Source organism: Zootoca vivipara, chromosome 8 (genome assembly GCF_965207765.1).
Source record: "Zootoca vivipara chromosome 8, rZooViv2.hap1.1, whole genome shotgun sequence".
NCBI classification, from domain to species: Eukaryota; Metazoa; Chordata; class Lepidosauria; order Squamata; family Lacertidae; genus Zootoca; species Zootoca vivipara.
This window is the reverse complement of record NC_142591.1, coordinates 23,249,738-23,393,916: the sequence shown is the minus strand read 5'-3', so window position 1 is coordinate 23,393,916 and position 144,179 is coordinate 23,249,738. Positions and strand designations below refer to the sequence as shown.

The following is a 144,179-nucleotide window of genomic DNA, read 5'->3' as shown; positions in this document are numbered from 1 at the left end:
CTACTTTTCTCACAAGGTTCTTCAAGGTACGCATGCGTAAATCTCTCTGTTTTATATACACAGGAGCAAAACAACTTAGCATGGAAGATCCCCAAATGATTATGAATAATACTTACGCCATGAACTCATCTTATTCTGCACTACCACCTCAGGTATGTATAAATGCATGCATATATATATATATATATATATATATATATATATATATAATATGGATGTATTTTAGCTTTGATGTCAAATGATGAAGATGTACTGATACCATTGCTGTTTCATTCCGTGATCTAGTGTGAGATTGAAAAAAAGTTGCAAAGAGTACAAATACAACTTAAGGAATATACTCAAAGAGTTCATAGGTGTTGCTGTGATCTGATTTTGTTGTTGTTGTTGTTGAACCCATACTATTAGCTCTTATGGCATTCCATATCTGTTTCATCATTTGCAGTCCAAGTAGTCACCTTCATACATTTCAAATATTTACATCCCCCTGTAAGCGTCATTTTAAAAAAATTGATTGACAACGCTGGATTTGTACCATTGCATCAGTTTCGTGTGCACTTCCTCTTCCCGAGGGGACCTTGGGTGCTGTATCTTCATTATTTGTAGGGGAGAGCCTAAGGACTGGTGGTGAAACACATCTTTTGTGTGCATAGAGTCCCATGTTCTGCCCCCCAGCATCTGTACTCAAATAATCTCTGGTAGCAAGCTTTGGAGAAAACACTACGCAAGACTCTGGAGAGCATTTTGTGTTTGGACATTTTGAGGATGGCATGTAGTCCGGGTGGGAAAGCTGAAGATTCTGTCTGCAATTGACTATAACTAAAACCATTATATAATGTGTGGGACACCACAGCCTGACCCTGCACACTTTATTCATGGCTAAGAGACTGGTTTGACAGAGCTGGAAGGACCATACAGCTACTTTGAGAGCTCATTGGTCGGAGGACCTTTCTTCTCTTGCAGCATATGAAAACATTACTTTTGTCTGAAGTTGTGAGGATCACAACCATTCTGACAACTTGGGTCCCTATTCAGAGCTGTTTGGCTGACTTGCATGCCATATAAGATCTGTCAATGCCTCCCCGATCCTCTTTTGTTATTTTGTATTATTGGTTTTGGCCACACGACACGTACCTGCTTTTTGCAAAATGGCATTGTGGATTGACATACTTGGCTGATGTGTTTTCTTTCTCCTCCTTAGAACTGTGATGGAAAAAACTTTTCAAAAATGCATTAAAAACAACAACAACACATTATGTAATGTTTCGTTAAACATGCAGGTGCCAAGCTACATGGTGTCTCATGACCGTAATTGGAGAGACTATATGCCGGAGCAGTCACACCCCGATATCTCCTACCAGTGTGCAAGTGTTCCTTTTGCAGCTCGCAACCACCATTGGCAAAGCCCAGCATGTCAGAACGGTAAGAAGATTCCAGTGGTTTTAGACAGAGCTGTATCTGGTGGTTATTTAAATTGGGAAAGAAGTTGTGGTTCCTGTCCATGTGGTTGTGAACAAGGTGCTTCTGAGCAAAGTGGATTTCCTCATTCATTTCATTAGAAGACACTGCTCAGTATATCCAGCACTTTGTGTATGCAAACGTCCCCTCTTCATTGAAATGAATGGCGAAGCCTTGGAAAGTGGGAAAACTTTATATGTGCATTCCACTGTTGGAAGAAAGTCTAATGGTATGAATGAGATTAGGCAGCCAAAAGTAAGGACTTTAAAACCTCATTTAAGGGATAGGCAAGCACTTGCAAGCTCCCTATCACTGAAATCAATTGGACTTGCAGAAGTGGTTAACTTTGGAGCATGAATCTAAGGTTCCATTACACTGAGCACTCAGTATAAGAAAACGGTACAATCTCCACAGGAATGTGGAGTGCTTTTACTTTGAAGATTCAGAATAATAGACGAGGCAAAGTAGGTAAGTCAAATGGGCCTATTTCTGATGGTGCACATAATGAAAGCTTTTCAGTGCTGACAAAACTGATGTTATTCTGCAGCATGAGAGCCAACTCCTAGGGGCTGAGGTCCCTTTGCCTCCCCAAAATAAAATATTTCAGGAGGTCAGGGCGCCCCCAGATTTCATGGGCATTGCCATTCCAATGGCGTGCATGTACCACATCATGTGATCAATTATGTAGGGCGGGGCTTACCTGCACCCTCCAGTATTTTAGCCAAGTTGGCACCCCTGTTCTGCAGAGTGGGATCACCAATGTGGCGCATGCAAACACACATGTGCCTGCCAAAGCTTTTCCTGGTGCCCACAGTATCCCCTCCTCACTCCACCCCCATTGTAGGCAGACCTGAAAGAAGACTTCTTTCCTTTCTGTTGCAACCCAAAAAAACCACCCTCTCCTCCTGCAATTAGTTTTTTAAATAAAATAAAATAAAATAAAATACTGTAATAGAAGGATTTCTCCAAGCCTAGTTGCCTGTGTGTGAGAGAGATATATATAACTTCCTGGAGTGGGTTAACCAGTTCCTGCTCAGCACACTCTCCAGGAAGATGACCCCCCTCGCCTTGCCAAAAACAAATTATGCTTGAAAAAAGGCTGAAACACTGTTCCAAGCCAAAGTGTTGGAGGGCAGATGGGGTTGTGAATGGATGGTTGTGGGACATGTATATTTGCATGGTTATGGGGTGTGCATGGAATCATAGAACTGTAGAGCTGGAAGGGACTGTGAGGGTCCTCTAGTCCATCCCCCTGCAATGCAGGAATCTTTTGCCTAGTATCAGGCTCGAACCCATGGCCCTGAGATTAAAAGTGCCATGCTGTACCAAATCAACTATGCCAGCTGCCTGTGTGGTTGCAGTGCGGTGCCAGTGCCTATTACTCAGGTTTCCAAAATTGGCAGTCGCTGGTCCAAGAGCTTCATAAACATGGAATGCGTTCAGTGAAGCCTGTCAAATAAAAGCATATTGCTTTATTAATTTTTGGCTTCCATCTTGCACCTACTAGCCCATGAGTGAATCTGGCTGATTTCAACGCAGGACAAATATACACTATAAATTAACAGATATTTAAGGCACGATGATACGCCCCAAGTCAACCACTTCTCTAAGTCCTATTGATTTCTGTGGGAGAGTTTATCACTTAGATGCTTATGGCATCTCTTTCAATCCTTGAATCATTAAAGCTCAATGCCTGAAGAACCCCCTTGAGGGTTTCCTGGCTCTGTGACATCACAAAGCCAGCTGATCCTATGCAAAGTAGATTTTAGTTTTAAACATGCACACTGGGCATTCTTGCTTTTCTTTTTTTAAGCATTTAAGCATTTGGCCTAAGAGGGGAAAGTATATTTGGATGCAATGGGGGGAAAGCATTCCATACTGCTCCCAATGCTGTATAAATGTTAAATCTGCCTTCACTCTAATGCTGCAAGCCTGTGTCATGTAGTAATTAGAGGGCTGAACTAGGATCAGAGTGACCCAGGTTCAAATTCCCATTCCACCAGAAAATTTACTGGGTGACGTTGGACCAGTCACTATCTCCCAGGTTGGCCTGCCTCATAGCAGTGCTGCCAATTCCAGGGGGCCATGGGGGCCCAGGCACCCACAATTTTTTTTTTGCTGTGGGTGCCCAGCCTCTGCCCCCCTGCCCATGCCACCTGCTGCCTTGCCTCTGGTGCTGTGGCACTGCAGCAGCGGCTAGCCCTGTGCTCTGCCTCAGAGTCTCTATTGGGGCCCATTGCGGCTGCAGACATGCTTCTGGAGTGCGACTACTGCCACAGCAGGCCCCAACAGGGGCCCTGTGACAAAGGTGCAGGCCCTGGCCCAGTCACCACCACGGCGGCAGAGCACACATGCGCCATAACATTGAATCGACATCATGGTGTCACATTATGACATCATAACGTGCATGCGCTGGGCACCCACAGTCTGGGGCCCAAGTTGGCACTACTGCCCCATAAGGTTGTTATAAAGTGGATAGAACCACACGTGCCACTTTGAGCACCTTGGAGGAGCCAAATACTAAACACATTTACTAGAAAGTAAGCCCCTGAAGTCAATACCAGTGCCATGCCCCTTCTGGAGTCATGCAATGGTTTAAAGCAGTGTTTCTCAACCAGTGTGCCTCCAGATGTTTTGGGACTACAACTCCCATCATTCCTGACCATTGGTCTTGCTAGCTAGGGATGATGGGAGTTGTAGTCCCAAAACATCTGGAGGCACACTGGTTGAGAAACACTGGTTTAAAGCATCCATGAGGTACCACTTAGTGTGAAGAAGTGCAGAAGCACCAAGGGATCCATCTCTGCAGCCAGCAGAAGGCCCTCCAAACTCAGCCGAAACATCCAGAGTCCAGGAGAAGGGAAGCATCTGCCAGGGTTTTTTGTAAACTACCTGGGAGCTCTGCTGAAAGACAGCATATAAACAAACAAACAAAATGTGTTCAGGTCGAAATGGAAGGTGAATTTCTCAGACTGGACGGGGAAAGCCTTCAATGGATTTTGGACCGCTTGGCAACATAGTTTGTGAACAGAAACTTTTTGTTTGTGAAAGCAGGTTGTCAGGTCACTGGAACCTTTTACGCTTGTGCGCCACCCGAGGCACAGACTCCTGGGATCCCAATAGAGCCGAGCATAAGGTCTGGTGAAGCTCTTCCATTGTCAGGTATATAAATAATTCAACAATTGGCAAGTAACAATGAATTCATGAGAGCCCTCTCATAACTTTCCAGATAAGTTTCACACACACACCTTTCCCCCCGTGAGCTCAAATGAGAGGATAACTGTGAAATTTCCATCAATGTTTGGTTCTCTGATTTGGTTTAAGAAATGTAAGGTTGCGCATAAATGTTGGTTGTGCACATTTATATGAAGTGTGGAGATTGTTCACAGACAACATGAACAAGGAATTTTGTGCAGTGCCCAGTCAATATGTGTTGAATTTTGGGCAATGCCTCGTGAATGTGCCTGGGTTCCAAATGATATTGGAAAAAGGTGGCCAAAGTCAATTAGGTGGTGTGTTTATTGGCCAGTCAAAGCAGGAAGCAACCAGAAAGAGCTCCTCCTCAATAGAAGTTCCTATCTGTGGAGTTCTCAACCAAGGATGACCTGTCTAGCACCAACCATGTTATCCTCTCAGTGTTAAGCAAAGGATTATCCCAGACACTTGAATATATTTTCCTCTTTTTTGTTGGTTTTTATATATTTTATATTATTTTTGAAAACAGCTATGGAAGTTCCACTGAAGAGCCACATATAAATATTTAAATAAACAAGATTATCCTGTCAGGGACCATGTGGATTGCCCAGGCGATCAGTGAAACGTACCAGTATGTAGAGGTGTTGCACATCAACCAGGCATTAAAGTACAACTGATCAGTTAATTTCCCCCCAAATCATTTGGCAATGACTCATACCGTCAGGTGTAACATTCCCTGTTGATTGTTTGGTAAACTTTCTCCATGCTGTCATGTGAGTGTACATTATGACTGATGTTTATGCACAACTGCTAGTCAATTCCCAATAACCCTGACATATACATGTTGACAAGAATTCCGTACCGCTTCAGCATTTGCACGAAGTTATTTTTAGTGGTATGTTTGTGGTTGTGTTATCTTGGTGTAAGGGTGGCTCATTTAACTAACTGTAGCTCTTGCTGCCAATCCCTGCAGCACAACAGCCATATTTGTTACTTGCTCCAATGCTCCACCCCCCCCAAAAAAAACCTATCAGCTATCAAGTACTGTAGCCTACAATTTGACTTGGCCAACAAGCAAGGCTACAGCATAGCTCAACTCAGTGAATCATAGGAATCACTATGCCAATACCCTCACAACCAGCATTTCCCCAGCTAATCTGCTGTGTGGCACAATCTTACACATGTTTAAGTCTCACTGTGCTTAATTTCCTAGCAAGTGTATTTAAAACTGCACATGCATTGTCATGTTCAAAGTCTCCCACTGAAAAGTGGTTTGAAGCCACGTCTCCGAGATGCTGTGTGTGTCACTAAACCTCAATGCTTCTTAGCTTCCTTGTAGATGTTACATGACATGCCATTGTCTGGTGTCCAACGGTTAACAGCAATTTTGCATAAATATGCTTTCAGATTGTCGGTTGCACATCTGTCTATATTACCACGAAACTCTTGTGAAAGAAGTCACTACTTCAAGTCCTGAGGGGTGCAGAATATCTCACGGCCAAAGTTATGAGGTCAGCGGGCTGGACCAAGTTCTTTTCCCTTATCCGGAAGATCACAACCAGAGGAAAATAACGGAAAAATCCTTAAGCCACCTGGAAAGGGGAGTAATCCTCTGGATGACACCTGACGGACTCTATGCTAAGAGACTTTGCCAAAGCAGGATCTATTGGGATGGGCCTCTGGCGTTTTGCAACGACAGGCCTAACAAACTGGAAAGGGAGCAGACTTGCAAACTTTTTGATACTCAGCAGTTTTTATCAGGTATGTATGTTACAATCATAAATGCACCCTTGTAAGTTGTGTGATGCAAGCTTCTTCTTTTGTCATAGCAGTGGGTTTCAGAAGGAGTTGGATGCACATTCACGATTTGACTCTATTTGACCATAGCATGAACTGAAATATTATCCAAGTTGCTAAAAATTTCTAATTAGCGTTCATTTGAGAAAGGTAATGTTGACTCACCAGTTGTCCTACTGTGGGCTAATAATGCTCCTCACACACATTTTTTTGCCTGCTCTTCAGTGGTGTAATATTTTTGTAATATTTCTTCTTATCTGCATTCTTAAATGCTCCTTTAGTCATTGGTGTCCAGGGTGCTAACACTTACAGTTATACAGTAGGTGTAACTTTTGGTATGTACAACACTGGGTGTTCTGCAATGAAAATAACATTGTTATAAGATTTTGTAGCTTCAGGCTTTACTTCGGTGAGATCAAACTGGCTAATATAAACACATCTGCTTAATTAGAGACTGTGATATGTGGACTGGATATAGAAACAACTGGACTGAAATGAACATTTCTTATATCCAGCAAATTTGAAAGTGGAATATTTTAAACAGATTATTTAGTGGAGTTTTTATTTTATTTTAATGGAAGCACCATTTTATAGATTTGCCTTTTTGGATTCCAATAGTCTTTAATGTAAAATCCCCATAAACCCCCATTTATACAATTTTGAGTGAACAAATAATAAATTGTAACTCCGCTAAAGGCATGTGGGAGACTTGTGTCTTCTTCATACATATTTTAGAGGTTCTCCTCAAAATCTGGGGTCTTTTCTGAAAGACAGCCAGCTCTGGTTTATCCCAGCATGAGGGTAAATACAGACAACCATGGCATACCTGGAAGCACTCAATAAACTGGGAACAGTAATGTCCTGCCAAATTGAGAGAAATTTTCTTACGCTTATGTACCTGATTGGAAAGCTGGAGAACCAGGGAAGTGTTACAAATTTTAATATTGCTGGGTAGGATGTTGCAGATATGTACTGATTTGGATTTTAGATTTTTTTTTTTTTGCCATCCTCATTGCCACAGAATCTTTTGATCAGTAATATAGGCTGATTTTCCATGATATTTGTTTTTCTACCATAGCTCTGAAGTTTAGTCCTGCATAATAGCTTGAGTATTTTCTGTTGGCTTTCCAGAACTACAAGTATTTGCCCACCATGGGCGGCCGTTGCCTAGATTCCAGATTGTGTTGTGTTTCGGTGAAGAGTTTCCAGATCCACAAAGGCAAAGAAAACAAATTACAGCCCATGTAAGTATAAACAATTTGATTTGCTTGAAACTAGGGGCATGCAAATATATTAAAGGGGGTAAGGTGAATGCTTAAAGTGAATTAAGTTAATCCAATATATTCAAATAAGGTTGAAAGATAGCATTGAAGTCAACTGTAAACCACCACTCTTATAGCTAGGCAGTACAGTATAACTGAAACTTCCTTAAGTACGATAATCGCCTGGAAATATGCAACACGTTTCTGAGTGATTCACATCTGTGATTACACTTTCCATTTAAGCTAAACTGTTGTTGTTGTTGTTTAGTAGTTTAGTCGTGTCCGACTCTTTGTGACCCCATGGACCAGAGCACGCCAGGCACTCCTGTCTTCCACTGCCTCCCGCAGTTTGGTCAGACTTACGTTGGTAGCTTCGAGAACACTGTCCAACCATCTCGTCCTCTGTCATCCCCTTCTCCTTGTGCCCTCAATCTTTCCCAATATCAGGGTCTTCTCATGAGGTGGCCAAAGTATTGGAGCCTCAGCTTCAGGATCTGTCCTTCCAGTGAGCACTCAGGGCTGATTTCCTTCAGAATGGATAGGTTTGATAGCTAAACGTTACAACAATTCAAATATTCTGAAATCGGAAATCACAGTTTATTTCAATACCACTAAATAAACTAGACATGAACTATAAAGAGGGGGCTTTCTGGCTTGCCACCAATTGTTTGTGCCGTGTTGGTGTTTTTATAGCATTCTACAAAGATGTAATAAATGATGCTTTGAGCAAAGTGGATGAGTGGAAATCTCACCCCCTTACTTCCATAGTGATTCCCTCCTCCCACTTACCAAGTGCTCCATGCATTCTGTGTCCTTACAGCTAGCACCTTTCATCCTCCTTTATTTAGGGCTATAATTCACAAACTAATTAAGCCAGAACATCAGTGCACCAGTGTCCTAAATCTAAGCACATTGGCTTAATTAGATTGTGAATCAGGTTGTTAATTGTGCAGTCTATTATAAACAAGACCAAGAAACATTCAGCAGAAGAATTAGCTGTACAAGATCACATTATTTGCCCAAGGTAATCTTGGACAAATAAGATAATCTATGTTTTGAGCTTCAGCGTAAGTTGTTTCAAAGTATACGTAATACCTCCAATTATCATATGAGCTAACTTTGTCCTGAAAGCTGTGTGTCAACGTAGCGCTGAGTGACTCCTTGCATGAGTGGATTGACTTCTGCTTGCACAACAGGACTCCCCCATCCTCCCCCCTTTGCCCACTAAACCTGTTCTCTCTGGAGCAGATTTGGGGGTGGTGCAGGGCATGTGCAGGGGAAAGAGTGGGGAAATCCCATTGTGGGTAGAAATAATTTTACTCGTGGATTTAAGTAGATACCACCCTATGTTAGGTTGCGGGTCTTTTCTCTCTCTCTTTTTTACAATTTCCGCTGCAACAATCAACTGTAAAAGTTGATAATGTAAGGAAGATTTAGCTCTTATTGCCACTGATCAAGTAGGCAATTCACATAGTGAAGAGGAATAACATTTCAAACATCCCTACCACTACCTTTGTATGCCTGTGTGGAGTTTTTGCTATCTCCAGGGCTCTGCAGGAGCTTCATACTTTTAGAAAGACCATGTTCAGCAAGGGGAAATATATTTTTGTCGTCATTCATGGTAGGCAGTAGAAGTTTCAGGTAAACGTTAGTCCAAGATACATAAAGGATCTCAGACCTGGTATGTTCTGAAGCCTGTGCTCACACTTGTGTATAGGCTTCTGTGTACATGAAACTGTAGTAGAATGAGCTAGAAACAAGTCCTGCTGATTTCTGTAGTAGGACTTGTTCCTAGTATGTGTGTATATGATTGCTACTGGAAAGAAGCATGTGCTGCTAAACTTCAATATCTTCAGCAAGGCCATTTGAATTGATGAAACTAGATAGAACACAAATGAAATGCTTTCCGATGTGGATCTCTGTTGACTTGTCATGATTAATTTAAGATTTGTTTAAACATATATATATATATATATATATTCATATTCAATATGAATGAATCAGACCATCTGGCTATGTGTCCCATTAATCTTTCTATCTGTTAAGGTTGAGCCAATGTTTGCAAGGCAGCTATACTACTTTGCACAGCAAAACACCGGACCTTTTCTAAGAGGCTATGATATACCAGAACAAGTCACCAGTTCAGAAGACTACCATCGAGCTCTCCACCATTCCTCTGTTCCAGAATAAGCATGTGAAAATCGGTGCCTTGAGGCATCATGTTGGATGTTATGCATAATGCAAGAATCGTTGGTTCACAGCTACGTGTTATAAGTAAACGCTTGGATTTCCCCTGGGAAATGAACAACAACAACAAAGTTCAAAGAATGGTTGTGGTCAAGCCTAAAAATATATTACAATGGACACGTGGTCTCCTCCCTCCTTTTTTTGGATTGCTGTACCTCAGATTCTAACACTGGGTTTAGCAGTGGAAACTGACAAAATACTTCCTATGTTTACATGTTCTTAAAGGGAGGCAGTGTCTTATAGATGACTTGAACTTATTTCAGACTCTTAGTTATTTATTTGAATAGAAATCTCAGGGCATGAATTCCTAGACCGAAACAGCAGTTTACTTAAGATATAGTGGGGTACTCAAAAGCACATTATTCAATGAAATGGAATTATTCTGTAATTTTTATAAGTATACAATTTTGAAAACATCTGTGTAGTCTTTAAAGAAAGTTGCAGTGTACAGGTGTATGCTTTTTTAAGAACTATAATTTCTGACATTTTTTCACGTTTTTAAAAATGTATATTGTCGCTCTTTTGAAAAATGGACATGTGCAGCACATCAGGATTATTCCTAGGATAAAATGTTTTATTATCATGCTATGTTATTTATACCATTATATGTCATTTTCATAAAGCTCATTTAATGCTTAGTAAGCAGTCAAAGCTTCTTTCCAATAACTGCTGGAATTGCTGTGCAGTCCTATACAGGCCTACCGAGAGCTCAGTAGTACAGTACAGTACTTGCTTCCAGGTATGTATGTATAGTCCTGCAGCCTCAGGCATTTTTTAAAAAAACAATTACCAAAGAGTGAAACACATGTTTGCACAGGATTTAAGATGAATCAGTGTTAAATCTATATCCGAACTCACAAGCACACTATAGTTTAATTTGAGCCATCTAAGCACTCAAAACATTTTTTTTGGACAAATTCACAATTGACTTTATTGTCAGAATTATTTATTCTGAGTGATAATGTTGACAGAAATTGGCATTAATTCAGGACAGAGTTAAGTGCTCCAGTTACATAAGTAACTATGTGACCACAAGTGATTTCCTTTTTTAATATTAAAATTTATTGAATTTCAAAAAACAAAACAAAAAAACAATTCAATGTCAACACACATTTTCCTTGATGGTTTGACTTCCCATCCTTACCTCCATGTTGTTTTTATTTCCATCACTATTTTTTTTTAAAAGTAAAGGAAGGACTGAAATTTCAGGTTATTGGTTATTTGCTTGATCAGACATGTCAGTATCAAAGCAGCATATTATAATGAGTCATAGGAAATAGTCATCAAGATCCCTTCCTTCCTAAAAATCTATTTGTAGGTGTGTGTTTTTTCCTGTATTGAAGTATTAAAATTAAAAATGTGTTCTACTTGAATTTCTAATCAGGGACAAATTGTATATTTTTATACAATTGGCAGAAGACCCATGTTCTAAACCCACCCCCACCCCCGAATTTATACATCTTAAAGATGCATGATGCCTTGGGATATAATATCCACTTTCTTCTCCTAAATAGCCAGTCCCATCACCTGGCACATTTTCCCTGATGTATTTAGGCTGCAATTGTTACCATGCTTACTACAGAGTAAGGTCCATTGACATTGCAGGACTTACTTCTGAGTATACATGCATATGACTGTACTATTAATCTTACTCAGCTTGAAAAATTGATAGGCGCTGCATAGCTGTTTGGTTCTTTTCAGGCATATACATTTGTGGTGTTGATGCATTCAGCAAACAAGCACATTCTCTCCTCCTCCTCCTCCTCCTCCTCCTCCTCCTCCTCCTCCTCCTCCTCCTCCTCCTCCTCCTCCTCCTCCTCTCTCTCTCTCTCTCTCTCTCTCTCTCTCTCTCTCTCTCTCTCTCTCTCTCTCTCTCTCTCTCTCTCTCTCTCTCTCTCTCTCTCTCTCTCTCTTGTGTGATGGACCTTTATTTGCTTGCAGCCCCCTCCCCTTTATTTTGTTGGTTGTGTAAAGAAATGTTATTTCTGAATCCACGCAATTCCAGTTAAGAAATGCAGCTTGTGTTTAGTTTTCAAAGGCTTGATGACTACATCTTTTTCTCATACAAGGCAGTGTGAGATCTATGTTTATAGCACACTGCTTCATAATTCATTACTGTACTTTGAGGACAGTCCTATTGATTTGAATGGAACATATTTCCAAGTGGTGCAAAAAGCACTTCAGTGGCAACTGTGGAATAAACGTATATATAAATGGAAAATGCTGGTGCATGCTGTAAACTACTTCAGACTGGATTCGAAGACTTTTATCTAAGGTGGCATACAGGTTTCCATAGCATGAGCCTTTTGTGTGTGCGTGTTTTCTCCTACAAATAAGGAACTGAACCAGCCTTCAAATGAATGGACACTCCTGTTTTTTTTTTAAGAGGGTTCTTTTTAAAAAGGTGAAATGTCCCTCTTATAGTAGAAAATAATGGGAAAGATGGCCAACTGAACTAGTATCGTTCAGTTTGCTGTCCAGTACATCTTTCAAATAACTTTTACAGGCATAGGAACTCAGACCTGAGCTATGGGAGGAAAGAGCAGTAATTTTTATTTCCAAGATATTTCTGTATACAGCCTAGTCTTCACTAGGAGGAGTTGCAAATGTTACTGAGAACCAAATTGTGTTTTGAATATCCAAGGCAGAAGGGAGTGCTTTTTTCCTACTGATTCATTTATGCAAATTGAGCTTTTGCAGTTTCTTATCTTATGGGGTATTTTTAGCATTGGAAGGAAGCTCAATGTTAGCAATTTGTTTTAGGATTGCCAATACTTTTTGGGGAAAGGTATGGAAACCACAGTTGGAAATGGCTTTGGCAAATGTGATTTATGCAAATAGCTGTGTTCCAGAATCCAGAAAAGTGATACCCGTATTCTTTCAATGGGCTGCAAAATTTGTTTGTATTTAAATACAAATGAACTTTGGAAGACTGCAGTTTTGAGCCAAGGAATGCATTTTCTGCTTACTATTTTCACTCAAAACCACCCTTTTCCCATTGCCCTACCCACACTGTTCCACATATGTGCCCTGCTTGTATGTGGGACACTTTGGGGAGAAAAGCCACTGGGGAGGAGGAATTTTGCGCAGAAAAAGTGATGTCAAAAAAGGGATGAGCAGTTCTTTTTCCATTCACCCACCCTCAGTTCAAAATCTGCTCATCAATTTGAAGCTGCTTGCCAATTGAAAGAGAAGTCAGGGTGATGTTACAGACCTTTCTGTGTAGGCCTAATGTTTAGTTTGCCCTTAAGCAAAAGCTTAAATCTCAAAATTATTTGGGTTTTTTTTGGATCATGCATTCTGTATTGTTTTGAGGTGCAGTGTTTACAATTTCTAACCACCTTTCTTTTTTAAGCAAGCTCCATAGCTCTTAAACGAAACTTCCTTTTAAGTATTTGGGATCACAGATGTGCTCAGAGTATTTAGTTTCAAGCTTTTATTTTGTCTAGTTTCTGCAGGAGCAGCCGAGGAAGGTAGAAATAGAACAGATAGAAATAGAGGATCAAGTTGGTTATGAATACAATGGTACCTCGGTTTAAGAACAGTCCGGTTTAAGAGCGATTTGGTTTACAAACTCCGCAAAACCGAAAATAGTGTCTTGGTTTGAGAACTTTACCTCAGTCTAAGAATGGAATCCGAATGGTGGAGGGGCACCGGCAGCGGGAGGCGTCATTAGGGAAAGCGCGTCTCAGTTTAAGAATGGTTTCGCTTTAAGAATGGACTTCCGGAATGGAATAAATTGGTAAACCGAGGTACCACTGTACTGTATTGGCTAGTAGTAGAACAGAGCTATAAATGTACCATTAATAGTGAAAAAAGAAAGCTGGATTTTTGAGACATTGTTTGAAATGTAATATTGTAAAATAAAGTGATGATTTTTTAGTCTCTTTCCCAGTGTTGCTTTCAAACACATTAATGGCCGAAAGGGGGTGGGGGTGGGGAGCTTCTGAACAACTTCCTGTTTCTGTTCAAATTCTGCTTATATCCTCTTGAGGTCTACTTTCTTCCTGCTATTGAAATCTTATCACAAGTCTTTTAGCAGTTCATAAGAATGTAAGTAGATTCCTGCTAGATAAGACAGAAAGACCATCTAATCTAGCATCCGATTCTCCCAGTGACCAGCTGAGACAGGAATGAAGCATCATTCTTCCCACTTGCAACTGGGATTCAGAGGCATATTGCCTCTGCTACTAGAGGCAGTTACACAACCATCACAGCTAGTAGCCTAGCCTTACCCTCCATGAATTTGTCTAAACCCATTTTAAAGCCATCCAGGTTGGTGGTCATTACTATATATTACGGTGGCAAATTCCATTGTTTTATGCAATCATATACACTTCTCTTGGCCTCTGCCTCATCTAATTCAACAGGGCTTTGTCGCAAACGTATGGGATTGCACTGTAAGTCTTCAAACCTATGTACCTGGGGATAAGCTCCATTAAAGATAACAGGGGCTTCCTTCTGAGAAACCATGCAGAAAACAGAATTGTAGAGTTGGAAGGGACCCAAAGGGTCATCTCGTCCAACCCCCTGCAATGCAGGAATCTCAGCTAAAGCATCCATGGCAGATGGCCAGCCGACCTCCGCTGAGAAACCTCCAAGGAAGGAGAGTCCACAACTCCCGAGGGAGACCATTCCACTGTCGAACAGGTCTTACTGCCAGAAAGCTCTTCCTGATGTTTATTTGGAATCTCATTTTTTGTAACTTGAAGCCATTGGTTCGAGTCCTACCCTCAAGAGCAGGAGAAATTCTTGCTCCCTCTACCATGTGACAGCCTTTGAGATATTTGAAGGTGGCTATCATATCTCCTCTCGGTGTCCTCTTTTCCAGGCTAAACATACCCAGCTCCTTCAACTGTTCCTCATAAGGCTTGGTTTCCAGACCCTTGATCACCTTTGTTGCCCTCCTCTGTGTACATTCCAGCTTGTCAACATCCTTCCTAAATTGTGGTGCCCAGAATTGGATGCAGTATTCCAAGTGTGGTCTGACCAAGACAGAATAGAGTGTCCCTTCCCTTGATCAGACCACACCTGGAATACTGTGCCCAATTCTGGGATGTGTCCAATCGATCTGTGATGGGTCTATTACTGAAAACCTCAGACACTGTCCAGCCAAAGTTTGATTTCAATGGGAGAGTATTAAGTAGGTATTTAATTCTCCCATTGAAATATGTGGAACTCGAAGTTTTTTAACTTTGACTGGTATGTTGTAGCCCCTGCAGGGGCTTTAGGTCATGCAATTATGAGCCTCTATGTTTCGACAGTTTTATGGAAAAAACAGAGGATTCAGTGGCCTTTCAAATTGGCAGATCTGTGCTGTTTACATCAGTATTTGTCACTGGCACGGAGGTGGGGAAACACCTCATAAAACAGCTTTCAGGAAAAGAAAACCACCGCCCACAGATTACTAGTTAGATCGACGGCAGCCTATAGCTACGGTAAATATCAACTTCCTTTTTGAATGAGAAACCGATCAGCTCAATTTTCCTTCATCTCATTGATTTCTCTGAGAGCTGTGTTAAAAGCAAAGGGCTTCACTCTCAAGCTGCATAGCTTATTCATTTATAAAATGCATGTGTTCCTTATGAACATAAAGGAAGAAGTCAAACCAATAAGAACAGTAAGGATAACAGCAGCATTTTTTTTAAAAAATAAAAAACCCACAAAACTGATGTTTATCTATACCTTGCCACCAACAGCTTGTCTCTTTGTTTTAGAAGGCAAAGATGAGAACTTAAAATAACTTAATTACAGTGGCTATCACCATATGGAAGGCATTATTCCTTAAGTGTTTCCCCATTTCCAGCATAAACTCTCAGGAACCAGGCTTAAGTTCCTCCTCCTCCTTACATCAGTTTCTGTTTCTCCTTTTCATGCTTTGTTGAGAACTTGATCATGGGTCACAATTTCCCCCACCCACTGAAAGTCCTGTGGATTTGAAAGAAACCTAAAAATCACAGTGTGCAATATGTCTAACTGTAACAGAGATTATACAAGTGTGGGAACAGAGGTGAAATTATGATGATGGGGTCCAGTTCTACTGGGGGGCGAAATAATTTTTTAGTAGTTCCTACAGAGCTGCTAGGGATGCGAATGGCGCCATGATCTAAACCACAGAGCCTAGGGCTTGCCGATTAGAAGGTTGGCGGTTCAAATCCCCCTGACAGGGTGAGCTCCTGTTGCTCGGTCCCAGCTCCTGCTAACCTACGGTAGCAGTTTGAAAGCACATCAAGCAAGTAGAAAGCAAGTAGATAAAGAGGTACCGCTCCAGTGGGAATGTAAACGGCGTTTCCATGCGCTGCTCTGGTTCGCCAGAAGCGGCTTAGTCATGCTGGCCACATGACCCGGAAGCTGTCTGTGGACAAACACTGGCTCCTTCGGCCTATAGTGCAAGATGAGCACTGCAACCCCAGAGTCGTCAGCGACTGGACCTAATTGTCAGGGGTACCTTTACCTTTACAGAGCAGAGCTGCTAAATAATTTGCAGAACGAATGGAATATTTGGCTTGATCTTCCTTTGAGGTCGCAGTGAAGACGGTTCACCCAATCCAAAGCATAACATACGGTCTTTTATCGTGTAGAGAGAAAGTCTTTACTGGTTTGCTTTTCACAAGTTTCAGCAAGAGGAAGGCTGAAAGATCATATCCCCGATTCTCCGGCCGCAAACAGGGGCATCCACAGAATTCCCCCCCCCCCAAGGGAGGAGGCAAAGCAGATACTCCAGACGAACAAACAAACATAACACCAGAGAGATTGATTCCTGATAGGTCCAATGATAGAAAAGCGTTTTCCTAAAATCATAAACCACAAAACAAACAGATAGCATGATCAACACCACTAGAATATTATTATTATTATTATTATTATTATTATTATTATTATTATTATTAAAATTGCATAATTATTTAGATATAATTATTTTGCAAATACTAGTTTTTTAAAAAGAGAGTTCTGGATTTAAAGATGTGTTCTGACAATTTTGTTATGTACCCTTCTTAGACACCTCTTTTATTCAGTGGTTGGAAATCATTCCATATAAACAGTGTTAGCCCACCCCCCTGAAAAATAGGTGCCAGTACTCACCATGAAGTTGTTACAGTAAGTGCCACACTTTTTAACAACAACAAAAAGACATGCTGGTACTATGTACCCTTGAGTACCCCCTGGGAAAAAGCAGTGCATATAGAAATTAATAAAAAAAATAGAGACTAAGGGGGCATTCCTATGGCAAGATCGGCTGGGGTGAGCAGTTTAGGATTCCTGGCTCAATCCCAGCTCAGCTGAAGATACTCTGGTGTAATTTGCTCATTCCACACTTCACCCTTACCAAACACACCCAAGCAGGATTACAGCCATAATAAAATACAGCATTAAAAACAATTGATAACAAATGAGAAACACAGCTAGAAAATATATATCTATATCTATATCTATATCTATATCTATATCTATATCTATATCTATATCTATATCTATATCTATCTATATCTATATCTATATCTATATCTATATCTTCAGCACATGAGGAAAGTCTACATACAATTAATGTGCCAGACACATTTTAATAATGTTGAGGTGCATTTTCTGTGGATTTCTTCTTTTCATATCAAAACCTCCAAAGATAGTTTGTCTTTTAAAGCAGAAGTGGGGGGTTTACAGTCAAGGAAAACCCGCTTGTCAGTTCATTTTCATTTGGTGTCACCTTTCCCCTCAGATAGCTTTTGCTGTCTCTCAAATATAATGTTTCTGTTGCAATCAAGTCTTTTTCTTCCCTCTGCAAATGAAACTTCCACTGATACCCAAGCATCCAGATTAAGGCATCAATACGAAATTAAAATGAAAACAAATGAAGAGAGTGACATTTGAGCGACAGGAGTGGCCTTGTCCTGTCTCTCTACCTGAGGCGGTTGACCGGTGGCTTCTGGCAAGATCTTGCAAGAGTCCCACGACATTTTGTGGACACGTCCAGAGGCCTCACATGAACTTCCTGAGACCTCAGTGAGCGAGGTAGAACGCCTCACTTACTGGGGTCTTGGGAAGGTCGTGAGAGCCTTCTACGAGATCTCGCAGGGCTCTTGGGGAACCCAGAAACAACCATCACTGCTTCCCTTGGATTCTGTCTCCCAAGCAGTGGTGTAGCTTGGGTTGCTGGTGTCCGGGACGAAGCAAGTGTTGCTCCCACTGGGTCAGTCTTTTCACCAGCCCGCATCTAATCAAGGGAGTCTGTCCTTGCAAACAAGCCCCAACCTGGAAGCAGAGATGAGCCAGAGAAATGTGAAGCCAGGTGTGCCGCTGTGTCGCCTCGCCCTCCTGTCCTTCCGGCAAGGTGCTTTTGGCAACGCACGTAGCTCCGGCAGTCTTTTTCCACCTTCCTCTTCCTTCCTCCATCCTCGGTGGGTGCTGCTGCCGCCCTCCCACTCCCTTCCTCTCAGCTGGCCCAGGGGCAGGGAGTGTGCAGGCTTCCCTTCGGTGGCCATGAGGAGAAGGAGGTGCTGCTGCTGCAAAGGCCTGGGCCAAATGTGGCTTGCCTCCCTGCAGCTCCAGCTTCAGTGAAGGAGCCTGTCCTGGGAGTGCCTACTTATGCTCCCTCGGAAATTTGCACCTGGGGTCATGCCCCACCTGGCCCTCCACTCCACACTATGCCTCTGCTCCTGAGTCAGCTGCCTCAGTCCGCTTCATGTACAGAATGGCCCTGTTGAGAAATTACCCCACACCGTGCATCAAAATAACTTGTGAGGCACCTCCCTTTAAGTGTTTATTTATTGGTATTAGCCCCAATCCACAGGCAAAGGTAGCATGCATTGGAGGATAAGCATCTGTCAGTATGGACACTGGTACCAGAGCCTGCAATAAACCCAGATGCCAACTTTGTTGCCACATACACCTGGACAACATCATTACTGGCCCCAACAATATCCAACATACCATCTCAGGACTATTTAATTGCTCATCTTCTAACATTGTGTATGCCATCAAATGCCAACAGTGCCCTTCAGCTCTCTATATTGGACAAACAGGCCAAACTCTACGCCAAAGGATAAATGGACATAAATCTGACATCAGGAACCACAAGACAGAGAAACCAGTAGGAGAACACTTCAATCTCCCAGGACATTCTATACAAGATCTCAAAGCAGCTGTTTTATTACAGAAAAATTTCAGGAACAGACTGGAAAGAGAAGTTGCTGAATTGGAACTCATTACCAAGCTTAAAACCATGGAGCCACCTGGGATGAACAAAGACATAGGATTCTTATCTCATTATGCATGATCAAGCTTTCTTTAGCGCCTCAGCTCTTGCTTTCCCCCCGCAGGACCAATTGCAGTCATCAGCAGTCGTTAACAGCCATCTATAGGTTTACCACTCCCATCAGCCCATCACCCATTCCCACCCACCCCCACCACCCTCTGTATATATATAGGGTCTGACACTTCTGTTTCTAGTGTATCTGACGAAGTGTGCATGCACACAAAAGCTCATACCAAAATAAAAACTTGGTCTTTAAGGTGCTACTGAAGGAATTTTTTTATTTTGCTTCGACTCAGACCAACACGGCTACCTACCAGTATGTACAAGGTGTAGAAGCCAAGATACTATATTGTTTACAAGTACTCCCAACTACTTAGCCTTTCAGATGCCGTTTTGACTTTTGAGAATATTAGAAATGCCTCTCTATCTCAGTAGTTGCGGCCGCCCTGTGGAATGCCCTCCCATCAGATGTCACAGAAATAAACAACTACCCGACTTTTAGAAGACAACTGAAGGCAACCCTTTTTAGAGAAGTTTTTAATGTTTGATATTTTATTGTATTTTTAATATTTTGTTGGAATCCGCCCAGAGTGGCTGGGGAAATGCACCCAGATGGACGGGGTATAAATATATTATTATTATTATTATTATTATTATTATTATTATTATTATTATCTGAAGGCATCCCTTCTTTGGGAAGTTTTTAATGTTTGGTGTTTTTAAGATTCTGTTGGGAGCTGCCCAGAGGGACTGGGGCAACCCAGTCATATGGGCCGGCATAGAAATAATAAATTATTATAATTTTAGCAGAAGGTGAACGATTTTATTTTTGCTCACCAGATGTACTTAAACTATTAAACTCAGTGCTTTGGCAGTGACGTCACCAGGATTCTCTGTAATAAATGGGCAAATGAATTACGTCTCTTCCAGAGAACCCATACATGTCTAATGCGGCATAAAATGATACGAAAGTCTGATAGCATCTTATCTGTGTCTAATTAGTATTATTCATGCTGTTATAAAGAAAGTGAAGACCAGACCCGAGATGTCACGCTATTTATTAGCTACCCTCCACTCTGTCTTTCCCCCCACTTACTCCTATTCAGTTCAATGGAGCTTACTCCCATGTAAATGGGTACAGGATTTCAACCTCAGTATATGAATAGATATGTGCTTGTGGAATAGATTGCCAGCTATGGTGACTTTGGTGACAGACTTTGCAGTGATGTTTCTCACAGCCAAAGCCCTGGTGGCTTCTGGGGGATATTCTCACGATAATTTTGCTGCAGACAACATTTCATGGCGTACAAAAGGAAGTCAGCAGCAAGAAGAAAAAGAGGGAGGAAAAGAGAGGGCAAATGTCAAGATAATGTTCTCTTACAAGGTAATTAGATAGCACAGATTTATGTTCTCCCTACAGGAACCTCTTGGGCTTGCCGATCGGAAGGTTGGCAGTTCGAATCCCCGCGACGGAGTGAGCTCCCGTTGCTCTGTCCCAGCTCCTGCCAACCTAGCAGTTTGAAAGCACACCAGTGCAAGTAGATAAAGAGGTACTGCTGCAGTGGGAAGGTAAACGGCATTTTAGTGCACTCTGGTTTCCATCACAGTGTCCCGTTGGGCTAGAAGCGGCTTAGTCCTGCTGGCCACATGATCCAGAAAGCTGTCTGTGGACAAACGCTGGCTCCCTCGACCTGAAAAGCGAGATGAGCGCCACAACCCCATAGTCGCCTTTGGCTGGACTTAACCGTCCAAGGGTCCTTTACCTTTTTTTAAAAAAACCCAGTTATATTTGCTTACTGCCATCTTTGTTACCTTTAGGGTGGTAGGTGACACCTTTCCAATTAGGGAATTCTGAGATCCTTCTGATGAGTTTTGTAGCTTCAGTTTTGTCATTTATCTTATGCTGTTTTTGATCTTGCTGGTGGTTGTTTACAATGGTCTTTTATTATTGTAAGTTACCCCAAGTCCAGTGAGAGCAAGATATGGGATGCAAATTCTATCAATAACTAAATTAATTGCTGATGAAGACTATAGAGTACTTGTAAGAGTACAATTAATTCTTTTTGAACTGAGTAGCAAAGCTCAGACCACAGGCCTGCCTAGTCCACCATCCAGTCATCTTGGGAAGCCCGCAAGGAGGACACAAGGCCAAAAGCACTCTCTTGCTGTTGGCCAGCAACTGGCGTCCTCTGGCATGCTGCCTCTGTTTCTCGGGCAAGCATATAGTCAGCAAGATTACCATTGTAGAGTTGGAAGGGGTCATGAGGGTCATCTAGTCCAACCCCCTGCAATTCAGGAATCTTTTGCCCAACTTGGGGCTCGAACCCATGACCCTGAAATGAAGGGTCTTTTGCTCCACCCACTGAAGTATCCCAGGTCCATCCCAGTAGTCACCGAGAGCTTTATCCTCCATGAATTTGGCTAAGCCTCATTGTTGTTTTATTTATTTCATTTATATCCCACACACCTGATTCCCCCCTTTTATCCTCCCAGCAACCCTGCGAGGTAGAATAGGCCGAGAGACAGAGAGTGGCCCCAGCTAACCCAGGGAGCTTCATGGTTGTGTGGGAACTAGATCCTCCTAGATCTTAGCCCAACATTCAGTCCTGCAAAAGGATCAAAAAACATGAACGCATTTCAGGGCTTAAAAAAAAAATTAACTTCCCAAGTTGTGTTTCTTTCTTTCTCAATTTGATCCTTTTACATGGTTTTGTGTGTATTGTGGTATTTTATGCATTGTGACTTGCAGTTATTTTTATTGATCATAGTTTAATAGATATTGACTGTAAGTGTTAAGAGTGAGTTTAATTATTACTTGCTGATGCGTTGAGAGTTAATTTCATTGTGTACTATTATATACTAACAGATTATTGAATATTACTTTGTTGGATATAAGTCATTCATTCTAAAGTTACATTGTATAGTGACTTTTTGTGTGGGTCCTTTGTTGTATATTTTGTTGTATATTTTGTTGCTGTAAACTGCCTTGTGCAATATAGAAAGGTGGTACACAAATCGCAAGTGAAATGAATGAAATACTTTTGCTCAGTACCTATTTTTCTTTCCTCCTGCTCCAGAGTATGGCTTATTTGCTTTAGTCATCTGCTGCACAGGAATCTCCTACAGAAACTTGCTCTCTGCCTGTGGTCTGAATTGTCTGTGTAGGTTGTCCCTATATGGATAGCCCTGGCCTTTCACTCAGAGAGTTGTACTACCTGGTCATTAGGATGCCGTGAAACTACAGGGAAAGGGGTGACATTTCAAAATGTGACATTTTAGGTGAGCATGTAACAAAGGTTGACTCCCTTCGCAAGTCCAGATGAGATCGCCATGTTCTCTACACCCAATTTCATAGGCTAATAGAGAGGAAAGGTTGCAGGAGATTATTTCTTCTCACAGTCTTAGGACATGGGAGTTTGCCCGTCTAGGACTGAACTGATGCTCTCGGTTTCTAGACTCAGGGAAAAGCAAGCATCATGAAACGACCGATAAAACGAAACCAACGTATTGTCTCCTGGAAATGGGCGCCAACAGGAGGTGAAATAAAATATCAAACACAGCTTGCAAGTCAGTGGCTGAAGCAGCAACTTAAGCCAACAATGTATTAGATGACACAGGTCTGACTACCCCGTTACTCAAGTTCTGTGGTCCTTGACTGAGGATGTTAATTTTTCCACTGTAGATAAAAGGTCATTCATTTGCTAGATTTGTCTGAGTTTCGTTATTCCTCATGTCTCTGTACCCAGACACCCAACTTTGCACAGATTGTCACAACAGATTCTTGAGTCCAGGCCCACCTGAACTCCCCACCCAAACCCGGAAACTCCTAGGAGATGCTCCAGAAAGCACCCTAAAGTGGGCTGTATTGGTACTGTGGTGCTATAGCTCCCAATGTGGGGCTCAAACCCACAACCTTGAGATTAAGAGTCACATGCTCTACTGTCTGATGACAACAAGGAATTGAGACTTTTAGTGTCACTGGCCCAGTCCTGTGGAATACTCTGCTAACAGATCCAGTATGTGCCTTCCCGTTTTGACTTTTTCAATGCCTGCTGTATATGTTGGTTTTTTTATGCAGGCAATTAAGAATACATCTTTCCACAATGCTTATTTGATGTCAGTTTTTAACTTGTTCTTACAGTATGGTTTTTATGTATTTTTGTTGTTTTTAATTAAATAGGTAGAGGTAAAGGGACCCCTGACCATTAGGTCCAGTTGTGACCGACTCTGGGGTTGCGGCGCTCATCTCGCTTTACTGGCCAAGGGAGCCGGCGTACAGCTTCCAGGTCATGTGGCCAGCATGACAAAGCCGCTTCTGGCAAACCAGAGCAGCACACGGAAACACCGTTTACCTTCCCGCTGTAGCGGTTCCTATTTATCTACTTGCACTTTGATGTGCTTTATAGTTGTCAATAAATAAATAAAATAATAATAATAATAATAAATATCCCTGCAGTCAGAAATTATATAGTCTAGGGGAGGCATTACTACTGCCTTCTGCTGATTGCATAAGCTAGCTATAAACCAACCATACAATAGAGGGAGAATCTGTTGACGTACAATGGTTATTTGCACCCAAATTATGCAACGATACCATTACTGCTACAAGAACAGCATCTGTTCACTGCTCAGAATTAAGCGACTTGGTTCATGAAAACAGTACATTCATGGGAGAAGAGTTTCCCTTTTATAAGAGAGCAGAGATCAAAAGTTAATCACCCACCAAACCACTGAAATATCTCTTCTCGCCAAATCCTCTTCTCTTCCCCCCTGGGAGAACCCACAGTCACTTTCCCTTCTCTTATTTCAGCAACTGGTTTTTAAGTCTCAAAACTAGTTCCCCCTGGGGGTACTCAAGGATACGCAGTATGGCACCTCTTTTTTTTAGTTGTTAAAAAGTGTGGCACTTACTGTAATAACTTTATGGTGAGTACCAGCATCTACTTTTCTGGGGGGGGGGAGCACTGCTCAATACCAAGACCCAGATTTCCTCAAAGCTTTGGTACACAATTGTGGCGAAGGCTTTATACTAGGAGACCTGAGCTTCAGTGATAAGCAACAATCAGCTTAGTTTTATAGACCATACTGCCATGTTACTGTGAGTCTGCAGTGGGAAGGCTGGTTATCAGAGGAAGACTGTGGTTTTTTAAGAACACAGAGGAAACTGCAAGAATCTTCAGTATGTGTATACCTTGGGATATGGGGCTTAGAACAAGTTTAGCCCTCACAGTGCACACACCAGGAATGAAGAACCTCTGGTCCGGGGGCAAATGTGTGCGTTTGAAGCCTCCCTACCTGGCCTCCAGGCCTCTCCTTAAGCTACACCCCTCAGTGGTGCTTCTCCATACCCTCCTTGAGTGCTTTTGCCTGACTGGCTTGCACCCTTGAACTCTGATGAAGCCTATTGGTTGCCTGGATGGAGGACAGACAAATGTGTGGGAGTCAGGCGTGAGCCAGCAATAAATCACACTGAGTAAATGAAGTTAACTCTTTGTCTCTGCTTCTCCCTTCACACCTCTTCAGGTTCTGGGAGGCAGGAGGGGAGCTTGTCACAGTAGGAGGGGAGACACCCTGCCTTCTTCACCATCTGATTCATCTCTGCCTCTTGGCCTCCCTCACCTCCTGCTTCTGGACATCTGCCATAGACTGTCCTCACTTCACTAAATCCTGTTACCTCTGACACCTCCTCCTCCCAGGCTTCTCCCTCTGACCATTCATCCTACCACCAATACCTGGGTTCAGAGCTTTCTTCCCTTAGGTGTTCCCCAACTGGTTTTCCCCACCATTCCTCTGTGTCCAACCAGTCCATGACAGTGGGCATGTAGAAACTGCTGGCTTTTGTGAACCTGAAATGTACTCTATCATACAATGACCGGAGACACATCTGCCATGAGTCTGTTGGACGTTCCCCCATGAGGCGGTGCGGCCCTCAGAGCTGCAAAATATCCCCCACCCATCATACTTCACATGGGTAGAGTATACCTGCTTTATGTGAAATGCAGCCTAGATCTCTTGGCCATCAAGTGCTGGAAAAGTGGCACGTAGCTTTTGGGTTTCCTTCACGTGTGAAGGGCTCGGCTGATGGACATGTCAATAAGGCACGCCATCCAGTTAACAGGGAAATAACATTCTCTCTCAGCATTTCAGCACTGCGCAGCTTCAATCATCTTGTCAAATGGGACGTGAACTTTCCTTCTTTAAATATGTCAAATGTACTGGAAGTGTTTATGACTTTTAATATATATATATATAAAACAGTTTCCTGGAATGACTCCTTCTAATTCCGAACTAGGTTTCATAGAAATGCTCTGAGAATGCTTCTTATCTGCAAACTCTTGAGGGCTACTAGGGACAATCCACTTATAATCTAATGGCTAAAGGTTACAAGAGTTTACAAATCACATCAAGGATCTTTCACAGGGTTGAGGAGCATTTTTTCTAGGTTTTGGACTCCATAACCTTTCTTGCATTACATACTGATAATGCAACGCACAGAAACTGATGCAGTCTCACCATCAATATTACTCCAGACGTGCCTGAAGAAGACACCTCCTGCTGTGTTATTTTTTTTAAAACCACATATGCTCTTGCAGATTGCCAGATCAAGAATAACATTTTTTCTAAATATCCCCTTATGCAATGTGTCACGTGGTTTGCTTTAATGTGAAAGCCCACATTGAAAACACACAGCAAAATATGATTAATATTCCTATAAACCAGCTGTTTGAGCCAGAGAAATACAGAGTTCATGTCTCTTAGCTGCCTACAATCCAGCCTCTTTGTGACCACTCCCCATTATTATTGGCCTAAACTAGGATTTTTTTGTTCACAATTGGCTGCTGAACAACACCCCCCCCTAAAGAGGGAGAACCCTAAGGAGTCATTCTGCAACTCTTGCTTGTTTTTGTAGTTCAGGTAAAAGGCAAGTGACCTTCTTAACCTTTGTAAAAATATGCTTCACGTAAACTCCAAAAGGGTTCCAAAGTTAGTTTATCATCACAGACTAGGCCATGGTATCATAGATATTCCAGTTTAGACAAAGTGCTGAGGTCCCAGAAAATGATAATGTCCAGAATTCAATGAAGTAGAAATAGAAGATGAAAATAGAATGGAATACAGGCATCCCCAAACTGCGGCCCTCCAGACGTTTTGGCCTACAACTCCCATGATCCCTAGCTAACAGGACCAGTGGTCGGGGAAGATGGGAATTGTAGTCCAAAACATCTGGAGGGCCGAAGTTTGGGGATGCCTGGAATAGAAGATGAAAATGAGAGGGCTATTCAACCCAGCATTGTGTTTTCTATAGTGGCCAACCAGATGCCTAACAAGCAAATATCAAGACCACAAATCCTCTCCCATTTTATTACACAGTAACTAGAAGTAGAATATAGTCATCAGAACCAGTATGCATTGATAGCCACATCTTCCATGAATCGAATTTCTCGGCCAGCCTAAGAAGAACCATGCAGGATCAGTCCAAAGGCCACCAGACCCAAGGCGTACCATGATAGCTAAAGCAGGGTAAGTACAGAGAACAGATATTTGTATGCTCACAAAAAATGGATGTTTATTATTAGCCTGGATCTGTTATGGGACTTCCTTGTTGTTGAACAAAGTGTAATTAAATAACTGGCTACATTCCTGCTGATAAAGTGTATAGCATATATTTTGTGAATTAATTACATTCTTCTGAACCAATTAAAACATTTGTAGTGTTTTATGATTTGTGTTGGTGCACATCTTGACATATATCAGGGACGGGGAACCTGTGCCCCTCCAGATGTTGTTGAATTCCAGCTCCTATCAGCCTCAACCAGCATGGCCAACGGTCAAGAATTATAGGAGCTATTAGGCCAACATCTGGTTCCCCACCCCTGACCAGCGCATGGAATGACTGAGTTCAGTTTAACAAGGTTCACAGAATCCATTGAAAAACTTCAAAACCACCCCTGAAAGTAGGTTCCACAATTGCCAGGTGAATTGAACTTGAATTATAATCACTTGGTTGCAGAACGATTTCTAATTCATCTTCAACTTTATTCTCTTATGGGTGTTTGTTATGCTTTTGACTTGTATTTGGGCCTCGAAGCTTAAATATAATACCGGTAATTGTTAGAAAAAAATTAATTCACCTTTCCCTGTGTGTTTTGGTGTTTTCTTTGTCTTAAGTACCGGTATATTTTATACTCCTAAAAGGCAACTTGTTGTATTTGGAACACAGAAAATCTTTTGCCGAAAGGTTGAACTTGAACTGAACAAACTTTCCAAGCTCTGCCCTGACATACAAGTTGGTCAGCAGCAAATCCATTATTAGACCTTTTTTTTAAAATGGCAGACTCTAAAGTACTCCCAAAACACACACACACACACACACACACACACACACACACACACACACTTTTGAAATTTGGGAAGAGAGGAGGAATTAATTAGTATAGCTACATTTTAGGATTGGGGTAAGAAAGGCAGCTCTATTTCTGGTCTTACTGTTAAAAGCACATAAAAGGAATGTGTGAACTATTTTTAGTTTTGTTCGCAGGACACAATCAAACAAATCAACAGAAAAGGATTGAATGATTCTGTCACTTTTTAGTACTTAACATCTAGGACTTCACTTACAGTATGAATCTGACCTAACATGCGTTTAATCATCTCTAATGTTAATAAAACTAGAAGAAAATCCATGTTGTGAGACGGCAGGATGAGAGCAATCATGCTTAACACAGGAGTTGTGCGTGCAGAATCCTGCTTTAGGGCAGAAGATGGACTTAATGAACTCAAGGACCTTTTCCAGGACTTTGAATCATAGCATTCAAAAAGATGAGTAAAATTAGAGTTCTTTTCAGTCTTTTGGGTGCACTGTTATATTACTTCCCATCAACAAGGCTGCCGGTAATCGACAGGCTTTTGTTGTTGTAAATCTGCATGTAGGGCACCCTTATCCTATAATATAACTGTTGCCAATAGACTCTCATTGTGGGGAAGAGGTGTTGGGGATTTTCTTGACTTCAGGCTACGAGCCTCCCCAACCCAGGCAGCCAGCGGAAGCACTTCAGGAAGTAGTGCAAGTGCTGCTGCCTGTGGGATGACACATTTCTGGAGAGGACTGTTGCTGTAGATCAGGGGTCAGCAGACTTTGAAAGCAGGGGGCCGGTCCACTGTCCCTCAGACCTTGTGGGGGGCCGGACTATATTTTGAAGGGGGGGAAATGAACGAATTCCTATGCCCCACAAATAACCCAGAGATGCATTTTAAATAAAAGAACACATTCGACTCATGTAAAAACACGCTGATTCCTGGACCGTCCGCGGGCTGCATTTAGGTGGCGATTGGGCTGGATCCGGCGCCCGGGCCTTAGTTTGCCTACCCGTGATGCAGATGTTCTAGAGCAGGGGAGGAAAGGACTGGATGTGTTAGGGCCATGATCCACCAGACCCAAAGCCCTTTGTTTCCCTGACATACCTGCAGAACTCTATGCTGGGGTGGTGTAGGTAATGGGAGAGAAGAGGAAGCAGTTGCCTTCTCCATTTCTCTTTCTGGATGGTGGGCAGAAATGCAAGGTGGGGAAAAGAAAATACACCTCCTTTGAATCCCAAGGTTTTACATACCGTATTGGCCTGAATATAAGCTGCACTCCCCCCCCCAAAAAAAATTCCTATTGTGAAAAGTTACAGTGCGGCTTATATCCGTGACCTTACAACACGATGGATGTCGGGGGTGCGGGACAACGGCACCTGTCCCGACCGCGGCTCCCAAGCCTCCCCTGAGCCACCGGCTAATTTGCGGGTGCGGTTTATATTCGGGCCAATACGGTAACAATCGCCTACTGCTTAGAATCAGGCATAGGCAAACTCCAGATGTTTTGAGACTACAATTTCCATCATCCCTGACCACTGGTCCTGTTAGCTAGCCGCCCAGAGTGGATGGGGGAACCCGGCCAGATGGGCGGGGTATAAATAATAAATTATTATTATTATTACTAGGGATGATGGGAGTTGTAGTCCCAAAACATCTGGAGGGCCAAGTTTGCCTATGCCTGGCTTAGAAGGTCTTGAAATTAGGTAAACACAATCTCAGATGAACAACAACATGACATATTACACTGTGTCATGGTTTATTTAACAAAATGAGAGAGCCAAAAATGGAGAAGCCACGTGTGAAAAACAAAGTACACCCTTATTGCTTGGCTATCCTATCCAGTTACAGCTCCATGGTCTCCGCTGCCTGGTAAGCCTCACTCATGCAAAATGGTGCCTAACTCTCCAGAATGGACTTAGCAACTGACAGGGGAAACCAAACAAGGGCCCAGGTCTCTAACACATTATAGAGCCACCACTACTCATGAATTAAGTGTGAGGGAGAGGCTAGCGGCTGCCCCAACCTGGTGGGTTCTGGCAAATGGTTTGGTATCATCCAGGCCTGAAAGCAACGTTGTAGTTTGTGGAAGATGTGTAACCTCCAAACTGAGCCTCTGGAGTTTTGTCCATATTTTTAACTTTGAAAAATACAGGTGAAACTCGGAAAATTAGCATATCGTCGAAATTTTTTACAAATGCTTTCTTTTGGAAATTCCACAGTAATAAAACAAATAGTTACAATAATACAAAAATATACATCGCTATTACATTTCATTAATTATATTCCATTTATAATTGACCCGCCTAATGACAATTACAACAAATAAAGGCTTGACATATCTTGCTTTGCATGTCATGCATCTATCTCATATATTGGTTTCACCTTTTAAGATGCGTTACTGAAATAAATGCACTTTTTGACGATATTCTAATTTTCCGAGTTTCACCTTTAAGTGTCTATGTGAGTGTGAGTGTGTTTTGTTCCTGCCATCTAACTTTAACACACATTCAATCACGAGTACACACTTATATTTATTAGACAGCAGCATTTCAGTACATTCTTTGTCATCCAACTCCTGGATAATAATAAAGCCACTTGATCATTTGCTGACATGAAAGTTGCAGCGTGTTCTCTGGTTGAAACAGATCATTACAAAAGCTGGCAAATGGGGTAAGTAAAACCGAGAGGTCTGTTGGCGAATATAGATGATAACCCTGATGAGCATGTTGCCACCCGGTAAGTCAATAAACTGGAGAATTTTACCACATTTCTGTAGTTAATTAGAAACATGGGGAGGCAGGAAAATTCTCCTCCTTGTTTGATAGGATAATTGGCTTGCCGAACACATGTACTGTGGTAAATTACCATATAGAAAATTGCAATTGGCCTATTTTCAAGACAAACCGCCAACCAAGAAAGCTTCTGTTAGACATTCTTTCTGGCAATGGAAGATGGGCAAATCTTTTTAACCTCTGGAGTTTGGATTCAAGAGACACAATTCACACAAGTGGACCAACATAGTTACACTTGTCGGCAATTAAAATACAGTAGCACATAGACAAGAAAAGGCAATTTTTATCAGGATTGATACTGCTTCCTTTTCCTAACGCGATTACATTTCAGAGTTGCCTTATGTCTTCACCATTGTGGAAGAAGAAGCTTGAAAGCAGGTGAGCTGCAACTGCATGCTACTCTTGAATACATTCAGTAGCTCTTCTAGCAACCTGTTTGAAAGGAAAATGCTCTTGAGGTTTTGCACAGTATTTTGGTCATGGACAGAACCAACAAACTTCATATACAGGGGGGATTAAGGCAGAATCAGAAATACATTGTGCCACAAATTGCTGCCTGTGGGCTCTTTTGGAGTATGAGGTATAAATTTAATAGTAAAAAATGCAGTGCATTGCATACACATGTGAAACAATCTTATATATGCCTAATTTGCTACGCATGCTTACTAGGAGTGCTAGTTTAAGTTTCATGGGACACTCACAAAGTTTTCTCGGTGGGGGAAGACTCATAGCAAGGTTCAATGACCTGTTTTCTGATGTGTTAACAATAAAATGGAACCCCCCCCCCAGTATAACCCATGGTTTGAAACATGGGCAAAATGGCTGCTTCTTCCGGGTTCTTAAATAGTGTCCTTGATTCTTACACTGAAGTGAATCACAATGAGTATTGCAGACCCTGTGGCCTCCAACTCCTATCAGCCCTATCAGCCCTAGGCAGCATAAGTTGATGGTCAGGGGTGATGGGAACTGTGGTCATATTCTCCATTCCTGTCATAGAACTTACGTCTCGTTTTGCAGGCTCGCAGATCTTTTTAGCATGCGTGTGTGTTTGAAGTTGCAACAGCTTGAGGAAATTCAGACAGACAATGGGATTAGCCTACATAACCTCACTGCGTGGCACAACCAGAAACTGAAACCCTGTTGTTTGGGCTCCTTTCTCTTTGATTGCAATGTTTACTCATTAGTTAAATCAAATATTCAATAAACATTCTCAGATTGCCAGATACCTATGATAAAGCAAAGCCTTTAGGTGGTAAGCATAATTTTTTTGTGTGCACGCACATGCACGCACACTTGTGTGTGCATTTTTGAAAGGATCAGTAAAACCCTCAAAACTCTAGGAAAGAAAAGGGAAGAAACCACATAATTTTGTATTTAAAAAAATGTTGAGCTAGTCGTTAGGCAGCCACCACCAATTTCCTTTTGAAAAAAACACAGCGTTTAATAGCGGCAGTAAATTCCACAGCTGTATAATCTGTGCCAGGGCCAGCAAGGAAAAGACATAAACATGTCAGTATCTACTTCCTCAATAACACCCTGCAGGAACAGGTACTAGCAGGGCAGCCACACACAGGCAAATACTTAATAAGTCAATATTAAATATAATATGTCACTGGCAACACGAACAGGTCTAAATCATTCCATAAATGTGAATTCATTAAAAGAAGTGTGCAGCAAGCTTGCAGATGCAACAGCAGTGTATGAGGGCAAAGAATAAGGAAGAGGGAATATAACCCTTAAGTCTGCCAGCTGCGTTCTGGAAGAAACTCAAGCGTTTTTGTATGCCAATTGCTGCTCGGAGTTCAGCACTGAAGCTGCTGGAGGCAAACCAAATCCCAAAGTTACATCTGGAAATGTAAGTGTGTTGACCTCCCAGCATCTAAAAGGAAACTTCCCTCTTGGCATCACTTAGGCGCAACGGGAAAATTAAAAAAGATACGGGCTTTTTGGTGGCAGTTTGGTTAAGTGGACAGGGTGTCGCGTTCGGATGTGGGAAGGACAAGATCATATTCCTGATACTGCTTGTGTGGTGCTGAACTAAATTAGCAGGTCAGGAGTGGCAGACGTTAGGCCTGAGGCCCAAATGTAGCTCTTCAGACCTCCAGTTTCCCCACCTCTGCCTTCGACTAAGTTGACCCACGGAGTGCATTCAAAGACGAACGGCATCACGATGATACTGAACGTGTGTGCAGAAAAGGATCGTAAGAGAGACATCACCACTTTAACCACCAGCAAGGTGGTTACTTCTTGGACTCACCTTATGAAATATCAATCATGGAACATTTTAACCACCATACTGTTCATAGAACACTTTTTCTAACTTATGAAGGGGGCATAAACTTACTTTTTATCTCCACCACTTGACAGCTGGGGCAAGGCTTCCAAAGCTTGCTTAAAGCTTGAGCTGTAACATTAAAACACACACCGATTGTATCCGAGGTCTACAATGACCTTTTCATTCCCAAACCTATATCCATGCTTTAAGCATAGACTCATTTTTCAACTATGCAGGTTGTATAGTTATGCATTTCCACAATACAAACATTTACCCTCTAAAATTAACATCATAATAAAATGCCTCAATTTACAACACTTTCCAGTACGTAGCTAGCATTCAGTGCACATGTAGAAATGCACATATGTGCATGCATGCGACTGCATTTCGCTCCATGAAAAGAAGCTTAAAACTTTAGCCGTTTCCCGCTCCCTGTTTCATTTGTTATTTTGATTATGAAGCCTTTTCTCCATTTGCTTTGAAAACTAGCTGCTCTCTATGAATTCCTCCACATCTAATCCTTTTAATAAATGACAGATTATTATTATTATTTTAATAACACGCAGGGGTCATTCACAGAAAGAACCAGGAAGGCGACATGTTACGGCTCCTGCTTTCATGGGAGAGAAAAGTTCATAACAGTTGCACCCAACTGGTCAAAACAAATGAACACACAGGCTCTCTCGTTTCTGTTCTTGATGGAGCCTAAAGGGAAAGGGAGAAAGGGAAAGGGAGCCTAATAGGAACCATACTGCCGACTGTTTCAGCCAAGGCCAAGTAATTTTTAATCTCTGCTAGACATTTGCAGAGCAGGGTAAGAGGTAACACGCTTTCAAAATTATGCAAAACTCAGCTACGAACAGTCTATATGCGTTGCTTGAAACTATAGCCCTTAGCACAGTGTAATTTGTGGTTCTGCTGCTGAAGAGCAGCAGCTGCCAGGGGAAGAAACTTCAATTCCAGGAACTCTACCTAACCAGCAAGACCTCACAATTGGTTCAAAATTGCAGCTCCCGTTGCTTTGCTAATGTGTGGTAGCAATCAATGAAAAAGAAGAGGAATGATGGAGCTCAGCTAGAGCCTAACTCCTCTTGACCGAGGGCATCTGTGTAATCTCTAAAATGAACAGGACAACTGATTGGGGATCCCTTGGTTGGGAGTTCTCAAAAATGAGTGAGAGTGGCTCATGTGGCCAGGGGGAGCTTCTCCCCAATGGTGATGTCATTGCTTCAAGAAGCTTGTCTGCTACCCAAGAAAGAGGCTCAATCCTTGTTGTTAAGACTATGCTACTCAGGAGGTGAGGATACAACAGCATAGGCCAGGCATCCCTAAACTGCGGCCCTCCAGATGTTTTGGCCTACAACTCCCATGATCCCTAGCTAACAGGACTAGTGGTCAGGGATGATGGGAATTGTAGTCCAAAACATCTGGAGGGCCAGAGTTTGGGGATGCCTGGCATAGGCTCCTTTCACCTTTGTGCACATTTGCTGAACTTCTTACTTTTCTACTTACTTGCTTTCAGATGTAAGGAACACAGCCACTGCATCTCTCAGTGCACAGATTTCAAGCCGGGCCTGGAGGACATAAATGTTCAAAAATCAAGCAAGTGTGTATTTATAGCTTCAGAATCTGATTTCACAAGGTTTGGCTGCATAAGCAAAACAATGCTGCTGGTGGTGCAGCAGGAGGAGGCAAAAAGTTAAGAACACTTCACCGAAAATTTGTTTCCTGTGCTGGAAACATCAGTCCCGAAACAGCTGTAAAGCCAACAGGAGATCTGGGAAGTCCTGGAAATGAATTAAACCAAATCTGACTATCAGGATAAGTTTGCAAATATAGTTTCTTAAAGTCCCCTACCCCCACCCTGTAAACGTAAAGTAAAAGTCCTGGAAAGTGCTTGCATTTATTCTTACCAGGGAGGTTCTGGCCTCTTAATATACAGTGCCACCAAAGAGGAAGGAAGTGCAAAAGGGTGAAGTCTGTCAATATGCATCTTGTTCTCTCTCTCTCTCTCTCTCTCTCTCTCTCTCTCTCTCTCTCTCTCTCTCTCTCTCTCTCTCTCTCCCTCCCTCCCCCCCCCCCCCCCGGTTTCTGGCTGCTGAACAGTAGCAACAACAACAGGCTCCTCTCTACTCCTTCACATGTTTTATATTCAGTGATTTTAAGAAGTTCATTTATGTTAGCCTTCTTCACCTTTCAGATGTTTTTGGACTACAACTCCCATCATCCCTGATCACAACTAGCAACACTGGCTCGAACTAATGAATGTTGTAGTCCAGCACATCAGAAGAGCACTAGGTTGGGGAAGGATGAAGGGATAAATGGCCTTATATACCTATGTTGTTATTTAGTCGTTTAGTCGTGTCCAACTCTTCATGACCCCATGGACCATAGCACGCCAGGCACTCCTGTCTTCCACTGCCTCACGCAGTTTGGTCAAACTCATGTTCGTACCTATAGTAATTGCCTATATAGCCCCGCTACTGATCTTGCAATAGAACATTTTTTTAAAAAAATCTACCCTCTTCCTTTGCCCCTTTATCCAATAGCTTGGATAGCAAGATTATGCTGAAGCAGAGAAGAGAAGGCATGCCTGATAGTTGCAAGGGGAGGATTCTTTTTACTGTTGAAGGACACATTGCTTTGAGGGCTACATGCCAGTGGTGGGCAGGGCCAGAGTCAAAAGTGGGTGGGGTCTTGCATAGTCCTCTTTCATATGCAAACCCTGCGTAATGTAATTACAAAAGGTGACAAACTGTGGTGTGCTTAAGTGCTTACTGTTAAACTAAAAGGATCAGCAAATATCACACTGCTAGATAAGACTTCCAGCTAGATATTCTAGTTCTAATGAAGCCCATGAAGTAAGATGGAGGTTGGCTTCACTATCTTCTCCGCAATTTGCGATATGCTATTAAAAATGTTTAAATTCCTAACTTTCTTGGGATGTTAGTGAATCAAGAAAACTGAGCTCTGGCTAAATGAATCCAAATTGTTAGAGAGCAAAATTTGATCATAGAAAGAGTTCAGTCTCCCCAGGCAGTCTGACATGGTTTGATACACTTAGAAAAACAATAATTTGCACGTCATAATGCAATAACTTTGTGTGGGTGTCAGACACACCGATGCTTCTTCAGAAATGAATCTACAGCACCCTTCCATCCTGGAAACTACACTTGATCATTTTTACATCGACTTGCTTGCTGCAGGCTTCTAAAACATATATGTCTATTTACATGCACTGCAAATGTGCATTCATTTAATAGCAGCTTAACTGTCATGAATTTTTGGAATTCCCAACTGGTGAGGATGTGGAGACGTCTAGGTGAGATCCCTGTATCTGTGCAGGGGGTTGGAGGCTGCCCACACCTCCTCAAACTCCTGACCTTTCCACGTAGCAAGAAAAGGTCTTAAAGTTGTGTGTTCAGCTGCACACAGTTAGCCAGTGGTCTGTGGTTGCAAACCCCGATCAAGCAGGGTTTCAGATTGTGAAAAGGACTGTAACCACGTTCAGCTAAATGCACTTGCCGTATTTCAAGAAGCAAAAATTCAGACACAAAAATCCTGACATTCTGCCGATTTCCCAAAATTCCCCCAGACGCTAATTCCGTCATTGGAATCCCAGACATGTCTGGGAAAATCCGAACGTATGGCAACCCCAACTTACAACCTCCTTCTGAACTTCTTGCTCAATGCAGGTTGGTGGTAGAGGGAGTGCCCCCTCCACGGATACAATATACAAACATCTGAACAGGACTTAATTGTGTTCAAAAACTTACATTCCCCCCCCCCACCGTGCCCGCCACTCATAGAATTCAGTTACCTGCAAAGCACCATTTCTGCTGAAGGATGAAACACACTGCATTAGCCTGCTGAGTTCTTCGGCGACTGCTTCGACAATCCTCGACAGCACTCGGGGGACGAGCTCTTTAGAAATGGCAAATACCTGCAGGTTTCAAATTAAAATTATACAACCGAAAGCTCAAAAGCTGGAATCGCTTTCTCCCTCCAAAAGCCTTGTCGGCATTAAGACCTTTTCTCCTGTCTAAAGGTGCGCCCATGTTTGGATGGGACTCAATCGCACAGCGGCAAATTTGTGTTGCACGATTATAACAGCCTGGGAGGGGAGGTCTTGTGCAACAAACCAACTCCCCCAAAATACTTTTTTTGCTGTAAGGAAAGTGATGGAGAAATGCCCTGGAAAAGTGTGGGATTAACCCTTGCTTTGACACCGCACCATCCAACCTCCGCACAAACAAATCAGAAGGATGCTATCAGCATCTGGTCTCCCTGCAAACAAGCTGGGATAAATGCTCAATGAACAGGTCATGCAGAAGCAGCCCAATACCTGCCGACCGTAAGTGATCCAAAATATGTATTTTAAAAAGTGAAGTAAGTGAGCACTTGCAATGACCAGTGTCATGCCAGCCTCAAAAAGGAGTGCTTCTATTCTATCCAGATCAGGCCTTCTTCTTCTGCCATCTTCTCTAAAATATGGTTGAAGTGCTATTGGCAAAGCCCACCAAAGGCCAGGGCCTGCTCACAAGTCACAAACGGAATACCAACAGAGCAAACTCCAGGCTAATATTTCTTTGGAATGATTTTCTGGCACTGGAAAAGGCCTGCTTTTCTTGAACTTCCGGTTCCGCTGATATGTTTTGCTTTAAACACATCAACACTCATCATAGATAGTCTGAAATAGCCTTACCTCGGCATGCACAGCAATGATGTGAACTAAGGCTTCCTTCAGATAGTTCCTGACACCTGTAATTAAAAAACAACAACAACAAAATAGTTGGTGATTTTCATTCTGTTATGCTGAAATATCACTTGACATGATTATCCGTGCCATGCAGGCCTCTTTATCCTGTAACAGGTACAAAGTTGACCACGATACCAGCATATAGAAAATGAAAACTTCTCCCAACCACACCACTATAATCTATTTCCTTTTTGAAAGTGAAATGGAGAAAGGCACATTTCCTTACACAAAAGGTTAAAGAAGCCAGAAGTTCCTAGTCTCGTCTGGCATCCCTTGTTCCCTCCTCTTCAAAATAGCATCAAGGGGTGCGTGGTTTTTTTTGTCGCTTTTTCAAATACTATTAAATAAAAGGCAACTGTCAACTGCGATTGTCTTATTAAATAGATCTTTCTATTATTAAAGAGAAATATGAGCTTGGAAAACAGGATTGCAGGAATCACTGGCAATAACAACCATCTCATTTCTATGCTGGTGACTTCAAATGTAGCTCATGACAAGGGTTGAGCAGACAACTGCAATCAAACAGCCCAAAAAGCTTGCGGCACTAAGCACAGTGAAATCAAGCTAAAAACAAAGTCCATGAAATGTTCAGCATTTATTTCAACAGAACCAATATTTTACTAGTTACCAATAAATATAAAGAAAAAGTCTAACAAGCTGATAAACCACTTTGAGCTTGTGTGTTAACATAGCAAATATATTTATTCACATTTGCTTATACCGTACATATATTTCTGTCGCTCAGTTGTGAATGTTTTAAAGAGTTTGGTGAAAAGCATTGAGAGTGCATGGGTTTGTTTAGCATTCAAATGGTTCTTTACAATGGAGGGAGATAAGCCGAGTTTAGAATGAGAAAAATAAAACGTGCCACAATAACGTCAGTGATGGTTTATAAATAGAATGGAAAGATATTATTCTGGGGAAAGCAGAAACGAAGATGAACTGTGAATCAGTTAGTCTTAATTACAGTCATGTGACCTGTTCATTCAAATACAGAGCACAATTGACAAGAGAAGCAAGAATATTGTACTATTTGTTCCATTTAGGTAACAGTGTCAACTAGCTGAGTTAGACATGCACTTAGTAATATATAGGATCTTGTCTGATAAACATTTCAAAACCAGTCTTTCATCTGGGTGTCCCAGTAAACTGGGTCCCCAAACTACGGCCCCCGGGCCAGATGCGGCCCAATTGGCCTCCCAATCCGGCCCGCGACGACCCCCGCCGCCCACCGCCCGCTCTTACGGCGCGCGACGGCGATCTTCAAAATCGGCAAAAAATCGCCGAAAATCCTTTGTGCGCATGCGTATGGGCCTCTCCCGACCCAGAAGAGGTCATTTCCGATGCACTTCCGGGTCGGGGGAGGCCCATACGCATGCGCACAAGCGATTTTCGGCGATTTTTCCCGACCGTGTGCGTGTGCGCATGCGCACGGGCGCGCACTCCCGCGCCCTCCGGCCCGCTGCGCGCGCACTCCCCTGCCCTCCGGCCCAAAGCCCGGTAAGTCTGGGGACCCCTGCAGTAAACTAAATCAAAATAAAAAAAGATGAATTATATTTTTAAAAGTCAAAATCACTGGTGCAACAATGGTTGGAGCCATACCCTAAGGGACCCCTACTGTCTTCTTCTTTGGCGATCACTCGTAGCTGAGTAAGATTGTCTTCCATAAACACGGTTTTAACAATGAGTCTGTAAGTGACTGTGGACAGGGCCGTCTTAAGCATATCCGGCGCTGTGGTGCAAAGATCCCTCTGGCAGGCACCCCACCCCCCGTTCCCCAGAGCTGTCAACCTTTTTAAGGGGGAGGGGACACGCAAAAGTGGTTGACCTTTTTTTAGGAAAGGTTCCCCAGAGTTGTTGACCTGAACTTGGGAATTCCACAAGATTTCACTGCAGGGAAGTAGAGACAAGAGCTGGATAAAACCCCTTCCTTTACTGGATAAAGAGAGAGATAGAAAGTGGGACACAGGAACTAAGAAAGGAGTAAAAATCTGAAATAGGCTCCACAGAATAATTGTAGGAACAAAATCACATTGCAAAAAAGGCTGGATGTTTTATTATTTGAAGTGAGTGCCTGGTTTATTTTATTTTTTGTATATTTGTGCTTTTAATCTTTGTGCTTTTAAACAATAAAATTTAAAATTATGTGAAGTGAGTGCCTGGTTAGGGCACAGAGAAGGAATGCTCTCTAAAGTTTTGTGTTCTTCACTGTGCTCTGAGGTATCAGAAATGGGTTATTGGGTGAGACGGATTTATGTTAGGAGGTTAATTAAAGTTTCTCTTGCAGCCCCCATCCTAAGCACAGGACTATCGGAGGCAGTCTGGGAGTGTAAGAACTTTTCCTCTAATAATTCCAGCAAATTACCACCTTCAAATGCCAAAACACATTCAACAGAAAGCTGGGATGAATTCAAAGAGGGCATGAACTTCAAACACTAGAACCCCCTCCATAGCCTCCAGAACAAAGAGCTCAAAGAACGGAGTTAAATGCTGCCAAGAGAACAGGAAAAGCAAGAATTCTTTCTCAACTCTAATTTCCCTGTCTGTTAAGCTCTTTGAGGTTTGCCCAGTCTGAAGATATGATGAGCAACGCTGGCTGAATTAGGAAGTACAACCGGCACTTCCCTTTGAAAAGAGACCTGTAGTTTACCTACACATCCAAGACCAAAAGCCCTCAAACCACTTTGAAAAGTGAAATAGCACTGCTTGCCAATTTGCAAAAGACATATGTTTTATTCAAATGCACTGAGTTATGGGTGCTTCAGGAGCAAGAGAGCCCTTTCTGCAGTCACTCTCCTAGTATGGTTGGGAGTTGTGTGCTAGCACGTACAGCTTCTGAAGGGAAAAATAAAAACCTTCCCCAATTCTCTTTCAACTAGCCTCACGTATCAACTCCTGAAGCCTGGTTCACTTTGTGGCCTTCTGTACCCAGCCCATGACATGAGCGTTAACCATACCCTCCAACATTTCTCTGAGGAAAGTCTATGTCAAATTTGTGTGGTCCAAATCTGTCTCATATACAGGTGAAACTCGGAAAATTAGAATATCGGCAAAAAGTGCATTTATTTCAGTAATGCAACTTAAAAGGTGAAACCAATATGCGAGATAGATGCATGACATGCAAAGCAAGATATTTGTTGTAATTGTAATTATTTGTCGTTAGGTGGGCCAATTATAAAAGGAATGTAATTAATGAAATGTAATAGTGATGTTTATTTTTGTATTATTGTAACTATTTGTTTAATTACTGTGGAATTTCCAAAAGAAAGCATTTGTAAAAATTAAAATTAAAATAAAAAATAATAAGTTGCATCACTGAAATAAATGCACTTTTCGATGATATTCTAATTTTATGTGTTTCACCTGTATAGAATCATAGAGTTGGAAGAGACCACAAGGGCCATCCAGTCCAACCCTCTGCCAAGCAGGAAACACCATCAAAGCATTCTTGACATATGGCTGTCAAGCCTCTGCTTAAAGACCTCCAAAGAAGGAGACTCCACCACACTTCTTGGCAGCAAATTCAACTGTCGAACAGCTCTTACTGTCAGGAAGTTATTCCTAATGTTTAGGTGGAACCTTCTTTCTTGTAGTTTGAATCCATTGCTCCGTGTCCGCTTCTCTGGAGCAGCAGAAAACAACCTTTCACCCTCCTCTGTATGACATCCTTTTATATATTTGAACATGGCTATCATATCACCCCTTAACCTTCTCTTCTCCAGGCTAAACATACCCAGCTCCCTAAGCCGTTCCTCATAAGGCCTTGTTTCCAGGCCTTTGACCATTTTGGTTGCCCTCCTCTGGACACGTTCCAGCTTGTCAGTATCCTTCTTGAACTGTGGTGCCCAGAACTGGACACAGTACTCCAGGTGAGGTCTGAGCAGAGCAGAATACAGTGGTACTATTACTTCCCTAGATCTAGATGCTATACTCCTATTGATGCAGCCCAGAATTGCATTGGCTTTTTATATATACAGCTCATGAAATGCACATCATACATGTGGCAGGGTGATTTTTTTTAAAGCACCACCCATACAACTGGAATACCACACTGCTGGGAGCCCAAAGACCCCATGAGCTGGGGAACCTGGGTTCCAAGCAGAAGTCTCTTCCAGAGCTGAAAGTGAGAGGTATTTTTTGTGGCATCACAGCACCTCTTGAGGTACTTCCTGTGGTGCAAATTATTGTCACACTACTCTTCATGGCACTAAGAGCTCTAAAGCCATCTTGTCAATTTCATGTGCCATTTCCCCAGTTCAGCGAAGAGGAACAGAGAATATGAGTCTTTCCATCCCCCCCCCCAAATGAAAGAAAAGAAGAAAATAAACAGAGGTGGAGGCAACACACCTTGAGGTGCAGAAAGGGTGCTATTTGCTCAGAGTAGACCCCACGGAGATGAACGAACACGACTAAATTAGATCAAATTCACCAGATTTATTCTGAGCAAAACTGAGTTGAATACCACTCCCAATTAATGTGCAGGTCAGTGTAAAAACTTGTGGTTATTATGCTTTGTGACATGGGTTATTATCAAGTCTTCCTATCTGCCTTAAAAGAAAAGGAAGCCTTGTAAATCAAGTGGGGTTTTTTTTTGTCAGTCAGTGATGAACAAGGTATTTCTGATGAAGGTGCAAGTTATAAAAACCATAACCTTCTAAATACAAAGACAGACATCTGATGTCATGGTATTTGACAGAACTGTCCCCACCCACATGCCTTCTGACTCGTTTAGCAGAAGGTAGAACTCTGACTGGGAAATTCCCCAGGGACACACAAAATAGACGGCTGTATTCGCCTGAGTAGGAAAATGGATGAGACAGAGAGAGAAGGGGGGAAAAACACACCTGATTCTTCACTAAGATACCACACTACTGGCTGGGGAGGTAGCATAGCATTACATTAGAATCATCTTGTAGGTTCAGGCTAACGTTCAACAATCCAGAACGCTTTCCTCAACCAGCCAGCCTCCTGGAAAGCCACCAGCAAAAATGAACTATTCATATGCAGCTTTTAGCAAAATCAAATTAAATCCCAGCATTCGAAAGAACAGCCCTGCAGGATCAAATCAATGCCCACCTCACCCAGCATTCTGTTCCCAGAGAGGCCAAGGAGATGTCCATGGGAAGTCTGTAGGCAGGACCTGACTACAACAGTATTCTCCTCTGCCCTGGGCAATGTATGGCTGCGCTGACTTTCTGGGTCTCCCAATCTGGCATTTATTCTTTGCAGACATCAGGGCCATGGCCCAGGCTGACCCAGGGAACAACTGACCTGACTCAGATCTGGCCATAAATCAATTTGGGGTGCAGAGCTAATGCACAGGTAGTTGGTTTTTTTTAAAGGGTGTTTTATTTTTTAAAAACGATTTACTCCTGCAGGACTGCATGCTCCATGGCTTTGCAAGCATCTTCCTTGCGGAGGAATCCATGCAGTAATTCTGCATTGACAATTGAAGAGGAGCAGCAGGAGTTCTCTGAAATAAATACAAAGACAAAGCAGCAGCTCTTTCTAAACCACACTGGGATGTGGTGGTAAGGGTGTTTCAACAAGGTCACATTTCCAGGGGCATTCAGTCTTGCCTGGTGGGGACTGAAGGCAGGATCTGCCCCAGAACTGTATCTTTGACTGAAATGCTGAGCAAAGGCAAAGGAGAATAGACTACTCCAAAGAACATTTGAAGGATGACCATGATCATGTCAGTGACTGTGCAATCATTCTAGCTTCAGCCAGCTGCTAGAAAACTGCAATGTGCAGGTCTTCCCTGTGCTTTCCTGCACAATGGGGACACAAAATAGACCTCGGTTCCCCATGCCTGGAATGGACTGGGACACCCTTGCAAATTTGTGGCACCCTTGCCAACCAATGCCGAATCAGGGTGCCGATTCAAATCCATAGCAATGATTGTGAGAACAGGGACCAAGCACGTTCCAATCAAGCAAAGAGTAAGAGCATGTGATTTTCTGAAGTGTCAACAATTTCAACTGGTACAGCCTCTGGGAGTCAAAGAGGAAGCACTTTGTCAAATCTGAGGCTGTGATACTAACCTCACTGACGTCTTTGGCTGAAAGACCGCACTATAAAACCTTAAAAGGGTTTCTTTAAATTTCTTGGAAAATGGAACAATCAAAATGGGGATTTTATGAATATGCCAATTATTTGTAAACCGGTGCCACACGAATAAAGCTAATAATTGCAATGTACGGCCACCACCTTCCATACTTATGCTCACAGACCCTTGATTATAATTTTGTTCCTCTTCAAGAGAATAAACTTTCCAAGAGCAAAGGGGGGAAAAAGATTTAGAGTGGCCATGTTTAGGTTGACCTTGACTGTAATTTAGAACCTGAACAACATGCAAAGAAATCCAGAATGAAGAGGTTACAGTTTGCTTAAAACATTTACTGGAAGTGAATGGTGATCATCTGCATGAGGAAGGAAGTATTGTCTTCTATGAGCCATTTCCTGCTTTTAATGGAAACATTCCTCCACCGATCATAGCAGGATCTCAAGGTGCTCTGCATCACTTTGCTTTGATATTGCAGTAGCTAGAAAAATAAAATGTGAACATGTAGGCCAGCCCTGGAAAGTCTTTGGAGGGACTACCCACCACTTTAATCACATTTCCTGTTTTTAACTCCTTAATTCTAACGCAGTTGTAACCTGACAAAAATAACTTGAAGAAAACAGTTGCTATAAATATCCCAGGGTTCTTTTCTCTTTCCTTGCTTTGAGCTTTAAAAACAAGGGGATTTTCATTGCTTTCCTGCAAGCAGAAAGGCTCCTACTTTGCACAAAGAGGTACTGAGTTCCTGCAGAGATCTCAACCCCCCCCCTCCCAGCACCACCTGCCCTGAAGTTCTGGATGGTCCTCCGACAGGAAACGCAGGGAGAGCCAGAAAAAACCAACTCCCCATTGCTGCCAGCACAAGTCCTGCGGGAGGAATTCTACCCCCACACATAGGAAACCCAGCCAGATGGGCGGGGTATAAATAATAAATTATTATTATTATTATTATGTGGACACGGGTGGCACTGTGGGTTAAACCACAGAGCCTAGGGCTTGCTGATCAGAAGGTCGGTGGTTCGAACCCCCGTGACGGGGTGAGCTCCCGTTGCTCGGTCCCAGCTCCTGCCGACCTAGAAGTTCGAAAGCACGTCAAAGTACAAGTAGATAAATAGGTACCACTCCAGCGGGAAGGTAAATGGCGTTTCCGCGTGCTGCTCTGGTTCACCAGAAGTGGCTTAGTTATGCTGGCCACATGACCCAGAAGCTGTATGCTGGCTCCCTCAGCCAATAAAGCGAGATGAGCGCCGCAACCCCAGAGTTATCTACGACTGGACCTAATGGTCAGGGGTCCCTTTACCATTATTATCATTATTATTATTATTATTATTGGCCGGATCAAACACTATGATTTTGTGAATGCAAGCAACATTTCAAGTAGCAGGAATTGCTTTCTCAAGTATACACCCAAGTGCAAACCATATGAAAGATGCAGGTTGCTGGCTGGTTTAATCTGGGAATGGGTGCCATGCTCTTTTGAGGCAAGAAGAGCTGGAGGACCCATCTCTCTTGATACGCACCTCTATGGAAAATGCAAAGAGCTTAACTATGCCTCTTTCCCCCAATCTGGTGCCTCTATTCAATTTCTGAAATGCTATCAGCAGTCTTCATCGGTTTGAAAGACATAAACTAAGTTACTTAAATATCTACTTTACATCACCACTCTATAAGCAGAGAGTGCTTATTCATAAACATATCAGTAATAGGTACATCTTAATTTTAACCCACTTTTTATTTTAAAAAAGGTGCCACCCACCAAAACAAAACAAAAAATAATGCTTTAGTGTTTGGGCATTTAATCCACTATTTCTTTTTATGAACATAAACCATCGACTGGGTGCAAGGTGTTATTTTCTTCAAAACCCCCCATCACTACGATTTTATAAAAATATATATGAAAATCTTCAATACACAAACTAGCTGAAAAGTGATAGGCGCTTATAAATCCATAAAGCTGTTAGCTGTTGCCATAATAATAACCTGTCATAGCCTTTACAAGATGAAATGACAGCAATTTTGCAAATGAAGAATGGGCTTAGAGATATGCAATGTTTATGAATTTAGTTTGGTTGTCACTCAAACATTATGAATATTACTTTTTAGAAAAATAAGAAAATGAATCCATTGATCTGAAAAAGGACTTCATCTGGGGGGAAATGCCTGGAATGTGATGGAGATTACAGAAGCCTAATTCCAAAACCTTTGATGAGAGACAGAGGCTATATATATGCCCGATATTGTCCCACACAGAAAGGACGTGTGGTGTGTGGGATCATAGAAATTCAAAGGAAATGCAATGGCTCAATCTCAAGAGTGCACACATGTATTTCCAGTCCAAAGGGGATTGTCTGCATGGAATCACATGTGCAAGGAATCTCGGGGAAGAGAGAACTGGGCCATGGGAGTTTATGTGTGAACTGACCCTCTTGTTCTGTGTGCATTCAGTTATTTACAGCACAATCCTTATCAGGTTTACTATTGACTTAAATGAGGCTTACTCCCAGGTAAGTAGGAGTAGGATTGCAGCCTCGGTTTTTGCAGTCTAATTGTAATACCCATCCTTGTCTCAAGACTGCTGGATCCATTAAAGTCTGCGCAAACATTGGCAGCCTATTAAGATCTCATCATGCTTGTTCAGATATTATGCTTCCTGAAAAGAATGTCATCTCTCAATGTGTTTGAAGATTTTAATAGCGAGCCCAATGAGATGCAAACAATTAATTAAATGCCACAAGATAATAAGACAAAATTGCAGTTTAGAAGGATTGAACTGGCATACTTTGATAAAAATGGGATACTTTTACACACTATATGCTACATGGTTTTTAAGTAGCTTCCTATTTACTCCACTCAGAGGGAAACTACAAAACTTTCCTAATACACACCTTTAAATGTTTTTTAGCAATTCACGCTTCATTTTCTACTTCCAAAGAATCATCATCAAAATGAACCATAATCTTATATACTTGGGAAAGTGGCAGAATGGAAAGTGATTTGTTTTTCTAGTGTGAGCTATGGCACTCAGCTCAAAATTCAACATTTGGAACTTATCTAACCTTATGAATGAAGTAAAGAACTGGAAAGCTGAAGATTTTTCACAGTTCAAAGTTAAGGGTTTAATAATTCTGAATCACTCCAAGCTACAGAACAAGTCCAGAGCTCTAATCTCATCCAAACATTAATAAAATTGTGAAGTGTTTCATTAAATTGAAATTGCTAAGCAGAGTGTAGAGAAATTTTAAAATAATGAAATGTTTGCTATTACAATGGCCCTGCTATACTGGTTAATGGATCATTCGATCTCCCAATATTACAGCTTGGCTCCAGACTAAGGTTTACATTCAATTCACCAGCCAAGGTTTTTTTAAACCTAAAACTCCACCAAAAAAACCATGGATCGAAAAACATTATGTTGAAAGCTACTAAAGTCACGTGTTTGGGGGGGGGGGACCCCCAAACAAACCAAGTTCTTTTCCTGTTGCCCACCAATAAACTGTTTTCATAGTTTAACTTACTGGTGAACCCAACTCTGTTAACTGAAGAGTGCCCGAGAACACTCTGATGTAGTAAAGGAATTCACTGCTATGGTTGTGCTTCAATACAAAGATTCAAACAGTTCCTTTTATTTCTTTATTTATTGGGGGAAACGTCAAGCTTAACAGTCACTTCAAGGTAGTACATCCAGAAAAAAGTAATTGCCCACAGGTAAATTGTTAATTTTATTTATTTGCATTTATATCTCACCTCTGCTTCCCAGGAGTCCAGGGTGCTACAGTCTCTGGTCAATCAGGTTTTGCAGCTGTGCAATACTCCCCCCTCTGCTACAAAATCTTCAGATTCTGTGCACCATAATCATCACACAAGCTGGGATGTGGGGAGGGGAAGAGCTGCATGCACTATTGTATTAGGTAAAAAGGTAAAGGTAAAGGACCCCTGGATGGTTAAGTCTAGTCAAAGGCGACTCTGGGGTTGTGGTGCTCATCTCACTTTCTGGCCGAGGGAGTCGGCGTTTGTCCATAGACAGCTTTCCGGGTCATGTGGCCAGCATGACTAAACTGCTTACGGTGCAGTGGGACACAGTGACAAGTGCCAGAGCCCATGGATACGCCGTTTACCTACCCGCCATAGCAGTACCTATTTATCTACTTGCACTGGCATGCTTTTGAACTGCTAGGTTGGCAGGAGCTGGGACAGAGCAATGGGAGCTCACCTCGTCGTGGGGATTCAAACTGCCAACCTTCTGAATGGCAAGCCCAAGAGGCTCAGTAGTTTAGACCACAGCGCCACCCGCATCCCTACTATTGTATTAGCTCTACCCTACCACCACAGTTGTTCTCACTACCTTCCAAATGTTTTGTGTGTGTCTGTGACAGTGTGAAGATGGCAGCCTCCTCATCTTGGGTCAGCTCCTGTCAAATCAGGGTTCTAACACGCATGGTGAGCCTAGACAAATAAACTGAATCAAGTGGGGTGCAGAGAGCTAGCACACTTCTCGCTGCACCCCCTGCCCCAAGGTGATTTCATTAACTTAGAATGCCTGAATGGAAAGCCTTTTATGATTGGGGCTTCCAGTCATGGAAAAGCTTGCAAACAAGTGTGTTGAAGCAAACACACAAGTGTGCTTCAGACCTTGCCAGTAAACACGACTATCACACGCAATAGCTTTATTTTCATGCCACTTTCATGGCTTATCTGTCTAGTGAATCAAGTGAAGGATTTAATATTGTTCCCTTCAAACCATGTTCTATTGCACTTTTGTTAAAACAGATTCAAATATTTATTGTACAAAACTATGCTTGTTAACACAACAATCTTGCAAGGCTGGTCGTCATTATTCTATCTGGCAAGGTGGAAAGCAATGAGAAAATATGTGGGCCAAGATCGCACAGGGGAAGTCTATGATACTGGATCTGACCTGTACGTTTTATCCTTTTCATCCCATACCACCCTTTTGAATTATATACCCAACACAAGGAATCTAACAAAGGGACAATATGAATGGACTCTCTGGTCCTTCCTATGGCAAAATGAATGGTATTGAATGAACTGGAAGATATGGACAAACTTGCTACACATGAACAAATTGCACACAAACACGGACTTGCCATGGACAAATTTAACAATATTTGGAATTCATTTTTATAAATACCATATTAGGTTAAGGTCTGGTTAGCCACAGTAATGATTTCCCCTCTTTTTGGGGTAATGTACACAATATCTTTTTTCTGTTTTGTTTTCTTCATGGGTACTATTTCTTGTTTCTTCTTCTTTTTGTGCCTTTTCTTACCCTGTGCACTTGTAATTTTGTACTTTTTGTTTTTCAATAAATAATATAATATAAAATAAAAACCATGGTGAAGTGTTTAGTCAATACCTGGGCCCATGCAACTGCCTGTTAATAAAAGCAAGGGTTATTTATTTGCACAGCATTTTAAATCTTAAATAGAAGGGTTTAAACAACCAGTATTATATTAGCACACATAATGAAAGAAGGAACATAAGTTCCAAATAAACATGTGACCTCAAAATGAAAGAATATTATATTCTGTCTTCTTTTCTTACTCATCACCTCTCAAAAAATTCTGAGTTATAGTGGTTAAGGCAAGCCTAGTATATATTTTTTGTGCACAGGGGACTGCCATAAGACCAAAATTCCACCTTCTTTGCCCACTATTGATCCTGGATATTGAGAAACTGTTGAGATGGCAAGGCAGTGGAGCTTGGTTTGGGCGAAAGCAATGCCCCTTGCACTACAATTATGTTCATACGATTTGTGAGACTTCATAGGTACACAGAAAACCATTGTGTTCCTTTCTGTGGGTGCTAGGGCTGCTTGGCCCCATGCCATTAGCAAGCTGTACATGCACTGGTATAGTTACGCCACTGCTCTGTGCACCTCTGAGCCACCAGGGCTCATACTAACTGGCTGGCCCTAAGCAGAATCAGTGCCAAGTGGATCTGAGCAGAATGACTCATTCTTAGGTTCTTCCTCACCTACAAGCGTTCCAACCATTTATGGTTCTGTCTCTCTTGTGGATACAGCACGAGTTATCATGTTGTTCTCAGCCTGTAAAATGAAAATTATAATGGCATCCCCACATATATAGGGTTGCTGGGATGGCAAAACTCGTACAAATTGTAAGTTGCTTTTAAAGTGTTTCCCTCTTGTTGCGATTTCTGATGCTCACTCTTGCTTTCTCTTCTGCTACATTCCCTTGCCACCATCCCAGCCTCCCTTCATTGCGTGGCTTTTTCAGCCCTTTGCCTCCTGCCTGGATTCTCCCCCCCCCCACCCGCACCCTCTCCTCCTTCCCCGGACCCTTTTCCTTTCCTTCTCTCTCTTTCCTTCTGCCAGGATCCATCTTCCTCTTCCATTCTCTGCCTTTCTCTGCTTTCCAGACTCCTCCCTCCCTCTGAGAGCTTCCATGGAGCTTTGGAAAAGCAATGCCAGGGTTGCGGAAGAGCCCTTACACTGCCTTCTCAAAATCAGGCAGGCTTTGGGAAGGTGGCAGGGTCCACCCACTCTTAAAAAAAAAAGCGAAAAAGAAACCCTCAACAACTCTGTCCGGATTTTCACTTTTATATAAATATGGCAACCCTACACAATTCTATATTTATGGGATTAAATCCTCCTCTCCTGTCCACTGAGATGGACAGGAGGGACCCAGGTGGCACTGTGGTTAAACCACTGAGCCTAGGGCTTGCTGATCAGAAGGTCGGCGGTTTGAATCCCTGTGACGGGGTGAGCTCCCGTTGCTCGGTCCCAGCTCCTGCCAACCTAGCAGTTCGAAAGCACATCAAAATGCAAGTAGATAAATAGGAACCGCTACAGCGGGAAGGTAAACGGCATTTCCATGTGCTGCTCTGGTTTGCCAGCAGCAGCTTTGTCATGCTGGCCACATGACCTGGAAGCTATACGCCGGCTCCCTCGGCCAATAATGCGAGATGAGCGCGCAACCCCAGAGTCGGTCACGACTGGACCTAATGGTGAGGGGTCCCTTTACCTTTTTACCTGTCCACTGAAATCTTATCAGTGGAAAGGTGACCCTTTTAAGGATGAGATTTGGTGGCAATGAAAGCGCAAATGCCCAGTAAATCCAATTTAAATGACAGGTACAAGAGTTGTAAAGTTCAGGGTACCCTGTTGTGTCAAGTTTCTAAAACAAAGTGTTGGCTCAGTAACATGCAGGCACTAAACCATCCATCTTGCTATCCCTTGCCTAGCACCTCTGGGTATGTTGCCTGTCAGAGCAAAACCACATATTATTCAAGGACGATTGCAATGCGTTCTACATGGGGCTACCTTAAAGAAGGTAACTTAGAAACTACAATTCATCCAGAATGCAGCTGCTAGACTGATGACTGGGAGTGGCCGCCAGGACCACATAACACTGGTCCTAAAAGATCTACATTGGCTTCCTGTATGTTTCCAAGCACAATTCAAAATGTTGGTGTTGGGTTTTCCCCCCGGAAGCTGCCCAGAGTGGCTGGGGCGACCCACTCAGAAGAGCGGGGTATTTAAAACCAACCAACCAACCAATATTATTATTTCTGATTCTAAATCTCTTGCTAACAGTTAGAGCAACAGTGGCTTGTCACTGGAAGTCGATTACCATACCAATGTGTGCATAAGGGACTCTGGGACAAACATCACCATGGAGAAAAAACGTGCACATCAAATTTATTATGAAAAAGGTGAAACAAATCAGATCCTACTGGATTAACTAGGACAACTCTGCTAGAGTAATTGATCAGCTGCCATTCGGCTCCTTCTCTCCCTCAACTGCATCCATCCTCACCTCTCTGAACCATTTGCAATCAAGCTGGTCATTCCTACACAATTGAAAGGATTGATGCCACAGTTTCCAAGTTTCTCTCTTTTGTCTCCATTACTTTTTCCTTTGGGGTCTTCACTTTTAGACTGAAAACCAGAGGGCAGGGACAGTCTTGTTCTTAATCTGTTCACAGTGCTTAGTAATTATAGGCAAGTGAGAAATAACAACTCCTTATCACAGATCACTAATTTACTATTGGAATGAACTCATCTTACAACTTACTGAAATATTCACAAAAGACTGTCCAAGAACTCCTGCTAACCGTATGACAACTTTCACCCCATTCTTCTGTCCTCCCTTTTGCTTTCCAGTATGTTGATTCCCTCAAACCTGATAGAATTAGATTTTGTATACTGATCTGAAAACTGTCTATAAGTAAAAAAAAAAAGGGGGGGGGGAAGAATAGCTATGTGGTATTTTAAAACACTAACACATTTCTGACATAAAATTTCATAGGTAAAAGCTACTTCAGCAGATGCAGGGGCAATGTCCTAGAGAGAGAGAGAAAAGGTATCCCCAAAGACATCTCAAGTAATAAACACCTTTACTTTAAGTCTTTCAGACTTTGGTATCTATAAGGACTTCATTTGTTTTTAAAATTAACATTAATTTGTGTTTGAAAAACAGTTCTGTTAATATCCTGTTACACTAGTGGGGATCATTGTACTGGCTTTCACTTGCACAATGGTTTCACGGAATACAGCCCTAAGTGCCATAGAAGGGATCTGATTTTCTGTTTCCTTGGTCTATTCCCAATGCTCAGCCCACGGTACCATCTGTGGCAACAGTTCCTAAGCCCTACTTAGCCAAGCGACCAGTTTGCTATAGATTTAAGTATGCCATCTAATCTAGGTCAAACACTGAAGCTCTATTGCAGAAAGCAAAATACAGATGTGCCACACTTCATTTGATCAAGGACAGCAGCGGCACGTCCGAAACTACTGAGTAATCAAGCGGTTCATATGCATACAAAAAACCTTCACACATTTTGACTATTGCCACTACTTTCAGCAAAGCATGACTTAAATGCCTGAAGACTTGGACCTATGTTATATTGAATATGCTTGAAAATTAGTGTGGAAAATGGATGTAGAAAGGAGGTAAAAAAAAGTGATACGTTATTTAAAGAGTACTGCATACATGTGCCTCCATGCACATATGTAGATTTTGGAGGGGGGGAAAAACCTACTTCCAGTAGCAAGCTTCCTGTGCAATGCCAGATAACACTCAATAGGTTCCTGTGGCTGAGGCAGGAAGTCAACATGTACTCAACAAGCCTTAAAATCAATATTGGCGACCAAAGAGATGCTTTTTGGACACTCTGGAACACTCAGTTTCATGACACATGCAGCTTCACCCCACCCCTGTTTCCTTGGGAGAAACTCTTGCTCTGCTCAATGGGGCTTGCTCCTAAGTTAAGTGGGGACAAAGCTGCAGCCTAAAAAATATCGCTGCAAACTGAGAATGGCAATAGCTAACCTTGTGAGAGGAGGAACCGCGCGGAGAGATCCACCAATGTAGCAACCTTCAGGATTCCTGAAGTTTATGGCAACAGCAGGATCAGCACGATGGGCAAAACTGCACATAAGTTGCATGCCGGTTCCGGCACATTACACTGTTCCTGCTTCACAGTCTCCTGCTCCCTGCTGCCACAAAGTGGTAGCTGCAGGAACTTCAGGCATGCCTCAGCATGCGCCCAGGCTGGGCAGAGATGCTATCAGTAGACTACAACATACCAAACTTGAAATAACTTTAAAGATCCTTGAGTGCTCATATTTTTAAACAAAACTCAATTCTAAGTAGGCACAGATAATTTGCTTGTTAAATATATGCTTTGATGAATAGCCATCTTTTTTTAAAAAAAATACTGAAAATAACACCCATTACACATTTTATACTTAAACACGTTTATACCAGTTTTCATCATCTTAGGGAGTGGGTCAGGTCAAGCTTCCGTTAAAAGTGCTATTCTCACACATTTTCTTACACAATGGCATTCTGGTATCATACACAAGTGACCAGATTTTATATAATGGATTTGTAAAAAACAACAGCAAAGTTGTTTTCCGTAACTATTCAAAAATGTATGAAAAATGAAGGTGGATGATAACAAAAACAACAATTCAGAGAGATTAGCACTGATAGAAGATGCTATAATTATATGGGTTATTTGAAAAGCATTCTAAGAATTATATACAATGGATCCACTGAAGGAAAAAGCTTTAAGTACTGATATATATATATATTATTTAAAAATATATTCATATCTGTTTCTTCTACAGTTTCAGAGGCTTAAAAATTCCTACCTGTTGGAGGAAGACAGTCTTTCCAATCAAAATAACCTGCATAAATGCCAGGTTCCAATGAGCCTACTATCGGATCAGCCTTTAGTTCAATGTACATTTCAAACAATCGTTGATCAAGTTCTTTTAGAGAGTCCATGCTAACCTGAAACAAAAAGGCACAAATATGGTTATTTACAATACAGTATTATTGTGTGTAAATCTCCCCTCATTTACTAAAAAAGCCAGGCATCTAACTCTTTTAGAACGTTACACAATGTATATTATGGAAGTCAATATTTCTGTTTAAAAAAAATGAACAAAGAGCCAAGGAGCTTCTTCATAAGAAGCTGGCAGATTCCTCAAAGTCAGATGGATGGTATATTTTGCCAGCCAGAATAGTATATATTCCTTAATCATTCACCTGGACTGAGATGTTGTCCTGCCTCCTAGGATATGCAGAAAAGCTTCTACCGATTGATAGTACATGTGAGCAGAGGGGAGCAAAAGGAAGGGCTGTAGGTATGTTTTGCTACTTGGCTGCATGTTGGGGGCAACTTCTACTCACACGATGGGCAAATGTCAAGGTTGAAGAAAAGGAATGGTTGAATCTAATTTACAAAAATATAGCCACCATAAATACAGCTGTTTAGAGCAGCGTTTCTCAACCGCTGGCTGGTGTGCTGCGACGTGCGGCGACGAGAAGGGTGATTTGCATTGTCACATGCCTGGCGGCCGCCAATACACAGCGCTGACCCGCCGGAAAGCAATATTTGGCAAGTGTTTCTTACAGTCATAATTATAATATAGGGTGGCACAGAGTTAAATTTTTTAACTTTTTTAATGGTGGTGTGCCTCATGATTTTTTTCACGGAACAAGTGTGCTGTGGCCCAAAAAAGGTTGAGAAACACTGGTTTAGAGACACCTTTGTTGTGTCCTGGAAAATGGTAATAGTAACAGGCTTACTATGAAAAGCATGCACACTTCTGTGAAAGAAACTAACTATATTGGCCTAATAAGTCAAAATATTACAGATTAAAAAGTAAGTTATCAATTTACAAAAATTCAGGACAATGAGACATCATCTCCCACCCAATTTTGACATTTCTCTTCTTTGTTAAGCAGCAAAACCCCAGCACTTGCCTGCGGAGTTTACCTTTAATATTTTTTAAAAAATGTTTTATATACCTTTGAATTTTTTTAATGCCACAAAATACTATTACAACTATATACCACTGACTAAAATTGTTCATAGAAAATTGATAAACAAATGAACATGAATGCAGACACCTTCCCTATCATGAGCTCAAAAAGCTGAGAAAAAAGGGGGGAGCCAGGAAAGGAAATTAAAGAGGTTTATCCAATTTGTGGGGCGCAGGTGGCGCTGTGGGTTAAACCACAGAGCCTAGGGCTTCCTGATCAGAAGGTCGGCAGTTCGAATCCCCGCAACGGGGTGAGCTCCTTCCTCCTGGGCTGTGTTCAGAAAGTGGTGGTGGGAAATGAGTGTTCAGACCCCTGAGCTCTCACTTGTGGGGTGCCTCAGGGTTCTGTCCTCTCCCCCATGCTTTTTAACATCTACATGCAGCCACTGGGAGAGATCATCAGGGGGTTTGGGCTGGGTGTTCATCAGTATGGGGATGATACCCAGCTCTACCTCTCTTTCAAATCAGAACCAGTGAAGGCGGTGACGGTCCTGTGTGAGTGCCTGGAGGCGGCTGGAGGATGGATGGTGGCTAACAGATTGAGGTTGAACCCTGACAAGACAGAAGTACTGTTTGTGGTGGAGAGGAGGCGGGCAGATGTGGAGGGCTCCCTGGTCCTGAGTAATTGTGCCCCTGAAGGACCAGGTGTTCAGCCTAGGAGTCATTTTGGACTCACAGTTGTCCATGGAGGCTCAGGTCAATTCTGTGTCCAGGGCAGCTGTCTATCAGCTCCATCTGGTACGCAGGCTGAGACCCTACCTGCCCGCGGACAGTCTCGCCAGAGTGGTGCATGCTCTAGTTATCTCCCGCTTGGACTACTACAATGCACTCAACTAATGCAGAATGCGGCAGCTAGACTGGTGACTGGGAGCGGTCACCAAGACCACATAACACCGGTCTTGAAAGATCTACATTGGTTCCCAGTACGTTTCCGAGAACAATTCAAAGTGTTGGTGCTGACCTTTAAAGCCCTAAATGGCCTAGGTCCGGTATACCTGAAGGAGTGTCTCCACCCCCATCGTTCTGCCTGGACACTGAGGTCCAGTACCGAGGGCCTTCTGGCGGTTCCTATGTTGTGAGAAGCCAAGTTGCAGGGAACCAGGCAGAGGGCCTTCTCAGCCCTGTTTAGGGAGGCTTTTAATGTTTAATCAATTATTCTATTTTATTTTTCTGTTGGAAGCCGCCTAGAGTGGCTGGGGAAACCCAGCCAGATGGGTGGGGTATAAATAATAAATTATTATTATTATTATTACTCCCGTTGCTTGGTCCCTGTTCCTGCCAACCTAGCAGTTCGATAGCACGTCAGAGTGCAAGTAGATAAATAGGTACCGCTACAGCGGGAAGGTAAACGGCGTTTCTGTGCACTGCTCTGGTTTGCCAGAAACAGCTTAGTCATGCTGGCCACATGACCCAGAAGCTGTACACCGGCTCCCTTGGCCAATAACGCCAGATGAGTGCCACAACCCCAGAGTCGGTCACGACTGGACCTAATGGTCAGGGGTCCCTTTACCTTTATCCAATTTGTAACAAAAAAACAAGTATTATCCTTCTCAAAGCATCCACTTAACATACATTTCCAGCAGGTTCAGAACAAGCAAAAGAACATGTCATAATCCAGTCCATAGGCTAGGCTTCTCTGACCCCATTTTTTTCTATTGCATAGCCTGATCTGTTGCTTATCAACAGATGGACCTCAATAGTTGGACCTCAATAGGTTGGTAGGCTTCGCATCCTAAGTCCAACCTGCCTCTGCAGTAGGGTTGCTAGTTTAAGTCTCCAGGCTGGCTGCTGTCCAGCTGCCATCCACAGAAACAACACAGATTTTCCTGACCAGCTTCTCTGTCTTTTTATCAGTCCTGCAGTTTCAGATGGGTTTACAACAGAGCATTTGGTGCTCTGATCTTGGCTTCATTCTGCAGGGATGTGGCTAGAGACTCTGGTTTATGTGCATTTGCTTGAAACTCATCTAACTTTACCTTTTCACACATCATGCAATATATTTAAGGAATTAATTGCTACAATGATGCAGCACTAGTCATTGATTTATTTATTTTTACAAAGAATTGGACAAATTTGCAGATAGCAAATCTTATAAGAACTTCCAGCTATAACTGAGGACAATGTAGTCTCCAAGTGCAGAAGATGTACAGTATACTTCTGATTACCAGAAGCTGAGGCCACACAGTAAATGGCTGTGTTCAGCATACACTACGTATGAGTTTCCAAAGGTATTGTGACTGCTGTGACTGAATGCCAGACTAGATTAAATTTTGTTCTGATTTAGCAAGGCAGTTCTTATGTCAATCTACATATTTCTTTATAAATGTGGAATATGCCGAACTATGGATGTAGTGCATTTATTCTACTTTTTTTAAAAAATTTTTTTTCTAAAGTATCTAAATATCTAAAGAAAAATAATTTTAAAAAATATCTAAAGTTGTAAGTCCCAGATATGAAATCTGACTGAGTGCTTCAAAAAACAAATTGGTAACAATGTAAGTTAAAAACCACGATAAAACCAAATTCTCTAGATTAAAAATAAATAAATAGAGTTTAGAAACAAGATGTAGAAACTATAGCATATGTGCTTCTGAGCAATTGCAGATTAAATTTCTATTCAGTGGTGCTAATCTTATCTATAATTTATTTTGGAAGCCTACTGAAAACTGAGACTGAAAGAATTGAGATCAGATACTTACTTGAGTGATTTTTTCAGCTCCTTGGAAGCCATGTTTCTCAAAGTGTTCAGCTAGGTTTAGGAAAGTGTGACGTTCCAGATAGCAGCAGTTGCTAAGCACAATTAGAAGTCTCCGCTCCTAAATCAAGGAAGATTTCAACAAGAAAAATGAATTAATGGTACAAGAGAGGCACACAGGTAAACAATTTTGCTAAGAAGAAAGCAATTGTTGTTTAAGACAGAAATCAGGCTAAGGTTACAAATTATGACCATGGGGCAATACTGAGACTTTAAAATAGAATTGTCTGAAAGACAAGCGTAACCTTAACATGGGCACAAAACACAGATGAACTGGCAACCTATTTGCATAGGTTGCGGCATAACCAGCAAGTCTGTAGCATTATCCCCAACCATGAGATTCTTGCTGCAACACTGCCTACCTGTCCTCACTTGAGTGGGCAGTGGAGTTTCTGTACCATTGCTATTTGGCTACCACTTCCATAAGGTAGAGGCCATTTTTAAATCCTCAAAATGTACTGCTAATCTCTCTTTGCCGTAACTGAAGCTGTTTACCAGAGGTCTAAAGAGGGGAGTTCGGAACATAAATAGAATTTTCGATAGGGTTTTCATGTTAATTGCAACTAATCTGTCCATAATAGCAAGATTTAGCTTCCACCCGGACAAAGCCTTATTTATTTGATCCCACACAAGGCCATACTTAATGATGGAAAAAATATATATTTAGATTTTAGTTCTATGTATGCCCAAATACCTGACTGAGACATAATGCACCTGAAAATTTAATAACATGGAGAACTCATTTTGGATCTTGGGAGCGATATGAAAGAACATAGGATTCTGATTTTTAAAAATAAAAACCCACCTTCAGGCCAGTCACCAACTCAGACACAACACCAACTTTTAAGTATCTGAATGAAGGGCTCAGAAATGATAAGAGCTTTACCACTCACATGGATTCCTAGTAAGTATCCCTTTGCTTTAATTTTAACAACTTTGTTTTCGGGATTGTGATGCAGCTTTTTGTCACACCAGCATAATGTACGCTGACGCATATCATTTGGATTACTCTGCCTGTATCTGTACGTAAAGGTAAGTCACACTTACCAAAGACAAACTGGAGTCTTCATGGATACTTCCAAATAAATCTGAAGATGAAACATCAGCTGAAAGACTGAAAGATTTTGTAAGAAGTTACTGGTGAAGTACTTGTTCTAAACACTTAGAATGTATCTCTACATTACTAACTCAAATTGGGTTTATGCCACTTAAACCCAAAGAAAAACAGGTTGCCTTTTGTAACTGCAGTTGTTGCAAGTGGTCATCTGTGAAGTCAGATTTTATTTACTGGTATGCAGTATGGGATCTATGCCCATGCAAAGCACTGTTAAAGAACTTTTAAGAGCTTGGTGATAAAAGGTTTTGGCAGGAAGCCTGCTCCCACAGGGCACGGGTTCTCACCTTCCCTTTCAGTTTTTTCTTTTTCACTGTCATAGAGGCAGCATCTTTAGGAATCTTCAGTTCCATCTCTTTCAATGGGTGGGGAGTGAGCTAGGCCTTATTTCAAATATAAGGACATAGCCCCTATATGAGACTGCACAGATCCCACAAAGAAGACATGCACTTAGACCTTATGAAGCATGGCTGGAAGACAATGGGACCTCTGGAGTTAATGGCTCATGAACAATCTCAGCCTGTCACGGATTGGAAACTTGTCCAGATGTCAGATTTTAATTGCCATTTTCTCCAGCTGGCATAGCCAACAGCCACAAATGATGGAAGTTGTCATTCAATAACAATCCGGAGGACTAAAGGTTTGCCATCTCTGGCCTAAGCCATCATTTTAAAGCCTTTTTTTCCAGAAACATAATATCTAAATAAAAAAACCCATAGAAACAACTCCAAAAACAAGAACCAGAACACTGGGAGAATACCAATAAACTAAGACTAGCTAAAGATGCTGCTGAATAGATATGCTTTAGTGTTGGCGGTTGAAAGACAATGAGGGAATGAGCAGGAACTCTGCCTCAGATTATTTCCCTTAATGAGAGGCATGGTACCCCTCTCCATGGGGAAATGGTATTCTACTCTTTGCATGCACATCAACCATTAATGCAACCAGAAACCACTTGTTGAACTTTGGAAGAAGTAGCATGCGGATTATTGCAAAAAAGAGCACCACCAGATTATTTTACTTACTGTGTAGTATCTACATCACTATCAGGCTTGGTACTTAGCTGTTCCAGGCAGTCAATGAATACCTGTGAAGGATGAACGGAGGGGGAAATCACTATTTAACACCACTACTTTGACTATTAGGAATATCATTAGCCAATGGTAAACTCTCAAACCACATACTCATAGCATTCCCCCCCTTCACTCTCACAACCTGCAATTTAACCAAATTTTAATGGCCTGTGTCATTACAGTTTTTGTATTTTATTACTCAGACCTCTCCACTTGAGAGCCGAAATTAAATTAATACAGACAGAAGGTATGAACTATGACAACAAACCCAAGTGCATGCCTGTACCAATGGTTGCAGTTCTTTATGTTTCAGTTGTGCCTGTTGCTAAAAAGCAGGAACTGCACACATTATGAGGAAAACATACCTCAGCTCTGTCTTTTGTTCATAAGGCAAATGCAGAGGGAGGATGGACTTGCAGGAAGAAATCGGTGGAATAAGTTGTTTAGTCCTTATGCAGGCTTTAAATAGCACTGTTCCTGGTTGCACAAAGCAGTTGTGTATTTGAAATGTGAACTCCTCCCTCTCTCAGTTCAGACCCCTCTGCTCAGCTACATGGCTTGGTCATTTGCAGCCAGGCCTCCCTTCTACTCATGATCTCCAGTTGTATATGGAAGAGGCAGGGTGCATGCAACTGTGAGTCAGGACTAGCTCTAAGGGAGCTTCACACAACACAAACTCATATTTGAGAGGGAAGAGTTCACATTCTGAGCTACCTACTCTTGAACCCTCACCCACCCCTAACTGAATTAGACTAAATGCTAACTGTATGAAAAGCGAATGCTCTCCTCGATTTCTCAAGTATGTAGAATTCAACAGACACACATTTACTGCTTGGAGAACTGCCTTAACCCACACGTTTATATTACCTGCATAATATCAATGCTCAGTCGGCACACCTCTTCCTGTATTTTTGGATGCTGAAAAACCTAAAGAAACAGAAAATGGTAACTGAAAAAAGCAAGCAGGAAAAAAACCAAACCTTTTAAATGAATAAGACAAAAAAATGAGGACAGCATATTATGGTGATAGAGTAGAACAGTAAAATCTTAAGGCCAGACTTAGAACTTCCTCTTGGCTCCATCTCATGGCATTCCTGGTTATGTTAGAACAGGCACCCCCAAACTGCGGCCCTCCAGATGTTTTGGCCTACAACTCCCATGATCCCTAGCTAACAGGACCAGTGGTCAGGAAAGACGGAAATTGTAGTCCAAAACATCTGGAGGGCCGAAGTTTGGGGGGTGCCTGTGTTAGAATGAAGAAAATGCACAGGCAGGGTGGAGTTATATGGGAAGAGCAATGCTAATGTCATTTTCCCAGCATTACCGTTGTTTGTGTGATGCAGTGGCACTACAAATAGTATTGGAATAACCTCTTTACATTATTAGGAATTCCTTATAATCCCTTCCATTTATCCTGAGGAGTGTGTAAGGAACAGATTATTGTGCTATATATGTAAGAGGTTGAGAGGATTTCAGTGTCCATCATGCTATTCATACCCTGGAATTTCCCCAAACACGACCTGACATGACTTACGCTGGTCTCTCCAGGTTTGCAGTCCAGGACACCTTTAAGCGACTGCACAGAATGCACAACACACTGCTCAAACTGGGATGGCTAAAAGGTAGAGAATAAACAAGAAATTACTTCTGAAACCTAGAAATCATGACTGCAGTGGAATAGCCCTGGTTTCCAATCAACCATCTATTTATGTCCAGTCAGACCATACTGGGATTTATATGCTCATTATACTGTGTAACAGCTACAGTGCCATGTTAATTGGAAGTTAATGTTGCTGACCATTTGCAATCTCATTAATAAAAATACCTTACCTATCCAGTTAACAATACAGGGCTCTCCTCTCCCCTTAATGAATCGCAGCCTGAGAAACAGTAACACAGCAAGCTTCAAGACTGAGTGGGAACTTGATTCTAGTCTGACATGCCAGTATATTTAACTAGCTCTCCATATATTGATATATGTAAAAATTCGAATAAATGTAATTGCATTTGCCAACACTGATCCTGGCCTATCAGGACAAGATTTCTAGGGCATGTATCAGAGTTTTCACTGATATGAGGGGATAGAAAAGGGTGGGATTTTCACAGAAGAGCAAGAAGAAATGAGGCTACTTTTCACCAGCAACTCATGCATTGGGTTAAGCTACTATATCATCATAACTCACCCATTGAAGTAGATTAGGCTGAAACAAAGACTAGGCCCAAGAACCGCCACCCCCTCCAGCCAGTTTTATGCTGAGCAGGGAGTTGGACGTGGCTACAGAAACCACCATTCAATAAAGACATAGCAGCATACCCACCAAACTGGTTAGGCCTTCATTGTCCACCACCCAGTCTTCTTTTTCAGCTAATCTCTTTACATCTGCAAAAGGAGACAAGTTTTTAGATGGTTATTTTTCTGTAAAAAATAAAAATGACGGAAGCCCTCTGTCTATCACTGTAGTGATTTGTCATCCAAATACATTGCCGCTGGTACCTTAAAAAGATGGCAGCAGTTTTATTATGCGTCAAACATGCTTACAGCAAGGCAGGTCAGCTAATTATAGGCATATAACAGGTTGGATATAATCCATGCTGTGTCACAGAGATTATGCGTGAAAAAGTTGTTTTATGATATAACACTAATGCGGCATATTGAAGCCACATGAGTGAAAATCACTGTTGTGAAGACCAGTACTTGTAATCCTTTGCTGAATTGTCATTTCTACTTTTAATATGATGACACAGCCGTACACCCAGTTTGCTAAAACACTTGAAAATAAGAGCATTAATGGTATGCTAGGGACCCAGATGGCGCTGTGGGTTAAACAACACAGTCTAGGGCTTGCTGATCAGAAGGTCGGCGGTTCGAATCCCTGCAACGGGGTGAGCTCCCGTTGCTCGGTCCCAGCTCCTGCCGACCTAGCAGTTCGAAAGCACATCAAAGTGCAAGTAGATAAACAGGTACCGCGTTTCTGTGTGCTGCTCTGGTTCGCCAGAAGCAGCTTTGTCATGCTGGCCACATGACCCAGAAGCTGTCTGCGGACAAACGCCGGCTCCCTCGGCCTATAGAGCGAGATGAGCGCCGCAACCCCAGAGTCGGACACGACTGGACCTGATGGTCAGGGGCCCCTTTACCTTTAATGGTATGCTTGACATATATGAAGGTAAAAATCACAAAGAGGATAACATCATTTAGGGGGGAAATCCAATCAGAAGGACACTCGTGTTGAAATACACCCAACAAGACAGATAAATAAAGTGTGTTTTACTACCTTCAGCTGTATGCTGTAATGTGATCATTATACAGCGAACTCTGAGATCCAAAATAAGATCCTGGATGATCTGAAGCATGTCATTTGGTATTTCAAGTGCAGCAAGAGATTCATAACTAAGCCTGGAAAACGTGGAAAATAATGTGAAGTTATAGTTTTTGATGTAGTTCAGATGCTAAGGGGAGTCATAATTTCTTGAGACGCCCTAAGATTTGAAGAGAAGTAGCCTTAAAAAACAAAAACAAAATCACAGCACCCCCCTCTTTTCTATGAGAGTCACTATGCTATCATTATTCATCTGTACTGGGTAATTAATTCCATTCTCAAACTCAATATACTCTGCACTGCCTGGGAAGTTACCAACTGCTGGCAAAGGAGGCCACTTCTATCTCGGACAGTGTGTGATCCAGCTGCTAAGCTCCTCTTCCTTGCTTCAGAAGAGCTCAGTAAGTGCTGTTGCCTGGGAGCGGCCATATGTGAGCAATGGAAGATTTGCCTCCATCACAGAGCTGTGCAACTTCTAGCTGCTCGACTCCTTTCCTTTGCATTAGAGGCCCTCAGTGGGAGCAGTTACCTCGATGACACCAGGGAAGAACAAGGATCATTCAGGAAATGCTGTCTGAATAATCCTGGGACTCAGCTATACAGCTGCAAATAGGAAGCTTTAAGTGTGTTGTAAAGTGCAACATACAAATGTGATATTAGATGGCGATACGGAGCTATGCAAAATTCAACGTATTTTTCAAAACGCTTTTTTAAAAAAGCATTTTCACAGTGTTTTTTATATGTGTGTAGATTCCACCTGGTTTCATATAGACATAACAATTTCCATTCCTGTTTGGGTAGAATCACTTGAAGAACTTTTAAGAGCTCTTTTGAGAGTGTTCCGGAGCTATAAACTGATATTTAAACATTCTAAATAAATAAACATTTTCTCCTATTTGTGTGTGTGTCACTACGTGGTCCCAAGAAGCCTAGAGGTGACAATACTGATGCTTTGATAACACACTCTGGTTTTGTTTTGTTTTTTGTCACGGCTGCTTGGCAATGCTGTAAGCCATCTTTTCCCCAACCCCCAGCTAACAAGCTGATGCCTGACTCCATCTTTTGAGTGCTTCCCACTTGCCATTTGTCAGCAATCTACTCCGGTAAAGGTACTGAGCGGACACCCGGAGAGTTGCACTGCTTAAATACTGTTTACACCTTCTTGCCTTTGCTCTCCATTTCTCAGCCATCCATTTCCCTGGGTTGTTGATCTGGATCAGGGTCAAGCTATCGTAACACCATGACTCCCAATTGTTTGGCTTCACACAGGACCCACGACTGGGTCAGCGAACAGAGCTTACTGAAGATTAACCCGTAGCCACTTATCCCAATGCACACAGGTGTTCTACTGAGTTACCACAGTACTTACCTAACTGTCTGGATGACATGAGGTAACCATTGGCCAGAAAGTTCAGATTTCATCTCCCAGCCACCATATTCTCTCAGTTCACTTTCTCCCAGGCTGAATGGAAGCAAAGCGCCCCGGATCAGTTTGACCAGCGACTTCATCACTTGCTGAATCATCATCTACATCAGGAAAAGGAAACATTTCGTGGATAAACACTGGAACATGTGTAACAAGTTGTGTTTTATGTAACCAGTTAATTCATAAGACCAGGGCTTTTTTCCAGATGGGACTCGCTGGGACTCAGTTCCGGCACCTCTCAGGTGGGTACCATTGCCATTTAAAGAGAACAAGGGAGACCTTCAAGGTGAGTTAACTGCTAAATTATTCTACTTATTTCTAGTTCAATGCATATATCAACTAAAACAACAACAGACCATATATGGGGTTTCTCCTGCTCATTCCCCCCTCTCCTCCAATTTTATTTAACTTATACCTAATGTGCAATAAATAGACAATGGAAAGGCTATTATGTGAATAATATGTGAATGTCCAGAGAATCTACTGCAGATCTGCCACAACAGAGAGAGAGCCAATTCCTGCCCTGCCTAACTGCCCCAGCTATTTGAAGGGCAAGCAAATGGTTGAAGCATGGTGCTAGGCCCAGTAAGGATGGAGAGCTCATAGAGCTTTAAAACCAGTATCTTCTTGATCGGGTGGTAGCAGCTTGAGTGCACTGAGGACTCATGGGATGGTCTTATTAGGCCATCCCATTACAATATCTTATTAAAAATAAACCTCTGCTGGTCTTCTACCCTTCCACTTTGGGTGGCTGCACACCTACTTACCTTGAAATCATTCTGTCTTTGTCTAGCGTTCTTCTTTGATCTTTCCATTTGGCCTGATTTTTCGGCAGTCTTGGGAAACAGAAAAACAACAACAGAGATACTATGGATGATAGCCATTGTGAACATTCACCTGGAACAAATCAGCAGGTCTGTGAATTCTATCTTAGTCATGGTATATGCTGAGGTTAATTCTTAATAGACAAAGTCTGATTAGTGTAAGAAACAGTAGAAAATTCATGCTTAGATCAAACATATCAACATGCCAGAAAACTTTGGCAAATTAATAAATTAAAGAAGACTATTGTAGTAGTATATTATTAGTAGTAATTTTATTACTGGTATTTATCTCGCTGGGTTTCCACAGCCACTCTGGGCGGCTTGCAGCATATCTAAAAACATAATAAGAACATCAAGCTTTTAAAACCTCCCAATACAGGACTGCCTTCAGAAGTCTTCTAGAAGTTGTGTAATTCTTTATTTCCTTGACATCTAAAGCGAGTGCCTTCCACAGGGAGGGCACCACTAGTGAGAAGGCCCTCTGCCTGGTTCCCTGTAACGTTGCTTCTTGCAGTGAGGGAACCACCAGAAGGACCTCAGCATCTGGGCTGAGCGATGGGGGTGGAGATACTCCTTCAGGTATACTGGGCCGAGGTTGTTTAGGGCTTTAAAGGTCAGCACCAACACTTTGAATTGTGCTTGGAAACGTCCTGGGAGCCAGTGAAGGTCCTTTAGGACTGGTGTTATATGGTCCCCACAGCCACTCCCAGTCACCAGTCTAGCTGCCGCATTCTGGATTAGTTGTAGTTTCCGAGGCATCTTCAAAGATGGCCCCAGATAGAGCGCATTGCAGTAGTCCAAGTGGGAGATAACCAGGGCTTCTGCTGGAGAGGAGCACCCTAATGCAGAAGCCACTGTCAATGGGGTGTCTCAGATCTGCTGGAACTTGTGCAGTCCCTGCTGCCACCATGTGACAGCAACAGGTCCAATCTAGGACTCTTCACTGTACTAGCTTGGAAGCTGCTGCAGTGAAGGGGTATTTTCCCTGGCTCCTCCACCACTACCACCTTGGGACTTGGGCCTGCACAAGAACCAGAGCAGTGGATGCAGCCCTGGCTGCACCACTTTATCCAGTCTTGCTGCTGCTGTCCAGGGGTTAGGATTACAGCCTTCACATAGTGTTATAAGTGAATGACATCTCATGGACAGTAGTGATGATAGCAGAACTGGAGTTTGGAAAAATGCCTCTTTATTCTTTTATTTTTTTAAATGATAAAACTTGTCTTTCTTTTTATCTTTTTAAAAAGTGATGTTTCTAATATGGGTGAAACTAAAATGGCAGTAATGGAGTTCACATTTCCTATATTGCATTCAAGTATACACAGCCAAGTCTGTCAGCTACAAAACCCACTTTTTCTATACTTTCCACTTTCTAAAGTAATAATCAGACCCTGCCTACTAAGAATGAGCCTAAGTACGTACTGCCCTATTTAAATATTTGCTAAACATAGGAAGCTGATTCAACTCGGTCTGTCTGTATACCTTGCAATTTTTCAATATTCATTAAACCTGTTTTGCTTACTTCCTGTGTTGTTCAGTCTAGATACTTTGATCAGAGGAGAATGTGACAGAGCAATGGATGACTCCATCTTTGTGCAAGGAGTTAAAATCAGATGTCCTCTGTTCCCTCTCAACCCTATAGATTCTAGAAACACGTAAAGGTGCACCAAAGCTACTGATTCCCCTCTTGCTGCCACTGATTTTGCTAAACAGTTAAGCACCCTCCTATACAGACCTCTGTGGTAAGTACCAACGGTTAGTTCTGTGTACAGATTCAATCTGTACACAGAAATAGGTCTCCGTTTAGCTACAAACCTTCTGTTGAGAAAAAAACTGAAAACCCTAACCAAAACGTGTGCATTTTCAAAGACATACAGATCACCCTTATAACTTCGAGAAAATAAATCACAGTTCCTTTATTACTGGTCGTTTCCTTTCAATCATTGCTCATCACTTTCATGACTAGATGAGGCCCCTGTGGTGTTTGGTTTTTTTGTTTTTGTTTTTTGCTTCTTTGTGCCTCAGTGCCTATGCTCAACGGTCCTTTTAGCTGTAAATTGTCAGAAATTCAGAACAGCCATAAAAATTATGGGCTAAGTGGAATGAAGCTCCAAACTCTTTCTCTCCCTGCCTGCTTAAGTGTCGACTTCGTTTTAAGGCACCCAGAAGTGCCCTGGATGTTGAACTTTGGGTGCATATGAAAGTCCAGACGTCAAAAGTACTAGAGGAAAATAATGGAGGACCCTTCCCTTGTCCTCTCAGAAGATGGGGGGGATCCAGGTTTGGGGGGGGCACAATGTTTAATGCCCCTCTAATAGGTATGAGCATTCCTCCTTTTCAGCCCTCTCATCTGCCATACAGAAATCCAGGGTCAGTGGCAGTTGTGGCTGATCTTCGGTGCGGTAGTGGAAATAAGGTAATGAAGGGGAGCTGCTGTCAGGGCTGCCATGCAGGGGGACAGAGGGACCCAATCCCCTCCGCCATGCCCACCATCAAGAGAGGGAAGGCATGCCAGAGTAGCAGGGGCCCTCCCTGTACCTCTGGCAACTGATCAGTGTTGCTAATCACTGATGCTGGCCTGCAGCAGAACCAGACAAAAAAGGCATTATTATTATTATTATTATTATGCATCAGGTTTATATTCTGCTTCCCCCCCCCCCCAGCGCTCAATGCAGTATACTTGGATCTGCTTCCCCCTCATCTCCTCCACCAATTCTTTCCTCAGAAGAGCCCTGGGACATAGGTCAGGCTTAGAAATAGTGCTTTGTTTGAGGACATTCAGTGAGCTTGGGGAGATATGAACCTCAATATCCCCAGGCTAATTTGATACTCTAACCACTAGACATATTGGATCTCAAGGAGTGTAAGGAAGCAGTTTCAATCCAGTTCCATTGAAAAGTCTCACACCGGCTGTTCCTATGCTCTTCACGGAACGGGTCATCTGTTTTGGCTAGCAAGAGGGACCTGAGAGAGCACAAAGCATGACTGAGAAATAAACCAAAGAAACCTGGAGAAAGATGTCGTGCTCCTTAAAGAACTGTATATAGCTGAAGGTATGGGAAAGACTGAATGCCATACTGTACCTCACTAAAGAGGCTCCCATTCACATAAGAAATCCAGAGTTTCCAGAAGTTGGGGAGCTGGCTTACGACAAGCTTTGTTAGCTTTTCGACAAACGCCACCTGCTGAGGAGCTTTAAATCGCCAAGCTGGAAAAGGGGCAACAAAACCAGCAGTTAACTACTGAAAGATCATCGGTAGGGAATTGTTTTCAGTTGTAGATGTGTCATTGGAATTCGTCTGCTTTTCAAGTTTAACTTTAGGCAATTACAGAGGTGCTCACATCAAGAAGGAATTTTAACTGATTAACAACCATCTGAGAAACATGCTGCTCTGAGGGGCCGGCACATGATTCCATCATGGTAGAAGAACTAATTGGATTGGTTTCTCATAGGTTTCAAGTTCTGGTGACAGCACACTGTAAGGATGCTGTGAGGATGCAGAGGGAAAAAATCATCATCATCGATCCACACAGCTCTTTAGAATATTCAAACCACTTCACACAATTATTCTACAGTGGTGCCTCGCTTAACGAATGCTCTGCTTAATGAAATTTCCGCTTAACGAAAGGATTTTTTCGAGCGGAGGTTGCCTCACTAGACGAATTCGTTTTATGAAAAATTCGTCTAGCAAATCGCGGTTTCCCATAGGAATGCATTGAAATTCAATTAATGCGTTCCTATGGGCAAAAAAAATTTCAAAGCATTCCTATGGGATTCGCTAGATGAATTTTTTGTTATAAGAAAAGACCCGTGGAATGAATTAAATTCGTCTAGCGAGGCACCACTGTACTGTAATCCTTACAATTGAAGTCTGAGGGTGAAATTGCAGGAAATGGCATAAACAGTAAAGACACCTAGCGAGTTCATGGAAGTTTATTTCTCACAAATAAACCAGGAAAACTTCCTGATTCATGGATTTATTTAACATAATGTATGTATCACTTGATTGTAAGAAAACCCCTAAGCTGCTTACAAAAGGATAAAAAACAAGGGCACTGAAAAAGTAGGCATCTGCTTACATGACCAAACTTTCTCCCCACAACCTAATAATCTGCTCCAGAGGGTCAGAGCATCCCCCAGAGTAGATTCTGGGGGCACACAGGTGGGGGTGGGGAAGATGAGAAACAAGAATTCCTGCTGGGCAATTCCTGCTGCTTCCATTGTGCAAGCAGGCAGACATGATCAGGGCATTACACCAGCAAAGAAGCAGGACTTCATCAAACTGCAACACCGGTTTCACAAAAAGCAGAACAAGAAATAAAATCCCAGCACCTACTTTCATCACGACTGGACTGATTGCTGCTGCCTCTTTTCAGTGAAGCACTCCGACTGAGATGGCCAAGTGAGGAGGAGCGTACTTCACTGTCCAGATCCAACATTGGACTGTGCAGTAATGGATTGCCTGGGCAGCGGGGGGAGAATTATACAGCTATCAGCATTAGCAATCTGTTGATCTGAACAGTGTTAAAACATGCAAAATAAACATAGTGTAGTGTTGAGGTCTACACATACAGGCGGGTGCATGAAGAAAATGATGTATACTTCCCTATTCTTTATGATACTGTATATACTTTTTGCAAAGGGCACACCCATGCTTCAGAACCCACATGAAATCTACCTTTCTGATATAAACAACACTAGCTCATTTCCACTATTCTTTGTTAGGCCAGTAGCTTTATGGCTTTTTGCTGCTCCTGCAACACTGGAGGTGGGCTCCAGAGCATGAGTTGATGCACATAAGGGTAATTTGTATGATATAAGTATAGAGGTAAGGAATATAGAATTGGGTTAGAGGCAGAATAGGAAATCTACTGCTCCACCCTAAATTATGGAAGAACATAAATACATTTCAGCAAAAAATGGAGAGTTGAATGCTGGGGTTCTAGAACATACAATAATACAGTTTTTTTTATTAAATGCTGATGTTATATTAGCCGGGCATGGCCAAACTTGGCCCTCCAGCTGTTTTGGGGCTACAATTCCCATCATCCCCGACCACTGGTCCTTTTAGCTAGGGATGATGGGAGTTGTAGTCCCAAAACAGCTGGAGGGCCAAGTTTGGCCGTGCCTGCATTAGACAGTTGGGATGGTGGAGCAGGGGAATTCACAACCTCAGAATAACTTTCAAAACATGTACACAGTAGTACTGCATGTCTGAGCAATTAACAAAATGTGGTTGAGCAGGGAGGAAAAGCTATGTCACAAGTGACACCCACAAAGCACCAGTAACAACTGGGAACCCACAATCCACACTGCAGGTACAAATGTTATAACTTATCTGGGAAATGGCTTTTTGCCTACTGAAATATACAACACTGGCTACTTGGAAAATGAAACCCGCTTTTGGTTCCATTTCTCTTGGCACTCAACACATGAGCTCACTATTAAGCCGGAGTGATTCACAAACCCCTTGGAGGAAATGCTGTTGTTTCTATTACGGTGTAGAGGGATCCAGTCACACTGCATTAGTGAAAAGGAGCTGTCCAAGTTTTTAAAGAACAATCAAGATCTTTAGGTTTGTGAAATTTGGCTCTAGGTGCATAATCCTCAGAAGCGCTTCAGGGATTCAAATTCAAGAGGAAATGGGAGTCAAGGTTGCTGAATCCAGGTTATATTTATGAAGATCATCACACCAGAACTCCATTCCCAATAAACTGCAACTTAACAAATAAACCTAATTTAATTCAAAGAGGGATATGCAAACATTACTCTTGGAACCTTAATGCAACCTGTGTCTCCTTCCCTTATCCACAGAATCCCATTACTGCTACAGTTTCTCAACAACTTCAAGAATCAACTATTCCCTTCTGCAAAATCTTCAAGATCCACCCTGCCCTTCCTTCAGCCTCTCTTTTTTAATCAGTTTAGTTTCAGAATGCCATTGCTGGAATAATCTCTTTTTTTCCATCGGTGGGCTCATGTCTGACTTCCCAGTAATGCTAATTTGAAAACATAGGGTTGCGAGTTTGGGGGGCAAGGGTGAAGACAACAAATGGTGAGCTGGCTGGAGCTGAGGAGCTGCTTTCAATTGATTTCTCCACTCCCTGGGAGCCTGCTGTGGAAGAGCGGGTGCAGCAGAAAAGAAGTGAAGAGCAAACTGCAAAATGGAGGTGAAGAGCTGCTGCTTATAGATCTCTTCACCCCACAGCATACCGGTAGGCGGTTGCAGAACCATGACTGGGAGTGTGCACCATGGATAAAGAGGAAGGCCTGAAGAGATTGTGATGGAATGGATATTTGCTTGAAAGGAATAAGCTGCTACTATGTTGGGTTAAGGGGACCCAGGTGGCACTGTGGGTTAAACCACTGAGCCTAGGGCTTGCTGATCAGAAGATCGGCGGTTCGAATCCCTGTGACGGGGTGAGCTCCCGTTACTCAGTCCCAGCTCCTGCCAACCTAGCAGTTCGAAAGCACGTCAAAGTGCAAGTAGATAAATAGGGACCGCTACAGCGTGAAGGTAAACGGCGTTTCCATGTGCTGCTCTGGTTTGCCAGAAGCGGCTTTGTCATGCTGGCCACATGACCTGGAAGCTGTACGCCGGCTCCCTCGGCCAATAATGCGAGATGAGCGCGCAACCCCAGAATCGGTCGCGACTGGACCTAACGGTCAGGGGTCCCTTTACCTTTACCTTTATGTTGGGTAAAAGGTATAACTGTGTTTGACCATCTGTTTTTAATGCTGTGTACACTAATACCTTCATTAATTTGTCTGTTATTTTTCTGCAGGGAATTCTGTATTCTGCTGTTGGCTTGTACATCTGGGGACAGATGTCTTGTTCCTGGAAGGAGGTAGTATTGTGACTTAGGGGGAGGCTAGGTTGCATGGCTAAGTTCCCTTCCAATTCCTGAATTCAGCACGGATTCAATTCCTGGAATAGCCAGGCTAGCTTCCTGGTGAGGTAATGGGCTAAGCATACGTTGTTAAGGTAACAAAGGAGGTGGCTCAGTGCCGGAGGGCAAATGGGTGCTGTTAGTGGCGGAGGAAGCCTCTCCGGCACCCGGGGTGGGGCGAACTGGCCAGCGGCGCCTGCGTGGCAGCCCACACACTGCACATGCATGGCACCTGTACCCCTGGCCACTCTACAGCTGAGGGGGAGGCAGCGGGACATCTTGTCACCCTCCCCAAGGGGGTCAAACTGCCCCCGCCCCCTCCGTCAGGCCAGAGGTGAAGCTAACGGAAGTCAAAAAGATAGAACCATGTCTGATTTCTGCTAGGATCTAAGGCTGTGGCCATGGAGGAAGCAAGGCCCTCTTGGGGTGTTAATGCCATGAGCCCCTCTGTCACAGGCTCAGGTTGTAGATATGTGTAAATAAACCATATATCCTAAGGATACCACAGTCTCCGCTGTCCCTTATTCCAAGAAAACCGAACCTTGGAACCCCTGGAATCATACACCGTTCAGAGATTGGTGGCACGCAAGCAATATGGAAGATCAGTTCTCCTGGTTTTCCTGCAAAGAAGATTGTGATTGGTTGTTGCGCCACTGTCATTTTAAGACTGCAAATGTAGAATGCGTCAAGTTTCTTTTGCAAATCTGCTTTGACTTCTTTTTAAAGAAGCAGGCGTATAAAGGATTATGCTGTAAAATACGGATCTGTTCAGTCTAGTTCAGCCCTGTTCAGGCATTGACTGGGCCTGGCTGCCACTGCTACCAGGAAAGCTTGTGCAGAGGAGCCTAAGTGCCAAATGATGTGATGTGCTTATTCTGGTATATGCAGCCTAAGATTGGTAGAAAACATTATGATTCTGATATCAGCTGGTCAATCAGCTGTTTTGGGACACCAGCTCAGTCAAACACAAAGGAAAGTTACAAATGTAACCTTTATGGAAATTTACTGCAGCCTTAGTAAATCTATATAATTCCTGACTGAAAAAAGTATAATGTAAACAATTTAATACAAATATTCATGAATTTTCTCAAATACTGCCAATATGTACTTATTAAACAGCACCCACCTACTTTCAAACAAAAAATAAACAATTTGGCAGCCTGGCCATTCAGTCCTTTATTTCATGGAGTGACTGATTTAAGCAATGGGTCTACACACGAACTAAAGGAACTGTTATTTAGGTTAGCTGCAAAAAAATATTTAAGAGTAAAGCTCAGGCACCAACACTGTGAAGAAGGGGGGGGGGGAAGTACAGGGAATTTTCAAAAGTACTTGAAAAACACATCTACTCATGCAGATGTATATATTGAGTGTGGGCATTTGACCGATATTTGCAGAATGGCTTTTAAACTAATTAAATTAGCATTAGCGTAACCTCTCTTAAACAGGAAAACCAAACAAAAACAAACAAAAAGGAAAGCATGCTAATTATGATTTTTTTTTCTTCCCCAACCCAAAATTCACAAGGGTATTCGAGAAACCCTGTTGAAATTCTAAATGCTTTGAATCATTCATTTTACATACATATGGTTTTTGGCTCTGTTGCTTAAAACCAAGCCAAATAATCTGTAAATTTCCTGAAAATCACTGGAAGTATATAGTAAGACAAAACAAAGTTGAAACAAAATTATTCTATTTGGCATGGCTTTTTCCAGGTCGAACGCACTTCTTCATACGGTACATTAATGCTATACATTATCCCTCTCCTTGCATATTTACATCAAAAACATTTTCCTGGCATTTTAGTATTAGTTGATTTTAAAAAAAAAGTTTCCAGAATGTTTCAACTTGCATTGCAAAAGGAAAGAGTAAAAACTATGGGTCACCCCCCCTCCTATGTGCTTTTGATATTTCAAAACGCATTTCTCATTTATGCATTGTACCCTATTTCAAGTTCAAAGGATTAGGATTTTTTAAAAATAATAGTAATAAAAAAGATAGCTTAGTATACTGGTTTGGTTATTTAAAAAAAATACACCAGTTCAAAAAGTGATCCTTTTGTAGTATTGGTCAAAACAGCTTGTCTGTTACTAGATTGTTATGATGAGAGCATGACTACACCAAATTGCCACTCCTGCACTAAAAACAAAAAAAAAACAAAAAAAACCCACCAATGGTTTGTTTATTCACCAATAATAGAAAACAGGGCAAAGAATACGCTCTTGTTCCACTAGAAACCACATCATCAGTTTGCAGTGGTACCAGGAAAAGAAAGTTTAACATGAAACTAATTTCTTAATTGGTTGTCTAGCATTACAAGAAAGTACAACACAGGAGCAGGGAATGGCAACAGCACATATACCCTCAGGACTAATGAACATCTGGAGTGCATTAGCAAAGCTGACTTTTTTCCAAGTTGTCCAGGAGATAGCGCTTCAGGACTACACATTGCAGCCAGCGGAGAAAAAGAGTTCTTGTACAAATCAGCATTCAAACATCACTCACTCAGGACAAAAAGTTAAAGCGTGGCATTTAAAACCATGGACTGCTATTTTAAGCACTGGATGTAGATGTTATTATCTAGCTAGCTGTGTTTCCCCCAAATTCAGGAGAAATTACTGTAGCTTTCAGACTTCAGACATGCACTGAGGGAAATTTTGGGGGCTCACGATATGCTGGAAGGTGGTGTGTTGTGTGTGAAACACTCCTAAATTGCTATGTTTATTTCTAAAAAATATGTTTGCCATAACATTAAATGTATATGAACAATGGAGAAACCAACTGATCTTAAACAGAGCAAGTGCCTACCTTTTAAAAGGATACTTTTAAAACATTTCGGTATACTACTTAAAATGGCTTTTATAGAGACTGCAATTTAATCTATACAAAGCTGCAACAGTGTTGGGAAAATTCACATTTACACAATCCATCTACAGGTTTCAATACAGGTCCTTTAAAATTAACGTGAATCAGCTATTAAGAGTGTGGCTATAGATAAGTTTGCTAGATAAGTTTAGCAAGAAGATTAATAGTTTTGAACTAGGAAGCTTTGTTTTTTTTAAGAAGCAATGCACAAATGTTTGGTGGCAATTTCATTTCCCGCAGAATATTTTATTTTTCCCACAACTTCATCTGCACAATTCACGTTAAACGAGACACACGGTTCAATGTGGTCGATAAGAGCTAATGTAAAGTTTAATTCTATCTGTTTTTGATTTTTTTAGCAAAAACATTCCAATGAAATTATTTGTGATCTTGCTTTAAGCACATGGCTTATCCAGCGGATCTTTGTTTATATAAAGGAAAATCCATCAAATAACAGAAAAATCAACTGTTACGCATACAGTCTGTACACAAGTTTATGAAAGTTCTACAGATATGTCACAACGTAATGAAGTTGCAGTATTTTCTCTTACTTTGCACACCGTATCGTGGTCTCCCCTAAAGGCTACAATAGTGAGAAGAAACACTGAAATATAGCTGTTGGATTCTCTGAAGGGCAGCAGACTTCCTCACCGCCCTTAAACACCTTTGAACATTTTTTCCTGTGCACAGCAGGCCCTTGTCCTGAGCTACAGTCCGACCACCCACCGTTGCTTGTTGACCAAACAGGCAGTGCCTAAAGCCTGCACCGACACAAGTAGGATAGGATTCCTTTCAAACGCGCCACACAGAAGACTTTCAATTTGCCGAAGCAAGAAATCAAGGAAGTTCCTTTAAAATTAACTTGAATCAACAATGTATTTTTAAATGTCCTGTTTGTTACCCATATCTGTCTATATTTGGAAACTAAGACGAGCCATTTATGAAGCGCATGTTAAATAGATATTGCTAATAAAAATATGCCTTTCATTTACAAAGCTTTTTGCTATCATAACTGCCAACTAGTTCAGTTCACCTTAGAAACATTTTTTTACATTTAAAACAAATATACATTTTTCTATTGAACAAAGTGGTTTTAATATCTATCAGTTGATAAATGATTTTTTTAAAAAAAAACATGGGTTACCAGATTTTGCAGTGTATTGAAGTAAAACCTGCCATTAATATTTAGATTGTTTCAGAGTTCCTTCTTTCACTGCTTTAGGTGAATAGTAAAATTCTGAATGTGCCCTCCTAAGAGTTTTATGCATTTAAAATGTGGGGAAGTTCAGAATTAAGGGTCAGAGTCTAATCCACAAGACTTTGCGGTCCTTTGAAAACTAAAGTCTTTCAGCAAACGTCCAACATTAGTAATACACGGAATAGACCTATTGAAATCAATGGGCTCAAGTTACTTAACATTTATTTTCATAGGTGTGCGATGAATATGCCTTAGTTGGATATTCTACCCCCACCCCCATGGTCAAGAATTGAAAATTATGGAGCAGTTTTGAAAATGAAGATAAAACAAACTACATATAAATAGAAAAATTGGGGGGGGGGGAGAACCTCCATGTTACTTTAACATTTGGACTAAGCTCTAAACGCTAGTGCAAGTGAGCAAGAACTGTACCCAGGGTTTCCCCAACTAGGGTCTCTAGCTGTTTTTGGAATACAGTTCCCATCATCCCTGACCACTGGTCCTGCTAGCTAGGGATGATGGGAGTTGAAGTCCAAAAACAACTAGAGACCCAAGTTTGGGAAACCATGTTATAGCCAATACAAGTGGCACACAGACTCATGCCACTTCTCTAGGACTTTCTGAGGAAGCAACTGTAGAGAAGGCATAACTGTACATTGTCCTTGAACTTCATCATGATGTCATTTTTGAATGAGCAGTCCACTCATTTGTCCCTGATGTACAGTATGCATGTCTAGGTTAGCAAAACACTGCAGTGAATGCAAATTAGAGCTTTGTTTGTTTTAAACAAGGCAACCTACATCCTCTGTCTCATACGCCCAGGGAAGGTTGCCATTTCACAGGCCGTGTCAGAAGCCTCCTCTTTGGTTGCACTTGCTAAAAGTTGGAGAGAACGGTAAGAAATAGGATCCAGATGCTCAAGTGTTGCTGTACTTGCTGCTGCCTTCTGTTCAGCATGGAGGTCAACAATTACTCTGAACCCAATTCAAATTGCTGTAGAGCAAATTTACCCATATAGACTTAGTAAGACTCTGTGATCGGCTTTGTGACAGTGTGGAGCCTATGTATGACCTATTTTAAGATGCCTTGACATAGTATGGATTATACCAGGCATTCCCAAACTCGGCCCTCCAGGTGTTTTGGGACTACAATTCCCATCATCCTTGACCACTGGTCCTGTTAGCTAGGGATGATGGGAGTTGTAGTCCCAAAACATCTGGAGGGCCGAGTTTGGGGATGCCTGGATTATACGATGTACTTCTCTTGTGTAAGCCCCACTGAAAAGAGTTGCACAATACCAAATCTATTTAATACAGCATGCGCCTTTGAGTATTGGTCTTGATTAAACTGTATAAAATTCAGAGGAACTGGAATTGGTTTAATTTGAACAGGGTTTATATAGACATTTCTCTGCAGATTTCAAGAACCCAGTTGACCAATACTGACCTTTGCTGAGCTTTATTATACTTTTTAAGATCTGCAATATTTTGGTATAAATGCACTTGTAGCCATGTTCATCCTATTTTAAGATGCGGCCAACGGAAGTAGGTAAGCTACCTCAAAAGTTGTGAAACGTCTGCTAAGCTGGCAATGATGGTTATTAGTTTAATTTCATAACTGATATTACATTAAAGCTTTGTCTGAACATTCACTGTTAAGAGAATATTTCTATTAGGAACAGGGGATGTGAGTTAGGGATGAAATAACTCCCAGCTGCAAGAAGGCCTTCTTCCAGATGTACAGTATGCAAAGGCAACAGAGGAGAACCAGCTGCTAGGATAACAAATTGAAAAGGCTCCTTTGACACAGGCCCTGTTTGCTTGTCTGATCAAACAAAGATAGATCATTCATTGCAAGGTGAATAGAAGTCTGGTAGGAGGCACGAAAGGGCAAAGATCTGTCTGATTTCCTAGCACTTAGGCAAAGCTACTGGTACGTTAGCACTAAAAGCAAACACATATCTTTACACCAGGAACAGAAACAAGTTTCACAATTTGCTTGATATTCATACTTTTCTATCAAAGTTGAACATTTTGCAAAAGTGCTCAGAAAGTACAACACAGGAGCAGGGAATGGCAACAGCACATATACCCTCAGGACTAATGAGATTCTGTAGGAGCTAGCATGATATCAAGCATACCTAGGAATAATTTAAGGCTTTTCTACAGATATATTTAAAAGACTTCATTTCTAAACTGCATAGCATTCCCTTCCTGATTCTCTTGTTTGTTGTGCTATACAATTTGTGTTGGGAAGTCCGTTTGAAATCCTCTTTCCTCCACACAATGCCAACAGGCGCAGAAGAGCCACAGCGTATTACTGTATTTCCCCAGCAGTGGAAATCAGTATTTTAAACCACTAAGATTTCTGCCACTCTGGGGAGTCTTCAGCCCAACTCAGACATAATGATCTCAGGCTGATAAACCATGCTTTATTGGCCCCCAAACAGAGAGCCTGCGTATTCACTTTTATGTATTGCCCTTGCATGCCCAGCTGCAGTACTGACATTGTGCCTTATTTAAACCACAGTTTCCCCTTGCTTGAACTGTGGTTTAATACTAACCAGGATCTAAAACCAGATCAAACTTGGCATGCCTTAATCACGCACTTGGTCCTAGCAAAGACAGCAATGCCCTATAAACTGTTTAAAACCCAGTCACATCTTTTCCCAGACACAGTTACAGTGCTTATTTCTTTCTAGTCCCTCAAATGTAAGCTACCTTCTTCCATAAAAAAAGGTTTTGCAGCTTTTGGATCCCTGGAAGAAGAGCCCAGGGTTCTTTCCTAGCACATCAGCTCAGGAATGCTCTCATGGGAGCTCCAGCTGTCACTGCTTCTCTTGATCACCAGACAAAGGGGATGGCAAGACAAGCAGTGGCTGGATATCATTCCTACCAGGAAGGGAGTTGTTTTCTTGAATCTTCCTCCCTGTCAGTTTCAAGAATCATAAGAATTCATATGAAAACATGGTAATAACTTGTAAAATAAGATGGAGCAAAACTGAATAGCTGAAAAGGTTTACGTATGTGAAATCTATACAAAGAGAGAGAGAAGTGGCGGAACCTATACTGCAGTCTTCAGGTTCAATGGAGGACACTTTTCCAAACAATAAATTAATTACCTTTTTGTTCTTTAATATAGCTCTCTTTACAGTTGTGCATAAGCTGCAGAATCCACTTATGTTGGGCAGCAATACATTGCCAAGCTGGGTCCCCTTCTGCATGGAGATCAGAAAGATACCTGCAAAATTATTATGCTGAATAAATGAGGATTCAAAACCAATCCATGCCACTTCTGTGTTTCATGGATCACTCCCCTTTCTTTCTTTTTTTCTTTCTTTCTTTATTTCTTCCCACCCACCCCAGTCCTGGGCAAAAGGGAGCAAAACCAGAGTTCTGAAAGAAGAACTGATGACTTGAAAATTAACAGTGCAATGCCAGTCAAGAGTAAGTCTCAGTGAGTCAATGGAGCTTGCCCCCAGGTGAGTGGGATACGGCTTTAGCCTAAGTCACTATTACAATCAGAGCTTGAGTTAAATGTGCATCTTTTTGCAATATTCCAAGGCAGCTGTTTCCAGTTAACAGTGCAATCCTAGACATGGACATTTTAGAACCACCGAGTGCAATCGAGCATAAAGGTAAAGGGACCCCTGACCATTAAGTCCAGTCGTGACCGACTCTGGGGTTGCGCGCTCATCTCGCATTATTGGCCGAGGGAGCCAGCGTATAGCTTCCAGGTCATGTGGCCAGCATGACAAAGCCGCTTCTGGCAAGCCAGAGCAGCACATGGAAACGCCGTTTACCTTCCCGCTGTAGCGGTTCCTATTTATCTACTTGCATTTTGACGTGCTTTCGAACTGCTAGGTTTGGCAGGAGCTGGGACCAAGCAACGAGAGCTCACCCCGTCACAGGGATTCGAACCGCCGACCTTCTGATCAGCAAGCCCTAGGCTCAGTCGAGCATACTTCCAGGTAAAACAGTATGTATAGGATTGCCGCTTTAGTACAACTAATCCTGACTTCTGAGTAAGACAGGCCCAGTTCCCAAGCAAAATGGAAACGTAGCCAATTGCAGGTAATTGGAGATTAAGGCTTGTTACACATGCAAACATTCTAAGTCGTTTTAAAAAGTGGCCTATTCACCTAGCTTTAAGTTTCCAAATGCAAAAAATACCTTCACTAGTGAATGCCTAGAGGCAGACACACTAATCCAGAAACAAAGCATGTGCATGTAGTTATTAATATTGTTTTTTATTTTTAAAAGAGATTTTTGTAAATTCACTGTGAATCTGGAAATGGAGGCATTGTGGTATTATGCTTTCAGTCTGCTGTTTTGTTTTGCCAGATTGTGCTACTATAGGCAGTTATTTCTAACTAACACCATGACATTTTTATATGGGATTGCATTCATACCACTACACTATTTTCCAAGGCTACAGAGTATGCTAAGCAACTGCAAATGATAACTTATTTACTACACTTATATCAGGTAGTACAGGCAGTGACAAGACCTGCTCAGCTCCAGCCAGGTTGCTATGTTAGATGCAGAGTACAAGACATATAAACTAAAGGCAGCCCATTATTTACAAACACTAATGTTAAAGGGGGGGCACGTGTATCACTCATATCCTAGTAATACACCAAAGCAAGCTGAGAAGTTTTAAGCCTTGTTAAATCCCCACTCAGTATATGTGTGTTGCGGGGTTTGGCATAATATAAATAAAGGGATATAGTTAAGCCAGAGCACTTTAATTCCCCCCCCCCCCGGGCAAGTATTCAAGATTTCTGTCCTAAAAAATAATAATCAAAAAATTGAACAGAGGGTGAAAAGAAGCAGCAGTTAATTATGACATCATTATGAATTACGATGTCTCTACACCGAGTCTTGGGGTGCAGCTCCTCCCACTGTCTGCTCTACCTCACTGCAGCTTTCCGTATTACTCAGCTGTGATACCACTTCTCCTACATTTCTTGGGGAGTGAAGGGGAAGTCACTGAAAAATTATTCTAAGCTCTTGCATCAGCTCCAGGGGCTTAAGCAACCTGAGCAGTTGGCATATTTGACAAGAGGATTCATTATTCATCCTCGCAGGTTGAGGAGGTACATAAGACCCTAATTCAGACGTTTACCTGAGCCAAATCCTGTTCTGTGGGAGAGAAGCGGGAATATTCCCCTCATAGGTGAGGGGGAGGGCCAGATTGTGTGATCTTCCGTCTCTTCATTGAGAAGAAAGAACTGCACAGACATTCAGCTGGCGCATTCAGCTGGCTGCGGGGAGCGCTGGTGTTATGACATTCATAGTAAGTGTGGTGATGGGATGTACAGAATTGTCTGCTCCTCCACAACTGGAACGGGATTTCGACCCAGTTAACCGCTGCTTATATTGGGAACTTCAAGTGTTTCTCCCCATTCTCACTGCCTTGCGCATGGCTACTGTGAATGAGAGGCTGACACACTGTGCTCTCTGGGGACAAGCGGCGAGAATCTATGTTCCTGTCTGCACCTGGCAGACATTATAAATGAATTAAGGCATATGCTACTAGCCTTCTTTTAAACAAAAAACAAAAAACCTATATGTTACAAAAAACAGCATTTCCATTCTTCAATGTTCTTTCCAGTCAGTCATATATAAAGTACAGTATGCAATATTTCCAACCATTGCAACCTGAGCCTTATTAATAAACTTGTGGATATTTAGGCTTCAGGACACCCAAAATTAACTTTAGGTTTGCCTCATAATTAAACCTGTGCAATTTTGTCTAGAAATGTGTCCTGATACACACTGCTGATCAGCAGTGCCTGAAAACCCTGCCGAGGTTGGCAGCGCTGGAGAGTTCCCCTGCTTCAGCACCGATCAGAGGCACTCAGGGATTTTCAGTTGCAGCAAATCCCAGCGGGGCTTGCCGGCACTGCCCATTAGTCGACTGACATTGCCTGAAAACCTCACTTTTTGAACCAATCCTACTGGGGCTTAAATTTGGTGCCAAATTTAAAAGGCCCTGAATACAAGCCCCGCCGAGCAATTTCAAGCTCTTGCCAAATTGATTATTAAGTGTTCCGGGTCTCAGAGTTTAGGGTGCAAAATATGAAAAAGAAATGACGATGAAAATGGGTCCTCGGTTGCTGCAGGGATGCATATAGCACACTGCTTCAAAGCAGGAAACAAGATGGATTAAGGCCAACAGATGAAACAGCAAATCCCTGTTTGCCCCATTCAACTCCATCACTTGTTACAGAAGCATGTAGCGGTCAATGTGGGTACGAAACATGATCACTATTTTGTCTTCTCTTTAAAAGAAAATGGCATAAGCTAAAATAATTTGCTTTAATAACCATCTCTAAAACCATTAAATTTATATTTAATTATCCAAGTTAAATATAGCCAACTGAATAAACTGGACAACCACAGAAACCAAAACTTCTTGCCTCCACAGAGTGATATATAGCTCCTTTAAGATGCCTTGTATACTGTAGAAATTTCCAGACACTCTGCATTGCAGGAAAAATACTGATTAGCTGCATAAGTAAGTGTTTTCAAAGCTCTGTATGTGTCTTCCAAAAGAAAGGGTGAAATTAAACGAGTATTAAAGGACAAAGCAGTACAAAGGTTGCAAAGGGTTTCTATGATTAACTTCTCCTAATTTCAGTATTGTCCATTTCAAAGGTATTGTTAATACACACTTTCAGATGAAAGCTACTTTACACCTCTTATATTGCACAAAATCAATCATGAAAGCATTAGAATGCATTCTATAATGAAACAACATAGGATCTAAGTGTTGAATATTTGTTGTGTTTGCAGTTAAACACAACGTCAGAAACACTTTGAAAAAACGAAACAGGAAGGAAACTTTTTTCAAACTTATCTAAACTATTAAATGTAATCTGATGTTAATGTTTCACACAAAACACTGGAGTAGAAAAACATTTTAGAGATTTTGCCATTATTTCACGGTAACACATTACTACGTTAAGAAAAAGGTATTATCCAAGAAATATTCCTATCAATACAAAGAACATATATTAAAGACAAAAATGTGAAAATGTCACCTTATATAGCGTTTCTGATCATGTAATGTTGATGGAGTCTCAAGCAATTTATCCAAAAGTAGTTTCCTTAATGCATCAACTCGTGTTTCAACTTCAGCATAATCTATGGTTGTAAAGAGGATAAATTTGGTTTTCCTTAGCATAAAATGTTATGTATATGTAAAGCCAAACCTTTTAAACAAAACCTTTATTAGTTCAAGCTTTTTAAGCAAACTTTTAGTAGTCAAAAAGTACAAGATATTACACAGGTGACTCTCAATTTACACAGGGGGTAAATTCTGGTGATAGTGTGAAAAGCCAAAACCATGTATAATCAAAACACATTGGGTTCAATGGCGGATGGGATTGCCAAAGGCCCCCCCCCCGACATTTTTTTAAAAAATTGCCAAGCATATAAAGCTGAATACAGGAAAGTTAGATGTGCATAATTTGTGAGTTATCTGTACTACTATCACCTTCATATAATTTTCTTCCTCATTCATTACATTTGTTAGTTCTCTGCTTTTCATGTCTAACCACCAGTAGAAAGAGAAGCTGGAATTTCTGTTACTTCTTCAGTCAAATCCTTGATTTGTTTTATTACTAATTTCATCTAATTTCATTTCACTCTGAAATCATAGTTTATACTTACAGATCTAGAAATATGTACCTTGCAGAACATCAAAAACCACATGTAATATGCAACAATGTATTCTTAGAGAATCGGAAAAGAAATCGTACTAGGATTCAGAATCCTTTTCTGCACGCAGGCAACTTATATCTTAATTTTAGCCTGGAAAGATTTGCAAGAAAATTATTTTTAAAAACTGCAGGCTGCAACTCCATAGCTTTTTAAAAGATACAAAAAGATACAAAAAGAAGACACCCCAAATCTCAACCTGTTTTGTGTTACAAAAGGACTGACAATCGCCTGCTATATGCAGTACAGAATAATGTACATTCTCTTGTACTTCTCAGGTGGAATCTGCACTGTTGTTTCAAGTAATTATTCCACACATTGCAAAATGCCTCGCATAAACAGAAATCAAATGCCACAGAGGGCTTCTTAGCTTGTGCTGTTACTCTTTCCCAACTGACTTTAACAAAGTCCAAAACTCACATTTTTTGAACACTTGAACCTCAGTCTTCCCAAACAATGACTTCGCTTTTTCATAGTCATTAATGACTACATCATAATCACCCTTGAAAAATACAGAAAGGAAAGAAAAAAGATTTGCCATCAGAAATATATTGTGTTCATTTGGGTAAAAATCATATCTGTACTGTATCTTAAAATAACAAGTACCTTTTGAATGTTTCTTTCAATATTCAATGGAAGATTAAAAAGAAATTTGAAGCGTTGGAGGACATTGAGTGCATTTCTTGTTGAATCCGCTTTGTCTTTGCGACCCAAAACTTCCTGGAATAAGGTATCTGCAGTGTTACTTGCTCCTTTTTTTAAAAAAGGAACATACATGTAAATAAGTTGTTTACAATGGAAAGTAGAATAGCTTGTAATGAGTTTTAACTATGTATCTGTCAAGCTAATTATAGTGATTAATTATAGCTACATTAACACACACAAACATTCATATTAAATGTGTAAGAGATTTTTTTTTTAAAAAAACCCACTAAGGTTCTGAATCAATATTTTAGAAATGTTGATTACTTAATACTCTTAATGTGGCAGAAACCACAGTACAATTAAGGCAACCCTAGTTCTTAGACCAAATTCTTTGACTTCATTGTGGTGACTTTAGAGTTTGCCTTGGCTACAGAGCTGAATTTTACAGTTCTACCTAAGCCTTGTAAGCAATTTGATCATTACATAATACATTCCTTTCATTACAGAAGGATACAATGAAACAAACACAATTTTTAATGCCACTGATATGTGCAACAAAATACAGATTTTGTTCTTTGGTGGGAAGAGAAACAATAAACAGATAACTGGACTTTTTAGGAAAATGTGCCTAGCAGGTTACCCTTATTATTTTCCATTAAATGATTCTGTTTAAGAAATTTATCAGATTACAAGCTCTGACTTTTCTTTGGATCCAGAGTTTTGAGCAACACAGACTGGTGTTAGCAGATCCAGAACAAGGAACCTAAGGACCTGAGTGGATGAGAATCTCTGTGTTAAATGTTTAAATTATGAGAGATCAAGTCGTTAATTGTGTTTAACCTTCATGGCCTAACATAGTATATCCTAACATAGTATATAAAGCATGTTTCAGTTTGACAAAAATATGCCCCTGCCTCTTGCATTCACAGTAAGATGTATTAGACATTTTACTTTCCCCCCCTTCCTTCAAACCTGTGACTTATTTTTAATTTACCAGAAAAGGGTGAATGTTTTTAGCTCTTTTGATGGCTGCCTGTAAAAAAAAAAGTTTCTACATTATCTGGTCTAGTGACTATAATTTAAGCAAAGATGAAAAAATTACATCAGTCTCACTGGGTGGCTTGCATGCCATTTTCTCTCGTCAACACTGTGGGTGGGCTGCTCATGTTAGAAGTAGCCTTTGTAAAATAATTGTTATATCTAAATAATGTTTAAACACTGATGAAGTTTCAAGCCCTCGATGCAAGAAACTTTGTTTTGCCAGGAGAATTGGTCCTACTACATTTCATGGTTGTTTGGGGGGGGGGGGACAAAACACACCACAATTACCTGATGGCTCAAAACCTAGTGGGTTAATTTTTGCTAAATCCTATTCTTTAGGAATGGGTTACCGGATTACACTTTACTTTTTTTTTTTAAATGCTTCTGGAAAATGAGTATCTGGAAGAAAATAATGTTCCAAATCAAATGTGGTCTTCTGATAAACAAGTGCCTCTAAATGCATTTTGATTAAAAACCACATGACATTATTCATTTAAAGTCTGAAACAGATTCAAAAACATTTATAGTCAGCTCAGAAGAATTTACTGACATTTTAGTGATTTTAAATTTCCAGTTTTGAAACATAGATCAGCACAGTCAAGGAACTCCAAGACAGTTAGCATATTCAAAAACAGCCTTCTTCCAGTTGGTAGAAACAGTGAAAAGCTATTTTTATTCAAAATTTATTTTTCTTTATTAGTCTGCAACAATTAATGTTATACCATTTCCTATTACAGCAAATGGCACCTATTCTGGCCAAGATGACCAAGAATTTGGCAAGAAATTAGTATTTTTAAAGAGATCTGTATATAGTATACAACATCTTATTTATACAAAACAAATATTGTCGGCCAAACTGTTTTGTTTTGTTTTAAACTGACCTTACTCAAACAGGGTTGTTTTATGCAACTGAGGTTAACTGGCTCATGTCTTGAAACCCTCAGAACTGCTACATTTGTCATACTGCAAAAGTTGGTAAAATTGCATTTTTCATCACTTTGGTTTTAAATAAAGTTCTTTTCCCAGATGTCCTAAGACTGAAAGAACTGGGATGTGAGAAGCTGTGCCTGAAATTCTGGCTCACACTTGCTTCCCTCCAGCTTTGCCTGTAGGGAAATGAGAGTCCCAACAGACAAGTAAACTATAAATATGAGATTCTGTATAGCATACCGCTGTTCAAAGCTTACTACTTCCAACTGCAGTGGTGAGACTTTAATCATACGCAAACAAAACATCCTGACATGAAAAGGGAGAAGAAAATGCCTTCATGTCACTTTTCTGATTTCATTCAATATCCTCAAAAAGTGAGTCAGTTATCAGGATGCAGCTCTGTGCTTACTGATACAGTTTAAGGGAAGTATTGCTTCCACCGAGGAAGGTAAAAGAACTTGCATCACAATGAAACAAAATAAAAGTCTTTTGCAAAATACTTTTCTTTTTAACCAAATACCCTGATTAGCCATGTGCTTGAATTTATCCAGTATAATATCCATTGCAATTTACCACCACAAAAAACACCTTCTTCATATTTTAATGGTTCTTCTGAAAGACTCCCTGTCTCTTGAACAAAATGCCAGATAAAAATGTTTCCCAGTTTGGAAGTCAAGTTATTTCAGCTCAACTCTGGTTAAGATGGAGTAAAACAACACATATTTAGAAACCAGTCTTCAAATCATGAACCTCTATTTAACAGCACTATATAAGTTTGATTTAGAATGCTGGGATGAATTTTTTTTTATACCGGTATTTCAGCATTAACTTGTCTTCTTCCTTCAAAATGTAGTTTATTACAATCCCATTATTTATTAAATTGTGATATGTGTTTCAAAGCAAGAGAGGCAAAGGTCACATCTTCTGCTAAAATTGTTCAAGTGGAAGAGTAGGGTGTGGCAGTCCTGGATATAACAAACTCATATGAAGTGGATCAGTTACTCTAATGTCGTGGCTTCATTCAGACAAGGCAAAATCTCTGTATTCACCAAGCAGGGTTTGAAATGAAACCCCTATAAAAGCTTCAAACTGGTATGCTAAGAAAGATCGAGCAGTGGAGAACATGAATATCTAGTGCTAGCAAACCCAAGATCCCATTCTGCAAAAAGAAAACACTTCTGGTCATGCAGAGGTGGGAAGTTTTCACAACTTTCCAGCCCTTTCTGCAGTCCCCCGAAAACAGGTAGTCCACAGGGTCCTTTGACTTTCTGGAGTCAACTTTCTGGGGGTACAAGGGCCTGCAGGGATACCAGGGTTAAACTGGTGAACCCTCTCATGTAGCAGGATCTTGCAATCTAAGCCTCTGGCTGAGTAGAAAGCTAGGGAAAAAGTCTGATCGTGCATAATATAATTATTTGCTTGGAACATGCCATGAGACAAAAACTCCCAGTGTCTCTGCAAATCTCACAAGTATTTTCAGAAATGCCATCAAGTGACAAAGGTTTCGTGTTAGAAATCACTTTCTGTAATTTGAAGGCTTTTTTATATTTAGGACAGGGGTTGTTCACATATATATATATAGAGAGAGAGAGAGTTCAACAGAAATTCTTTTAAATAAATAAAGTGATATCACCAGACTGAGGCACAGAGCATTCCTGGAAACCTAAAGAGGCTAAGGAATTTCTCAGATTTAGCAGAAATGGAAATGTTAGTGTCTTCAGCGCATATCAAAGACTCAGGGAGCCATCCTATACACAAAGCAAGCCAGTGTGAGTTAAGCTGATGTAAAACTACACCAGATCCAAACCCCGCTTGGCTGTGAGGCTACTGCTGGCTGAGCTGTAGAGAAACAAGCCTTTAAAATAGAGCTTGAGTTATCGGCTTTTTGTTGCCTTAACTTTGCTGAGTTGCCAGGTCATGTGACTGAGGTGACCATTTCCCCAGTCTCGTCCCACACCCAGAGCAGCCCTTTACCAGGGTTTGCATCTGCTTAAGGTTTAGCAAGCTTGGCTCAGCTGGCTGGGTCCCAGATGGGTCAGGATGGAGGAGAAATGCCAATGTATGTCCAGCTGAGCCGAGGAAGGGGAGTCCAGCCAGAGTAGGCTGGCTTTGCTGGAAACCTCAATGCTCAACCAGAGAACCTAAACTGCTCATGTTAGAGGATGTTGCTATAGGATTGCTCCCCAAATGGCTACCATTTATCCAATATTTTGACAAATGGCATCCAATGCAGAAATACAAGACCACGTACTTGCAAAATTATTCCATGTCTTGATTGATATTCTGAAGAATATGAAATGTTAAATGATATAATAAAAGCTATTAAACTACACTCAATAAACCTGCCTCATATCTAGATGAATTTCCCTTTGTAATTAAATCCTATGCAATGCTGTCAATTGTTAAATTCTTAGACTCCATATATTCTCATGATCTGGGAATAAGAATCTGGGGGGGGGGGGAGAATGTATTTTCCCCAAAAATTTCAAAGTCCATGAAATATGCTTCAACTTGGTTATAAAACACGAAGTCTATAAATAGCTGTTACTGGGTGTTCAAAACTCACTGTTCAGAACATTCTCTAGTTTTTGCGTCATGGATCCTTCCACTTTTTCTGTTCCATCCACTTCCAGTTTTTGATGGATTGCTGAAATAAAACATCTTGTTAAATGCCAACCATTTTAATGGGTGAGACAACATGTCTGAGCAGAACTCTTGTTAGATCTGAGCGGTACGTGTTTGTTACAAAAGAATTAGGGATCTAGTGAAGCGGGCACTGTTGATAAGATCCAGATACTTCAGACTTCTAAACTCTCCCATTCTGCAAGCTTATGGTATGATCTTTGGCAGCACGGCTGAAGTCATCAACCTGTGGGGGGCCAGGTTTCCTTATTTAGTCCTCTAAATTAACATTGAAATTCTGTATTATATATTGGGCTTTACTGTATGTAGCATAAAATAGTTCTGCTTCATATACTTTATTTTGCTTCATTGACTATAATTTCTTGCTTTATCTGACTCTCAAGAAGCAAATTTATTTTGTAGGTCCTACTGTGCTCTAATTTGGAGAGGTCAATGTGCCACTGTGAAATATGATAAACTAAATATAATTGTTATCTCGCCAACTTTTCACGCCTTCCTCAAACCACTGGTCTTCACTAACAGTACCTGGGCACACTGCCACGACTTTCCTTAACTCTAAGAGTTTTTCCATGCCTGAGTTCTTTATGTATTTATTTAGGGTATCTTACCAGAATATTCCCATGGTAGCTTCCAAACTAAAATACTTTTTTTTTTTACCCTTTGCTTCCTTCACTCCTGATGTCCACTAACCTTATTCTTGTTCTATTATTCTCTGCTATTGCTTGTTCTGTAGCATATTTCAAGGGCTATTGTGACTAGGAATCCTTATTAAAACAGGTAGTTTATGAAAAACACACACACAGGATTTCTGAAAAACGGTTCGACTGAAAACATAACATTTGAATATTTCAAGTTTAGGCAATGGGACCTCTTCCTTGAGAACGGTGGTGGGAGAATATTTGCTGTATTCATTCCCACCAAAGTCCTTCATTTATCAATTTACACCAAGGGTGGGAAGCTTGTTCTGCAGGCCTATGCTTTGAAACTGACTTTCATGTGAAAATAAGAAATGAAAAACCTATAGGGCAAGCCAAAAATATGCCAAAGTAGATGTTAAGACTTCTTGTGCCGTGTCACACATCACATGCCTAACTAAATGATGCTGAATTAAAAGCCATTATCCGTACCAATTTGGAATGTGGAATGTCTACAAAACTATTGTTTTAGATGTAAAAAGGGAAAGGGAAAGAAGGGCTGATCTTACACAGTTTTGCCAAACAACAAAATGTTCACTGGAAGGAAGTTCAGTAGTGGCTTGCTTTGGCATTCCCAAAATATTTACAAATCTGGTAAAATGATATATTTTACTGGATCCGTTTAATGTGAAAATATGAAATCTTCTTGATCACCTTGCATGTTTGTATACCCACATAAGTTCACTCAGTTACACAGATGCCATTTCTACCTGCATCTCACAAATGATCACGCTCCAATGCCGGCATCAACTAAATGCAGCCACTTTACAATTAAAGTACATTAGGGAATTAATAGACAAGATCTGACAAGAGAGATGTATTAATTTTTCTATGCAAATTAAGCTGATCTGCATAGGTAATTAGCAGTAGAAAATTTTCAGTTTGCATAGGAAAATGTTCTGATGCCCTAGAGAGTGATGTAATTTAGTATGTTTATATTACTTGCATTTGGTAAACAAAGCTAAACTCTTTGAAGCTGCCAAGCTTGCCTAGTTTCATATCTGCAAATGGTATCAATTCACTAACAAACTTAATAAACAAGAAGATCTTGTCATGGAAAAATAAAGCGCCGAAAAATGTTCTGCCCCACCTGATTAAAATTTGATATGACCACCAAGAACCAGATAAAATATATTCAAGGGCTAGATTAGGACCACCATGCCTGTCCAACAGCAATGAAGGCAACTGGTAACGCTACAACTCTTTAGATGAAGTATCAGTTACATGGCATCACCCCACACCCACACTTTCCCATTTTTTATTCACTGCTTATACCAGCACAAACTAGAAATATATTTCTTTTTGTATGCTGCCAAATGGGAAGAAGACCCAGATTATGTGGCTTTCACACAGACTGGCAATTAGATAAAAAGCAGAGGACTGTCATTCTTAAGCCAATATCCATTTTACAACACTAATTACGAACAAGAGTTTGCTTTTCCAGGAGATGTGCCTGATCTAAACAATGCAACAGATAAACTAAGAAAACATTTATTATTATATTAGTGCCACAATATTAATTTTATATGTGTGGACTTAAGAGCGTAGGGCATTTCTGCTTTGCACTATCAACAAGCTGGAAAAGCCCCCAAAAGCTTTTAAATACTGAAAAGCACCTTCTATGAGATACTGCAGTACACTTATTCTCCAGTTCTACATCCACACAAACTAAACAATAAAGGCAGTTAAGAAAGCCTATAAAAGTGTAGAGCACATTGTAAATGTTCCATGACCAGAATCTCACATTTCTTAAATGTAATTCTTCCCACGAGGGGAAAAAAACAAAACACTCTCAACAAATGGGTAATGACAAATGTTCATGTAAAGGACTTCTTTTCTGATTCCAGATAGTAGCTTCCCTCAGATTCCTCTGTGCTGATAGAACTAAAGAGAGCTCTTTCCTTCTATGAACTACAGATTGTTTTAAGATGAGACATAAGCATCAGTTTACGCAAGGATCCAGTTTACGCAAACCTCTGAATTCAGGGGCCTGCTACAAACGGCGGTGAAAGAGAAAAATCTATGTATTTAATTTCTTGAAAATGAATGTATGTTATGCCAATGCATTACCTCAGTAATATAGAGAAGCCTGTTAACTCAGTCACCAGAGTAAAGTAATGTAAGCATTTATTCACTTGAGTTAATGCTATTCAAAAGTAAGAATTAGCTGTTTTTGGAGAGGCAAGTTATAAAATCTTTTGGAAATACCTAACAGGTACTTTTCACTATCAATTTACAGCTTTTCAGAACTTCCTGCCTCCACTAGTGACCTTAGTCACCTATAATGTTCATATTTGTCCGATCCATGTCCATCCACATATTCTTCTAGAAATCAGGGCAAAAAGAGAGGCAATTTATACAGTATAGTTTTCTGTACACTGCATCTGACACTTACCTGATAAGGCATCTTGTGCTTCAAAGAAAGTACTGAGACCTCCTTTGACATACTGTAGACTTCCCTCGTTTTTCTTGTTGGCTTGTTTCTTCAAATTCATTACTGCCATTTTAAGTTGATCAAAACTGAAACCAAAAACAAAAAAAACAAATTGATGGCATTCATGTAATAAACACAAAATGAGATACGGTAAATTATGAAGAGATTGAAAACCCTAGCTACACACTTAAGAGAGACACTAGAATGCCCTTATTAACACAGAGACAATTTCCTAATTTCTCCAGTGGCAGGCGCTAACTGGGCATGTTGCAGTGTTGTGCTTGCTAATACTTGATGGAAATTGTAAATTACCAGGTTAGAATATGAGAATCAGCCATGAAAAAGCTATGGTTATGTGAATTCACCACCACAAAGATTTGGAGAAGGAAGAGAACAGAACAAAAAAAAGTAGGAAGATTTACAGAAAAGGTGAGACCAGCTAGGTCTCAATATCTATTAGAAATAATACTGTTATCTGAAATACAAAGTATTGTATAGAAATAATACTGTTATCTGAAATACAAAGTATTGTATGGGTCCTTTACATTTTCTTTAAAACAAACAAACAAACCACTAGATTGGGGGGGGGGACAGAAAGAAAAGGAAAAAAGAATAGAAATAGACAAATTAACAAAATTGTCTACAACTGCATGACATAGCAAACCAAAATGTAATTCATACAGATCTTTCATCTCCTAGTTGCTGTTACTAGTCTAAAACAATAATTGGATCTTTGCCTTTTAAAATTTTGGTTTTCTATCCTTGTACTTTTGTTTATTCTTGTCATAATGACAAATGTACTTGGTTCAGCAAACATGCCAAGAGGAGGAATATTCAATTTAAATAAGTAAATACGTTAACAATGAACTCCAGCTATGAATTATGGCTACCGTCTAGAGGGCTACATTCCAAGAAATGAAAGAGTATTTCAAATCTATGGAGGTATGAAATAATGCATTTTACACACTAAAATGGTGAAATGAGAAGCACAATTTTTCATACGTATCAGAGGCAAAGTACTGGGGTGGTTTACTTTTAAAAAAACATGGTAAAAATCAAATTATTGGGTTTTTCAAGCAAAGTTTCTCAGCTATGTTCATAATAAAAACAAGAAGAGCTCAGACAAAAACCCAGGAAGTTCATCGCAGTAGCCAGCAAGATGTCTATGGGAAGCCCAGTAGCAGCCCTCTTCCACTTATGAGCCCCAAGAAGTGGTGTTCACCTACTGTGATAATAGCAACAGATAGCCACATTCAAGCTGGTGAACATTTTCTTGCATTCTTCATTCATCTCTTGCATTCAATTAATATGATAGTAAATCTTATGAATAGGAAAATTGTTCACAGAGTTATTAATTTATGGTTAACATTAATACATTTACAGCAAATCTCAGAGTTAAGATGCAATCCACAACTTTTGCAATTACTATTGTTCATTATTCATTCGCCTTCCACATGTATGCCTCAAGGTGATGTGCACGACATAATAAAAACCGCTGGAAACAATTAAAGACATAATAGAAAATAACAGCAGATGAGTTGAAAAAGGAGAGGGAAGAAAAGACCCCTGGTAGAGATCTGTTCATCCAGCTGGGAAAGCTTGTCAGAACAAAAATGTCTTCCACTGTTTCCGGAAAGTGCAGAGAGTGAGCACCTGTCATATCTCGACAGGAATACTGTTCCACAAAACAGAGGCAGCCATACTAAAAGCCTTGCTCCAAGTTACTGTGGAATGGGCTTTTGATATCTTTGAAACTTGCAGGAGAAGCTCTCCCATGCTCTGCAGCAGGGGTCAGCAACCTTTTTCAGCTGTGGGCTGGTCCACTGTCCCTCAGACCATGTGGTGGGCCGGACTATATTTTGGAAAAATATATATATATATATATGAACCAATTCCTATGCCCCACAAATAACCCAGAGGTGCATTTTAAATAAAAGGACACATTCTTCTAATGTAAAAACATGCTGATTCCTGGACCGTCCGTGGGCCGGATTGAGAAGGCGATTGGGCCGCATCCGGCCCATGGGCCTGAGGTTGCCTACCCCTGCTCTGCAGTGACTACTAGGTATTTAAGGGTTAAGGAGATCTCTCAAGTAACCTTATCCTGAAGTCCCACAATTAAGGAATTATATGCTGGAGATAGTTTGCCTGCACAAGCAATCTAGCTTGCCACGTACTGCACCAGCTGAAGCCTCTGGACCAGGGTCTCCAAACTAAGGCCCGGGGGCCGGATGCGGCCCAATCGCCTTCTAAATCCAGCCCACGGATGGTCCAGGAATCAGCATGTTTTTACATGAGTAGAATGTGTCCTCTTATTTAAAATGCATCTCTGGGTTATTTGTGGGGCATAGCAATTTGTTCATTTATTATTATTTTTCAAAATATAGTCCGGACCCCACAAGGTCTGAGAGACAGTGGACCGGCCCCCTGCTGAAAAAGTTTGCCGACCCCTGCAGTCTGGACCAACCTGAAGGTTGCCTCACATAGTCAGTAAAAGATGTTACTGACACAAATCTTTATGAGCTACTGATCTGCAACCATCAACTGCCAATTCACACCCAGCATTACTGATTACTTCCTGGATAGCATTAAAGCATCCACACAAATTTTGTATTTACTAACCTTGTTGTTGAATGGTTCTCTATCAAATACCAGGCCGCAGAAAAGTTTTCACTGGTGAAGTCAGCACTCATCCCAGGAAACAGAGTTTCCAGCTCCTTTTGTGGAAACTTTCCTCTGAAAAGTAAATAAAAAATATTTACGGAAACAAGGTCAGGAGGAAGAATGCTCTCTTACATATACAAACACAATGGATTGTCCTTCAAATGAAGATATCAAGCATTAACATTACAATCTCACATACAAGTTACATGTGTCACGGGCATCGATGGATTTCATGGCACTTTTCATGCAAATGTCTGCAGGTCTGTTTTAATGCGGCTGGGGATTTATAAAAGCTCTGGGCATGTAAGTCATTGGCATGGCCGAGGGGAGCCACCACATCCAGAATGGTATTCTCCCATATAATGGCAGGGGCACCCAGAGAAGCACTTCAGTAGACAAGCATAACATTTAGGTAGGATCGTGCAGGAGAAGGCAGTCTATTGGGTACAGATTGAAGGCTTAAAACCACCACTTTGAATAGTGCTGTGAAATGAGACTGGCAGCTAGTGCGGTTGTAACTGGCAAGGTTCCATTCAACCAGCCCCAGTCAACAATCTAGCAGAAGTATTCTGAAGCAATTGGAGTTTTCAACTGTCTCTTATTCACCCCCTGCTGAAAGAAAGAAAGAAAGAAAGAAAGAAAGAAAGAAAGAAGAGCCCTACACACAACGGACTGCAGTAATCCTATCTGAATGTCATTTAAGCAAGCTCTGTCATATTACACGTCTCCTTCATTCGTGTGAAACTTAACCACTACATTATGTTCCATGATGGATGAAACCTGTGACTACTTTGTTTTCCTGTATTAATCACTCCTGTACTTCTATTTATAGTAGTTAGCCATGGATCACATGTTTAGAAAATACACCGGGAGACGTCACAAACAAGCAGAAACCAAACCTCTTGTTTCTTAACTACTCCGGCGAACTCTGCCATAAAGGCGAACACTCTACGGTGCATGGCACATTTAGAATAAAACAGAACCCGCTTTGAGTGAACACTGCACCTCCTCCTACATCCTGTTCTTAGACCTGATTCGTATGCTACCACTGAGGCATACGAATCACCACTAACCTATAGACATGATGGAGACCTGGAACAACTTTTTCCTGCCCTACTCCAATACATCTTTTATTATGGGTCAATGTGGTTATAAGCAACCATGTCTGCTAAACCTAAGCCCACAAATTTTGTGTACAGACATTACAATTGCAGGCTGGACCACATGGAAATGGATCCCAAGCTTTTACAGTAATAAATAAATTGGCTTTCTTACTCAATAATAATAATAATAATAAATTTTTTATTGTTTATATTCCACCCATCTGACTGGGTTGCCCCTTATTCCCTTATATTTATCTTCTTCCTGTTCATAAAATGGGAATAGAAACAGAAAACAAAACAACTTGGTATGAGTTTAAGGCTCTGTGTTATAACATCAGGTCAGAAATGGAAAAATGAAGAGGATATTCTGTCTTAGGGAAGGGTGTTGGATTGGATGCCCCATTTATTTTCTTGGAACTACATGGTTCTATGAAAAATTAGAGCCCTTTGCAAGTGGTTCTGTTTAGAGCCTATACAGCAATGTTAGAGACTCAGATACATAAGCTAGGCTCCAAATGGCTCCTTAAACCAGGGTTATAGTTGCCAAAACAGAATGCCTAGTTGCCATTTTGGGGCCAGATGGCTCAAAAGTCATACCGGTATTTTTCAATACGGCTTTTTGGTTCCTGAAATTCATTCTGTTTGTGCAGATAAAAATATAACGGTAGAATTCTGTCCGATAGCCAGGTGTGAAATGTGCCTGGCACCTGGCGAATTTCAAATGCTAACCTATAGACATGGTGGAGACCTGGAACAACTTTTTCCTGCTCTACTCCAATACATCTTTTATTATGGGTCAATGTGGTTATAAGCAACACATGCAGATCGGATCCACACCATCAAGAACCCTTTAAATTGGGAAGGGACAATGATGCACTAAGGGTGGGGGCAATGACATCGTTACTGCACTGATACTATGGGAGACAATAACACAGGAACATAGCAAGTTACCTTATACTGATTTCGAACATAGCAAGTTACCTTATACTGATTTCAAACAAAGGACCCTTGGACCTTCTGCATGCACTGAGCTAGGTCTTTCCCTAACCTTTATTGCTCCCAATTCCAAATTACCTACTCATATTGTTTTGAGAACAGGTATTGCTTACTCCTCCATACGGGTATGTGTGCCTCAACTGTTGGGGGGTTGGGAAACCCAGATCTAATGCATTTAGCTATGGATAACATCTTGAAAGCCGAATAGTGGAGCTTAGATTACCAGAAACCACATGAGTGCTATTCTTCACTGTTCACAAGATTCTACTGGCTCAAATGAACTGAAGAACACATATATCTAAATAACTCAGCAATTGTCAGTAATAAGGATACTTTCCTTCCTCCATTCCCTGTCCTCCTGTCTTGCTATGGGTCCAAAGGTTATAATGTTACAGTTATGTTGCAAAAAATAGACAGCAGAGCTCCATCTTGCTATGTATAAAGGCAAGACTGTTTGTATTCTGCAAACATTATTTACTTGCTTATTAAATATATTAGTCCCCTGATAGCAAACACTATTCAAACAATAAATATTTCAGTACATATTTAAAATATAAAAACTAAAATATAAAAACCACAAAAATCCAATGACAATATAAAAACAGCAATTCAACAATTAAAAAGGGAGCTAAAACAGTAACAAGAGGTAGACAGTCTTAAATGCTAAGAAAGAAAATGGGATTTTTTTAATTAAAAAAAACTGCTAAAACAGAGGCTGTCAAAGTGGGCAGTAAAAAAAGAACAAAGATTCCACTTGTCTCTGAATGTTTTTGTTTTTTTGTTTTTAACTGATATTGAAACTTTCAACTGTGTTCTTTTTAGCTTTGATTTTTTAAGTTTTAATCCTGTTACCCTTAAAAAAATTTTTAATAAACCATATTGGAGGCCATTGTTAGGTCTGAAAGGTAGCATTAAAATGTTTGAATAAATAAGTAAGTAGAAGTCCCTTTAACAATGAAATAACATTTCAGGATGTTGACGACAGCACCTAGTATCAATTTCTATGCTTCTGGAAGCTAATCACAAAATATGCACAGGCTTATGAAAGCATGCCGAAAAGAAATCAAGTGAGACTGTGATAGGATGAGGACCATTGGGCAATGTCCATTAATAAAAACAGAATTGTATTCTAGTAAGTGGTTTGATTATCATAGCTCAGTTTGTCAAATGGACTAGATGACAGTATATGAGACAGTTGGCTCCACTCAAAGTGTGTTATGTTTTCATTGCATTCCACTGTCAAATTAATTTCTAGGACTTGCTTTCTGGCTCAAGTACCATAGCCAGCCTGCAACAGTAACAATGTTGAGTCTATATGATATATGTCTTACTTGAGAGGTGAGAGTCAAAATACAGGGTGGCAAACATCAGCTTGTAACCAAAGAGAGGCCATGCTGAGCTGCCTGGAAAATGTAAAATGGCATTATGCATCTAATTTATTTTAAAAACAAAATAAAAGTGTCACACCAAGAAAAATGAAACCTCAAATGCTTTTGCTTTTCGCTGGCTCCACTGGAGGTATGTCGAGAAGCAGCACCATCTTTAGAATTTTGGGACGTTTCCACATAAATAGCTTTTTAAAGGGGAATTAACACATGCATGTTCATCACTTGATTTCTTATCACATGATCACTCAACAAAGCTCTGTGGTGGAGGTGCTATGGCATGATTATCTATGGTAATGAGGATTCCTTATGGCTCATTCACACATGGAAATAATTGACTCATTACATCATCATTAAGCGATAATACTGATGTTGTGAATGAGCTGCCCATGATTTCAATGCAGATTTATAAACTTCCAACTGAAAAGTGGAAGCATTGAAATAAAAAGCATTGTGCTTGGGGTCATATTGAGAGATCTTTAGTAATTAATCTATTTCACAAATGTAAATCACTCCTCGGTTCTGCAGTCATTGAGCGGTAAACACACCTTACACTAGAGCTTTCCAAACTTTTCTTGTTGGTGACACACTTTTTAGACATGCATCATTTCACAACACAGTAATTCAGTTTTACTAGCAAACTAACCCCTTTCCAGCCCCAGGAGGAGCGCTGGAAGTGTTTGCACAACACACCTCCTTCTTCTTTGACAATCACTCGTAGCCGAGTAAGATTGTCTTCCATGAACACGGTTTTAACAATGAGTCCATAAGTGACTATGGAGGCCAATTCAGGATCCACACGTCCTTCCACAGTGGGGACATTACTTTCTGGGCTGGAGTTGATCACGGTGTGGATTTGACAAGTGTGCCTTCCTCTTAGCACGTTTCTCCCTTGCGTCCTGAGATCGAGTGTCTTCAAAGCCCATGACACCTTTGATAAAGGCTGTTCTCCAACTGGAGCGCTCACAGGCCAGGGTTTCCCAGTTGTCAGTGTTTATACTACATTTTTAAAGATTTGCCTTGAGAGAGTCTTTAAACCTCTTTTGTTGACCACCAGCATTACGCTTTCCATTTTTAAGTTCAGAATAGAGTAGTTGCTTTGGAAGACGATCATCAGGCATCCGCACAACATGACCAGTCCAACAAAGTTGATGTTGAAGAATCATTGCTTCAACACTGGTGATCTTTGCTTCTTCCAGTACACTGATATTAGTTCGCCTGTCTTCCCAAGTGATGTGTAAAAAATTTCGGAGACATCGTTGATGGAATCTTTCAAGGAGTTTTAGGTGGCGTTTATACTGTAAGTGGTCCATGTTTCACAACACACCTACACTGCTGCGACACACCATTTGGAAAGCTCTGCCTTACACAATCACTTGTTCTGAGATACATCCAAGTGAAACTAATTAAGGGAGCGTTGTTTACATTATTGATAAAACTAATCAGATTGATTTACTTTTGACTGCAGTTCCACCATTTGGGTTTAGCTTGCAGATGCTCCTGGATCCATTACTTTTCCTGGATAGTCAATTGGTAAAAATGGATAGATTTATTTTTTTTAACGAGATTCGGCTGTTGTCAGAGGGCCTGGTATGGCTACTCTAGAGTAACGACTCCAGCATGGTCTTTTAAGGTTTTTATTAAGTGCTGATTATTTACAGTGTTCAGAGCAGTAAAAATGCATCCTTAAGGTGAGGTGTCTGAACTCCCGAATGGCGATTGGCGCGTTTTCTTCCAGCACCACAGCTTTGGCAGACCCAACCTCTTCCCCCTACGTTTGCGTCGCAATTCGGGAGTTGGGGGAATTGGCCTCCCCCCTGTGCGTCCAACTTCCTGTCCCACCTGCGGCCTGGGCTCCACAACCTTGCCTGAGCCTCGGACACCACTTCCTGACTCTCCGCTGGAGGCAGAGCTCTCCTTACTCTCTCCCGCGCTTGGGGATGGGCTGGAACTTAAGATGGGAGGGACTTCCCTGTATCCCTCGTCCCTCACATCCATCCCCCTCCCAGGCTCCTCTCCCCCCCTTCCTAGTGGCTCTCCGCTTGCTGGGGACGAGTGAAACCCCAAGAAGTCTGTGGCATCCGAGCCTGTGGGTGTAAAAATTTCCCCCCAATCCTGCGATCTTTCTCCTTCCCCCTGAGAAGACGGGAATCCCAAGAAGTCAGTGGAGTCAGAGCTGGTGGGAGTAAAAATGTTCTGCCAGTCCTCTCCTGCCTCTGACGTCGTTGACCTCGGTGAAACCCACACCTCTTCTTCCGTGTCCTCAAATTCCGCTTCCCATCTCCATGGAGAGCTGCTGCCTGCTATCCCTTCCTCCTGCCCCTCCCCCTCTCCCTCCCTTTCCATGTGCCAGGGCTTGGGCCTGTGGGGGAACAGGGCGTGGAACTCTTCCACTAAAAATTCCTCAGGTACTTCTGTGGCCGGTATCCACTCATTGTGGGACGGCGGAGTGTCCTCCCATGCTATCAGGTACTCCAGTCCTCTCACCCCTCTCCTTGAGTCTAAAATCTCAGTTGCCTCATTGAGCTGTCGGGCGTCTCCCGTCTCCCCCCCTCCCTCTGGAGGCTGATCGCTGTCCCTGAACCTGGTACTTTCCCTGTACGGCGACAGCAGCGATCTATGAAACACTGGGTGCACTCTCATGTCCTCCGGCAGTGCTAGCCTGAAGGCTACCGGGTTGACCTGTTGCGTGACCGTGAAGGGGCCCAGCCTCCTGGGTGCTAACTTCTTGCATCGCCCCCTGGTGGGAAGACCTTCCGAGGATAACCAAACCTTGTCCCCCACCCTGATGACCTCTCCCGGTCGCCTGTGGCGATCTGCCCCCTTCTTGTACGCTTCCTTGGCCCTCTCCAAGTGTTCTCTGAGCTGCTGGTGCACCGTCTCCAGGTCCTCTGCCCAATCCTCTGCCTGTGGGCCCTCTTCCTCCTCCTCCCCCTCCCTCTCCGGGAAAGATCTGAGGTCGCGCCCGTAGTTGGCCTTAAAGGGCGACACCCCTGTGGAGACGTGCACCGCATTGTTGTAGGCAAATTCTGCCAGTGGCAGGCGATCCACCCAGTCCGTTTGCCTCTGGCTGACGTAACATCTCAGGTACTGCTGCAGAATGGCGTTGACCCGCTCCGCCTGTCCATTGGTTTGCGGGTGCCTAGCCGTCGACAAGCTGACCTCCACCTGTAGGAGGTTCATGAGCCGCCGCCAGAACCTGGAAACAAATTGGCGGCCACGATCCGAAATAACCCTTAAAGGCAATCCATGCAGTCTGAATACGTGGTCAACAAACAGTTTGGCCGTCTCTTCTGCCGAGACCGCCCTGGCACACGGTATAAAATGGCACATTTTGGACATGAGGTCCACCACCACCAACACTGCGGTCTTGCCCCTGGACGACGGCAGGTCTGTGATGAAGTCCATGGACACTACTTCCCACGGCCTGTGCGGTGTGGCTAAGGGCTCCAGCAAACCTGCTGGTGGCGCTCTGACCACCTTTGCTCGCTGGCAGGTGTCACATCCCCTTACATAATCCCGAACATCCTCCCGCACCCCTGGCCACCAGAAGTGTCTCATGACTAGGTGAGTGGTTTTGTCCCTTCCAAAATGACCCGCCGTTGGGTTGTCGTGCATCTGCTTGAGGGCCTTACCTCTCAGCTGTTTGGTTGGCAGGTACAGGGCTCCCTTGTAAAAAAGCAAACCCCTCCTTTCCTCAAAGTCTTTGGCCTGCTCCCCCCCCCTCAAAGTTCTCGGAAGATGCGGGTGGCAAATTCATCAGCTGCTGTCAGTGCTGTGAGTTCTGCCTCGCTCACCACTGCTGCTCCGCAGGACCATGCTGATGGGGGGAAAATATGCCTGGGTGCCGGTGGCAACTCCTCCTCCATGTACTCTGGCTTGCGGGAGAGGGCATCCGCCCTGACATTCTGCTCTCCCGGGATGTAGTGGATGGAGAAGTTGAAGTTCGAGAAGAACTCTGCCCACCGTATCTGCCGCTGGTTGAGCACCCTGGCAGTTCTCCAGAACTCCAGGTTCTTGTGGTCTGTGCACACCTGGATGGGGTGCTTGGCGCCCACCAGGAAGTGTCGCCAGTGCTGGAACGCAGCGTGGATCGCGAGAAGTTCCCTGTCAAACACTGTGTAGTTGCGTTCCGGCTGGGTCAGCTTCCTGGAGAAGAAGGCACAGGGTCTCCACTCTCTGTTGGCGTCCAGTTGCAACAGAATCGCTCCCAGAGCCTTGTCCGAAGCATCTGTCTCCAGGCGTAGGGGCGCATCCTGCACCACGTGGAACAGGTGCTGGTCTGAAGCGAATACCCTCTTGAGGCTTTCGAACGCTGCTTGCGCCTCTGGTGTCCACCGGAACTTCTGCTTGCCTCTCAGGCAGTCGGTGATAGGAGCCGTGACGCGAGAGAAGTTCTTGATGAACTTCCTGTAGAAGTTCGCGAAGCCTAGTAGGCGTTGGGCATCTTTGCGCGTCCTGGGGCTGTGCCAGTCCAGGATGGCCTGCACCTTGTCCTTGTCCATCGTCAGCCCCTTGTCTGACAGCTTGTAGCCCAGGAAGTCCACTTCTTTGGTGTGAAACTTGCACTTCTCCAGCTTCACATACAGGTGGTTGTCCTTCAGGCGCTGCAACACCTCCCTGACATCCTTCACATGCTGCACTGGGTCATTGGAGTAGATAAGGATGTCATCCAGAAAGACCAAGCAGTTCTTGAAGAGGAGGGACCCCAGGACGTGGTGCATGAAGGCCTGGAAGCATGCTGAGCCCCCTTGCAACCCGAAGGGCATCACCAGATATTCAAAAGAGCCCAGAGGCGTGAACATCGTGGTTTTCCATTCATCACCCTCCCGGATCCTAATCAAGTTGTACGCCCCTCTTAGGTCGAGCTTGGTGAAGATCTTGCCCCTGCGTGCCGCTGTCAGGAGATCATCCACTCTGGGCATGGGGAAAGCCACTGGCTCTGTCACCGAATTCAGCCGTCTAAAATCCACCACAAGACGGCGCTGTTGCGTGTCTTTCTTGTCCACCCAGAAGACCGGGCTGCCCCCTGCTGCCTTACTTTCTCTGATGAACCCCCGCTTGAGGTTCTTGTCGATGAAAGCGCGCAGATCCTCCAGTTCCTGATCTGACATGGCGTACAGCTTGGCTGGGGGTATAGTTGCCCCTGGCACCAGGTTGATCTGGCAGTCAAAAGGCCTGTGTGGGGGTAGGTGGTCGGACTCTGCTTCGCTGAAGACCTCCTGCAGGTCCCAGTACGGCTTGGGTATTGCCTCACCCCCCTTGACGTGCATGGTGGCCACCGTGGCTATCGGAGGCCCCTCCCCTGGTTGGTGCTGCATGCAATGTTCCAGACAAAAGTCCGATCCAAAAGTGACGCATCTCTGGTGCCAACTTATGGAGGGGTCGTGGCGCGTCAGCCAGCTCATGCCCAAGACGATGGGGGGGTCTGAGATGGTTGTGACGTTGAAAGCCAGTGTCTCTGAGTGCCTTCCCACCGTCATTCTCATGGGGGGGGTTTGATGCGTGATGGCCCCTCCCAGCAGCTCTCTGCCGTCAATGGTGGCCACGTGCAGGGGAAAATCCAGCTGCAGAAGTTGGATCTGGTGCTCTTCCGCAAAGTTTCTCGAGAAGAAGTTGGCTGAGGCACCACTGTCAATTAAGGCGAGGACTGTCAGGGGATAGCCATTTGGGAGCGTGAGCGTGACTTCTAGAACCACTCCTGCTCTGGGAGGGGTGGGCTGGCTGTGCTCCTCTCTGTGCGGGTGGGCGGGCGGGGGCTGTTGTCTGCTGACTGTGCCTGGCCGCTCCCCCTTGTCTCCTGCAGCCAGGCTGTCTCGTTTCCCTGCTGTGGTGCTGCGTCAGCTGGGGAAGGTACAACCGTTCCCGCCTTTCCTTGCCACTCTCTGCGATGAGGGCAGTCTCTGACGCGATGCCGGGGGGAGTTGCAGAGAAAGCAATTCCCGCCTCTTCCCTCCTTGCGTCTTGGCGCCGCCGGGGTTTGAAAAGCCCGCGCGCGCGCTCCTCCGATCTCCATCGGTTCCGGCTCTGGGCTTGGCCTGGGCGGGTGTGGGGGCGGGCCCTGGGGTGGGGTTTGGTGATGTGGTCTGTCCTGGGAGCGTGGGAACCAAGGTTTTGCTGCGCGCGTCGCTTGTTTGTCATTCCATCTGGATTCCTGTCTCACCCCCACCGCTAGCGCCGCTTTGCTTAACTCATCCATAGTTCGCGGTTTGGGACCTCTTGCCAGCTCATCCTTAACGTCTGCGTGCAAACCCATGTAGAAGGCTGATTTCACTGGCTCACTTTGCAGATCCCACCCCAGTTTGTGCACCAGCATGGTGAATCTCGCCCAGTAGTCCCTAACTGTCGATTTTCCTTGTGTTAAGTTATGAAGCTCCTCTTTAGTGGCCTCCATTTCACTGTCACTAGCGTACATTATTTTTAAAGCTTCTAGAAATAATTTTGCGTTCTTCATGCAAGGATTTTTTTGCGCGATGAGCGGTCTTACCCATTCTCGGGCGGCCCCCGTCAAATGCTCTATGATAAAGGAGACTCTGTGCGCGTCATCTGGGAATTCTGCTGCATGCAATTCCAGCGCATAATTTATTTCTGTCTCGAATCCTAGGTACTCCCTAGGGTCGCCGCTAAACTTGGTGACTAGGCTCTGTCCCCTTCTCACTTGGACTAGCTGCGGCTGGGGCACCCCCCCACCTCTAGCGGCTTTCTCCTCTTCCAACTTTTTCTGTAGGTCCAAAACCATCACCCTTAGCTGTTTCTCAGTCTCCTCTTTTGTCCTCACCTGGTCCACCAGCTTGTTCAGCTCCTCCTGCGCCCCTCGCGCTTCCTCCTGAGCGGCATGCAATTGCTGCTGTGCGTGCGCTGTGAGGTTCTGCAGCTCCTGCTTCGCTGCTTCGGCCTCCAGCCTCCAGTGCTCAGCCTCTTGAGCGCTCATCGCTGCACTCCAAAAGTAGCCAAAAAAAAGATTCGGGAGTTGCTGTCAGAGGGCCTGGTATGGCTACTCTAGAGTAACGACTCCAGCATGGTCTTTTAAGGTTTTTATTAAGTGCTGATTATTTACAGTGTTCAGAGCAGTAAAAATGCATCCTTAAGGTGAGGTGTCTGAACTCCCGAATGGCGATTGGCGCGTTTTCTTCCAGCACCACAGCTTTGGCAGACCCAACCTCTTCCCCCTACGTTTGCGTCGCAATTCGGGAGTTGGGGGAATTGGCCTCCCCCCTGTGCGTCCAACTTCCTGTCCCACCTGCGGCCTGGGCTCCACAACCTTGCCTGAGCCTCGGACACCACTTCCTGACTCTCCGCTGGAGGCAGAGCTCTCCTTACTCTCTCCCGCGCTTGGGGATGGGCTGGAACTTAAGATGGGAGGGACTTCCCTGTATCCCTCGTCCCTCACAGCTGTTTTGAAAGTTATGGCCTCTTCTGGAGAAGACAGATACTGCATGTCTTAATCACATGCAGATTTAACAACTGTGATCAGACCAAAAGCCTATCTAGTCCAAAAAGCTGAAAAGTAGGACATGAGAGTAATAGCATTCTCTCAGCGTTCTTTCCTAGCAACTGGTTTTCAAAGTCATGGGATGATACCCAATGATAGTCATACTCAGAGCAAACATACTGAAGTCCATCAACATAAGAAACTTAAGTCCATTAATTTCAATGGACCTACTCTCAGTAGAGCATAGTTGGATATCAGCCATGGTACCTTTAACCCTGAAAGTAATATATAGTCATCATGACTAGTAACTTTTGATAGCCAGATCCTCCATGAATTTTAAGGCCCTCTAAGTTGGTGGCCACCAGCACATTTCATGGTAAATAATTCCAAAGTTCAACTATGCAACATGTACAGATCCCTTTCGATCTGGTTCTTATTACTGTCATTCCGTTGAATGTGCTCTTAAGAAATCACTGAAAATTTGAGTTATCCGCAAAACTGAGTATTCAATCATTTGTTTTTTAATTTGGCTTATTGAGTCATAGACAAGTAGGTAACAGGACTATGGAGAGTTGTAAAGAGGATACTAACTTTAGGTTCCCCCCAGACCTTTTCTGCTGCACCTGCAGAAATGCATTCTGTTGGAGGAGCCATAGTGTTTGGCCAGTTCATCGCACCCATGAAGAACAAGAATTTGCTATAGCTGTGGTTAGGTTTTTTTATGGGGGGGGTATCTATGGTGCTGGAGGAGACTCTTGAGAGTCCCATGGACTGCTAGAAGATCAAACCTATCCATTCTTAAGGAAATCAGCCCTGAGTGCTCCCTGGAAGGACAGATCGTGAAGCTGAGGCTCCAATACTTTGGCCACCTCATGAGAAGAGAAGAATCCTTGGAAAAGACCCTGATGTTGGGAAAGATGGAGGGCACTAGGAGAAGGGGACGACAGAGGACAAGATGGTTGGACAGTGTTCTCGAAGCTATGAACATGAGTTTGACCAAACTGCGGGAGGCAGTGCAAGACAGGAGTGCCTGGCGTGCTATGGTCCATGGGGTCACGAAGAGTCGGACACGACTAAACGACTAAACAACAACAAATCTACAGTACTTGGAGACCCCTGGCAGGACAGTCCTGGTGGGGAAACCCTAAAGGGGCTGACACCAAAGGTAGGTTTTGCATATTTGCTATACTGTTCTGATTGACTGTACTGCCTTTTTTGTACTAATATTTACTTTGTATTGCTGTTATATTTTGTATTGGCATTTTGTATTAATTATTTAGCCCCAAAAGTGGTTAAAATATAATCTGTAACATATAAACTGATGCATAACATTTAATACTTCTTTGATTTTTGGTGGGTATGTAAGGTAAGGTAAAGGTAAAGGGGCCCCTGACCATCAGGTCCAGTTGTGTCAGACTCTGGGGTTGCGGCGCTCATCTCGCTCTATAGACTGAGGGAGCCGGCATTTGTCCGGGTCATGTGGCCAGCATGACAAAGCTGCTTCTGGCAAACCAGAGCAGTGCACAGAAATGCCGTTTACCTTCCCGCCGGAGCAGTCCCTATTTATCTACTTGCACTTTGGTGCACTTTCGAACTGCTAGGTGGACAGGAGCTGGAACCAAGCAATGGGAGCTCACCCCGTTGCAGGGATTCGAACCGCTGACCTTCTGATCAGCAAGCCCTTGACTCTGTGGTTTATTTTTATTTATGTTTCATTATTACTGTTTTATAGCTTTTAAGGACAAGCAATGATTTCCTCTTTTAAATTCATTATCGGTATGCTGATAATCTGCAGTGCTTCTTTTATTCTTCTAATCTCTCTTCTCTTTTTATACCTGTCATTGCTATTCTTCCTGGATGCCTTTGCTTGGCTCATCTAAAACTAACTGTGGAGAATGAACTGCTGGACTGGCTGCTTGCCTTTCAGTAGCCTGACCAGCAACTGGCTAGGATGGGCTGCCAAAATGCAGGGGTGGGGCTGGCAAGACTCGGAAAGCCTTCAGACTCCTCCTGATGTCTTATAAGCCTCAGAAGTAATTGTGGAAATGGGGTAAGAAGTGGAGAGGTCTGAAGAAGACAGAGGCTGCCTTTTGAGGAAAGGATAAAGTAGGGGGTAGCCTGGGATACCTACTTCCCCCTAAGGATGAGCAGGGCTCTTGAGATTGGATAGGAAGACAGAAAAGGAATGCAATTTTTCCTTCTCCCCGAGTCATGGGTTGGGAACCTCTGGCCCTCCAGGTGCTGCCAGGCTACAATTTCAGCCCTAGCTTGGAAACTGGGCACGAGAATACTCAATTTAAGCAAATGCTTCAGAAGAAACAGTTTAATACTATTGCTTCCCCTGAAAGAATTTAGTTATATGGAGGGATTTTACAGGTTTATGTAAGAAGAAATGTAAATCTGTGCCTCACAAATAAAGCTTTTAAAAAGTTATCAACCACCCAGGGGTAATGATTCTGTGCACAAAGCCATGTAAAATCTATTTAAAAACCAAAACCAGGCAGTTCTACTGGACACTGTCAGTGAAAAGTCACGTGAACTGGATTCCATAGGATTTTATAGGTCAAGAAGAGCCATTTAAAGTAAATAAAGTCTGAATGGCAACCACCATAAACAAACTAAGTAACCATTCACATTCCCTACCCCCCTGCCAGGCTCATAGGAGCAAACGTTTGTACCAGCTGTATTCTGTTACTCATGCATGCAGAAGACCAGCAGAAAGGACGCTGGAGTAGACTAAACAGGACAAACCCAAAGGTGTTAACAAGGACTTTCTCCAATGGTAGGACAGAGGACAAGGATGGCCTCTGGAAACATTCCACAGGACAGCTAATAGCAAATCTGGACCCAGCCTAAGGGCAACATTGATGTGGCAGAACCTCACTTCACTATTGCTGATTGCATCCATATAAGATAGTGGGAGACAACAGAAGGACCTTCAACTGATGGCAAATACAGGGCAAAATCTGACCAAGCTGAGCACGTTTATTCCATTCAACTGAAGAGGCAAGAGCACAATTAAATCATTGGAAATGTTTTAACACTGGCCAGATTAGGCCTATGAAGGCATCAACTTGCCTAGATTGCTATGAAGAGTTTTCTTTCCTGGTAAGATTTTTAACTTCTGATGCTGACAATCAAAATATTTAACTGAACCTGCAGCTAGCTTCCCAGCTGAGATGCTGAATGACAGCGTTCTTGTATTTACATATAAACAAAAAAATAAACTACCTCTGATAAAATTGTCAACTTTGCCTATACAAAAGAGGATTCACATACTCCATTAGGTGGCAGTGTATGCTCAACAAGCTAGACCATTTTTAAGTTTATTAATAAGACGACATATAGTGCTACTGGGAATATTTTGAGAAATGCCTAGGAATGACATAGTAACTGGACACAAAGCACACACAGGCTTTGTACTACAGTATTATTCCTAGCCAGTCCTAGGCAGATGAAGTATATGTAGGATTGCTCATTACTATCACATTTTAGGGAATGCGTATTCATGTCAGAGGTGAAAGGAGCTACAAATCAGTTTTATCAGCATGGAGTAACTGTATTGCTCAAAAAGACACAGTCCTATGACACTTTAAATGCAAATAAGTTTATTGTGGTCTGGGTTTTCACAACAAGTCTGAAACCTGAGTGACCTTGTTCTATAGTGGGTGTTAGGAGAGAACAGGAAGCTTTCCTTGTGTGAACTTCCTTAAGTTGGTTTTTTTAGGATCCAACCATTAGCCATTATGGAAGAACGGGTTTCCTGCTAGAATTGGTTCTCCACTGCTGCAGAAGTCTGCACTGCTACACATGTATTCCTCTTGGAAATTAAATAAAGTAACCAACTTTATACAGGATTGAACCTACAATACATAGTAACTACTGTCTGCTACATTTAGCAGAAACACTATATCCAGATTAGAAAGATTTTTTGGTTAAAATTGCTATTGTAGCATTGAGGTCACATGCTAGCCAAAACTACTATGTTGTCATATGTTGTATGTCAATATCCCTAAAGAAAGTTTTTTGTTTTTTATTTTTTTAAAAAGTGCAGATGAGCACTATTTGCTGTGCTGGTTTGTCTGAAAGCCTGCCCCTTCTCCCTCCACTGTGCAAGTATCAAGGTTCAGCCTTGCTCAGACCTGGAGCTGGTTGTCTCCTCAATGGAAGACTTGGACAAGGAAGCCACAAGCAGACTCCTGTAGCACCGCTGACCCTAAGGAGCTCCTGAGCACAGCCATGTCTACCACATGGCCAGAGGTCTCTATATCCATTGTTCTCGTTTCTGGCTGGTTCCTTCACCACTAGGACTGCAGAAGTAGACAGGACAGTACACCAGACAGGAACCTCAGGGCCGCTGGCAAAATGCCCAGCTATCTGCATCTACTTCTTCATGGTATGTTCATGCGCCATATTAGAGCAGCATTGCAGCACTTAACTTGCTATGACAGCAAGTGTTTTAAATATGTATTAACTGTTTTTATATGAATGCAACTACTGGAACCTTTGCATAAATGTGGCATTTGTGCATAAAAACACTAAGATTCGTGGTTAGGAAACAAATTAGTATTTCAGTAAAAACTTTAAAAAAAAGAAAAAAGATGGAAAATATATTTTCACTCTGCAACTCCTGCTGCAAATCCCAATCTAAACAGAATCACATAAAACTAGATAGCGCTTTTAACAGCTAATCTCAGGTGATTTGCCACCTCATCCTGTCATCCTCCACAGCTATTATAATTGTTCACACTGTATGAAGGCTTAACTAGATTTGTTATGTTTGATTACTGTGAACCACTTTTATAGTTCTCTCTGTAAATAAAAAGTGGTGCGGAAATATTTTCATAAATAAAAATATTAACAACATTAATATTCAATATGTTATGAAAACTAAGGGTTGTAGCCAATGTCAGCGCCATCCAAGAGTTCGCGCACTGAAATTAATGAACATGACTAACAGTTCACTTAATTTCAATGAGCCTACTCTGGGTAGAACTTAGTTGGCTAAAACATAATCTGTTCTGGGGGGTTCCCCTTAACTGCCAAGAATAGATTTGGGGAGGGACTGGCACACATGCAGGGGGGAAAGACCTGTTGCACATGCAGAAATTCTTGACTTGATAGGGCATAACCTCAGACAGAAATATAATTATTCTTCCCATTTCCAGAATAAGAAACTGAAGAAACACTATCTTTCCATGGCAAAGTGAAATCAGACTATAGTCTTGCTTTCTTCAAATCTCACATTCTGAAATATTTTTGAATTCTTACAGGGAAGTCAGGTAAGAATGTAAATTGACACTACTTGGTACTCACTTGTCTATCTCAATACCAAGAGGATTAGCAGGGCGCAGAGACAAAGGGGGCATCCCTTTGTTCCTGTCAGTGCGCATGTCATAATAGTTAATTTCATCAACCCAGACTGCAGACTGATCCAAGATACCTTGAGAAAACAAAAGAGATATCCTTAGAAAAACAAACTCTGTCGAGCATCGTGAAGTTCTCATGCATTAAGTCAAAAAGTCCTATAAAATGCATACTTAGATAATTGTCTGGGGGAAAATAGGTAAAAGCAACATTGAAACCAATTCTCACACTGCTCCTAAACTAACCTCTGCAGTCAAAGAGTTACAGAGCAATACAGTTCTCAGAGGATTTTATTTGGATTTCTCACCTACGACACAAAATATGGTGGGTTGTTGTTGTTGTTGTTTGCTTTCCTGTATCTATAATGCAAATGGAAAACTTCAACTGGCAAAATAAATAAAAAATACATTTAATTTTGGCTCTACATTCCATCCTGCTTTAAAATGCACACATATGCCCAAATAGCATCAGAAAGATTCAAATATATTTTATGCTATGAAGTGTCAGTATATCATGCGTATAATCGTATAATCCAAGCAGTTTTTTTTAGAAACTCAGTGCAATGCCCATTGGATACAACAGAACATACTGCTATACAGAAGTCCATGAGATTGAGGTGCTAATTTAAAAATTGATCAGCAACCAAGAGAAGCTCAAGTATTTTGAATTCATGAGATTTTACATAGAGCAGCTGAAGTTCAAGATCAGAATACTCTACATGGCCCTAGGTTCAATACCAACTTCAAGTACCAGGCATGGATAAAACCTATGCCTGAGACAGGTTGGGGAACTATTGCCAGTCAGAGTTGACAGAACTGGACTAGATGGGCCAATAGTATGAATCTGTATAAATGCAGTCTTACGATTTGTTCAAGAAACCCACTTGCACACCCCATGAAGATTTTCTTTTTTACAAAACTTGTTAATTACAGAACAATACTTATAGGAAGAGTAATAAAAGGATAATACAACCATACCTATTTTATCAGGTTTCAGGAGTTTAAAAGAAACCGTGGAAGTTCCTTTGCCCCCTGACTTTGTAGTGACGATAATGTCCCCTTTGTCATTCTTAGCTTGACCTACTCGACACACAATTTTGCTGGCAGACATCCATTCAGCAGTCAGAAGACAGTTGTGTCCACAGATTGTCAAGCCTGAGAGAGTCACACAAAGTAGAGGAACAAAAGTTACTTGACAGTGAATATTTTTTATTTCATCATTATCGGGGAAACCTGAAGTGCTTTCAGCCCACAAACGCATCTCAAGTGTCTTACGGATTCACTCCAGAAAATTTTTTTGTGTTGCTCTAAATACATAAACATTAGTAGCCAGTACTGAAACACTCAGTCTTGACAACTGGGTGAAAGTGAGGATACAGATACAACACAGCAAACTTGCTCAAAGAGAACAAGTGGCATGTTACTGTAAAAGGTAAAGGTAAAGGGACTCCTGACCATTAGGTCCAGTAGCAGACGACTCTGGGGTTGTGGCACTCATCTCGCTTTACCGGCCGAGGGAGCTGGCATACAGCTTCCAGGTCATGTGGCCAGCATGACTAAGCCGCTTCTGGCAAACCAGAGCAGCACACGGAAACGCCGTTTACCTTCCCGCCAGAGTAGTACCTATTTATCTACTTGCACTTTGACATGCTTTCAAACTGCTAGTGATTCTCAAAACTGGGGGCTTGAGACACTTGAAGGGGTGAATTAAATTCCCCCTGGCAGAAAACGTTTCACTGCATCCCTACTGACCATGATCTGAGAAAAAGGAAGCTCAGGAAGAAATACCACAACAATACTTTCCCTGGGCCGGACTCAACTAAGCAGTTCTGCAACAGGGCTCCCCCCTCTTCCCCACCCCTCAAATTGGCTCCAGAGGTGTCAGGAGAACCCCCAGAACAGCACGTGGGGTGAGAAGGGTTGTTCTGTCATGCAAGCAGAAATACTCAAGCTAATTGGATGTTTGTTTTAGCACAACACTGAATTCCTCCCCTGGTATTTAAGAAAGGATCTTTTCAACTTCATGAAGAAAAAACCAATGTTTTATTGTCTATCAAGTGTTTTCATGGAAACGCAAACAGCTTTCTTGACTTTACCTATTAGATCTGTTGGGCCCGTTCCCAAGTTCTCTCCTCGAATTGTGACCTTTGTCCATGAGATGCCTTCATTGGGAGAAATGCCCGTCACAAGAGGGGGCTTGCGTGCGTGAGACATTATAGATTTCTTCTTTGATGAAAGACTGATATATTCAGCAGTCTGTATCAGGAAAAAAAGTGAAATGTTTACATTGCACCAATTACGATAAAACTTAGAAATGCTCAATTGTGTGATTTAAAATGGCTTGCTTAGTTCTTGAGTGCTGATGGTTCCTAAGGAACATCAAGATGAAACTGCTCAACTTTCGAATTAGGGCTGCGTCAGATGCATGATGGCACCCATCTGAAAACCCTGGGAGCACACAGGATCACTGCCAGGCTCCCAGCCAATGCTATCTGTGTGAACTACTAGCTCCATGTGGGTGGCCTGTACATGAATGCCCTGATTCCTGCTACACCAGTTGGACATTTAGATCCACACCCATGATGAGAATTAGGAATTAAAGTTCCATTTACTTGTGTCAGCAACTCCAATGGAACTACTTTTAGGGCAACATTACTGTATTGGGCATTCAGTTCTGAAAGGAACCATGAGCCAAAACGATTCATGAAATGAGCATGAAATTACCTGCCACAGTGCCCTTCTTTCTACAGGATATATATGGGTTGGGCAGACTTCAGGTGTGCACTACATATTGCAGTGTTTGAGATGGGGCACCACAACTGCACCATTCTTCTGCATGTGGCAGTGCTGCTGTTACTTGGGAGTTCGGAAGCAAAGGATGCAGGAAGCAGTGGAATGGTAGTCACAGGTGAAAGCATGCATGTATCAATGCCTGCTCCCGCCAACCCAATGCTTCCCCTGCCCTTGTCACTGCATCCAGCAAGTGGCAACACCATCACCCCTGGAGGGTGGCATAGGAGCGGTGGTCCATCTTATGTACTGGGCTTGGGCTTGGGGTCTTTTACTAGAAAGACAGATACACACACTAAAAAGAGCCTGGTTCAAAAGACTTGCACTTGGAATTAAATCAATTTGAGTACTAAATTTATGTAGCTCTGTAGTATAACTTAGAACATGGTGGGGGTCTATTTCTTTCCTGCTATTTTTAGTTTACGTATGGAACCTTGCGAGATGAATGTTTTGGCTCCCAAACGCTGCAAACCCAGAAGTGATTGTTCTGGTTTGCAAATGTTCTTTGGAACCGGAATGTCTGACATTGTTTCCGATTGGCTGCAGGAGCTTCCTGCAGCCAATAGAAAGCTGCACCTTGGTTCCCAAATGTTTTGGAAGTCAAATGGACTTCCGGAACAAATTCTGTTTGGCTTCCAAGGTACAACTGTACAAGGATGCTGAACCAGAGCATGTTTCATGTGTGCTGTCTGAGTTGTGACACTAACCTGGCCATGACAGAGCCTGGTGGGCCAGAAAGCCCAAAGCGCACAGTGGCATCCCAAGGCTCACCCACGAGCCGGCCAGTGGGGTATGCATGTGTGGTGGTGTGTGCTTGTATTATTATTTCATAATATGAATAATTATTTCATATTATTCATATTATTATTATTGCTATTATTATTTCATGTGTGCGCGTTTGTGTGTGTGTGTTTGTATTTTAGAGAGAGAGAGAGAGAGAGAGAGAGAGAAGAGCGCATACCGCCCTTATCTGAAGATCTCAGGGCGGTTCAAAGCATAAAAATACAAGATAAAAACAGGAAATGCATAATGCAAACAAAACCTCCCCCCCCATCCTCTTCCTTGGCAAAATAAAAGGATATAAAAATAAAAGCCCCACCCAACGCGTCAGCCGGGCTCTCCCTCAGCGCCCTCAGCTGAGCTGGGAACGGTGGTAGCGGAGAAGGACCCTCTCCCAACCGCCAACCGAGGTAGGAAGCCTGCAATCGCCGCCGCCCCGCTCCCTAAAACGCCACTCAAGCAGAGACCTACCTCCCGCCGGAAGCGCAGCTGGCGGAGCAGGGGCGGACCGAGGGCTACGCAGGGGGCTCTGACGCCGCCACGCACGTGACGCAACCGAACGGAGGCCGACGCACGTGACGTGACCGCGGCAAGCGCCAGCTGGCTGCCTAAGCCGGCGCTGCCACTCAGCCGTCCGCAGCCAATGGCTTGCGAGAGGAGGGAGCGGCAGAGTTCTTTGCCCCGCCCCTCCTCCTACTCCTCGCTCATTTCCACGTTCCGCGTTGTGTCCGTGCAAATTGAGTTGCTGCTGCTCCATGATCTACCTTGTGGCAGAATGATACATTTCTTTTTATTATTATTCGTTCAGTAGCAAAGCATTCAGAAAACAATTATCCTTATGCTGTTGGTTCAGGTATGCTATCCCAGATTTCAGTATGTTATTTCACTGTTAGCTTGTTTTATCTCAGCTTGCCAAACCAAGTCCTCCCCCCCCCGCGTGCGCGCGCGCCCGGAGACATGCATGCGCGCTATCTGCAGTGCTCCCTACACGAGAGGCTCTCGATGGAAAGTTCACCGCGCAATGTATTTATGGTTGTTTCAGACAAGGCGAGGAGACAGGTCGTTGAAGCAATTTGCAAGTTCTGCAATTTGCAAAACCATCTACTCTGGTGACCTGCAGAGTTGCCAACCTTCCTCCCAGATTGCTGCAATTTAGGTGCAGTGGGGAAGTGCAGGGATAGACTTCCTCTATCAGTGCAGTACAACAGGACCCCATCTGATTTGCTCAGCGTGGCTTGTTTCCCTGCTTGTTAATATTTCTTTAGAACATCCAACAATGTGCAAGGAGCTTCCTGGAACTATAGTCCAGAGTGTTTACACACAGGTGGGATGTTAAAACTGATGCAAATAAATAAATAAATGATGTTGAACTGATACTTTCAGTGGTGTGTGTGTGTGTGTGTGTGTGTGTGTGTGTGGATTGCAACTTTCTAACCTATTGAAAGTTTGAAACTCTGGCAACATGCCAAAGTGAAAGAACATCAGTACTGTACTGTGCAAGGAGCACAAAATCACTGAATTACCCGAGTAAAAGAAATCCTTATGCATAATAAGACATGTTGGGAGAACAATAATCCTAGGGTCAAAAATAAAGGGCCAAACTATTATGTGTGTGTTTTTAAAAGCAATATTAATATGAAGGAAATTATATGCTGAAGATTTATTTTCTCCGTATTTATTCTCCCCCCCCCCCGTTCCACTTTCCCCTTAGTCTATAATGCCAAGGCATTCAGGTGATGCGCTGGAATTAAGACTATACTAGACAGGAATATTAGAAAATATTGCAGCACGCTTTATTGGATTTCAGAAGCTGGCACACTCTACCTCTTTCCATTACAGTATGAATTCATGTAATAAAAATGCTGAGCCTCCCAAAATCTAATATTTCTACTTAGGTATTTCCGTGCTTATTGCAGAACACTTTAAAAAAACCTGCACTGGAATGGTGAGCATGAAGAAAAGACTCAAGAGCATTATAGTACTTTGAGTTTGACCAGTGTTCATTATCTGCAAAATAAGTAAATTTAAAAGAAGCAAAACTTGGGCAATGCAAACATTGTGTTTACATTAGGACTGTTACACAATAATTACATCTTTGAGTGCTTAATATATTTATCAATTGATTAAATTTGCATATGAGAATGCAGTACTTCTTAAAAAAAAGTATTGTTTTTAAGAAGATGTATACATGAGGGGAGAATTGACTCCATCACAGGCTGAGCAATTTCTGACTGCTTAGCCCCTCTCCCTGGTTTTAGAGGCCATCCATGGGAACCAGTAAAGAAAGACTGTCTTCATCATGGACTGAGCAAAGTTCAACTGCTCAGTGTCTTTTTGCAAGTGCTGACCTCCACAGCAACAAAGCAAAGCTGATTTGTGCAGCGTTCATCCTCAGTGTGATAGGAGAACAGCGCTTGGGTGTTGCTTCAGCAACAGCCAGCCTTGGAGCAATCCCTATGTAGGAGCAGCAGTTTTGTCCCAGTTGCAAGTGAAGGAGACTGGTTGTACTGGGGCTTCTGCGATAGAGTCCTTTGAGTGAGAGGATGGCAATACGACATCCTTAGGCTGGTGGGGTACTGGCACCAAGATATAGTCTTGTGGCAGTGCTTCTTTCTGCAATTTCTCCTCCGACCCCATATCCTTGAACTCATCTGCTGAAGATGGGGAGTTTGACTCCAAGGCTGTGATACTCAACTAACTTCAAAGAAACTCAGTGGGCCTCCTGTCTTGGCAACACCAGGGAGGACCAAGAACGAGTGAGAAATGTTGGGTCTGAATTTTAATTCTTTCTTTCTTGGTATTTTTTTCAGTTGTTAAATGGATGAAATCGCATTTTGGTCATTACGGAGGTCTTAAATGTATTCTGTCTTCTGTTGATATTGTAGTGATATGGAAAGCACTTGGGGGGTCTTCTTAAACATAAACATGTATAAACACTGCTAATAAATGAATAAATGTTATTTCTGAGTATGGGTCAAAAGTTTTTGAACGTGATTGAATTGTGCAGATATTTTGTAAGCTGCTTTAAGAACCACATAAGGATAAAGGTATTCTGAAATGAATGAGTCTTAGAAAGCATTGTCTTAAAAATACAGTCACCCTGCTGTCTCATGTTTTAAAAGTGTAATACCTATATGGCATTATTATTGTTTTAATTCTTATGTAACTGGTTTGCTGAGCAACACAACATCCATTCCAACTGGTTATTATAAGAACAAAGCAAGCTGCTTTAGACCGACTGAAGATGATCTGCCCATCTAGTTCAGTATTGTCTACACCAGGCATCCCCAACCTCTGGCCCTCCATATGTTTTGGACTACAATTCCCATCATCCCCGACCACTGGTCCTGTTAGCTAGGGATCATAGGAGTTGTAGGCCAAAACATCTGGAGGGCCGCAGGTTGGGAATGCCTGGTCTACACTGACCACTGAGCTATGACCCTTCCCCAAAGAACTTCTATTTAACTTTGTTAAATTAAGATTTGATGACTGTTTACATTTTTTCTCTCCTCTTTACCACCCCCCCCCAGTGTGTCATGTCACTTGCATTGTAACCTGCAGGCAGGGACTGAAACGAACCATTTCACTTCTTCCAAGCTGTGATCTAAGATCACTGCAGATAATACAAAAACAAATTGAGGAAAATTTGAATTCAACATAAATGCAGAAATATAGTAGACCACAAGTTAAAACAGGAAGGCACTCCCCCCCACCTCAATACATTTTTTTTATTAAAATGATGGTGATATTCCTTAATCCCTTTGGAGAGCTTTAGCCCACAGATTTGCAACAGCCTTCACCACTGCTATGAATATTACAGCCTTCATCGCTGCATCAATAATACTAAGTTCATTCCTGCAAGTCTGCCAGAAAAGACTAGGAATGAATAAGCTAAACAATGCTGGAATTCCAAGTCATATTAAGAGTGAATGCATGTTTATTTGAATAATGAAAGGAGACTTGTCATTTTAAACAAGTATTGGTCATGAATGTTACATTTGGTTAAAAAAAATATTCTCAAATATCTCTAAGCTATTTAAAATGAAAAGATAAGCACATATAAAGAAACAGTCCAAATAACTAAAGGTTAATTTGCCTTATCTTGTTGTAACCGGCATTCACGTCAAGCAAATATTAGTAAATGACAAGTCATTTTAATTTTGAATAGGGTTTTTTCCCCCTTCAGTACAATCCTCTATGTCTCTACTCAGAAGTAAGTCCCATTGAGCATATTTCCAGGTAAGCAAGTATATAGGGTTGCAGCTTTATTCCAGCATTCCTAATGTGCTTTACTATCCCAATAAACAGGTCTTTGAAGCAGTTTATTGTATAATATCAATACGTACAATAAATAAGAAAATAAACGCAAATTTCTGGCATTTCACCAATTCTAAAACAGTGAGCCAAATAAATGTAAATGAATGGGAAAGGGTCAAAATATGAATATGAGAGTGCACAACTTGAGGTTCATTGTATGACATGACCCAAATCTGGAATCTAGATTACAATTTTGTATGTCACCGCTAAACACACACACACACACGTCTTTAAAAAGACCTGCTGTATCAGACTTCATAGTTACAATACATATTACCAATATCATAAAATTCCTGCATTAAATAACCCACAAAAAGTACATCTTCCAGGATTCAGAGAGAGAGAGAGAGAGAGAGAGAGAGAGAGAGGGAGATCCTATCTTGACATAGTAAAACCAAAATAATCACAGCACTCAGCGATGCCATTAACATTTCTGAGTCACAGGGGATTAGCAGGCTGGACTTGAAGCAGATGCTGCAAAAGCACTTGGTCGAGGAGTTCAGCACATATTTCAGACTGTGCTGCAGCTGTGAGGGATTGCTGCCACTAACTGTGGAATCAAGCTCAGGAGAAACTCTGGGCACAGTTCCGGCATCCGAAATAAATTAAAGTAAACAGAGTTGCTCTCTCTCATCCACCCTGTTAGTAGCCTCTCGGCCAAGCTGGAGACCACACACCCAGACCACACAGCACCAGCTGAACTCACTCGCACGCAACATCAAGAGGCTGTCACTCAGCTGAGGTACCGGGAGGGTGGGGGGTGGGAAAGTGTGTGTGTATTTAAGAAAGCTGCTTGTCGCCTCCTCCTCCTCCTCCTATCTGTACAGCTGGCTTGAGGGCTGTGTGGTTTGGCAACGAGGGACGTGGGGATTCTCGGGCCTTGCCGAGAGCACAGACTGATGGTCATGGCCTTTTGTCGTGATATCTTGGGCACCTCCTGGCAGCAAGCTCACAAGAGCTTCCACTTAATGACTGTCCCTTCACAGGTTTTTACGAGAATTGATCACGTCCATTTTATTGGATGTTGGTTCTTCCTCGGATATTACAAAAATGACCATTAGAGAGAGCTAGCGCGGCATAGGAGGAAAGGGACATCGGCATGAGCTGGGAAGTCCTGGTTCAAACTTTGCTTCTAGTTGGTCGCTAATCTGGAAAAGCGGGGCACTGCAACAGAATATTGCAGTATGTTGTGTTTGTGATCAGGATTCCAGACCATTCATTTCATTTCCCTTCTGGGCATGCACAGCTTTGCCTTGCCCCCCACCCTTCAATTTCAGTGGTCAGTGAGCATTCCATATCCATCACTCAGTCTTTGGGCTATTTGCCTATCTCCATTTTTAGGGTTTTCTCTCCATTGCTGAGCAAGTTTGGGTGATGAGGTGCTACATATGCCCAGTTGTAGCTAGATTAGAATCCTGGATTTCTCCATTAATTTCTATGGGCATTTCTCCCCTATATCCTCGGGACGTTAATAATAATAATAATAATAATAATAATAATAATAATAATAATATCAGCGTGACCCAGGATATGACTTACCCAGACGATTAGATGATCAACTCTACGCTTTTTACAGTGATGCATCTTTTCCTCCTGCTGTTTGTCCTTCTGTGGACTCTGTGCTAGCTGGCGTAGACCAGTAGCCAGGAATATGTTCCTCCAGCTTCGACTGGTGCACCAACTGTGGCTCTATCTGTAGAGGCCTGGCCTGGCCCCAGTGACTCATCATCTAGTCACATCTAGGCTTGGCTGGTTCCATGTGAGGGCATCTTTGAAGATGGCTTAGAAACTTCCGCTGGTTCACAGGTTCACAATACAGCAGTCAGAAAGTTCTGTCAGTAGGGCAGTTGGATCCTATAGGACCATTATTATACCAGCGTCCTTGGCTTTTGGAGCATATCTGAACCCAATTCAAAGTGGTGGTTTTATTACTTGTATTCTTATACAGTGGTACCTTGGTTACCGAACTTAATCCATTCCAGGAGTCTGTTCGACTCCTGAAACCGTTCGAAAACCAAGGCGCAGCTTCTGATTGGCTGCAGAAGCTTCCTGCACTCAATCGGAAGCCGCGGAAGCCACGTCGGATGTTCGGCTTCTGAAAAACGTTTGCAAACCGGAACACTTACTTCGGGGTTTGTGGTGCTCGGGAGCCGATTTGTTTGACAACTAAGCTGTTCGAGATCCAAGGTACCACTGTATATTTATTTATACCCCTCCTTTTCCTCTGGTGGGACTCAAGGCAGCTTACAGATAAAAAAGAAAAGAGAATCACTAAAAACATAGAAATGACAATAGTTTAAAAGCAATTAAACATCAATAGAATTAAAACTACGTATACATATAAAATATGTTTTAAATATACAAATGATTACAACAAAAGCAGCATGGCACGAGCCCTTTCATTAAAACCAGTCAGTTCCCAATCTTCACCTACTGGTGGAAGGACAGCAAAGAGGGAGCCAGTTTAACTTCTCCAGGTAGCACGTTCCAGAGTCTGGAAGCAGCCACTAAGAAGGCCCTTTAGAGGTTTTAACCTTTAAAGTCTTACATTATTTGGACTGGAGCTATTTAAAGGGCTGCCTGCATATATATAGCAACCTGCCAGCCCATAATATATACAACAGCGTCCTTTCTCACCTGTCTGCCTCTCAGATCAATGAGGTTTTCAGGGAGGAGGGTTGGGCCTTTTCTGTGGTGGCCCCAGCGCTCTACAACTCTACCAGTAACCCCTGCAGAAATGCCACCTAGCTTAGTCATTCCAAAAGGCCTAAAAGACTTAACTATTTCAGATGGCGTACACAAGAGGTGTATTTTCTTTTTATTGTGGGCATTCTTCTGTATTCCCTGAACAGCTGGTTTTGTGGAAATCATGTTTTACATTATGGGCTGGGTCTTTTTATTACTGCCAGGGAGATTTGTAGTAATGCTATTTGCTTTTATGCTTTGTTCTTATTTTTTGTTATGTAAACCTCCTTGAAAGATTTGTATCCATGAAAGTGGCCTATAAATATTTTAAAATCAATGAAATAATAAATGTACAAAGTCATGATGTGTAAGCATGTTTTCAGGAGTAAGATCTGGAGATCATATTTACAATGCATGGTGGACGTTATCAGACATGCTGTTTATTGTAAAAAGGGTACCCCTTAATGGTTACAAATTGCAATTGCAACTTTATATGATAACTTGTATGTTAAAGCACTGGTGGAGTGCTAAAGCAGCCATGAATTCAACTGAAACTGATGCATATTTTCAGGTTTAATAAAGAGATTTGTGCAACACAATCCTATGCAGGTTTATTCAGAAGTAAGTCCCATGACATTCTGTGAAGTATATTCGTATATGCATAATACAGCAGCAGTACAGAAGTTGTCACATGATTTTTATACATGGACTGTGTACAAATGAAACTTAAGGTGTTGCTTTTGCAACAAACCAGCATTTGCCTACCTGAATATTTTGATTGGAGGTGAATGGGATGGTGAAAGTTTCTTAAGCCATGTAAAAACCTTTTTGCTTGAGCTTTGGTTTATTTTTAAGAAAAGGATTTGTTTTTTATTGTGATTAAAATCAGTTTCAGTTGCCTTTCTGTAAATCAACCCATCCTGTTACACATAAAAGGAAAGATCATATTAAATGCAATACTAAAGGCATATCCCAGTGAAAATATACATGACCTTGGGTAGAGCTCAGAAAGCAGGATGGTCATAGATAGGGACTGAAAAACAGGCTTATCAATCCATGGGAAAAAAGACTAATTTCTAGCAAGCTGTTTGTTAGAAGCTCGAAGTGAAAAGCGAATCCTGAACATCTTTTGGGTGGCTTTCCTATAGTAAAATTTTTTTGGCTACATGTTTTAATAAAGAATGGATAAAAACATTGCAAACCAGCTTCATCTCACTAGCCCCCACAGATACTCAGCCTGAAGACTAGACTAGGGCATCGCTGCCATCAACAGTGCCATTGTTTTCTATAACCTAGGTTTTACTTAGTGGTTTTAAGAGCTTTTTAGAAACTGCCCTGTTTATTTCCGGGACTGTCTAGCCAACTCTATTTAAAACCATGTCCACATCACCCTTCCCAGTTAATACAACATGGCAGGAAGCTGTAAGGGTTATGGATAAAATTCTTCTTTTCATCTCCAAGTAAGAGCAGCTTGGACATAAGAGGACTCCTACTGGATCAGGGCAAAAGCCTCTCTAGTCCAGCACTCTGTTCCCACCGTGGCAAATTAGATGCCCATGGGGAGTCCGCAAACAGAACTTAATACAACAGTGCTGTTTCTGTGTCAAGGCTCTGTCGAGGCTTCGAGAAAGCCATTCCTCCCCTGGTTGCAGCAAGGGCAGAGAAAACAAGGTAGAGTCCTTTTTTAATGAGTTTCATTCAATCTTAATAGCAAAAGACAAAAGAACGCAACAAGCCTTAACAATGGCATTGCTCCAAACTGGGCTCCTCCTCGCGCCTTCCTAGCAACAGCATCTCCCTTTACGGTGGCGGCTTGTGGCCCAAAGTCTCTGATTCTGTTGTTCCTGCACCCTTAATGAACACCGAGTTCTGGGAGAAGGGGGATCAGAAATACTCTCCAGTGACAATGTGTCAGCTGGCTGCCCTGTCGCAATCCCCCCACCTTCTTCTAACACTTCCCGACTCTTTTGTTCATCTATCTCTGAACTGTGACCTTCCTCACCCCCCCTCAATCCCCTGCTGTAAATCAATACAGTGGAACCTCGGTTTATGAACACCTCGGTTTATGAATTTTCGGTTTATGAACACCGCGGACCCATCTGGAACAGATTAATTCATTTTCCATTACTTTCAATGGGAAAGTTCGCTTCAGTTTATGAACGCTTCAGTTTATTAACAGACTTCCGGAACCAATTACACCCATGCTTCAGTTTATGAACATTTCAGTTTAAGTACTCCACGGACCCGTCTGGAACGGATTAATCCACTTTCCATTACTTTCAATGGGAAAGTTTGCTTCAGTTTATGAACGCTTCAGTTTAAGTACTCTGCGGACTGTCTGGAACGGATTAATCCACTTTCCATTACTTTCAATGGGAAAGTTCGCTTCAGTTTATGAACGCTTCAGTTTATGAACAGACTTCCGGAACCAATTGTGTTCATAAACCGAGGTACCACTGTACTGCATTTCTCCTCTTCTGCAGCGTCAGGAGAAGCGGTCTCACCCTCTTCAGTCCAATCCCAATCACTCTGTCCGCGATTTCTAGCCATTTGTATTCAGAGGTGTACTGACTCCAACAGTGGAAGGCAGAACATACTGTACCCACCATTATTCTCCATGAATTTACCTAATCCTTTTTTAAAAAGCCATTCAAGTTGGTGGCTATCACTGCCTCTTGTGACAGAAAAGTTTAACTATCCGCTGCATGAAGAAGAATTTTCTTTTATCTGTCCTGAATCTCCTAACATCCGGGTGCCCACAAGTTCTAGTGGGAGAAAAATATTTCTCTATCCACTTTCCCCACAGTGTGCATAATCTTATAAGCCACTATTGTATCCCCTCAACTTAGTCGTTTTAAAAACACTTTAAACGTGGCTTTCCCAAAATAGTTTCCCGAGCTGTAGTTTTTAAGAGTGCCAAGAGTTATTGGGGGCTACAATTCCCAGAGCTCCATGAGGACAGAGGTTGAATGTTAAACCACTCTGAGAATCTGGGCCAACCGGATGCCAAAGGAAAGCAGGACATGAACTCAAGAGCAATCTTCTCACTTGAGATTCCCAGTATCTGGTACCTGTACTCAGAGCCATGCTTCCTCCAAGACTGGTGGTAGCACATAGCTTCTGTTAATAGACTGTTCAGTGTAGGTAACCAGGTTGGCAGTTCAAATCCCTGTGACGGGGTGAGCTCCCGTCGCTTTGTCCCTGCTCCTGCCAACTTAGCAGTTCAAAAGCACGTCAAAGTGCAAGTAGATAAATAGGTACCGTTACAGCGGGAAGGCAAAGGGCATTTCCGTGCGCTGCTCTGGTTCGCCAGAAGCGGCTTAGTCATTCTGGCCACATGACCTAGAAGCTGTACACCAGCTTCCTCGGCCAGTAAAGTGAGATGAGCACCACAACCCCAGAGTCATCTGCGACTGGACCTAACGGTCAGGGATCCCTCTACCTTTACTTAGTACCAGTGGTGCTGTTAAAACAGAAGGGCTGATCTAGCTGTTTTTGCTGCCTTCCTTTCTCCTTATAGTGCTACAGCCTGTGCAGTGACTTGTTCTATTTTTTAATTTTTTTTACCATTTGAAACCCATTTATACCTTTTACAGTCTTTCTTTGGTAAAACACAAGACTTATCCCATATTTTGGACACCGCAGCCCCCATCAAAACATCTTCTAGCAATCAATCCCCACCGAGGAAGCATCTTAAATGATGGTAGAAATGAAGGAATGGAAACCTAGAGAAAAGTTACCTCCTCACTTAGCATGGCCAGAACATAATGGTCTAACAGTCCATTTATCCACAGCGCCAGAGAAAAAGGCCTTTTGTAGCCTGACTAGAACCCACAGTTCTCACAGTCCAGCTTGCAGTCTGGCTTGCAGTCTAGTCATTTCCACCCTCCTCTTCAATGCCTTATCTGTGAAGCCATGCACTGTTGACCCTGAGGCATTGTTTTTGGAAGCCAAACAAATCCCCCAAAATTGTTCACAAAACCCTGTACAGCTAAAAAATACTAAATATTGTATTCCACAGATCAGGCAAAAATGTTTTCCCACAGATCAGGCAAGAATGTTGTTCGTTTTTTTGCTGCTATTTTTCTGGCTCGGTACAAACATTGGTTCTGAAAAATACCTTCCATGTACTATTTGCAATTCTAAATTAAAGAGAAAACACACAAGAGTATTTGAGTCTAATGGAAACAATACTCCTGCTGGTGAAGGGTGGTTGATCATCATCATCATCATCATCATCATCATCATCATCCTGATGTATTATGCTGAAACGGAGAAGGGAAAATCTGATCTTAAATCTCTGCTGCCTTGTGACTATACTCATTTGTGAGAAAGGCTTTGGGAGTAAACCCTGAAGAAAAATCCATACATGTCTTCAGGAGAAGAAAAGGATATGCAGTAAACTCTACACAAGTCCCGAGTGGAGTCCCTAAGGTGGTTGGATGATGCCTTGTACGCCTTCATCTGCCAAGTCCTGAGCTAAGATGGTGCCAGATGTTTTGCTCTGCTTTCCATTGGCCCAAATTAGTGGGGCCAAGAGAAGGGTCTCGTCATCTAGGTAACCCAGGACCTCCGTACACACTGCCCTGGCTTGCACCCCAGAGTGGTCACTTGGGTGCTGATAACACAGCAAAAACTACGCAGGGGGCAGCAGTTATGAGTTACTGATCTCAGCAGCCACAGCAGGCGCTGTGATTCTCCAGCGATTTGACTTCACTCCAGGAAGTGCACTCCGTTGCCTCTCGACACATACGGATGCCATCAGTGCTGAAAATCAGTGTGCTTTCATATACAGTGGTACCTCGATTTACGAAGACGATCCGTTCCGCGGCGCTCTTCGTAAGTCGATGTCTTTGGATGTCGAAGTGCCTGTTCTGTGCATGCGCAAAGCGCATTTTTGCGCTTCTGCGCATGCATGGACTGCGCATGCCGCTTCTGCGCAGGTGCAGAATGCGCATGGGGCGAAAAGACTTCTGGGGTTGTCGACTTCGTAAGTCGAAACCTTCGAAAGTCGGAGCATTCGGATGTCGAGGTACCACTGTACATTTAGCCCTGTTCCTCTAGAAAGTGAGCCCTTCGTTTGTAGAGGTTAGGACCATTTTTCCATTCGGAGTTCTGTGTATTCCAGGCTGGAGGGGTCCCCGAGCTTTCCCCGAGTCTGGTACAAGAGAGATGGTTGACATTTTGATATTGTCTAGCTTGGCAATCCTAAATGTAATAATGTCCACCTCATGGGCCCATTAATAAATCTGGGATCCACAGGTGGATTGCCCCAGTGACTCAGAAAAGATGAAAGTTGCTCAAAGGAGGTGGTTGCTGCTTCCAGACAGAAACCAGACAAGGGACTAGAATGGCCCTTGGTTTGATCGAGCAACACATAAGAATATAAGCCTGCTGGATCAAGCCTGGAGATTGGAAATATATGAAGATATAGAAAGAATATATAATAGCAAAAAAGGAAAGAATCCATAGATTTGTAGAATTGTAGAGTTGGAAGGGACTCCAAGGGTCATCTAGTTCAACCCTTGAAATTCAGGAATCTCAACTAGATCATACATGACAGATGGTCATCTAACCTCTGCTTAAAAACCTCCAAGGGATGAGAGCTCCCCACCTCTTGTGGGAGCCTATTCCACTGTCAAACAGCCCTTACAGCCAGAAAGTTCTTCGTGAAGTTTAGTTGGAATCTCCTTTCTTGTAACTTGAAGCTATTGGTTCGGGTTCTACCCTCCAGAGCAGCTGAAAACAAGCTTGCTCCATCCTCCGTGTGACAGCCCTTTAGATATTTGAAGACGGCTCTTTTTCTTTCTTTCTTTTGCCACATCTTGAAGAGATCCGTCACCGAAGAAAATGGACTCTTCTCAGCACATCCAAGTTGATTTGCTCCAATGAAACTGTACTTGACAAATATTGCTAATCATCGAATCATTATTATTTAAATTATTTCAAATAGTAATATAAAACGAAAAAAGTATTTCATACACTGGGGAAACCCATAGGATTAAATAGCAAAGAGAATGATGGTAAGGGAGGAGAAACCCACAAGAAGCTATATAGAAATTTTGTTAAATGATGTACTTGAAAGCCAGATTCCTAAATATACTGTCCCAAATGGTTTTGCACCAAAATTTTGTGGAATCACATTTATGAAAAATAATAATCAACCATGCCTAGTCCACACTACTAGGGTTTACTGGCAATTTTGTAAAACTTAGAGAAGGAGGGAACAAAAGACTGGATTTTGGGAGGGGGATGTATACCATTGAAACTTGCAGAGGATCCCTATTGCATCATCCTGAAGGCTAGAAACATAATTTTTTAAAGAGAGCTGAAAAGTGGTATGGCAGAGGCAGTGTTAACCTGGCAGTAATACACATGCACACACATTTAGTTTATTCCACGGTCATCCTTTTTGAAATGATATAAAAACCACCCCAAAGTACCCTGCTTAAACCAGATAGCGGGTTAAAACTTTATAAGGCCTATTATCTGGCTCCAGCTGTGATAATATGCTTGGCATCTGAGCTTTCAAAACTGAAATTCACGTTAACGCTTAAAAACGAGCATTTGTGCCTCTGGTTCTGCAAGAGAAAAGCAACGCCGATTCCTTATTTCCCTCTGTTATTTTCTAATGGTTTAATCAAAGTTCCATGCCGCATCCTTTTGTCTGTGATCGCGCACGCCTGGGAGCGCACACTTCTCCTCGCGCCGCAGCAATTTTGGAAATTGAAACGTTGCACTGCTGAGAAAGTGCCATGAAAATATAACCTACTGCATTCCATGAAAATAAATAAGCAAGGCCACCCAAATTTTCAATTAGTGCTCGGGCAGAATGCAGGAAATGGCTAGAGAGCCGTCAAAGGCTGCCTTAGGCTGGGTCGTGGACACGGAACAGTGACAGGAAGGTTTGCAGCTAGGAATACAGGCTCAGTGTGAAAATGGCTCTTCTCCAAGGAAAACGGCATGCTAATAGGTTGATACCGATTTCCTGAAACATACAGCCCGGGTATTACAAGCTGGAATTTACATTCTGACAAAGGCCGAGCCTCAAAGACTTTGCCTTTCTGCTGATAGAATAACACTAAAAAGTTCAAGCTGCATTATGCGTTTTACGGCTTTAAGCTTCTTAAACATTCAAAGTACAAACCAGGCACATACTTTTTAGCCACCTGAAACAGCAACGGCCGGACAAGGCTTGTGAAAAATAAAGAACAATGTGTTAGATCCCAGGGTTGAACGCAGGTCTGCCGCTAGCTACCACGTATTTGAGTCCTAACGGGAGAATGCCATCTAAGGTGGCATCCTTCTGCTAATTAGGGCAGATGAATGATACAATACCCACAAGGGGCAGGAATCTGAGGGCAGCTTGCATCACACAGAGAAAGTTCCAGAACCTTCTTGAAACAATAGAATAGGAAAGATTAAATCAATATATTCTGTACCAAAATAAAATAAAATACAGTGGTACCTCTACTTACAAATTTAATGCGTTCCGAACACACATTTGTAAGTCGAATCCCATAGGAATGCATTGGGAGAAAAAAATTCGTAACCCTATCTAAAAATTCGTAAGTAGAAAAAAATCCTATCTAAACTGCATCCAAGATGGCGGACTGAGCTCCATTTGCAAGTAGAAAAATTCGTAAGTAGAGTTATTTGTAAGTAGAGGTACCACTGTATGCAAACCATGTCAGTATTTGAGTCCTAACACGAGAAGGGGCAGGAATCTGAGGGTAGGGAGGGTGGGTGGGAATGCCTTGCAAACTTTTCTGCATCAAGGTGTGTCTGTGGGTGTTCCAGTACTGGAAGCCCAACAGGTCTGAATAAATTTCCCAGCCATGTTTTCCAGGTCATCCAAATATATTGCCCCATACACTACATGTCCGCTTCACTACCAAAGTCTTTGTCCCTTTCCAAATTTCTAATTCTGAAAAAAATAAATCCAGATTTTGCATTTGTGGTCCAAAGCACATTTAATAGATTTGTGCATATTTATGTAAGCACATACCCCCAAACATTTTTCTGATGAAAATTGGGACGTCCTATTTCATCATCATCATCATTTTATTTATACCCTCTCCACCTGACTCGGTTGCACCAGCCATTCTGGGCAGCTTCCAACATGTATAAAAACATAATAAAACATTAAACATTGAAAAACTTCCCTATACTGTACAGGATTGCCTTCAGATGTCTTCTCAAGATTGCATAGTTACTTATCTCCTTGGCTCGGGGGGGGGGGGGTCACGTAACTCCATACCCTCCCACATTTCTCCAAGGAAAATAGGGACGTCCTAAGGGAAAGCCGGACATTCCAGGATCAAATCAGAAACTGGGATGGCTTCTGTACATCTGGGACTGTCCCTGGAAAATAGGGACAATTGGAGGGTGTGTAAGCTCCTTGACTTGCAGAATTTCAGATGTTCAGGCTGCAATACATTTAAGTGAGGCCTACTTCTGAACAGTGGACTTTGAGGAAGAGGTCTGGTGCCCTTCTCAGCAAAATGAGCAGAAGGAAACCCCCTCCCCAACGCAGCACATTAAAGTGAAGTCATAAACATCCTCTAAAGAGACCCACCCACCCTCGTGAGACTATTAAGATTTTTAAATTACACGACGGTACCACTGCTTCTGAACGCACACGCCTAGGATTACATCATCACCTGCAAAATTTGGAGCATTTTGGTGAGAGGTCCTTCACTTCCTTAAGCAAGGTCCACCCGGGGTAGCAAATTTGGGGGTGCCTTCACTTTGTGGCAAATTGCCAGTTAGGCAATGTGTAAAATATACATATTTTACCTGGGCAGGGTGTGTGTGTGACTTTTCTGCTCCAGGCACGCTCATTTTGGAGAGAAGTATTAGTATGTGTTCATATTTCATTCATTTCATTCATTTCATTAACAAGGCTCAGGTACCCCCTGCTCAAATATTCCAGAGTGTCATTTGAAACAGAATCGCAGCACTTAATGAAAAAGCTCGCATCTTAAAGATTGCAAACGAGATCAAAGCACGCTATTTATAACAATGATTAAAGTTCTATAAAGAGCCCTTCCACAAGGACTTGCCATGCAGCCGCATCATTACAAGAATACATTTCAAGAATCATCAGATACAAGCAATATAAAAGCAAAACAAAATACCCAAAAGTCAAAAGTGACATTTGTTTATACTGCATTATTGTAGCATTCCCCTCTGTGGCTTTTAAAAGGAGAGATAGAAATAAAGCTAGCGAAAAATGTTTTGATGAGGAGAGGGGAGGTGGGAGAAACCTAGACCTCTTTGCTGGTTTGAAAGTGATGTGTGGTACAGTGTGGTGTGTATTATCTTTGTCCTTTGTTTTGAAAACAATACTTTAAATACCACTGGCCTAATTCTTACCATATTTCTATAATGCTGCGAAAGCTTATGTGGTCTCAGAAGGACAGAACCCATGGAAGCCTCTTCTGGGGGTGCTTATTACCTCAGCCTTTCCAGGTGTGGAGTACAGTGGTTCTGCATCTATAGGTCATGGGCTGTCGGGCCAATTCAAAACCCAATTAAGACACAAGACCTCCTTGGATTTGTGATCCGCTTTTAGGCAGCTCTGCAAGGCAACCAAGGAAATCATGCAGCAAAAATGACGAAGGGTGTTCCCCCCCCTCTCTCCCCTTTTGCTACTCCAGAGCAACAGTGGTGATCAGTCTCTAATAATAATAATAATAATAATAATAATAATAATAATAATAATAATAATATATTTATACCCCGCCCATCTGGCTGGGTTTCCCCAGCCACTCTGGGCGGCTTCCAACAAAATATTAAAATACAGAAATCCATCAGACATTAAAAGCTTCCCTAAACAGGGCTGCCTTAAGATGCCTTCTAAAGTATACCAGTTTTGGTACTCTCAGTTTTTCTTTTTTTCCTTTCTTAAATTCAGTTCTCCACATTTCTGCAGCAGTTTGCAATTAAACAAACAAACAAACAAACAAACAAACAAACAACCTTCATGAAAATTTGAGTATTTTAGTGTGTATTTTAACTAAAGTATATATTTTTGGAAGCAATTCCCCCTAACGTAATGCATTTTGTACGTCATTTTCACTAATATATTCATTTCAGGCACACTTTTCACTAACCTATGCATTGGTTGTTGTTGGTGGTGGTGGTTTTTTTTTTTTTAGAATTACATTGCAAAATTCAGATGAGGGCAAATTCAAGAGGATAGCTGCGTTTCATTTTGAGTCTTGTTTTGGAAACTGAGAATTTGGCAGGTTTGCCTTTGAAGGCAAACTGAATGAGATCCCCCCCCCCTCAATATCCTTTGGTTGGCATGGTAGGAAACTGCTAATTATTGTAGCTGAATGGACCAATTTGCCCATGAGACCTGTACGGCTGAACAAAGCACAACTTTCTTCAAGGAACAGCTACACGTGCTCATTCTAAAAATTACCAGAGTGGTTTGACAGTTCATCCTTCTTCCCGGGGAACTCTGGGAATGTAAGCTCTGTGAAGGGAATAAGGGTCGCTAAGCACCCATAATAAGCAACAATTCTCAGGATTCTTGGGGGGAAGCCATAGTTGTTTAAAGTTGTTGGCTACTGCTTTGGGTGTATAGTGTAGGTGGGGGCTTTGGCAGGTCATGGTTGTAAACACAATTCCTTGGATATGCTCCCACTGCTTCCAGTGGGATTTAAGGCCAAGTAAAGAAACTGAGCAAAACACAATACCATACTGAAATTTCAGACTCTCTCATCTTAATGACAACGTAACTCTAAGCCAGAGGCGGCAAACCTTCCATTTCAGAGCCTTAATCCCCCACAAGCAATTTTTTTTCTAGCCTCCTAACGCCCCACCAATTTGGGAGGTGCCAGTAAAATCAAATAAAAATAGTCACAGTGTTCATTGGGTGGAGCTCAGTGTTCTGATGTGCATGTCTTATTTTCTACTCATATTGAAATACTGCCCCTTGATGAGGCCAAGTTTAGATTCACAAAATGTTTAGGGGTGTGCATACCACTGCGTCCTCCCAGGGGGGAAAAACATTGCATATTTCTCTTCAGCCCTAGATTTGCCAGTGGACAAATTAGCAAATCCGATATGGCTTTATTTGCAGTTAGTATACAATTAGAGCAGATTGATGCAAGAGGTACAATTCACCTGGTATGAAGAAACACATCAGAAACCTCAATCTTTGCAATTGACCCTCAATGTGGGTTTATGTCTTTTGACAGCTGTTTTTGATTCTCTTTTCTTGTTTGCTCTGTCCACGATACCCAGAACAGATTGGAAATTTCAACCAAAAATGCTAACACAAAAATAGCATGGCTGCTTGATACAATTTGGTTTGTGGTCTTAATTCTCGAACACCCTTTCCGCGCTTTATAGGTATTTGACAGTGCCCCAGTTCTGTCCCATGGCCTAAGGTTCCATAGTTTGTGCTTTTTTTGCTACTGTTTGGAAGACAGAGGATAATATTTTTCAAACGCTCTAAAATTCAGTGCAATTCTATAGATGTCAATTCAAGGAGTAAGCCCTGTTGAACTCGGTGAGATTTATTCAAGGTAAGTGAACATCGGATTGCACCATCTGAAACTGGCTTATTAAGTCCTACACAGCAGAACTTCATTCCAAATATTTTTAAAAAAGTATAGAAGTAAGCCATAATTAAACTGGAATTAGGGTTTGAGGGTTTGGCTCAGAATCTCAGCCTCTGAAGGGGGCGGGGAAACCTTTGTTATTCTTCACAAAATTAAAACTGTTGTCTTTCAACAGTGCATGCTGATTTCCCCCATGTGGTGCAAGACAGACGTACTTAAATTGAGCGCACAAATCACTTTTCAGTTGATAGATGCTTCTTGGATTCCACCCCCCCCACACAAATTCAAGCATCAGAATTAATTTTCCATGTGACAAAATACGTAATGATTTAGCGCACAACTGAAAATAAGCACGAAGAAAACATAAGCATGCATCCATACATTTCCACATGTGCCTTTCTGTTTACAGACCTACATCCTTTGTATATATTATCGCTGCAGCAATGGCATTTTTGTATGGGCCACCCCTCGCACTTGTGTAACAAGACACTGTGTTGGCAGTAAATCATTCAGAATTCACCACAGCTTACCTTATTTTCCAACCAGGAAAGAGGGTTCTTGTTTATGTTTTTTTTAAAAAAGATCTGATAAAATATTCCTCCAGTAGTAATCAAGAAATATATATTCACAGAAATGCCCTCCCCTGCTTTAATACTCTTCTTCTTCTCTTTGGCGATCACTCGTGGCCGAGTAAGATTGTCTTCCATAAACACAATTTTAACACTGAGTCCATAAGTGACTGTGGAGGCCGATTCTGGATCCAGCCCAGTGCCGGATTGACGTTTAAGCTAAACAAGCTATAGTTTAGGGCCCCACTCTCTTGGGGGCCCCAAAAAAATTAAATGAAAAAGAAAACCTGGATGTACATTTCCAAAATATAAGATAAAAAAGTAAAAATAAAACCTACATACAGCAACAGTGTTTTGTGTTGTGTAGGCTCCTATGATGTAAGTAATGGGCCCTGCCTGCTAGCCTGCTCCCGAAAATATCACTGGTTTGCTCATTTCTATATACAGTGGTACCTTGGTTCTCAAACTTAATCCGTTCTTATTTACCATAGAGCATATATTCAACACAAAAACAGTGACAATTTGTTGTTGACAAAGGAAAGCTGGACATATAAAGGGCCCCATTACCTTCAGTAGCTTAGGGCCTCATCAAACCTAAATCCGGTTCATATTTCACCACATCTCCCCACCCCACCCCAAGTAATTCACTAACTTGTGACCATTTGTCCATCACTGCAAACTCCCTTAGTCAGCTTGACCTTTCCCTTCATCTTGAGCCCTTACAGACAACGATGAAATCCAAGGATCAGTATACCTGAAGGAGCGTCTCCACCTCCGTCGCTCTGCCTGGACACTGAGGTCCAGTGTCGAGGGCCTTCTGGCGGTTCCCTCATTGAGAGAAGCCAAGTTACAGGGAACCAGGCAGAGGGCCTTCTCGGTAGTGGCACCGGCCCTGTGGAACGCCCTCCCACCAGATGTCAAAAAGAAAAATAACTACCAGACTTTTAGAGGACATCTGAAGGCAGCCCTGTTTAGGGAAGCTTTTAATCTTTAAGAAATTAGTGTATTCTAATATTTCTGTTGGAAGCCGCCCAGAGTGGCTGGGGAAACCCAGCCAGATGGGCGGGGTATAAATAATAATAATAATAATAATAATAATAATAATAATAATAATAATAATAATAATAGGGTAAGGATTATTATTATTGGGTATGGATGGAAGGACCTGTCCGTTTCAGTTATTTTGGTTTCCTAATTTGTCTAGTCTTAAGTTCTGTTCTCCACATTCCTGCAGCAATATGTAATTAAAATAATAATAATTCCTCATGGAAATCCTTCAGCATTTTCAGTGCCCATTTCTCCTAATAAACATATTTCTGCATGCGGTTTTGACTAATTGCACATTTCTGCAAACCATTTTGTAGTCTCATAGAGTTAGACGGGACCCTAAGGGTTGTCTTGTCCAACTCCCTGCAATGCAGGAATCTCACCTAAATTTACCCTAATATAATGCATTTTTGCATGCTGTTTTTATTAATATATTCACATTTATGCACAAACCCCCCATATACGATTTTTTTTTGTAAACAATATTTAGAGAACCGCACTGTAATTTTGGATAAGTGCAAATTTCAAAGGAAGTTTGTGTTTCACTTCTTGCATAATTTTGCAACACACAAATTTCATAGATTTGGATTGAAATGTGAACTGAAGCACATTTCTCCCTCATCCCTACTCTGGAGTAGTTTGTGTGGTGAAGCAAGTGATTTGGGAGAGTGGCCCAAGCAGCAGCAGTAATTAATCAAGTTATTTTGGCACCTGAGACAGAAAATGCCACAAGGAATTCCTTCCTGCCCCAGTTAAAATCAATCAATCAAATCAAATAACATAACATAAAATAAAATAATAAAACAGTTTGCTACCCTTTCATAACAGCCAGGATTGGTCGTCTCACTTAATTGTAGGGTCAGCTTTCCTAGATGCCCCATCAGGTCACAATCTCTAGGTTATGAAAAGATGGTAAGTTCCAACATGAACTAGGGTTGCAGAACAGCTAAACTGCTAGGAAGCGAGAATCTATTCACAGATTATGATTCCATACCAATTTGCGTGAATAGGTAAAGTTAAAGGGACCCCTGACCATTAGGTCCAGTCGTTACCGACTCTGGGGTTGCAGCGCTCATATTGCATTATTGGCCAAGGGAGCCGGCGTACAGCTTCCAGGTCATGTGGCCAGCATAACAAAGCCGCTTCTGGTGAACCAGAGCAGCTCACGGAAACGCCGTTTACCTTCCCGCTGTAGCGGTACCTATTTATCTACTTGCACTTTTGACGTGCTTTTGAACTGCTAGGTTGGCAGGAGCTGGGACCGAGCAACGGCAGCTCACCCCGTTGCGGGGATTCGAACTGCCGACCTTCTGATCGGCAAGCCCTAGGCTCTGTGGTTTAACCCACAGTGCCACCCGCATCCGTAATTTGTGTAAATACTATGGCTCATATTAGTTGTCTGCTTTTATAAAGAGTATAACAGAGTGGAAGGGTACTCATGCCAGGTGCAATAGATATCACTCTATTTCTGGTGCACCTTGCCCAAGAATGGTGCTACATCTTCTGAGATTTCTACCTGGCCCATTAAACCTTTGGCTCCACCTGTCATTGATTCAAATGAGGGTCAGTTCATCATGTATGCATTAGCTCTAGGTTCTAATGACCCCAACAAGGTTTATTTATAATAATGCTGGCAATTCAACCATCCCTGGTTCAACTTATGAAAGGCAGTATACAGGAGAGGGAGAGAAGTTTTGAATTGGACTGTACCTCTGCTATTAAAGAGAACATAGTGCAGGCAATTAATAGAATTTCATTTGTGGACGATGTCTTTGAAGAACAGAGCTGATGGCACATATTTTTTCCCAAAAGGAGAGAAGTTATTTCAAGAAAAGAGTTCTGCATATCTTGGTCATGTGCCTCTGTTTATTCTATACAGGGGATCAAGGGCACCTGTGTTAGTTTTAAAGCTACTGCTTCTACACCACTTGATGAATACATTTTTTTGGCAAACTCCAGCTGTTATTTCACATGTGTGAACTATAAAAATAGTGTAAACATTGACTTGGAAGAACCAAAAACATTTACAATAAAAGGTGACTACAGTCCAGACTACGGTCCAGTACGATACTCTGCTTATACAGATCATGTGTCGGAAAATGAAAATATAACCTCCATTAAAAGCTGCAACATTGAAAAAGGCTAGCTACACTGGTTGCAACAAACTTTCTAATACCTCAATGCAAGAAAGGTCTGGAATTGAAAGATGTGCCTGATGAAATAGGCCGATACATTGTCAATAGAACAAAGGCTGGAGGAGATGACTACTTTGCCCTCCCAGGATATGGCTGCCCACCTAGGGAAGCAAGACTCCCATCTCTCTTCTTCTTTCCAAGGAAAGTAGCACAACAACAGAATCTAAAGAGGCCATTAGCCCATATCTGAGTTGAAGGAACTGGAGTCAGAAGTGGAGGGCAGGACACATTGATGCTCCTGTCACTGGGAACAGACGCATCTTCCTGAACACAGCAAATGTCTGCATGCTTGCCAGTCTTGCAAGGCACAAGAGACTCATGTCAGGGATCAGATCAGCAAGAACTCACGGGGTGTCAGTGAAATTAATTATTCAAAGAAACAAAACAGTGCAGGCCTAGTGATCCCAGCAACTCATCTCAGTAGATCTTGCAGTTGCAAGGACTGTAGGTCCCCACCATTCCATAGCTCTCTTAAGTTTCCTTCTGCCCGAGTCCTTCTCAAGCAATCCAAGGCATCTTCACCTTGTCTGTCTTCGCTCCACCTTCTTCATACCTATCCAGGTTCTGGGAGACCACGGGGAGGGGAGTTGGTCACAGCAGGAGGGGGAAGCTCCCTGGATTCTTCAGCAGCCTGCCTCATCTCCCCCTCTCGTCCCACCTTCTCTCCAGCCTCTGCTTCTGCCACTACTTCTGAACTACTCTCTGCCACAGGCTCTTCCTGCTCACTAAACCTTGTTGCCTCTTCAGCTTTTGACACTTCCTCCTCCGAGTCTGCTCCTTCTTTTCTCTGTGACCACTCATCGTCATCCTACCCCCAGTGCCCTGGCTCTGAGCCTTCTTCCCCTGGGGGTTCCCTTGGGGATTCTCCAGCTGATGCCTCCCACTACTGCTCTGCATCGAACCAGTCCATGACAACTCACAAGCAAATTCACCTTGCTCTGTCTTTAACAGCTTGGCCGGTGGGCATGGCAACCCATTGGGATAACTCAGTTGCTTCTGTGCAGGTCTGCACAGCTCGCCCTGATCTTAGACTTAGACTGCTGCTTATAGCCCAGCTAGCCTTACCTTTCCTGTTCTGCAGCCTGTGCAGAGTGGCTGCTGTGACTCAATTTAGCCTGTATCTCTTCTCTGTCTCCATAGAGATTGCTTCCTAACTCTCAAGTAAGAACCTCTGTGGCAGTGATCTGGGCAGGTGCCAGACCACTCTGGAATCTAATATGAAAAGCTCTTCTTCAGCTTTTCAAATAAAGAACAATTGATGCAATCAATATTTTTTTCTGCTTTTTTTCAGCTGCGACTTAGTTCCGGCACCTCTCTGGTGGGTGCCATTGACATTATAAGAGAACAAGGGAGGCGTTCATGGTGAGCTTGGGCACCTCTTTTTCTAGAAAAATGGTACTGAATTTAACTATGAATAAATGGTAACAAAAGTCATGGGAAGGGCCAAGTCTCAGTGGGAAAGCACCTCCTTTGCATGCAAACAGTCTTCAGCAACAGAAGCAAGAGTCTCAAAAAAGGTTAAAGTCCAGCTCTTGAGTACAGTGGTGCCTCGACTTATGAATTTAATCCGTTCCGAAGGCACTTTCGTAGGTCGAAAAATCCGTAAGTCGAAAAGCGCCATTGGAAACGTGATTTCCCATAGGAATGCATTGGAAACTGAAAAATTCGTAAGTCGAAGCAACCCCATCTAAAACCCCTATCTAAAACCGGCATGTTTTTCTTTCGGATGTCGAGAAATTTGTAAGCATGTGCCCATTTGCCCCACTCATAAGTCGAAAAATTCGGTTGTCGAGTCATTCGTAGGTCGAGGTACCACTGTATCTAGTTTAAATTGAAAGTAAGTAGTATGCATTAAGATGAACATTAGAAAGCTTGCTTATGCCAAGTCAAATTACTGGTCTACCTAACTTAGTATTGCCTCCACAGACTGGCAGTAGCTCTTTAGAGTTTCAGACACGGGTTTCCCCTACTATATCTGTTCTGATCCAAGTGACCTCAGCAAGCACTTGGAAGTTGTTGTTGGTCTGTTTTTTGATTTTTTGATAAGGACTCTTGACTTTCAGTTACGAACAACAGTAGACAAGCAAGTTACAAAGGCCCAAATAATAACTCAGCAACAATTTTGCTAGGCAGCCCACATCAGAAAATATGAATTCCCTTGTCATTACATACTACTCGAAGGTGCTACAGCAGATCCTAAATGATCTATGAGTAACAGCACCCTGAAAGAAACATTAAGTTGAAGGTCCATAACAGCTTACATACAGCTTGAAATGACTGTGCCTAGGCAATCAAATGTCTGCGGGATATAATATCGTGGCACGAGACCCTGCAGCAAACCTTAGGCAGGTACACACTGAACACTGAGAATTTGGCTACTAATCTAAAATGCAGTCTGCAACATCCAACCCATGCATGCAATATTTTATATAGTCAATAGGGTCCAGTAGCAGCCCACCTGAACTGGATCAGATCGTGTGTGTGTGTGTGTGTGTGTGTGTGTGTGTGTGTGTGTGTGTGTGTTGGCATTTCTGTACTCTGGACCCAGGGCTTTTTTCAGCTGGAACTCTCTGGAACTCAGTTTCCACACCTCTTAGTTAGGTGCCATTGCCATTCTAAAAGAACAAGGGAGGTGCTCATGTTGAGTTCTGGTATCTCTTTTTCTAGAAAAATAGCACTGTTTGGACCAAATATAACTACTAATCCATTTTTCCTGGTTTAATTTGGCATAGAGTACCGAAATGCCAAAATATTTCCTGACCATTTCATCCTGACCATTTCATCAAAAACCTCAACACACCTTCTCTCAAACTAATGAATTCAGGAAGCGTGGAGAATCTGAGGTGCTAGAATAAGAATACTCATGTGATCCAAAGCCTTATCAGGGATGGTGAAATCCTCTCTCCTTTAAAAACCCAGTGCAAGACATTAAGATGAGGGAATTCCTTTTCAAACAGCTGCCTTGTATATATATGCTGTTTCTTCTGTTCAGTTCATGCTCTTATAAAAGCCTTACTGAAAAGTCTTAAGACTTTGAAACAGATAACCACAACTAACACTGCTCAACATGACTTTTATCCTTATTTTCACATCTCACTCAAATCCCTGCATATTCAGCTGGAGTACGATACCTACTCAGTGCAGATGTTTCTGAGCCCAAAATCTTTTTGTTTATTAAATTCAGTGACCAATTACTAATTCACTTTCATCAGGATCCCAAATTGCTCTCGTTTGCTTGGTAGCAATCCTGGCTTGCTTTCATCAAGTCTGCAGGAAATACCCAGAGACCAGTAATTACAGGTCTCCACAGAAGAAACCAGAATGATTTGGAGATGTAAAATGTCAAAACATCAAGAAGTAGGTGTGTGCAGAACTGCGAGAGTAAAGCTGCCTTTCGGCTTTAGAAGAATATCCGCCGGACGTTTTTTGACAGTGCGCATCCACTGTCTTCACCTTAATCCTAAACATATTTATAGAGATCCCATGGATATCAACAAGAGCTAATTCCACATAACAGCCCTGATGGTCCAAAGATGTGTATGCACACACTGTACAGCAAAGGCCCCCTGACATGTCTGTGCATGCCATATATCTAAGTACCCAGCTCCCCAATTTGTGGTTTGTGCTGTTACCTTTGACATTACCCATTACCTCCTTGGAGGTAAACCAGAATTCAACCCACCCACCTGACTAACAGGTGTTTAATACTATCATCACAACACCAAGAACCTGGTTCCTGATCTAGAAGGAAATAGTAAGAATAACAGTATTGACTTTTTCCCCCAGCTGGAACATCCTACCATACCCTCCAACATTTCTCCAATGAAAATAGGGACGTCCTAAGGAAAGGTGGGACATTCCGGGATCAAATCAGAAACTGGGGTGGCTTTTCTAAATCAGGGACGTCCCTGGAAAATAGGAACTGTTGGAGGGTCTGCCTCCTTGCCTGCTGCCTCCCTTGGAGGTCAAAAAGTAGGGATCCTTCTCAAATAGTCTGGGCCAGATGGCCTAGCAAATGTTTGCACCACTATCATAGTTTGCCACAGTAGCTAAAAAAGTTATTAAACTTTTTAAAAAGAAGCTTTTAAAAAATCTAAATTTAAAATTTCTAGGTCATCACACTGGGGTTCTCTGAAGGTTCCAAACCTCTTCCTCAGAAGAAGTCTTCCCGGGATCCTGGCTGGGTGCTGAAGCAATGATTCTTCAAAATCAACTTCGTTGGACTGGTCATGTTGTGTGGATGCCTGATGACTCCTCTATTCTGAACTTAAAAATGGAAAGCGTAATGCTGGTGGTCAACAAAAGAGGTTTAAAGACTGTCTCAAGGCAAATATTAAAAAAATGTATAAACACCAACAATTGGGAAACACTTGCCTGTGAGCACTACAATTGGAGAACAGCCTTTACCAAAGGCTTTGACAGCGCCGTCTTAGGCGCCCCCGGTGCCATGGTGTGCCGGATCCCTCCGGCGCCTGCCGGATCCCTCCGGCGCCCTCCCGCCCCGTTCCGGCGCCCTCCCACCCAGTTTCCCAGCGCGGTGGGCGCCGCGCGCAGCACGGGTGCAACAGGCGCTGCTGCACGGCAAGCGGGCGGGCAGGCGCAGCTGCGCGGCGGACCGGTCGGCCAGCTGGTGGGCCGGCCCTGGGCTTTGAAGACACTCGAACTAAGGATGCAAGGGAGAAACATGCTGAGAGGAAGGCACACTTAGCAAATCCACACAGTGATCAACTCCAGCCCAGAAACCAATGTCCCCATTGTGGAAGGACATGTGGATCCAGAATTGGCCTCCACAGTCACTTACGGACCCATTGTTAAAACCATGTTTATGGAAGACAATCTTACTTTGCTACAAGTGATCGCCAAAGAAGACATCAAAACAGAGTCTCGGCTGAGGATTTCCTGCTCCATTGTTTGGTTCCAAATACCTCAGGCGAGCCACCAGCTCTCTACCTGAGACACTGTTAGTTGCTCCACATTGCTTCTTAATACCGGTAGCAGTGAGGTGGAGCTACCTGTAGGAGAATCTCTCTCTCTCTCTCTCTCTCTCTCTCTCTCTCTCTCTCTCTCTCTCTCTCTCTCTCTCTCTCTCTCTTTTTCCTCCCCCCTCCCCTTCTAGTAAGGGAAGTAGCTTAAAGTCAGCATTTGTGTGAGCAGAGCCAGCTGCTCACATGGAGATCGGACATGTTTGCTAAATGGAACATGTATGGTCCCCTCAGGACGTCTATTTTATTGTGCATTCAAGATGATTTGCGTTTGTAACAGCACCAAGGTGTTACATACTCCACCATTTAAGTTTGTTTGTTTGTTTGTTTCTCTACCGCTATTCACAAAATCCCACCCCAGAGCACCTTACAATTATACACAAAATCAAGTTGATATGCACCCTCAATGCTTTCAGGATAGACACATGACATAACTAACAATCCATGCATGTGGCCGTCCAGAAATTATACAGCAGAGTTCAAAAATAGTGAAAACACTGGACTTAGAAGCCCGGCAAGTGTCCACCAAGGGATTCTAATCATAGCTCAAGTTCATAAATTTATTGTTTTAGCCAAACTTGTATTAGGCAAATGTATTAATGAAACAATACAGAACATCCATCCATAATATAATATTATTATTACATTATTATTATATGAAAATCCATAATATAAAAAAGACATTGCCAAATTTCTGAGTGTTAAAAACCTTGTGCACCTCTGACAGCTCCATATTATTTTGCCTTTTGAAAATCAAGTTTAATGTAAGAGGGCAGTTACCAGAGACACCAACAAACTCAAATCCAGCTAGATTTCAGGTTAAACCTCTGAATCTAATTGTTTTTTTCCTGGTTTTTCCCCCAGCCAGTGCATAGGGGGCCAGTCTCGTGTGTTACAAAGCTACTGTATTACTGGCACTCAAAAGAAACTAGGGTGTACCTGTTTGCTTGTGGGAACAAAGGTTTCAAAAACAATCTCTTGGTTCTCTATATAAGGGGCATGCTAACGGATAATGAGTGATCTCTTCCATCCGAGGTTGACCACAAATACAAAGTCTGTCTGCATATGTCACCGTGTTGTAGCAGACCTCCAAGACTTGGAAACACAGCTCAATAAAGGCATTTGTTAAGGAATAGGTATGGGAAAAACAAAATATCTTCTTGTGTGTTTGCCTGTCTTCATTTTTCAGTGGTTTTCCTCGCCTCCCTCAGTTCTGCTCAGTTCTGAAGCTGTCGTCCAAAACATCTGGAAGGCACCAGATTACCAAAGGCTGGATCCTAGCATGCTCTTGCCCCCTCAAGTTAAACTACATTCTCCAAGCTCAATGTATATGTTAATGTATGCTATAAAACGTTCAGTGTAAACAGGTTAACTTTATTACTTGCCTTTAAGTGGGTATAAGAAAGCATTCATTTGATACTGGATGAAGCATTGTTAAAGCTGCTGTTTCTGGTACTCTGCTAGGACATTTGAGACAATGAGTGTAATATTTTTTGGTTTTGCCAACTCCTGTTTACCAAGCACAATCCCCATGTCCTGGTCCCTGTGGCTGGTAAATCACTGCCCCCTTTTTGCCTTTGAGGATGCCTTGTATCATTTTGTTGGTGCTAGAATGGTTATTCCGATCGCTAGCAATCAACACAGGGCAGACATATCATGCTTTCTCAGAAATAAACTCCATTGTGTTCGATGGATCTTATGCCTATTATGTTCAGGATTTCAGCTACAAAGCTCTGTGTGGGCAAAGGATACATCTTTTCTCATGGATAATTTGATCTTTGCAAATTCCTTTAGGAAATGATCAAATCTTCACCTCTCAGGCCAGATTCACCCAGATTTACCGCTCTTCTCTGAATGCTCTCAGCATTTTAAATGTAACGAAATGTGCATTTGAATATGTGTATTTTGAGAGAAAATGTTATTTAATGTGTTAAGCT

The 144,179-nt window shown here is 42.2% G+C and overlaps 2 protein-coding genes across 4 annotated transcripts in view; one reads left to right on the top strand and one right to left on the bottom strand.

Moving 5' to 3' along the window:
* The window catches only part of IRF4 (interferon regulatory factor 4), a 22,110-nt gene extending 11,664 nt beyond the window's left edge, over positions 1 to 10,446 (top strand). For both annotated transcript variants that reach the window (XM_088675127.1, XM_035126370.3), the window contains exons 4-9: positions 64 to 152; positions 1,278 to 1,419; positions 4,510 to 4,617; positions 6,058 to 6,411; positions 7,579 to 7,691; positions 9,756 to 10,446. In XM_088675127.1, the coding sequence (XP_088531253.1) occupies positions 64 to 152; positions 1,278 to 1,419; positions 4,510 to 4,617; positions 6,058 to 6,411; positions 7,579 to 7,691; positions 9,756 to 9,899 (950 nt within the window). In that variant the 3' untranslated portion in view covers positions 9,900 to 10,446. The remainder of the gene's footprint in view (positions 1 to 63; positions 153 to 1,277; positions 1,420 to 4,509; positions 4,618 to 6,057; positions 6,412 to 7,578; positions 7,692 to 9,755) is intronic.
* A 19,629-nt stretch (positions 10,447 to 30,075) lies between these two features.
* EXOC2 (exocyst complex component 2) lies at positions 30,076 to 115,496 on the bottom strand. Of its 2 annotated transcripts, none has more exons than XM_035126366.3 (28): positions 115,340 to 115,496; positions 113,395 to 113,554; positions 112,277 to 112,453; positions 111,249 to 111,375; positions 94,975 to 95,088; positions 92,314 to 92,438; positions 89,147 to 89,227; positions 84,571 to 84,716; positions 84,385 to 84,466; positions 83,286 to 83,388; positions 79,359 to 79,477; positions 69,621 to 69,746; positions 68,367 to 68,491; positions 65,227 to 65,295; positions 64,403 to 64,560; positions 62,989 to 63,110; positions 62,035 to 62,096; positions 61,251 to 61,331; positions 60,584 to 60,643; positions 59,669 to 59,730; positions 58,577 to 58,643; positions 57,474 to 57,590; positions 53,596 to 53,737; positions 37,337 to 37,392; positions 36,452 to 36,574; positions 34,144 to 34,205; positions 32,701 to 32,760; positions 30,076 to 30,788 (listed from the first exon to the last, which is right to left on the bottom strand). In XM_035126366.3, the coding sequence occupies exons 2-28, from the start codon at positions 113,510 to 113,512 to the stop codon at positions 30,695 to 30,697; spliced, it is 2,778 nt and encodes a 925-aa protein (XP_034982257.2). In that variant the 5' UTR covers positions 113,513 to 113,554; positions 115,340 to 115,496; the 3' UTR covers positions 30,076 to 30,694. The 2 variants fall into 2 exon arrangements, with proteins under 2 accessions (XP_034982257.2, XP_034982258.2); XM_035126367.3 differs by having other exon boundaries at positions 115,188 to 115,355.
* Between the last annotated feature and the right edge of the window lie 28,683 nt (positions 115,497 to 144,179).

Bases quoted from the DNA above. Each gene is read 5' to 3' on its own strand.
- EXOC2 (XM_035126366.3), bottom strand. From the start codon at position 113,512: ATGTCTCACGCACGCAAGCCCCCTCTTGTGACGGGCATTTCTCCCAAT. The intron at 61,332-62,034 runs GTGGGTATGCTG...TCTACCTTTTAG, and splicing joins ATGAAGGCCTAACCAGTTTG to CCATCCCAGTTTGAGCAGTG. The intron at 36,575-37,336 runs GTAAGGCTATTT...TGAAACCTGCAG, and splicing joins TCATTGCTGTGCATGCCGAG to GTATTTGCCATTTCTAAAGA.